The sequence below is a fragment of the Colias eurytheme genome, chromosome 2, assembly GCF_061535395.1.
Source record: "Colias eurytheme isolate Ceu_HAF_F1 chromosome 2, ilColEury1 Martin Lab GWU primary, whole genome shotgun sequence".
Taxonomy (NCBI): domain Eukaryota; kingdom Metazoa; phylum Arthropoda; class Insecta; order Lepidoptera; family Pieridae; genus Colias; species Colias eurytheme.
This window is the reverse complement of record NC_142981.1, coordinates 3,333,867-3,457,636: the sequence shown is the minus strand read 5'-3', so window position 1 is coordinate 3,457,636 and position 123,770 is coordinate 3,333,867. Positions and strand designations below refer to the sequence as shown.

The 123,770-nt window shown below is 33.4% G+C and overlaps 10 protein-coding genes and 3 long non-coding RNA genes across 16 annotated transcripts; 6 read left to right on the top strand and 7 right to left on the bottom strand.

Annotated features, from left to right (window-relative positions):
* Positions 1-738: 738 nt before the first annotated feature.
* Positions 739-43,510, top strand: ck (unconventional myosin-VIIa ck). The gene is made up of 14 exons (XM_090110985.1): positions 739-945; positions 13,161-13,209; positions 26,432-26,692; positions 26,935-27,213; positions 27,649-27,933; positions 28,019-29,614; positions 29,907-30,134; positions 35,655-35,894; positions 36,145-36,309; positions 36,450-36,734; positions 36,822-39,290; positions 39,983-40,182; positions 41,409-41,676; positions 42,021-43,510. The coding sequence occupies exons 2-14, from the start codon at positions 13,192-13,194 to the stop codon at positions 42,225-42,227; spliced, it is 6,501 nt and encodes a 2,166-aa protein (XP_089967111.1). The 5' UTR covers positions 739-945; positions 13,161-13,191; the 3' UTR covers positions 42,228-43,510.
* Positions 14,230-15,312, top strand: LOC149910170 (uncharacterized). The gene is made up of 2 exons (XR_016457607.1): positions 14,230-14,807; positions 15,132-15,312. It is a non-coding gene; the product is annotated as an uncharacterized LOC149910170 (long non-coding RNA).
* On the bottom strand, positions 15,718-16,343 carry LOC149910169 (uncharacterized). Its single transcript, XR_016457608.1, has 2 exons — positions 16,278-16,343; positions 15,718-15,929 (listed from the first exon to the last, which is right to left on the bottom strand). It is a non-coding gene; the product is annotated as an uncharacterized LOC149910169 (long non-coding RNA).
* Positions 16,897-17,927, top strand: LOC149910168 (uncharacterized). The gene is made up of 3 exons (XR_016457268.1): positions 16,897-17,163; positions 17,313-17,486; positions 17,834-17,927. It is a non-coding gene; the product is annotated as an uncharacterized LOC149910168 (long non-coding RNA).
* Positions 43,511-54,725: 11,215 nt separating the features above from the next.
* On the bottom strand, positions 54,726-62,965 carry Su(H) (recombining binding protein suppressor of hairless). The gene is made up of 5 exons (XM_090110958.1): positions 61,380-62,965; positions 60,824-61,068; positions 57,981-58,206; positions 56,457-57,544; positions 54,726-56,247 (listed from the first exon to the last, which is right to left on the bottom strand). Exons 1-4 carry the CDS (start codon positions 62,229-62,231, stop codon positions 57,365-57,367), a joined length of 1,503 nt encoding a protein of 500 aa, XP_089967084.1. The 5' UTR covers positions 62,232-62,965; the 3' UTR covers positions 54,726-56,247; positions 56,457-57,364.
* Positions 62,966-63,912: 947 nt separating this feature from the next.
* On the top strand, positions 63,913-69,341 carry mus201 (rad2 superfamily protein mus201). Of its 3 annotated transcripts, none has more exons than XM_090110917.1 (7): positions 63,913-64,198; positions 64,297-64,472; positions 64,547-64,752; positions 64,859-65,054; positions 65,157-66,924; positions 67,001-67,287; positions 67,628-69,341. In XM_090110917.1, the coding sequence occupies exons 1-7, from the start codon at positions 64,111-64,113 to the stop codon at positions 68,264-68,266; spliced, it is 3,360 nt and encodes a 1,119-aa protein (XP_089967043.1). In that variant the 5' UTR covers positions 63,913-64,110; the 3' UTR covers positions 68,267-69,341. The 3 variants fall into 3 exon arrangements, with proteins under 3 accessions (XP_089967043.1, XP_089967060.1, XP_089967050.1); XM_090110934.1 differs by lacking the exon at positions 67,628-69,341 and adding an exon at positions 67,356-67,606; XM_090110924.1 differs by lacking the exons at positions 63,913-64,198; positions 64,547-64,752 and having other exon boundaries at positions 64,346-64,472.
* A 1,187-nt stretch (positions 69,342-70,528) lies between these two features.
* Positions 70,529-81,415, bottom strand: TM9SF2 (transmembrane 9 superfamily protein member 2). Its single transcript, XM_090110947.1, has 9 exons — positions 81,097-81,415; positions 80,253-80,648; positions 78,148-78,303; positions 74,143-74,478; positions 73,845-73,937; positions 73,257-73,462; positions 72,225-72,384; positions 71,644-71,805; positions 70,529-70,908 (listed from the first exon to the last, which is right to left on the bottom strand). Exons 1-9 carry the CDS (start codon positions 81,220-81,222, stop codon positions 70,567-70,569), a joined length of 1,977 nt encoding a protein of 658 aa, XP_089967073.1. The 5' UTR covers positions 81,223-81,415; the 3' UTR covers positions 70,529-70,566.
* Positions 81,416-82,688: 1,273 nt separating this feature from the next.
* Positions 82,689-88,525, bottom strand: LOC149910163 (venom serine carboxypeptidase-like). Its single transcript, XM_090110879.1, has 9 exons — positions 88,345-88,525; positions 86,258-86,513; positions 85,773-85,947; positions 85,512-85,624; positions 85,084-85,251; positions 84,566-84,733; positions 84,153-84,412; positions 83,379-83,507; positions 82,689-83,034 (listed from the first exon to the last, which is right to left on the bottom strand). Exons 1-9 carry the CDS (start codon positions 88,377-88,379, stop codon positions 82,839-82,841), a joined length of 1,500 nt encoding a protein of 499 aa, XP_089967005.1. The 5' UTR covers positions 88,380-88,525; the 3' UTR covers positions 82,689-82,838.
* A 1,682-nt stretch (positions 88,526-90,207) lies between these two features.
* On the top strand, positions 90,208-102,868 carry LOC149910162 (venom serine carboxypeptidase-like). 2 transcript variants are annotated; one of them, XM_090110905.1, is made up of 8 exons: positions 90,208-90,468; positions 90,884-91,203; positions 91,481-91,599; positions 91,915-92,079; positions 92,403-92,570; positions 101,664-101,923; positions 102,257-102,391; positions 102,738-102,868. In XM_090110905.1, exons 2-8 carry the CDS (start codon positions 91,098-91,100, stop codon positions 102,859-102,861), a joined length of 1,077 nt encoding a protein of 358 aa, XP_089967031.1. In that variant the 5' UTR covers positions 90,208-90,468; positions 90,884-91,097; the 3' UTR covers positions 102,862-102,868. The 2 variants fall into 2 exon arrangements, with proteins under 2 accessions (XP_089967031.1, XP_089967026.1); XM_090110900.1 differs by having other exon boundaries at positions 90,208-90,503.
* A 487-nt stretch (positions 102,869-103,355) lies between these two features.
* Positions 103,356-106,697, top strand: LOC149910161 (vitellogenic carboxypeptidase-like). Its single transcript, XM_090110890.1, has 9 exons — positions 103,356-103,406; positions 103,529-103,769; positions 104,031-104,205; positions 104,379-104,488; positions 104,700-104,867; positions 105,075-105,242; positions 105,597-105,856; positions 105,940-106,068; positions 106,536-106,697. The coding sequence occupies exons 1-9, from the start codon at positions 103,378-103,380 to the stop codon at positions 106,663-106,665; spliced, it is 1,410 nt and encodes a 469-aa protein (XP_089967016.1). The 5' UTR covers positions 103,356-103,377; the 3' UTR covers positions 106,666-106,697.
* Positions 106,698-107,116: 419 nt separating this feature from the next.
* LOC149910160 (venom serine carboxypeptidase-like) lies at positions 107,117-113,883 on the bottom strand. The gene is made up of 8 exons (XM_090110867.1): positions 113,690-113,883; positions 112,477-112,817; positions 112,260-112,375; positions 111,783-111,947; positions 110,371-110,538; positions 108,765-109,027; positions 108,201-108,329; positions 107,117-107,780 (listed from the first exon to the last, which is right to left on the bottom strand). The coding sequence occupies exons 1-8, from the start codon at positions 113,734-113,736 to the stop codon at positions 107,426-107,428; spliced, it is 1,584 nt and encodes a 527-aa protein (XP_089966993.1). The 5' UTR covers positions 113,737-113,883; the 3' UTR covers positions 107,117-107,425.
* A 701-nt stretch (positions 113,884-114,584) lies between these two features.
* LOC149910159 (venom serine carboxypeptidase-like) lies at positions 114,585-118,760 on the bottom strand. Its single transcript, XM_090110845.1, has 8 exons — positions 118,561-118,760; positions 117,424-117,968; positions 117,237-117,349; positions 116,770-116,940; positions 116,250-116,417; positions 115,346-115,605; positions 115,128-115,256; positions 114,585-114,790 (listed from the first exon to the last, which is right to left on the bottom strand). The coding sequence occupies exons 1-8, from the start codon at positions 118,599-118,601 to the stop codon at positions 114,592-114,594; spliced, it is 1,626 nt and encodes a 541-aa protein (XP_089966971.1). The 5' UTR covers positions 118,602-118,760; the 3' UTR covers positions 114,585-114,591.
* A 334-nt stretch (positions 118,761-119,094) lies between these two features.
* LOC149910158 (uncharacterized) lies at positions 119,095-121,726 on the bottom strand. The gene is made up of 5 exons (XM_090110856.1): positions 121,608-121,726; positions 121,236-121,409; positions 121,009-121,161; positions 120,688-120,745; positions 119,095-119,437 (listed from the first exon to the last, which is right to left on the bottom strand). The coding sequence occupies exons 1-5, from the start codon at positions 121,665-121,667 to the stop codon at positions 119,274-119,276; spliced, it is 609 nt and encodes a 202-aa protein (XP_089966982.1). The 5' UTR covers positions 121,668-121,726; the 3' UTR covers positions 119,095-119,273.
* Between the last annotated feature and the right edge of the window lie 2,044 nt (positions 121,727-123,770).

The following is a 123,770-nucleotide window of genomic DNA, read 5'->3' as shown; positions in this document are numbered from 1 at the left end:
TCGTAATCTGAATATATTGTCTTTAATTACTTATATCTTTATAACTGATGCGACATATTTATAATTTCCGATACGATATCGGTTTTGATTTGCACTCATCTGTTGCCATATTTTCATTCAAGTTGTTACTAATTTAAATTGTTAAAAAGTATACTCAATAGATTTTTTTACAAACCATTTTTTGCGTGTACACAATCTCAGTACTCTGTTACATACATGGAAGACAATTTTTATTGTGCACATATTTCGTATTTATTTAACATCACATTTATATTAGGTATATGTGAACCAACAAAAAATTTGGTAAGTATACTTTTATGTCTGAGACTACATCAATTATATAAATAAACATTGGACAGAATAGTTCCATACTAATCACCAAATAATAATATCGTATCGTTGTGTGTGTTAAATAAAGAATTTAAATAAATAAATCGTATCGGCCAGGTTAAATGCGCTTGCACGTTGTAATAAATGATTTTTTCCCTAGATGGCGTTAATTTTGTAGGTAAAGCAGATTAAGGCTTTTGCGTCAAGTTGTACATGAAAACTGTCTAAGCTAGACGGTCTGAGCATAAATTTTACTGTTTCTTATTTCTTTTTAATAAACATTTATAGAATGAAATATAAATAAGCGGTGTTTAATTAAGTTTAAAATTGTGTGAGGTTGTGTGAGGGATTATACAGGTGGGCGTCGGTAAAACAGTCGCCCCGGTCCGGTGGACCGACAGTCGACACGCAAGCCATACAGGTAGGTTAACATTTACGGTCTGTCGCATTTCGTGGTCCCGTGCGAACTGTCGCGGCCCTTACGTGCTATTATCGCGAAATGCCCGAAGTTTTGTGACCTGTGAACCTGTGTGTGTGATCACAAGTGTCTATACTAAGTGTGTGTGATATGACGAGCTCCAGTGCTGGCGCCTGATCGAGAAGCAGATCATAACGGTAAATATTTAGTTGACTATGACCTGCCTCTGTTTACAGTCAGTCAGGTGACTGAAACTATCGTGTGTACATAATCTGGTTTTAATCCCTTACAAAGATATAATTCTAGTTTATTCTTAGCGTCGGAATGCAATCCACGTAGCGTTGTTTACTCAGAGATTTTAACACCTTTACATGTTGTACCGCTTAGTCAACAGTTTCCATAGAAATGTGTGATTTGACGTGTTATATTGTGCGGGCGATACGAAATTTACCGTTGCTAAGCGAGGATTGAAGAAATTGTCTAATCTCGGTGCTTTATCCGGCTAAGAATCTTATTAGAATTTTAATAAAGAATTCCACCAGTAGTAAGTATAGTACCCACATTTGTTTTATAATCGCATTTCATCGCATAATAACATTCTTGGGAAGGAATGTTAAGTGCATCGTTAATAAGCACGTTTCCGTATTGTAACACTAAACACTATTCAACATGTTATGTCACTAAAAAGCTATCGCTTTAACAGCTAATCTATCGTATGTTTATAATATAACACAAAATTTAAAACTAGAAACAGTCAACTAATATTGAATTGCACCCAAAGTTGGCTGGGCTAACTCTACTGTGAGATACAACTCGAAATGTACGCAACTTGTAAGGAAATTTGGAAAACTATTCAATTAAACGATAGGTTACAAACTTTTTTTTACATACTCCTATAACATAACTTAACTATAACTTAACTATATATAAAACAAAATAAACGTTCACATGCGTCTGTTAATGCATCATTCGAATACTTTTATGATCTTTTGTGAGGGTTTCACTAGAGTTGTAGGAAAAAGTATGTTGTCTACAACTTATCTTTATAGCCTCCATCTTAATCAACGTATTTTATAACCATAACACACTTTATACCTACATATATAACAACTCTCACACTAAACAAGAACAATAAACACTCTTGGAACACTCCCGTGTATCGGAGAGCACAGAAAGCCGTCACTCGTCAGTCCTGTGGATTTTTTTTCCAGAGAACTGTCTATCAACAAGAAGAGGTTGATTGGTCTTTAAGTCCTGTCAATTTAGTGGACATTGTCAAAGACCTTCTATTGGGTGAAAAGAAGACATTTTTGTCTAGTATGAAGATAAGAAGAATTTTTGGCTAGTCTCAATCGAGATGTGCTGCTGTGGCCAAAATCAGTCAGGAGGAACATTTTACTATTTGTTTTATTGACAGAAAAAATATGTGGGAAAATTTAGTTATCATAGTTTGTTTGATATGATACTGTAATACGAAACTAACCGCGAAGCCAATCGATTACAAAGTACCTTGTCGCAGTAACTTAAGAACATCATAATCCTTGTATAGAGGCGATACACAAAACAAAACAAGGCATCAATTATAAGAAACCAGTCTCGATTATAGGTAATGTACACACGGCCTTCTCGTGTAAGGAATAAACAATACAAATTGCTTTTCACAATTCCCATAGAAAGTTACTAGCACTATTGAGCGAATCGAGTAATATTGACGTAAGAAACAATGAGATATTGCAAATATGTGTATAAGTGGTATTTAAGACCCACACGTTAGCTTTGCTTCGCTTTTAAAGTAACGAATATGAAGGTATAAACATTCTATTGAATCAATAATCTAGATCTAGAAATTTGTTTAATTAGGTATATGTTTTTCTTTCATTCTTCTTCCCAGAAATATATTGCGTTATACTCAAGAACTAAGTCAAGAAAAGACGAAAATATTATATATTTTTGATATCTTCAACAGTCCGTTAACAGTTAACCATATGCAAAGTTATATATTACTAGCTGCTCCGCACGGTTTCACCCCCGTGGCTCCACCCCTGTTGGTCGTAGCGTGATGATATAACCTTTCTCGATAAATGGGCTAAAACCGAAAGAATTTTTCAAATTGGACCAGTAGTTCCCGAGATTATCGCGTTCAAACAAACAAACAAACTCTTCAGCTTTATAATATTAGTAACTATAGATATATTGAATTCTTTAAATAAGTATATAATTAGTCTAGAATTCTAGAACCGCTTTCAATTCCTTATCCTCTTATGGAATCTGTTGATTTGGAATAGTCGAAATACCGGTTTGGCACTCTGCATCATTACCTATGTATCAACATAATGTGTCCAATGTCTATACACTATCACCGTATAATAAACACTTATAATCTTGATCGGAAGGAAAACTATATAACCTCTTGAGTTTTGTGTGTTAAATTGTTTGCATGATATGGATAAAAACATAATCCGATTAGAGGATATAATGAGCAAGTTATTATCTCATTAAAATTGAATTAGTTTTAAAGTTACGTCATTGATAAATATTGCGTAAATATTCCAGCATTCGATTGACTATGTAACTTTAAGAAGAATTTCCTAACCCTTAACTTGCTTTGCCAAAAAAATTACATTGATGTCAACTTCCTTTTGTTATACTTATTATTTTGAGACCACACAAAATCTTTATTCATATAAAAGAAATACATTTAAATCTATCTATATATATAAAACTCAAAGACTGATATAGTGATCTATTAACGCACAGCCCAGACCACTGGACGTATCGGGCTGAAGTTTGGCAATCAGGTAGATGTTAGGACGTAGGCATCCGCTAAGAAAGGATTTCCCGAAATTCTTGCGGGAACGGGGAAAAACGGGGATGCACGTACAAAGTCGTGTGCGGAAGCTAGTTATAAATAAGATTCATAGTATAGAGAAATAAGTGAAAAACAATATGGCCTTCCATTCGAAACATTATGGTATGTGGGTATTACTGATACACATTTCGCAGAACCGTTACCAAATTAATAAGTTTGACTGCATTCGTTTCCTTGTAGGTCCGAAAACTGGAGCAAGTGAAAGTATTAATTAATATTAATTACTGCTCTGGACTGGACAAATCTAAGCATTTAACGGTGTAACTATTAGCTTTAACTTTTAACTGTATGGAAAAGATTTTAACAAGAAATATACTATACGTCTTCGTGGACGTATTGTACATAGAAATGCATAAATCTAGGCTTTATTAATAGGATTTTTATGTTTTATTAATATTTGTTAATTGAACTTTAATTGTTCTTATTAATACTAATGTATTTCGTCAAAAATATCAATTACTTACTGACGAACTCTATGATTTAATCTATCCTATATAAAAGACTTCAACGACTTTAGTTCACTAAAATTATTAAATTTTTAAAACGTATATAAAAATTAATATTACTAATTTTACCATTATTTATATATATATTTTTGTGTTTTTTAAACGACAGTAAATAATTTAAGTAATCCATATATACTTTATATATACATATTACATAGCTATAAACAACGTGTCAATCATATTAAAAGCAGAAAGAAATATTTTCAGACTCAAAGTACGTGCTAACTTGCATATTTGCATACACTCATCAATGTCTAACAATACATACATAATGAAGCATGCATTGCAATGGGAATATGAAATGGATTCGATCGACGACACGACTTTCACTGCGATCGTGCGTCGTCGCGCGTGAGGTCAAAACGGACGAATCGATTCGACGCACGTTGCTATCTATACATTATCGGAATATTTATGTGTAAAAAATGTAATGTAAGCACGGTAATTCGAGCTGATTTTATTACGCACATTTGATAGAATATAGAGACGTGACGATATTTTAGCTATGTGCATTTGTATATGATGCATTGAGTGTTACATTATTGTGACTAACATATTAGTATGATTTACAAAATGTTTATTTTTATAATATTTTTTGATTTTTTTCGTACATCTTATCTTACTTCATGATGCAATATCGTGGCAAAAAAACTTGTAGTTACAGTTTTGTGAGCTTTTTTACACTTTAGTACGATGTAGGTATTATTTAACTGTATATAAAATAATAACATTTGAACAGCAGCATAATGTCATTTAAAACAAGTTTACTTTCGTAATGAAAGTATTTCGTAACGCATGTGACATGCGATCGAAACGCGTAGACTGACAAAGAAAGTTTTGTTTACTCCCTCTGAATATGTAGTCTCGACGCTATATTTGTTAACTGCTCGGTTCACTTTCTTCCGTACTGTCTACCTAACTGAATAACTTAAATTTGTTTTAGTATTAATTGGAAGAGCAATATGTAGAACTTAGATTTCAGGTTGTGGTATTTCACATTAGAAATGAGTTACATTTTCTGTGTATAAGGTCCTACCACATATTATAAGTTAAATAATTCAGTTTCAGTATTTTTACAAATATAGCGGAAAAGATCAAGGCAAAAACACACACAAGAAAAGATCATAAAACAGTCTTTAAGACTAGGATCGATGTGAAATATTTAATCAACTGTCACCAGTGTATGTAATGACAATATCATATTATATGTTCACACCTCACTCGCTCAGTTGCAAGCACACGTTACGGCGACAATTAGCTGTGTCAACATCGTATGACGAAACGATACATTTTTATGTATGTATGTAGTTAGTATCCGTCAAGTACACGATTCTAGCTCAAATTATCTTTGATATATAGACTATTTTTCTGTGATGAGTTTATCATAAAAATGTGCAACTTTGTTGCACTTTTCACGTTGTCTTTTGTAAGCGTTTATCATAAGTGACGCATTTAATAAACTGTTAATTCTGTTTTCACGACATATTTTTACATCAAATAAATGTAAACCTTCTTTCGTGTTCAATAATTTTGAGTTTGAGTTCATAGGATTTAATGATTCTACGCCTATTCATGTTCTTAATTATTTGGAAATGTGAAAGTTCTAAAACAAGTTTGTATGTTTATGCTGATAATGTTTAAATGGCGGAACGAATTTGATTGAACTTTGGCAAAGAAATGAGCCATACCAGTAATTATTATGATACTTTTTACTTCCATGTTGCGCCGTTGATACATTATATTACATACTATGTACATCCCTATATAACATGTACGTAATATCAATCCCCAAGTAAATAAATGTAATTTACACAGTTCTAGTTCCTATAAAGGGTGTTCTAGATACTTAATAAGTACGGTTTCTATCGATTAACAAGTACGTCTCGCTTCAGTAGTATGGCTTCATAAAATAATATGATGCAAACGCTATCAGCAACTATGTTGTATATTGAAATTATATGAGGAAATGAGGCAAATATTGGTTGAAGATTTATTATTACAACTTGATTAGCGTATTTGATATAATGGATTACGCTAATGTGTAGTTACAGGAAACATAGCATGATGAATTTGTACTGAGTTTCATCATTATTACAATATGTACATTATAATGAATTTATAAAGAAGTTTAATTATTTGTTTAAATATAAATAAACCTTTGATTAGCATGAAGCAATATGTGGTTATTAGGATACAATATGCTTTCCAAATAATATAGCATGGTTATGATTTGCATTTAATTATGTACTTTGTAAATTTAAAGTTACATCATATTATGCTAAAAATAATAAAAATCACTAAACAGGCATTCGTAGTAACGCTTTTCACAGCAAAATATTATTTGAATGACGCATTGTTACAAAATATTCCATCGAGTTGCAAATAAATCAATGAGTTTTATTGCAATTCGTAGAACACCTTCGTCATGGCCTCTATCATACCTAATTTTGTTTTTTTAGTGTTACAACTTCAAGAAATTGATTAATATGTTGCTAAAAGATTTGTAAAAGTGTTTCTTTGATAAACATTAACATAGTTATTTCCTCGTTAATTTTTCCCTAGAAAATAGTAAAGTAGAGTAAAAACCTCGTCGATTTGATGCGTTGGTATGTTGTAAAATTTTTGACATGATTTTATCTTTGTAACCGAAGCAAAGGGAAATACCTAGTTATGAAAATATTACTCATGTTTCATTTTCATTTGTAATGAACGCACATTTTCACACGTTCTTGAAATAATATCAGATAACAATTATTTCGTTATGTTATTCCGTTTACAATGGCAATTGTAACATTATTCTATATTATGGGTAATAAAATTTACGAAACCATGTATTTTATTATAATTTTTAAAACTTGGAAACTTTTCGAAGGAATCTCTATGTTTAGCAGAAAAACAACACTGTAGCGTAATGGAAAATTAATAAAGCCCACAAAAAATGAAGCTATTAGGCATTTAAACCAAGAAGAATAAATGCCATATGTATCATGTACCTACATTACCGAGAGATAAAGCTTCGCCTTAAATTATAAGAGTATTATCCCGGTCGATACAGCGTCATCAAATTTTCCAAAATTGTAACAATATGGTATTGCATTACGTACATAATTTTGGGAGTTTTAAAAATAAATAATTGAATTACCAACAATAGTAATGTGTCTATTCACCCACGAACCACAGGTCATGGCTCGTGCCCGCACTCGTAAACAATGCTTACAGAAATATTTGTATTGTTAAATAGCTGCTTGTTTCATGTAGGTCAATAGACTGCTTCTGCATTGGTTAAATTTGGGAGCTGGGAAATTGAGGAAAAGTGGATAATGTTGGGAATGGTGTTTTTTTTGGTGAATTTATTAAAATGTCTCACTGAAGTAAGGGGAAGGAGATTTGCAAGAAACACTTAAGTAGATCATAGAAGGGATGAGCCGTTTCTGTTGTAACTAAATGTAATTATTGTAAACTATTATTAAGAAATCATCCGTTGGAAATTATGTTATATTGTTTGTGAAATTAAGTATGTATAGGTTTATAATTACCTGAATATTAAACGATATAAAAATATGTATACCTACATATAATTTATTCAAATTTTTTATTTATTCTTAGGTATGATATGTATAATAACGAGTTTTTTTGAATCGATAAGTAATACGCTGTTATCTGACAAACTTACACAAAAAAATTGTAAAACAAAATTGAACTCAGATCTATTTAGATAAATTTGTTATTTTATCTCACGAGAACGCTTATCGATAATCGGGGTCCGGAACAAATAACCGTAGAATCTTTTTTGTTTTTTTTTTCATGATTGAAGATAACTTTAAGCTTGTATTAATCGCTTGATGAAATTACAATAAGGTTTGATATGAAAAATACATATTCTAAAATATTATCCTTCTATAATTCTTAAATATGCCTAATTGACTATTTTTAATATAAATAATTGAATCACATATACAATCAACACTCGGTAGAGAAGATTTTGGAGAGTTTTTCTACATAAATGTAAATATCCTCTTACGAAAGTATTGACAACTTTTACTTTACAATATATTGGACATTATTGCACGCAGGTGGGTACTACTGTCACTTCGCGCAAAACATCTGATTTTTCAAACTTAAAATGTCTTTATGTATCATACATTGCACTTGTAAGATAATACATACACACACATATTAAGAAAAACCACTATTTTTAACGTTCATGATATTTTTGATGTCATTTTTGTTATTTAAACTAGTTAAAAAACAGTTTAAAAAAGTTCTGTCTTGGACGTCCGTGTGTCTGTATGTGCGGATCCTTTTTCTTGTTAACACGATAGCGACCGAAATACTTTACTAATCGAGTCTTTTTTTTTCTCTTACGCTTGAGTATGCTCAGGAATAGAACCCTTTCATTTTTCAGGGTCTGATTCGATGTGGTTTAATTGTTATTAAATAAACAAAAATAATAATTAATAAATATTTATTAAAAAAAAATTATTTTGGATTTTCCAAATTATTTTATTATGCACTAGCAAACCGGGCGAACTCCGTTTTGCCACCAGAGACACCTATTCTTTGCTATAAACCTCACGGAGCCCGAGACCTTTCCAACGAATGCAAAACCGTGGAAATCGGTTCGTGCGTTCTGGAGTTATAGCGTCAGGAAGGAAAACCCGACTTATTTTTATATAGTAGAAAATATTATATAGTTGTTAATACCTACGTATAAGCTAGTGTAAGGTTTACTCCTTGTTCTACCATATGAGCTCGATGTTACTAAGATGGATATGTCTCTGACTGAAATACATTCATATGAAAAGAACATTTTTGGACGACAAAAACCGGGTCTCTCTTCATCGTTCGCGTTGGAGTGATCACACTCAATCTGTTATCGAACATTCTAATCGGTACATTAAGCTAGAGGAAATCTAAAATCTAAGGTAATAAAGAACAAATTGTATCTATCTGAATGATCATTTATCGATTGCTTTATATCTTGTGTAAAACTTCATAAAAAATAATATCATTGCATAATATGTCAAGACTAAATATCTCCGGTATTTCTAGCGCTTGTCCAGTATATGTATTGTAATTTGTAAGGTGTAAATCTTAATCCATGTCGTAACTCACATGCCGGGCTTACTGAATACTTATAAGAAATTAATTAGGTCAATGTTATGAGAATGTAACATACTTAAACATTACATAATTTTCATATAATAAGGTTAAACATATTGGCATATATTGGACTATAATTGGAAACTAGCTGTGCTCCGCGCTTTTACCCGCAGTGCTCCGCTTCTGTTGGTGTTAGCGAGATGATATACATATATGCCTTCCTCGATAAATGGGAATCTAACACCGAAATAATTTTTCAAATCGGACCAGTAGTTCCCGAGATTAGCGCGTTCAATCAAACAAACAAACGCTTCAGCTTTATAATATTATATATAGTATAGATTAAACACTTCAGGCTCTGGATATACAAATATGATGGTGAAATCATATTTACTTCAATCCCATTATCTAACTGCAAATTTTGACATATATATAATCTAAGTGCTAAGCCGGATCTTACCGTACAATTTTAATTTCTTCACTAATAAGTTATCTCACTTTACAATGCCGTTATCTTGCTGTCAGTGCTAAAACTTGTTACACTTCGTAAACATCTAGTTATAAGTTTTTGATCACTTTAATGATATATGAACATTTTTCTTATTTTCTCTTATATTTCATACGAAATTTTAGTTTTCTCAAAATGTGAGAATAAATAAAAAAAACTTATATTTATGGCGTAAATTCTTTTATATAGCCTAGAGCCCTCTGTTTAATAAATGTGTGGATATGATTAATAGAACAAGCGTCTAACAGTCACCACATATGCAGATAATCCTACACCTAATGAAGAAAGACTAGGTTGATGACTTATCATAGAGCTCCTATAAAGTTGAAGACATAACATATAACACAGCAGTGTCTTTTAAATTCTACTTTTAAATAATAAGCTAAGAACTACATCTTAATCATTTTGAAAGTCAGATCTGGTAATTCGTTGACTGATCGCCGTTACATAGCGGCGCGAGTCAAGTTGACAAATATGGAGCAGGCTCGTCCGTTCCGCCTCGTCGCTGTTTGAGTAATACCTATGGTAATACCGGTCTGCTACCGGCTGGTGTCAACGGAATGTATTGGCAATTTACTGTACATATGTGATCATGATTTGTACTCTTAAAATGTTGAAAGACTCGGGAGGAGACCAAAATATGTGTAAAGGATAGTTGCATTTCAAGTTCCTAGTGAATGATCAAATATAATAAGCAGCTCCGGGTTGTACTGCCTTTGTTTTTATGGCAGCAATCAAAGCATCATGGGTCATCGGATGTTAAGTGGTCACCATTGCCCATAGAAATTATTGCAGATTCTAAAGTTATAACCTACTTACTGCAGGTAAGCCAATCTTTAACCGAACCATGAGCTAAAGTTTGATGCAACAATATTATTACAAAGATTATTTTATTACTACCATTGTAATTAATATGATGAAGAAAGGTTTGTAATTAACAATTAGTGTGATAAATACTACGCTACTATTCTCATACATCATAGTTAAACTATTCAAAAACGTAAAAGTGAAACCCATATTCCCATCGGTATTATGTCTAGTGGCCGTTACTGGGGTCAAATGAAACGTGAACGCCCCTCGAGATGGACGGCCATTCAAAGCCTTTCCGGTGTTTAGTTCCGCTGTAATGATGCCGTTCTGTCAATCTATGAGCGTTACTGGCATTATAACACGAACTGTATTCTAATTGCTATTTGTATTGGGGCGGATTATGGCTTCTTAGACGATGGAGATGGTCTTAGATATAGTGTCGATGGGTAAGTTTCAAATGCAATGCTCTCGATCTAATCTTAAATTTGTTTGTATTGTAAAGGAGAAAAATAGTGTTTGTCGTGAGAAAAGATATTAACATCATTATAACGCCATTATATTGTTGAATTATTAATAGTTTATCTCGATAAATCGTTACATTTTATTATCCACAGATAAATGTATAATAAGTAATAACACAAGTATATTCATTATGGAATATCTTCTACAGATAATCTGTGAATGACTTACACACATGTTAATAGCTACATCAATCCTTCATTGTTCTGCAAATAGCCGTCTTCATGCAGCATTGTTTGGAGTTAAAAGCAAAGGAAATTCGCAATGTTTACGAACAATTCAACAGAAACACAATCGCGCTACTTACACCTGCGTACGCGCAGTTTGCACGCCTGCTTTGAACAACGAAACAAAAGTTATGTTTATTTGTTTTTATTTTAGTGTACTATGAATAAATCTTAAATATGAATTGTATTTGTATGTGAACTTAAATGGAAGGTTTTTGAATAGGTGGAATTCATTATTTTAATTATATTTTTCTAAAATGGTGTTGCTTTATGATGACTATTGAATAATGCCTTTTTATGTTTATAATAAGAATTTTATTAACGTCCATGTGTGATAATATTTGCGTAGATCTATTCTAGCGTAGGTAGGTAGGTACTTGATACCTACACAAAATAAAATGTTCAAGAGCCGCTAAAAAGTTACCGTGGCTACAGTCAACTAGTAAGTACTAAGTTTTGTAATGATATTTATCGAAAAAACATTTATTTTAATAATTCTTATAATAAATAATTGCAATCTCCGTTACTATCTACAATAAACCTTGAATATTTTAGCAACAGTCTACCTTGAAGTATAATTTACTCGTATGAAATTTTTTATATCGGTAATAAAGAATATTAATCTAAACACGTCTGCATATTATTAGCTGCGACTTAACGTGCAGGAAGGCGATCTCTTATAGTAAAAACATATTACGCCATCGAGCCTTTAGAAGAAATGATGTAATGTTGTTGTGAATAATGACTTAAATGGACGAAGATATCAAAAACGTATTGAAATTATTATTTAATGTGTTTTATTAAAATATAAACTTTTTAAATTACATAATATTGGTCGTATTTTATAAATTAATCGACCAAATAACTAGGAGATGGCGAAAACTGCGTCAGCATCCGATAACTAATATGGAGCTTATTAGCTGGTTCTAACGCAACTTTGTTAATTAATATTATGAAACCGGGAATTTTTGAAACCCCTTAAAGTATAATATCAAACTAAAACTTAATTAATAGATATTTCTAAGGTATTTCGACGTGACTTCTATATCTTTATAGCAATTACGTACCACCGGTTCGAATAGTACTTTCTACAGAGAAGATAGGCATGTTATGATTGTAATGTTGTGTAATAGGAATGCAAATGACGACAACCCTCCTTCAGTAAAAGGAAGAAAGGAAGTGTGCGTAAATGATAAGAATTTCTATACTACAGATTATCAAATACTTACTATGTAACCGAATATAAAAATACGGATTTGCTCAAGAATTTCAATCCAATGACACGACAATTTTATAAACCAGACGCTAACTTATCTGATAGCAAATATTTGCAAAGAAATGCTCCCGTCATCTTTGTAGCAAAAAGTGTGCAAAACGAGAATGAATCAAGCACATTCAAGTCTCTCTCGCCGTGTTAGATTAATTAATAATTGCAAATAATGGTTGTAATGATAAATGATCGCTGTATAATGGCCCGCTGGTATGCGTGGCGCGATGTAATTGACTTTGACAAATGCTTTGTATTATATCCGGAGATCATTTGCCGCGTCTTTCTGTTCATCAAATGTTTTTATTTGGTTTTTATTGATGATAACTTTGGGTGTGGATTTAATGATCAGATGAATTTAACGCGTAGGTGGTTTGACCTAGTTTATCAATGTATAAGTTGAATTATTATTTCCGTCCAATCTATTGATAATGAGGGAATGCATTAAATAAGTATTAAATGCGCCTAATAAGAAGAACTTTAATTCGGTAGTATTCTAAACCAATAATTTGAGTAGAAAATAAAATCATTGTTTTAGAATTTTGTTATAATTAAGTTGATTTTGTCACATTTTGTATTGAATTCTGTTGTATTTTGTTTCAGGTCGAAACGGTGACCACATGTCGGCGACATCATGGTGATCGTTACCAGAGTAAGTAACTTCTAGCTTTTCAAAATAAAGTACATACTTAGTACATTTACAATAATAAGATGTAAAACAGTGTGTAAATTATAATTAACTCACATAATATAAACGCTCTATTATGTAAAAACTGAAAATTGTAGAGATGGCAGAAATTAAAAATAAGTCTTGATTTTGGTATCATGTATCAGGTACTCAAACCTAGAACGAATCGTTAATACTCTAAAAATAGAGTATTAATGTCAAATATAATAATTTATAATTATATAATAGAGTCTATTAACTATATAAATTATTAATAATATCCAATCAATACAATTAATATTCCTATATGTACAATAAATAAATTTTCATTCATTCATTAAATATTTTCCTTTCGAATAATGAAAGTAAAAAAACTATCCCACGCAAAACACAATATTTCAAGTGCAAAGTTCAAGGTTCGATACAAAGTGACTTGCCTTGAATTAGTGAGCCTCACAATGAATCGAACTGAGTGCAATTATAAGTGCATAAGGATACTTACGCTTGCAGAACTTGACTCGATGATGTATTTTAACTACGGGTCTGTGTGTGTGTGTATTTTGTTTACTCATTATTCTGCGATGCTAGGATATAGATCCTATAATGTAGATTGTAGAGGTAAGAGGATCTAGAAAAATATCCAAATGCTTTGTAAACTCTTGCATAATAATTGCAAATTAGGAACAGGCTTATCTTAAATTTTTCTATATAAAGAAGACATTTAGTTCGTAATAATATCTAATGCTTTTGTTCCAACAATTTATAGACTACAAGCCCGCATAGGACAAAAATATGGGTCAAATGAACCACCATGGGACATATCTAGAACGATAGCAGAGCAAAAAATAATAAGATTCATCACTATGCCGTCACTTGTAAGCTGTCCAACTGAGTGCAGATGAGAATTGAAAAGTACAGGTAGACTCGGTAAATTTTGGTCATATATTTTTGTACGGCATTCTTAACCATCGATAGATCCATTAAAAATAATAAGAAACCGCTCAGGGGGGTAACCGGCACCTTTAGAATAACAGTCTTATTATGGGTACGTTTTGTTGCGTTCACAAAATAATCTTACTTTTTTGGCACCGGGACCTTCTAAAACATATGAAAACCAATTGCAACAAGACTGTTTCGAGCGGTTTCGAGACGTCAATCGAAAAATTGGAACCGGCACGCTCTCTTTGACATTTAGCATTCTTGTTATAATGTCAATAATGACAGTTTTAAGCAATTTTAGTGAAGTTGTAAATATGGAACTTTTATAACATTATTTTGAATATTATTAAAAGAATACACATCAAATTTAAGTGAAACGTATGTAGTTGGAAATCTATTTAATAAATGAAGCTTTTAAAGAAGATAATACATTTATTATATTAAAAATGCAAAATTAACATAACTACATCGGGTTGTTCCAAGAAAAGGCTTCAAACCTTTTGATTTAAGAAGAATCGTGTAAATAATTTATTATTGCGAAGTGCGCAATCATCACGAGTCTCTATGAGATATGGGGGCAGCATATGAACAATCTTAAAATACAATTATAACCTACAGATTTATCTGTGTAAGATAAAAGTAATGTAAGTACCATACCCAATGCAAATCTTAAGAGTATATTTAAAAATACGTTTGTTTATGTACACATTCTCCACTTGTTATTTCTCTATATAATAAAATGCAACCCTACTTATTCTCTAAACATAAATTTTATCTAATACCTACTTAATGTAAATCTATAAAAGATTGTTTATTATTTCTTCTTGATTCAATATATTTTATCATGTTATATTATTTATATAATAAAACACTTAAAAGTAAATCTACACTCAAATGCACTACCCATATTATACTTATGTTAGGGATCTCATTTAATTTTGAGAAGTAATACCATTATTTATTTCCAGGTTCTACAATCAATTCCGAGCACTAGGGATAAGATTACCCAGCGTAACCACATGGAAGCATTGATAGTATTCAAGAAACTATAAAGTGCCAGCGCAACATGAATATATTTTTTTCAATAGGAAGCAATATCATGCTTTAAATGTATTAGTGCAATTAAAAACATATTTTATAAATCCAAAATCTTTATTTAGTCCTTTTTATTTATTCATTGACAAAACATTTGCTCCTTTACTTCTCTTGATAACATTTATATATATATAAAAATGTAATAAAACATGGAATTATTTGAAAATAGATTCAATCCTATTTTGATTAAATATTAATTAAAAACAATTAGGTATATTACTCAAATCCAAATTTGTAAGTAAATAGCATATTAAAAAGACCCTTGATTAAAAAAATAAAGTCTTATTTATAATACCAGCCTTTAAAACTTAAAATGCAATAAACAAAAACTTTATATTTACATCACAATGAATAATTCCTGCACTAATAGTTTAATGGTATTTATATTTTTATTTTAAATTTAAATCAATTATTGTATTTGCATAATATAGAGTAGATAAATAATTCAAAAACTTGCAGTACTTATGTATACTTTTAATTTCATTTTTACTTAAAATGAAAACAATGTAGGTACTATATTAAGGTACAATTAAATTTTTACATTTTCTTTGAATATTTTAAGTGTAGACATGGTGGCGCCTCCCCCAACTTGAAGTTCTCACTACCACATGATCATCTCCCAAGCCGGTACTTCCTTGTTCAATGTTTGGGCAAGCCGGCAATCAACACAACTGTGAAAGATAAATTGGATTTAAACTGATTCTTTGTTGCTTTAAAATTTAATAAGTACATTTAATATGTTTACTTTTATTATTAAAGGGCTTGTCATGGTGTATGTAATTTAAGATGTTTTTTTAAACAATGTCGGTATAGTTTGTTAAATAATAAATACTTTATTTGTTAATCATTTTTCAAGAATTTTAACATTTTAGTTGTTTATCTTGCAATTCTTAATATCGTATTAAAAAAAAAGTTAAATGTGTACAGTGTAGGTGTGTAATTCCTTACAAAACTGTTAATATAAGTAGCTTCTAACCAAACATAGATAGGTTTCCTTATAAATTAATATAAATATTTACTTTTGACCAGCTGCTCTAGTTTTTGTGAACTCCCAAATCATTTGCACTTAAACTTTCAGCAGAGAACACAGAGCAAGTAATTGGCAGAGAATTCTATCAACTTCGTCTCATCATAACTTTTACCTCGTTGGGAGTTATTCATGTACCTATCTTTGTCTTTGTAATTTCGGGGTCAGGGAGCTTCGCGCACTCTGCACAATGTTCTGCTGTAAGTTAAATAAAAATTACTTCAATTAAGTAACAATAATCAAAACAGACGAAATCATGCAAAAACCAAAACTTTATTCGTAAAAATATATCTCTGTAGTCTGTTATCATAAATCGTCCTTACTCGTACTTTAACTTACCTTGCTATTTCAATATTGCTTTTTCGCACTTTCCCATTTATCCAAAGATGAGATTCACATATTTAAGTTTAAGTTTATCTGAAATTTTAGATAATAAAAAAAAACGATCGATTTTAATAAATGAGGACAGTGACATGACATTTTGATTTTTGACGTTTAATGTTCGATACAAATCATTACGACTTGGCCTAAAAGCCTCGTAGCCAAGCCATTAATCCTAAAAAAATAGACAAAACTTCGGAATTCATTCGCTCTTTGGACATTGTAGGCAATCGTCTTGCAATCGTATAGTAATCATGTTGAAAAGGCTCCCGGTAACAAAATAAAGTAAGATTATTTTGTGAACTCAACAAAACAAGGTTGTTATTATAAAAATGGCGGTGATTGAAAATTAAACGTCAAAAATCCAAATGTCATAATCACTGTCCTCGTATTTTTATCTAAAATTTGGATAAATCAAATTGAAAAATTGCGAAAGATAAGTAATATGCATTAAAGAATGCATGAAAGAGGCATGAAAGAGCAATTGAAATAGCAAGGTAAGATAATATACGAGTAATAAATATATCTAAAACATTGGACGATTTATGATAACACAGATATATTTTTACGAATAAAGTATTGGTTTTTGCATGATTTCGTCTGTTTTGATTATTGTTAATTGAAGTAATTTTTATTTAACTTGCAGCAGAACATTGTGCAGAGTGCGCGAAGCTCCTTGACCCTGAAGTTACAAAGACAAAGGTACATAAATAACTCCCAACGAGTTAAAAGTTATGCTGAGACGAAGTTGATAGAATTCTCTGAAATTATAAGTGCAAATGATTTGGGAGTTCACAAAAACTAGAGCAGCTGGTCAAAAGTAAATATTTATATTAATTTATAAGCAAACCTAAGTATCTATGTTTGGTTAGAAGCTAAGTACTTATATTAAAAGTTTTCTAAGGCATTGTACCTACACATTTAAGTTTTTTTAATACAATATTAAGAATTGCAAGATAAACAACTAAAACGTTGAAATACTTGAAAAATTATTAACAAATAAGGTATTTAACAAACCATACCGACATTGTTTAAAAAACTTCTTTTTAGACGTTTACCTACATACACCATGACAAGCCCTTTAATAATAAAAGTAAACATATTAAATGTACTTATTAAATTTTAAAGCAACAAAGAATCAGTTTAAATCCAATTTATCTTTCACAGTTGTGTTGATTGCCGGCTTGCCCAAACATTGAACAAGGAAGTACCGGCTTGGGAGATGATCATGTGGTAGTGAGAACTTCAAGTTGGGGGAGGCGCCACCATGTCTACACTTAAAATATTCATATTTGTATCATACATCTGAAAATGTAAAAATTTAATTGTACCTTAATATAGTAACTACCTACATTGTTTTCATTTTAAGTTTAATAAAAATGAAATTAAAAGTACACATAAGTACTGCAAGTTTTTAAATTATTTATCTTCTCTTTATTATGCAAATACAATAATTGATTTAAATTTAAAATAAAAATATAAATACCATTAATCTATTAGTGTAGGAATTATTCATTGTGATGTAAATATAAAGTTTTTGTTTATTGCATTTTAAGTTTTAAAGGCTGGTACTATAAATAAAACTTAATTTTTTTAAATCAAGGGTGTTTCTAATATGCTATTTACTTACAAATTTGGATTTGAGTTATATAATATATCTACCTAATTGTTTTTAATAAATATTTAAGCTAAATAGAATTGAATCTAATTTCGAATACTTCCATGTTTTATCACTTTTTTTTATATAAATGATATCAAGAGAAGTAAAGGAGCAAATGATTTGTCAATAAATAAATAAAAAGGACTAAATAAAGATTTTGGATTTATAAATGTTTTTTATTGCACTTAAACATTTAAAGTATGATATTGCTTCCTATTGAAAAAAATATATTCATGTTGCGCTGGCACTTTATAGTTTCTTGAATACTATCAATGCTTCCATGTGGTTACGCTGGGTAATCTTATCCCTAGTGCTCGGAATTGATTGTAGAATCTGGAAATAAATAATGGTTTTATTTCTCAAAATTAAATGAGATCCTTAACAACAGATTACATAAGTATAATATGGGTAGTGTATTTGAGTGTAGATTTACTTTTATAGTCTTATATTCTATATAGGTAAATAATAACATGATAAAATATATTGAATCATGAAGAAATAATAAACAATCTTTTATAGATTTACATTAAGTACCTATTAGATAAAATTTATGTTTAGGGAATAAGTAGAGTTGCATTTTATTATACAGAGAAATAACAAGTGGAGAATGTGTACTTATACAGACGTATTTTTAAATAGATTTGCATTGGGTATGGTACTTACATTATATGGTACTTACACAGATAAATCTGTAGGTTATATTGTATTTTCAAATTGTTCATATGATGCCCCCATATATCATAGGGACTCGTGATGATTACGCACTAATTTACTATTTAGGTACACGATTCTTCTTAAATCAAAAGGTTTGAAGCCTTTTCTTCGAACAAGCCGATGTAAAGTTCTATTATTATCTGATAACTGTCAAATTGTCAAATAGATCGCAGTTCGCACCGGTCCCAATAATTGAGTGAACTATTACGAGTGACGTCATCAAAATTGCTACAAAAACAAAATCAGTTTAACGCTGCAACAAGCTTGCGTTAAGGGTGTCACGGTACGAAAAGACATAGTAATGTTATAATAAGCTTGCTATAAGAGATGCCGGTTACCCCCCAGTGCCGTACAAAAATGTTGGTCCACCAAGTCGGAATTTTTATTTAATTTCCGAGAGTTACCGGGGGTAAATTTGGTCATTTGACCATGTACGGCATCTGTGTCATACTATTGCTATACTGCTTTTAATCCATTATTCCGCAACGCCGTACAAAAATCATGGGGACAAGGGGAAAAAATCGAGAGTTGTAATCCCCTCTCTTTCCCCACTCCAGGGGGTCATTTGACACAACACGAAATAAATTTATTTTTAAAGTATTTTATGCATAGATAATATTTTTTCATGTGCCGTACATTTTCGTTGGTTCAAAGGGGAAAAATCTGAAAAAGAAAAAATCCATATAACGAAATGTTTGCTTTATATTTTTATAATAAAATATAAATATACATTAATATTAAGAAGCTCGAGGTGGTTAATTATCACCTTGGAAAGTCGGAATCAGGTGGAATGGACTCCGTTAAATTGATGAACTAATAAAAAAACTATGAACGAAAAGATGTGAATTATATGCAATCAGTCCATGAATACAGGTAAAGTCACAAGCAAATGCTAGTAATATATACATATTCAAAATGTACAAGTAAAGCGCTTTCAAATGATACCAAACACTGCATATTTATCTTAACTTTATTTTTTTACTCTGTATGTTTTGTCCGCTAGAGGGCGCCACATTAGATTTTGTGAAACCCCATATAGCCTTTAGCTAGCTGGTCGTTGGTTATCCAGTGAACAATTCAGACGCCTCTAATGATATGTCATGTCGAATTCTGATAAGTAGTTTAGAAGTTACGAGGGAATAGATGAACATACATACATGACCTGTAAACAACCATAACCCTCCTTTTGCTTTGCCGTAGTTGGGTAAAAATATGTTAATGCCGTACTGTATCAAATGGCCATAAAGCACTCTTAAAATTGTAGCTTTCGTCGCTTTCATCAGCCTAAAAGATGTGGTCTGCACAAAAATGTACGGCATCGTTTTTTCCTAATTTATCTATGTTAATACTATTTAAAACAACGGATAAAGTGTAGAAAACTATTATATTTCATTAATCTACGATGTTTAAACTTTAACAAAATTTCTGGTTTTGCATTTCTCTATAACTTTTTTTAGAACGGTTTCTTTTGAACGGCAATACTATACAACAATTGAATTTTACAATATCATGTTAAAAAAAAAGTTCCCGTACAGGGTCAAATGACCTTACAGCTCTTTATATCAAGAATTCGATGAAATTAAGATGATAATTGGTATACATTTAAAAGAACAATTATTTTTTGACGGCATTGCTTTTAATAGTACTTTTGAGTGCTAGATAATGTTTTGGAACCGAAGCCGTACTTAGTCAAATGACCCCCTGGAGTGGGGAAAGAGAGGGGATTGCATCTCTCGATTTTTCCCCTTGTCCCCATGATTTTTGTACGGCGTTGCGGAATAATGGATTAAAAGCAGTATAGCAATAGTATGACACAGATGCCGTACATGGTCAAATGACCAAATTTACCCCCGGTAACTCTCGGAAATTAAATAAAAATTCCGACTTGTTGGACCACCATTTTTGTACGGCACTGAGCGGTTTCTTATTATTTTTAATGGATCTATCGATGGTTAAGAATGCCGTACAAAAATATATGACCAAAATTTACCGAGTCTACCTGTACTTTTCAATTCTCATCTGCACTCAGTTGGACAGCTTACAAGTGACGGCATAGTGATGAATCTTATTATTTTTTGCTCTGCTATCGTTCTAGATATGTCCCCTGGTGGTTCATTTGACCCATATTTTTGTCCTATGCGGGCTTGTAGTCTATTAAGCAGTAGGCTATCAGCTAGTTTTTACCCGACTACGGCAAAGCAAAAGGAGGGTTATGATTTTGACAGGCTATGTATGTATGTATGTATGTATGTATGTATGTATGTATGTATGTATGTATGTATGTATGTATGTATGTATGTATGTATGTATGTATGTATGTATGTATGTATGTTCATCTGTTCCCTCATAACTTCTAAACTACTTATCAGAATTCGACAAATGACATATCATTAGAAGCGTCTTAATTGTCCGCTGGTTATAGGCTATATGGGGTTTCACAAAATCTAATGTGGCGCCCTCTAGCGGACAAAACATACAGAGTAAAAAAATAAAGTTAAGATAAATATGCCGTGTTTGGTATCATTTGAAAGCTTTTTACTTGCACATTTTGAATATATATATATTACTAGCATTTGCTTGTGACTTTACCTGTATTCATGGGCTGATTGCATATAATTCACATCATTTCGTTCCTAGCTTCTTTATTAATTCATCAATTTAACTTTTGTCAATATTATGCGCCAAAAATACACTTTAACACCAAAATAGTACAAATAATAAAAAGTAAAACAACTAAAACCCAACTTCGACAAAAAACGACGCTGAAAAAGTATAAAACAAGATTTTCAGAATTCCACTATGTAGAGATAAATTTTCATGTTTGGAAAGGCGTAGTCACACGTTGTCAAAGTGCTACGGTAGATATATGTAATGTGTGACTACGCCTTTCCAAACATGAAAATTTATCTCTACATAGTGGAATTCTGAAAATCTTGTTTTATACTTTTTCAGCGTCGTTTTTTGTCGTAGTTGGGTTTTAGTTGTTTTACTTTTTATTATTAGCAATTCATAAATTAGTGATACAATATTTGTGGAACACAAAATAACCAGCAGACACACAACAAAATTGTACCTGTAATTTATCTTTAGCAACCTTCACTCTCAATTTATAATCAGCATCAAAAAATGTATACCAATTACCGAAATACACGTTAAATATTTGTACACATTTGGAAGCGAGTGAAAACGTGCCACTTCTAAATTGGGTCTTTCAAACGTAGCGGCGTTGCAAGCCGACGGACAGGATTAGGCTATGAAACGCGCGTGCGAATATTTCTTAGTATGCGGTATATAGCACGATTTGGTAATATTATGTACGAGGTACGTGACCGAAGTACTTTCTTCTTGGGTATGAGTGTTGTTTTTGAAATGCTTGGATAAAATGGTTGATCTTTTTGTACCGTTTCTTGAAGGGAAGAAAATGTAATGAATAACAGTGTTGCGGTCTTGTATGTTAATATTATAAAAGGTATAAATTAAGTAAATGTAGTTTATTGAGATTTAGTTACTTAACAGTACAAGTAATTTCTTTGGAAACTTTTAAATTCTTTGGAATATAAATAAAAAAAATATTATGAACTATTAGTAAATAATTGTATCAATAGCTTATTCCGCTACTTAGAGAAACTATTGAGATATATTATGTACATTTAAGAGGATTAATAAGTATTATCAAATATGCTATCATCTTTACTCATAAACGCGCTCTTAGCGGCCGCAATCGTGAATTACAGCGGAATATAGCGGGTTCCGATCTGTGCGTTTGGCAACACATTCCGACCATTTCTTCAAAACTAGCACCTGCCGGGTCGTTCACCTTTCACATACATGTGCGCATATGATTTATAGTCATTTGGCTTTATTGTTTTTCGCTTTTCTATGCTATCACTTATGTGTTATTGCGTGTGACGATGAACATTCAATGTTTGCTCTTAAATATTATTTTGTTTTGGATTAAAGCTCTACGATGTAGTTATACAACAAGATTTACATTTAATTTTCTTTGACCTTGATGCATATTTTTTAATATTTTTATACAAATTTACTCGCCCACCTGCGACTTCGGGTTATTAGAGATTTTTGTGAAAATCCCTACTATTTTTCTAAATTCTAATATTTCTTATATTAAATTCAATTGTTATCAGTATAATATACAAATAAACTATCATGTACGTTGGCTAAATAAGTAGCTGCTATGCTATTATGACCCTAAAACTGAAACTACAATGTTCTTGTATAAATATTCAATTTTATATACATAGTATAGATTAGCAGCAGCGAGTCAATGTTATGCTCAACGATTGTAAGATAAGTCATAATGTTATGTTCGAAGTTATCTATTTTATTATGAAAATGCAGGTATTTTGAAAATTGATAGAAAGACTTTCTAAACTAGAAAAAATATAGAAGACGAGTTTAGAAAGTGGTTATTGCATATAATTTCTTTAACCGGTATACCTATAGTTAACAATTTGTATACTGTAATTAAATAATACATGGAAATTAAATAAAAATAAGAGTTCTAACAGACGAACGGCAAGTTATGAACGGCAGAGGCTACTTCAGCCGTCGCCACATGTCGATGGCAGTCGTCGGCGCGTCGACGGCAGCAGTCGCCAGTCAATATGTCAACCTTAACCTATTGACCGTACGTGCATCCATTACTGCCACACTATATTGAACTTTATCACATGAGGAATACAGGTCAATTCCGTAAACGTTGTGGTACCGTCCTTGATCCGGAAAATGATTATTTTGAATAATTTTGTCAGTTGTAATGTAAGCATTAATAACAGCAACTTTATTTTTCATGCATGATTTACTTCATTTGATATCTTAATCCTTCAAGCGCCGTGATCTAGACAAATATATAAAATCATTGTTCCTAGCTACCGGGGTCCCATGCGACGCGCGAAGGCTTAATCATATTATTATAAAGTATTATTAAAATAATGTGTAATTAATAATATTGCGATTCTAAAGTAAATACTCCCTTACATAGACAATATAACAAAACAAATAATTTACACAAGACAAAAATTGTTAGAAAGAAAGTTAATAATATTGTATTCGACTGTACTCAATGTAATGTATGTAGAAGTTTACAATCAAATTTAATGGTTTTCTAGGTCAAATGTCAAGCAAAAATTGGACTGATATTGGGCACTATTTCAAGCACAATTTTTTGAGACGTAAATTGTTCCTATAGCTCGTTCGATATTCGCGCACTGAGGTGAGTATGCTGGGCGTAGAACCTACGCCCAGCATACTCACTGAACGAAGCCTGTAACTCCGAAGTTATTCGAGCACTGTTTTTTCTTTTTGGGCACCGTTTGGCACTATTTGGGAACTATTTTTTGAAGTATGAATTATGTTTGAAGCGTATACAGATTCTCCGGACGGAGGTGAGTATGCTGGGCGAAACCTTCGTCCAGCATACTCATCGAACTATGGCTATAACTTCGCAAGTACAAGAGCACTATTTTTTTCCTTTGGGCACTATTTAGCACTATTTCAGAACAGTTTTTTGACATTCATGAAATATCAGGATTCCATGGTGAGTTGTGGTGAGTATGCTGGACGAAGGGACACGTTATCTACTGAATTACCAGTCATTACATTTAGAACCTTGATTGCTCAACTAATTGACTTAATCGAGTCATTATTGAATTAATATTATTTCTTTTATAACATTTATACCGATATAGAACTCTAAATAAAAAAGAGCTTTCATGCAATAATATAAGGCTATTTATTCTCTCTTATATACGCGAAAATTGATGTGTCTGCTTTACATTTGGGAGTGTTTGTTGTGATATAGGTACTATCTAATTTACATACAAAATGCATATTCTTTATTTTATTTGTACTTTATATATGTTTGAATAAAGTAGTCAATTCATTTTTACTAATTTCGATCTGGAAATCAAATAGGAGATTAGAAATATATCTGACCTGTACCATAGGATAATTTAAGGACCGGACACATATTAATAAAAGAGATAACTATATCTACTACTAATGTTTTAGTTCAATTTTTCAAAAAAATAAGCAATTCACATTTAACAGATAATTATGAGTATTAGTAAATCATCGATCGACCCGAGACGTTGCGGTCAAGTGATAAACTTATCAATTGCTCTTACCAAAGATTGTGCACCGGTTGTGTTCGTAGTTTTAAATAAAAATGTATATTTGTGAATTATGATGGATTTTGTTACTTTCGAGGTGGGTTGAAAACCTTTTCAAATTTAAACAGTTTTAGATGTTATTTTCTTTGCATATCAATTCTTTGGTATTTATTATTACAAAAGTTTACAGTTTCTTTCTTTATTGATTGTGTGATCTTTTAAACATTTAATTACTTTACTTCAAAAGTGTCTGTTTTAATTTGTTTACCTTCCACTTTTACTTAGAACAAAAAATTCAATTTATTTTTATACATATACTAATTATTTCTCGACAACACCTCTTAAGATTTAAAGATGATCTTAAGATATTTAAGATTACCTAAATCACTAAATAAACAACAATTTATTTGCTAACAATGAATCGATACTTTCACAAGCAGCATAAATGAGTCTAGACACTCAAAGCTTCAAGTCCCAAGCATAACAAATAAGCCTCACAGCTCACTTTCTTCAAATAAGTATACTATAGCTATTGTCTTCACTCTACCGGTCGCATGCGCACAAGAATTCATTGAATTTATTTGGAGACGAGTGCGTGTGCGCCCATAAAGAATTCGGATGTATTTTTTTAAATAATTATCCTATTATTTGTAAGCTTTTTAAATATTTTTGCTGTTCAGAAAGATATACAGATACATATATATTTTTAATGTGTTCAAGGTTTATTGCTATTCAGAATATGCATGAATAATTAATATAAAATAGGAAAGTGAAAAACGCGAACACGCCAAGGTCGGATGTGAAATTTAATCGAAAATGACAATTTAAATCTAGTGTTCTAGTTACCATATTAGCTTTAAAATGTTTAAAATAATATACTGAATGTGGGATCTGCTTAAATTTCAACTATTGGTATCCATAAATTACAATCTTTTTATGCTTCCATGTAGGTAAATGTAGAGTGAATGGCTTAAATATTCATTTTCAACATTTAGGCTTTTCTGAAGCTATCAATATCATTCCAAATATTTTATGATAGTATCGAAATGAAATCACAACACAAAGCCTTTTAAGAAACCTTCCTAGTTTATCCAAAATCGTGGTCACTTTTTTAGAAGTAGCTATTTTATGTGTACATGTCCGTGGTACAGACTGTTAACTATATGTATAATCAAAAATCGTGGTCACTGTTCAAATACAGCAACTTTCCAAAATCATGGTCACTGTTCACATACTTTACGTCTGGAATGTTCCTTCCAGGGAGATTACATATGGATCGAGCCAGTGTCCGGTCGAGAGTTCGATGTAGCCATCGGCGCGAGGGTGCTCGCGGCAGAGGGCCGGCGGATCCGGGTGCGAGATGACGACGGGCAGGAGCAATGGCTACCGCCGGAGCGCCGCATCAAGGCCATGCATGCGACCTCCGTGCATGGCGTGGAGGACATGATATCGTTGGGCGATCTGCATGAAGCTGGCATATTGCGGAACCTGCTTATACGATACAATGATAACCTTATTTATGCAAGTACTTTTTACTGTTTAGTATTGGAAAATTAATTTGCGATTGCTCTAATATCGGATGTACATCAATTCTCTTCTTCCATCTAACTTGATCTCTTTAGAAAAGTCTGTCTAATATAAAAAAATAAAATTTTCTGACTATAGCGAAATCGAGTACCTACCTCAGAACATCTAAGTTTTTCTACTTAAAATACAATCAATGGAAATTTCATTAATTAACACTACGCACCCTTCACTTCCAGACATACACAGGCTCCATCCTAGTAGCGGTGAATCCGTACCAAATCCTGCCCATATACACCGCAGACCAGATAAAGCTCTACAAGGAGCGGAAGATCGGCGAGCTACCCCCACACATATTCGCAATTGGTGACAATGCGTACGCACACATGCGCCGCTATGGGCAGGACCAATGTATCGTTATTAGTGGTGAATCGGGTGCTGGGAAGACTGAATCCACGAAGCTTATATTGCAGTACCTTGCAGCGATCAGTGGGAAACACTCTTGGATTGAACAACAGGTATTTCACTTTATTTATTTGAGCCTTAGTAGAATCTAAGTCAAGGACAAACGTGTGCACACATGTGCCGCTATGGGATCAATTTATTGTCATCAGCGAAATCTGGTACTGGGAATACTCGAAGCTAATATTGCAGTATCTTGCATTTTTGCTGGCAAGAACATTCTTGTATTGAACAGCAAGTATTTGATGCTCATTCTGTGTAGGAACTAAGTAGATTATGGTTAAGTCCATTAATTAATCTTATTACCTTATTATTTCTTTAAAGGCGAAGAAGCATGTTAAAGGTCAATATTATTTAATAATAAAAATCTTATATTAGCCCGTATTATCTTAGCCCGTAGTTACATCCCTACATATACGTATCTGTCTTACCGAGTCTTACCAAGGTATATTCAAAAAATATATTAATGTAAACACACATTTTCATTTCAGATTTTAGAAGCAAATCCCATCCTTGAAGCCTTTGGTAATGCCAAAACCGTAAGAAACGACAATTCCTCACGCTTCGGTAAATACATAGATATCCATTTTAATAGCAATGGTGTTATCGAAGGTGCCAAAATAGAACAATATTTGTTAGAAAAGTCGAGAATAGTCTTCCAAGGCCCGGAGGAGAGGAATTATCACGTATTTTACTGTCTTCTAGCTGGTTTATCTAAAGAAGAGAAGAAAAAATTGGAATTAGGAGATGCATCCGAATATAGATATCTGTCTGCTGTAAGTATTCATATTTAAGTAACTGTATTGATTAGTCAGCTGTGACTTAATTCCATTTAAAAACAAAACTTAATGATTGTTTCAGGGCGGTAACTTCAGTTGTGAAGGAAGAGATGATGCCGCCGAGTTTGCTGACATTCGATCAGCTATGAAAGTGTTGCTATTCACTGAAGCTGAAATTTGGGAAATATTAAAACTATTAGCAGCTGTTTTACACTGTGGCAACATAAAATATGAAGCGACAGTAGTCGATAATTTGGATGCTACAGAAATTATAGAACAATCAAATGTCAGACGAGTTGGCAATTTATTAGGAGTTCCAGTACCATCATTAATAAATGCCTTGACTAGGAAAACGTTGTTTGCTCATGGCGAAACTGTTGTATCAACGCTTAGTAAAAACCAATCGGTAGATATCAGAGATGCATTTGTAAAAGGTATATATGGCAGACTATTCGTTACTATTGTAAAGAAGATAAACGCTGCTATATACAAACCAAAGGCGACAATGCGTACAGCTATCGGTGTCTTGGATATATTTGGGTTCGAAAACTTTGACCACAATAGCTTTGAACAGTTTTGTATAAACTTCGCTAATGAAAATCTGCAACAATTCTTCGTTAGGCATATCTTCAAACTTGAGCAGGAAGAATACAATCACGAGGGAATTAACTGGCAACATATAGAATTCGTTGACAATCAAGATGCATTAGACTTGATTGCTTTAAAGCAGTTAAACATAATGGCGTTAATTGATGAAGAATCGAAATTCCCCAAGGGTACGGACCAAACAATGTTGGCTAAATTGCACAAAACTCATGGTCTTCACAGAAACTACCTCAAACCAAAGTCAGATATTAACACTAGTTTTGGATTAAATCATTTCGCTGGTATTGTATTTTATGATACACGAGGATTCTTAGAGAAAAATCGTGACACTTTCAGTGCTGATCTGCTACAGTTAATTCATATATCTACAAACAAATTCCTTCAACAAATTTTCCAAGACGATATAGTTATGGGATCAGAAACAAGAAAGCGAACTCCGACACTATCAACTCAGTTCAAAAAATCATTAGACCTGTTAATGAGGACGCTTGGAACGTGCCAACCTTTCTTCATCCGATGTATCAAGCCAAATGAATTCAAAAAGCCTATGATGTTTGATCGAGGATTATGTTGCCGTCAACTTCGATATTCGGGCATGATGGAAACTATAAGAATTAGGAGAGCTGGATATCCCATACGACACAGTTTTAAGGAATTTGTGGAACGTTATCGTTTCCTTATTTCTGGTGTTCCACCTGCCCATAAAACTGACTGTAGGAATGCTACGGCAAAAATTTGTGCCACCGTGTTAGGAAAATCAGACTATCAGCTAGGTCATACCAAAGTATTTCTTAAGGATGCTCACGACTTATTCCTGGAGCAAGAACGTGACAGAGTTCTAACTAGAAAGATATTGATATTGCAAAGATCTATACGAGGTTGGGTGTACAGGCGACGGTTCTTAAAAATGCGGGCAGCTGCTATATTAATTCAGCGACATTGGCGCGGAAAATTGCAGAGAATTAGGTACAATAAAATGAAGGTTGGATATGCGAGACTGCAAGCTTTGATCCGAGCGAGAGTCCTGGCGCATCGGTTTAGACATTTGCGTGGACATATTGTGTCATTGCAGGTTAGTAGAAATGTTTGCAGTTTTTGTTCTTGTCAATACGGGAAGAGTCGATAAACTTTATAAGATTCAAATTATCCATCAATCATTTTAAGGACGGAAAACATTTATAATATTTCAATATACTATTTACAAAATATTTTTTATGACTTTTTCATCCTTGTATTTTGCAATTTTATCGATGAGGAAAAAACAGCACGTATACTGCGTCTCTATTGAACGTCGATTCCTCATTTAAATGTCTGATATAGCTCGCTTTAAACACCAATTCCTCACATACAAAATAACATTCCAGGCGGCAGCGCGCGGCTACTTGGTCCGGCGCTCGTACGGGCACAAGATGTGGGCCATAGTGAAGATCCAGTCGCACGTGCGGCGGCTGATCGCCATGCGGCGCTACCGGCGCATGCGGCAGGACGCGCTCGCGCACACCGAGGCGCTGCGCCTGCGCCGCCAGGAGGAGCAGCGCCTGCAGCACCAGGGCAACACGCGGGCCAAGGAGATCGCGGAGCAGAACTATAGAGTGAGTCGGTCGGATAGTGCAGATACAGTCGCACCGGCGCATGCGGCAGGACGCGCTCGCGCACACCGAGGCGCTGCGCCTGCGCCGCCAGGAGGAGCAGCGCCTGCAGCACCAGGGCAACACGCGGGCCAAGGAGATCGCGGAGCAGAACTATAGAGTGAGTCGGTCGGATAGTGCAGATACAGTCGCACCGGCGCATGCGGCAGGACGCGCTCGCGCACACCGAGGCGCTGCGCCTGCGCCGCCAGGAGGAGCAGCGCCTGCAGCACCAGGGCAACACGCGGGCCAAGGAGATCGCGGAGCAGAACTATAGAGTGAGTCGGTCGGATAGTGCAGATACAGTCGCACCGGCGCATGCGGCAGGACGCGCTCGCGCACACCGAGGCGCTGCGCCTGCGCCGCCAGGAGGAGCAGCGCCTGCAGCACCAGGGCAACACGCGGGCCAAGGAGATCGCGGAGCAGAACTATAGAGTGAGTCGGTCACATTTCTCCATTGAAATATTGTCTCTTTTCCTTCTTTCTTCCAGATTTTTCTAGATACTCTTTGACGTCTTTTTCCAAAGCCTAGTCTCCTTATTCAAAAATTTATCAAATTTATTTATTGGTCTACATCTGTCATAATTATAATATTGGCAAGCATCAGGCTTTGGCCTGAAAGATAAACTAAGACCATTTACCACCCTGACTTCGAATGAAGATTCTAGGTAGGTTCTTTATGACTGAATTAAGTTACCACTTTTAGCACAACTTGGAATGAACTGTTATTTTACTTTCCAAAATGATCTCCAATATTTAGAAGCGGTCGGTTACTTTTTAAAAGGTTATAGCTTTCAAGACAAAATCGGTATACACATTGCATAAGTCGATGCATTAAATATTATATTTGGAAATAAGTCGGGTTTTCCTTCCTGACGCTATAACTCCAGAACGCACGAACCGATTTCCACGGTTTTGCATTCGTTGGAAAGATCTCGGGCTCCGTGAGGTTTATAGCAAAGAAAAGGTGTCTCTGGTGGCGAAACGGAGTTCGCCCGGTTTGCTAGTTGTTTATAAAAAAAAATGATCCCAGGAGAAGGTCATATTATGCATTTAACTATATCTCAAGCATAATAGATAAAGATAACTGCATTTATGTTACATTGCATACAATAGCGAGACCAACAATTAAGTTGTATATCTTAATCACCTTAATCGCACTTCGTCTTTGCTTCTAGAAAAACAATGCGTTTATAATAGTCACATGGAAGTATAGTTTCCTCGTCTAACTAAATCCACCGCTAGTGCTGATTTGTAAAATATTTGGTTTCTTTTAAAATTATTCAGGCCTTTGTAGAATACGTGTTTTTCATGGAGATGAAGATTATTTGTGCTTTCATATCGTTATCGATACGTATGGGGAGTTTTAAATAACCACTTAGCTTTTATTCATGCAAATTATTTAAATAAATAAAGGTGAGTACATTATTTTCATAATTACAATGTACTCAATGCATTGATGTCCATTGAAAAATTCAACTGTAGTTTGACGATTTGGTAATATGGATTATGGCCATCGTCCTCGGCCTCGGTCCTCGTCTCTCGCGTAGAATGGCGATCTCTTGACCCGTCTACTTGATTATTCCCTATCTCCATCTGATTATTATTATGAAGATTTATGCGTACTAACTGACCTATAACTAAATTTTACAATTTATGAGTTTAAAAAAGGTGAATTTGTTGTTACTTTTTTACTGCTATCATATCTTCAACATCAAATTCCTGATAATGAAAATATTATAGGCTCGTGACCGTTAACGAAAAACTAACATACAGATAGCAATATTCAGTCAAAATAGTTAGATCTTTAAGATAATAAATTTTATCGTTAAAATTGCAAATTAATTAAATATAGATAAAGAAATTGATAAAATAATGCCACAAAAAATAAAATGCTCTGTCAATTGTTAGGAACTTAGTGCTTTGTAGAGAACACATGGAAGAAATATGAAAGCAGTTATAAAATATATTAAATGTCGGAAAAACAGTACCGCCTCATGGCTTATAATATTTTCTTAAATATTAGAAAATTTATTTGGAGACAGGTACGTTTTTAAAAAATACTAACTTTTTCGTCTTTGTCACAGGTACTTTTAATTAATAAAAAATTCAAAAAGACGTGTGGCACTCGGGGACTGCCGCGATAAAGCTATTGCATGCTATGTCTTCAAGCCCGTCTCCGTGCCCGTCGGAGTGGGGAGCGTGAGGTTTTTTCGTTACGCAATTTCTGGATTCGGTCCCCGCGCTCAAGGCCTGCGATGCAATAGCTTAAAAATTATTAAGGCAATTACACGGTTCAACGACCTTAATGATTCTGTCACTACATTTGAATTTGTTTTTTTAACCGCCCTCTATAAATATACATCGTTGTTGAAGTAAAAGTGACCAAAGATTATGGAATTGTATACTGTATCGTATTGTATCGTAATGTGTTAGTGGTTTCTACCTAATTTATGTTTTCTCTGAGAGGCAGTAACATATTACATTTATGAATAGTAAATATTGTGTACTATGTATGTTGTAAATGTAATGTAGGAAGACTCATCTTTCAACATTAACCGTTATAAGCAAAGTCTCTACTACATGACCCATTCTGGAGACCTTAAAATGACTAAGCAAGTAATTATAAGTTCTAGAGTGGGGAACAGTTAAGAAAACACCGATTTAGAAATTAATTTTATTCAACACGGACTCTACTATATTCTGGAGACCTGATGATGGCTAGGGTGGAGAACATCTCACCTACAGAGATATAAAAGATGGAGTACATTATTTGACGTAATTCTATAGAACGGCCTCTACCATGTCATGGTGTAACGAATGGTAATGGTGACCAGGCAAATGTATTTAGCGTTCTCTGTATATCTCTTCATACCTAGTAGGAATATATGCATGCAACCTACACACACCGAAAAAAATAGGGGAACGGACAAGAAATCACGTTTTTTTCGACTTGTTATGTATTTTGTAGTTAGTTCGGGGTTAATTTTTTAAATCCCTTACGTCTTTAAAATGATGACGAGAAATAAAATGTGTTTCGATTTTTAAACATTAAAATATTATACCCCTTTAAGAGTTTGGTGCCTATTTATCGACTATATAGCAGCTTCAAATCAAAAATATTATAACGTGTTTTAAACTGAGTTTTTTTTTTCTACTGTTTATCTTTGAACACATTACAAAATGAGTGATTTTCCTGCGACTGAAGTTACCAGAGCCTATGACTATGACTGATATGGGTCATACCTTCCGTACAAAGAATACAGTGTTAGTTGTGTCGGTATCTATAAAAACTCGCATAGTTCCCGTTCCCGTGGAATTTCCGGGATAAAACCTATCCTATATTACTCGTGGATAATGTAACGCTTTTGAATGGTGAACGGAATTTTTAAAATCGGTCCAGTAGTTTATGAGCCTATTCATTACAATCAAACAAACAAACAAACAAAGTTTTCTTCTTTATAATATTAGTGTAGAAGAAATCATCGGTTCACCCAGTTAAAAGTGCGGAGGTAACGGAACCAACAAAAAATTCAGTTGAATTGAGAATTTCGTCCTATAATGGCGTCGGCTAAAAATGTTGCTATACGTTTATGTCAGTTTTGACTTTCCTACGATTTTATACAATAATATAAAATTAAATGATTTTATACAATATAAAAAAAAATTGCTGATTTTCGGCGGTATGGCGACCATTTGGAACTGTCTGAAAAGTATGGCATGGCGATTTTCGTACATGGCTACTGGACGATGATTACCTGTGCAAAAATTAGCCTGGTACAAATGGTTGAATTTTTTTTTTAAATCAACGCATTCACGTCGGTATTGTGGGCTGTAAATTACACCGGAAAAGTATGGCATGACACTACCGCCTACTTCTTTTTTATGGGCTATCGGTAAATCCTAAAATTTTTGTGTTACAAATGGTTTGCCTTCCGTAATTTATCCGACGAGTTCGACTAACGCGACTAGTATGCCGGTACCACTGTTCTGACCATGATTTTTCTTTTTGTCATTGCGTACTAAGACCACTGTAGAACCGCCATCCGGTTACAAATGACCCAAAATTTTGTGTCAGTATCTCCCGGCTTTGGATTGTTTTGGACCCTTAAAATATACGATAGAACAGCAATTAATCTTTTTTTAAAAAATATTCAAGGCACAGGGAAAGTCTGGTTACTGTTTTATAGGTTTTCTGATAATATTTTACTGTCAAAAATTATCAACACTGGATATTATTCAATGACGCCTTTCAAAAACAAAACTAATTTACAAACAGATTTTTATATCTTTACATACCTATTTTTAACTTTCATTTCATAAACTGCTCATGTAAATACCTATAACAATCTGGTTTAATTTAACAAAACATTCAATTCGGTGAATTTTAGCGTTATTTTGCAAAAAAAACCGCACGTACAGTCCCCCGTCCGAGTCGAACTGACACCGTCAAATTTCGTCGAAAATATGCAATAGAGGTGAGGTTTTATGTGGGTTTTATTATAAATTCGAGTTTTTTCTTGATAATTTAACGATAATAATGAAAATTGAAAAAACAATCAATACAAATTGTTACAAATATCATAACATATTTTTTGGTATAAATTTCATGTATAAATATGTAGCCGTTTTCCTAACAAAATGCGTTTTATGTTCAAAAAGGGGTTGATTTGTATGTATTTTTTTTATGTTTAGGCCGTTCTAAACTGAAAAGTAAACAATATACTTTGTTAATTATATCCTTGAGTATCACATATATTTTTTTTAAGACAATCGTACCAACAGTTTCCTCAACAAAATTCAATATGTATAAGGTGTTTTCCGGTTTTGACCATAGTAATCCCCTTAATGTTTTCATAATCATACTCCAATGTGAAGTAATTCAGTTATATAGTTAGATATACTGTTAGTTGCGTAATGGCTGAACATTTTAAGCACATACAGCTTACTGGTTTCATGTCTCTGCCATATCTTTATTTTTATTATCAATGTGGAAGTCCTATTTACGTAAGATGTGACTACGTTCAATCGAGCATATAGATCATTATACAATTCCACGACCTGGCCCCGGTTGGATAACTAACCAGTTGAAATGCAGCGTAATAATAAACCTACAATTAATAGCTCGCTTGCACGCCGAACACTCGTCTATCAAATTTTCTGTTATAAGCAAAAATGTGGCATATTAGCAATGTAGCAACCGATCTACAATATGTTGCACAAACTCATTTAAGCCGTTTATGGATCGCAGACAAGTGGGCAAGTATGATTATTAGCATAGATAACATCGCTTTCACGAATATACCGTGTATGTACTGCAATTTATTACCTTCATGAATTATAACATTCTACGAAGAAGTGAGTTGATTTACGACTGTGAAGTTAATAAAAATGCGCGAACAATTACAGGAACGATCTGTTAATTAGTTTGTGTATTAACACTCCGTCGAAGACTGAATATTAATTGTGACTAAATATTTTCAGGAGCGTATGTACGAGCTCGAACGGCGGGAGGCAGAATTGGCTTTAGAAGAGAAACGTCAACTAGAAGCAAAGAGGACGTTACTGCAAGAAGCAGCCCGGAAGCAAGACGAGCCCGTGGATGACAGCAAGCTCGTGGAAGCCATGTTCGACTTCCTCCCAGATTCTAGTAGTGAAGCACCAGCTCCTAAGGATACTTGTGCATTCAGTGACTTGCCACAGCAACGGGCGGATCAACAAGAGGTAAATAGAGTAATTTTTTGATATTGTTATTGCATATACAAGCCTATTTCTTGAAGGACCTAATGGTCAATTTATTTTAGGAGCCCAATTAATGCTACATTTTAAGGATATTTAATTATTTCTAGAATTCATTCGATACACTGCCAATTTCTATGGTTGAGTGGACGATATTTTAAGTTCTTGGAATTTATTTACTTACATCATAAAATGTGTTTTTTTTTATATCTAAAAACAATTTATTTATTCCCAGATGGTAACTCCAGTCCAAACAACATCAGAAGATGAGGAGGATCTATCAGAATTTAAGTTCCAAAAGTTCGCAGCTACATATTTCCAGGGCAATGTCACGCACCAATATTCACGGAAACCGTTAAAACACCCCTTGTTACCTTTACATACGCAAGGCGATCAATTGGTGAGTATCTTATTGTATTTACACAAGTAATTGATTTTTGATTGACATGATTATTGTGTTGATAAGGATTTAAAGAGAGATTAACGTTAATGGATTTTTGAAGTATTGTGTCTAATCTGATATTGATTATCGCTTTGCAGGCAGCGCAAGCGTTATGGATTACGATATTGAGGTTTACTGGAGACCTTCCCGAACCAAGATATCATACTATGGATAGAGACAATACCTCTGTCATGTCAAAGGTTACGGCTACTCTAGGAAGAAATTTCATAAGGTCGAAAGAATTCCAGGAAGCGCAAATGATGGGTGTTGACCCCGATGCATATTTGAACAAACAAAAACCAAGGTCAATCAGACATAAACTCGTTTCCTTAACGCTGAAACGAAAGAACAAACTTGGTGAGGACGTTCGAAGAAAACTTCAGGTAATTAATGGTTTATATAACAAATAATTAAGTACGTTACATATTACATTTTTTCCGTATCAATTCATAATTATTGTTCTATTTCAGGATGAAGAATATACAGCGGACAGTTATCAATCTTGGTTGGAATCGCGACCAACTTCAAATCTAGAGAAATTGCATTTCATTATCGGGCACGGCATTCTTCGAGCGGAATTAAGAGATGAAATTTACTGCCAAATTTGTAAACAGTTAACCAATAATCCATCAAAGTCTTCGCATGCTCGTGGATGGATTTTACTTTCGTTATGTGTTGGCTGCTTTGCTCCTAGTGAAAAATTTGTAAATTATCTGAGAGCATTTATCAGAGAAGGACCTCCTGGCTACGCACCTTACTGTGAAGATCGTCTTAAGAGAACGTTCAATAATGGAACAAGGAACCAACCTCCATCGTGGTTGGAATTACAGGCTACAAAGTCGAAAAAACCAATTATGTTGCCAATAACATTTATGGATGGAAATACTAAAACTTTATTAGCTGATTCCGCAACAACAGCTAGAGAATTATGTAACCAGCTGTCAGATAAAATTGGTTTACGCGATCAATTCGGTTTTTCATTGTACATTGCGTTATTTGATAAGGTTAGTTCACTCGGTAGTGGTGGTGATCACGTAATGGACGCTATATCTCAGTGTGAACAATACGCGAAAGAGCAAGGCGCACAAGAAAGAAATGCCCCGTGGAGACTTTTCTTCCGCAAGGAAATATTTGCTCCTTGGCATGACCCTACTGAGGACCAAGTCGCGACAAACCTTATATACCAACAAGTAGTGAGAGGTGTGAAATTTGGAGAATACAGATGTGATAAAGAAGAAGATTTGGCGATGATAGCTGCTCAACAATATTATATAGAGTATGGTCAAGATATGAACAACGAACGTCTATTTACATTGTTGCCAAATTATATACCAGATTATTGTTTAACCGGTGTCGAAAAAGCCGTCGACAGGTGGAGTGCTCTCGTGGTGCAAGCGTACAAAAAAAGTTATTATGTAAAAGAAAAAGTTCCTGCTTATAGAGTTAAAGAAGATGTAGTGAGTTACGCTAAGTTCAAATGGCCTTTATTATTCTCTAGATTTTATGAAGCGTACAGAAATTCTGGTCCAAATCTTCCTAAAAACGACGTCATCATTGCAGTGAACTGGACTGGTGTGTATGTCGTCGATGATCAGGAACAAGTGCTTCTTGAGTTATCCTTTCCCGAAATAACAACAGTTTCGAGCCAAAAGACTAACAAAGTGTTTACACAAACTTTCAGTTTATCAACTGTGCGTGGTGAAGAATTCACATTCCAAAGTCCTAATGCTGAAGATATAAGAGATTTAGTTGTTTATTTCTTGGAAGGTTTGAAGAAAAGATCTAAGTTTGTTATTGCTTTACAAGATTATAAAGCACCTGGGGAAGGGTCTAGTTTCTTAACTTTCCAAAAGGGTGATCTTATTATATTAGAAGAGGATAGTACCGGCGAATCTGTTTTAAACAACGGTTGGTGTATAGGACGTTGTGAAAGAACAATGGAAAGGGGTGACTTCCCAGCTGAAACGGTTTATGTTCTCCCAGCTTTAACAAAACCGCCACCAGATATACTATCTCTGTTTTGTCAAGAAGGAGCACAACATGGTCGCAAAGCTCCGACGAGTACATTTAACGGGACAGACGCTAGGGACAAACCACATACATTGTTAGAATATGCACTAGACCATTTCAGATTACCGCCAAAACGAACGACGTCTAAAACACTTACGCTCTCTTCGGCTAAAAGAGGTGGTGCTGAAGAATTATGGCGACATTCTAGGGAACCTATAAAACAACCTTTGCTCAAAAAATTACAAGCCAAAGAGGAGTTAGCCGAAGAAGCATGTTTTGCTTTCACTGCCATTCTTAAATATATGGGTGATTTGCCTTCAAAACGTCCGAGGATCGGAAATGAGTACACAGACCATATATTTGATGGTCCACTCAAGCATGAAATATTGCGAGACGAAATTTACTGCCAAGTTATGAAACAGTTGACGGATAACAGAAACAGGATGTCTGAAGAAAGAGGATGGGAGCTAATGTGGTTGGCGACCGGATTGTTTGCATGTAGTCAAGGTCTTCTTAGAGAATTAACTTTATTCCTTAGAACTAGGAGATATCCTATTGCTCAAGATTCACTTCAGAGACTTCAGAAAACTTTACGAAACGGCCAAAGGAAATATCCTCCGCATCAGGTGGAAGTAGAAGCTATACAGCATAAAACTACTCAAATATTCCATAAAGTATACTTCCCTGACGATACCGACGAAGCGTTCGAAGTAGACTCATCTACTAGAGCCAAAGACTTCTGTCAAAATATAGCGCAAAGATTGAATCTCAGATCTAGTGAAGGCTTTAGTTTATTCGTTAAAATAGCAGATAAAGTCATATCCGTCCCAGAAGGAGACTTCTTCTTTGATTTTGTGCGACACTTGACGGATTGGATCAAGAAGGCCAGACCGACGCGTGATGGAATTACTCCTCAATTTACTTATCAGGTATTTTTTTTGTATAATATATATTTATAAAACAATACTGAATAATAATATAGCATAATTATTATATTCTGCATTTAAAGCTTTGAGGTGCCTTATAATAACTAATCATTAACATCACTAATAACAAAACTATGGATAAGATTAATTTATGTCACAGATTTAGCTTACTATTTCATTTTATTTATTTGGGATAAGAAACAGTAGAACAGTAAGAAATATTACAATTAAAAAATAATCTAGATATGCAGGTGTAACTGCCCAATCCTAGACAAAAATTTATTGACCCCGAAAACGTTAACTTAAATTATACATAATTTTATGTTCTACAATTTTTTTAGTCTAAAGTGATATTATAATAAAACTTTATTTAAATATTTTTTTTCCAAATGACGGGAAATATTTTATTTTTAATTATGCTTTGAACATGTTTACCGATTTTCGGCCATATGGGAATTTTTTTAGTGCGACCGAGCCATAAGCTAATCCTTTATTAATATCGATAGTGGTTTCTATTCTTTAGCGTTTCTGCCATTTGTCAATAGATCCAGTGTCTGTAGTCTGGACAGTTTTTCGATAATATCGATAAATTTATTCATAGTCCTGTCTCCAGTAATGAAAATATCTTTTAAAATTTTTAATATCCGAGTGAGAAACTACCTAAAATAAATTGTAAACTATCATAATTTCTGTAGGTGTTCTTCATGAAGAAGCTCTGGACGAACACCGTACCAGGCAAGGACCGAGCCGCGGACGTGATCTTCCACTTCCACCAGGAGCTCCCCAAGCTGCTCCGCGGGTACCACCGCTGCGGGCGGGAGGAGGCCGCTCGACTCGCCGCGCTCGCCTACCGCGCGCGCTTCGGGGACAACAAGCAGGAGCTGCAGGCTATACCGTGAGTGACACTTGCAAAAGCAGGAGCTGCAGGCTATGCCGTGAGTGACACTTGCACAAGCAGGAGCTGCAGGCTATACCGTGAGTGACACTTGCAAAAGCAGGAGCTGCAGGCTATGCCGTGAGTGACACTTGCACAAGCAGGAGCTGCAGGCTATACCGTGAGTGACACTTGCAAAAGCAGGAGCTGCAGGCTATGCCGTGAGTGACACTTGCACAAGCAGGAGCTGCAGGCTATACCGTGAGTGACACTTGCAAAAGCAGGAGCTGCAGGCTATGCCGTGAGTGACACTTGCACAAGCAGGAGCTGCAGGCTATACCGTGAGTGACACTTGCAAAAGCAGGAGCTGCAGGCTATGCCGTGAGTGACACTTGCACAAGCAGGAGCTGCAGGCTATACCGTGAGTGACACTTGCACAAGCAGGAGCTGCAGGCTATACCGTGAGTGACACTTGCACAAGCAGGAGCTGCAGGCTATACCGTGAGTGACACTTGCACAAGCAGGAGCTGCAGGCTATACCGTGAGTGACACTTGCACAAGCAGGAGCTGCAGGCTATACCGTGAGTGACACTTGCACAAGCAGGAGCTGCAGGCTATACCGTGAGTGACACTTGCACAAGCAGGAGCTGCAGGCTATACCGTGAGTGACACTTGCACAAGCAGGAGCTGCAGGCTATACCGTGAGTGACACTTGCACAAGCAGGAGCTGCAGGCTATACCGTGAGTGACACTTGCACAAGCAGGAGCTGCAGGCTATACCGTGAGTGACACTTGCACAAGCAGGAGCTGCAGGCTATACCGTGAGTGACACTTGCACAAGCAGGAGCTGCAGGCTATACCGTGAGTGACACTTGCACCGGCAGCAGCTGCGCGGTACCTCCGCTGTGGGCGGGAGGAGGATAGAAGATTATACGCGCTTAATCTTCTCTTTCACTCTCATGCATAAAACAGATTTCATCTCGCTCCCTCGCCTACACCAATTGTTTTTTAAGTACATAATTAGTTGACTGACCTGATTATGTAATGTCATTGGGGAGCGTGAACGTTACGTTTTCATGACAACCAGTTTTAATTTTTATGTTGTTATGGGCTATGAGTTATGACCAAAGCATTGAAGTTTTAAGTCTAATTTCTATAGAAAAAAAATTATATGGATGGTAAAAAACAAGCTCCTATCTTTTTTAGCTATAAATCAGCATAAATAATTTACACGCTTAATCTTTCAGGCAAATGTTACGCGAATTGGTACCAGCCGACCTAATCAAACTGCAAAGTTCCGCCGACTGGAAGCGTGCTATAGTCGCGTCCTACAACCAAGACGCAGGAATGACCCCTGAAGATGCAAAAATAACATTCCTGAAGGTCATCTACCGGTGGCCAACATTCGGATCAGCTTTCTTCGAGGTGAAGCAGACGACTGAGCCAAATTACCCAGAGCTGTTGTTGATCGCCATCAATAAGCACGGTGTCAGCTTAATACATCCGCAGTCGAAGGTATGAAAACTTTAATTTTTGAATAATCTCAATATTGCATATCAAAAGTTTAGTAATTTTTGGCAATTATCATTCTTAAATTATTTTCAATTGGCGTGAAAATTATGGAAGATTAATAAATTCTAATTAATTTTAATAAATTAAAAATCGATTAAAGATCATTTTATATAACAAATATAGGCAATAGCTTAATGGTTCACTTATTCCTTGAAAACTTCCGATGTTTAAAAAGTGTCGAGTCGACGTGTCTGCCAATTTAATTTGCTTTTCTGAAAACTATTAAGCTTCTTTACCTTATTAGTAAAGATTATTTACAAATTCTGAACCAACTTTTTCGTTTCCAGGATATCCTAGTGACCCACCCGTTCACCAGGATATCGAACTGGTCCTCCGGCAACACGTACTTCCACATGACGATCGGCAACCTCGTGCGCGGCTCCAAGCTCCTCTGTGAGACCTCACTCGGATACAAGATGGACGACCTGCTGACGTCATACATTTCCCTCATGCTGACTAACATGAATAAACAGCGGTCTATGCGTGTGAAATAGATGTTTTGTGGGTTAGGTGTGTAACATTGGTGTATAAAATAATTTATTTTATTATTTTTGCCATTTTCCGTAAAATTTGTTCTTTTCTTAGATTTTATAAAAGATAAAATTGTTGCCCTATCTAAAAAAACATATTTTATTTTTCTATACCTATGTATTTTTTTTATTAAAAACGCCAATCAACTTAGTGTGTAATACACGATGTTACATATCTGATGTCTATAATGTCCTCACAAAAATGTTATCGAACATTGGACATGTAATAATATAATGTCGCTTACGGTGGCGATATAGCAAGATGCGATAGGTGCTTAACAATTAGCTTGCATACATTACATACCGGTTATATGTAATTAATCCGCTTATGCGCTCCTAATCAATACTTAAATTTGTATTCACAAGTCCGTCCAAGAAATATTAGATTTTAATTATATTAATACAACAAAAACGATACGAATATATTATTTACGATGATGAACAACTTATTAAGTACAATACTTTTGCTAAATAGCATATAAAAATTAAATTATCAAATTAAAGACGTTATACTACATTATTTTTTGAAATTGCGTTGAAATAGAGTGTAGCTATTCTGACGCAGTACATAATTATTTTTTTGTTTAGTAAAAATAAGTGAAGATCTGTTTAAATTAAAAATATTTATTCTTAAATAATAATGGTTAAGGTTTATTCAATTAATTAGGGTCCAAGGAACCTAATATTTAAACGGAAACAATATTTGTAAAAAATATTGATATTTTCGATAATTTAATAAATGTAAATCGAATATTATACAAAGGAATAATCAATTTAACTTAAAAACATTCTTGAAGTTTTCATAGACTATGTAATTCATTGAGATTTAGAATCTCTCAAATTTTGAAATGTAAATGATTAAACTCCACGGAAACTGTTGTTACAAGTAGGTATATACGATTTATATACCTACTACCAAAAATGTTACATAAATGTTTTTATATCCTACCATGGAGTAATGTTTTCTTTCTTGTATCTCGAATAACTGTTACAGTTTTTATTACTCGTATTGTATGCAATAGACAATATTATTAAATAAATACTTTCCACATTGATAGTCTTTTACAAATTTTACAATGTGTTATTTCATTATATTTATAAGTGCGTATGTTAATCGAATTGTGTATTTACTGATAATGTTATATAAGCTGTTTTATAATGCCATGAGTTCAGACTGTACACAATGTTTGTTATAATTTCGCTTTAATAAAGTCGCCTCTGTGAATGGTTGTTAACACGAGTCACAACTATGTGTTTTCTTTTATACCCTTCTATATTACACAATCTATAGAGAAAAAAACTTGTAAAGTATCATTATTTATAGCTGGTATATTCTCAATAATCAAGATACTCATAGGTTTTTGTTCATGTAGGTAAGTATATTTATCTCATGTCGATCTGTCTCATCTTTACTAAGTACCTACATAGTCGATGACATCATATAAAGTTATATATATATATTATATATACACGTGTATGTATAGTAGAAAGAGAAAGGATATGGATTATGTTCTGTAAGGATTTATGTTTGGTATATGTTGTAAAGGATGTAGCGGCACAAAATTGTTAATAGTACTGATAGCGGTAAGATAAAATAAGACCGGACGTAATTTTATACAGATAACTAAGTAAAACTTTTGCATCAAAGAAAAAGTAAGTAATAAATAATTCAAGTCGTATCTTAATTTGTAGTGCAATCAATGATAGTCATTAAATTGACACTTACGTTAATAAATTATTAAGCAACTGGTTTTTATGATATAGCTACTTAATTAAAGTTTTCGCATTTTATTCCTGATATAAGAGTAATTACTTTTAACATGTCTCATGTCTGTCTGAATAAAAAGTGTAGTTGTTAAAATAATAATAATTTCAAATGCACATTACATCCGAGCAATTAAGGTAAAAGCGGGCCAGTACAAAAACTGTTAATTAGAACAAACAAAAAATATATATCCGCAATAAAATCGTGAGAGACTCCCACGGCCGAAGCTCTATTCTGATTCGCGCAGAATAATGATGCTCTATTGTAGCAAGCAGCAGGAAGTCATTTATCTAACATCAAGAATATGACGGTTTAGAGCAATTTTGTGACCGATTTCTTAACGTGCAATTTCGGCTGACCGGTCACCCGATGTCAACTAACTGTGCTATTAAAAATGAACGTTCTAATTGCTGTTTCGTTCGGACGAGTGACGGTGTACCTACATATATATCTTTTGGATGGATTGATGGCGGTTATATTTATATTGATTTATGTTAAATGAGGTCTGAGGATAAACTACATAAATTATATATCCAAGTGAGGTGAAATAAAATTAATACCTAGTTACTATGGAATAGCATCATAATACTGTTTTCTCCATTAATGGCTTTCTTCCAAGGGGCTACAGGAATGGCACTACGTTACACTAAGCTCATGGTTATTGAAAAAAAAAATCAAACACTTCGTTTTTGGTTCCAAAGATTTATTTATTAGTTGAAATAATAGACATCATCCTCTCAAATCATCTTAAATCTATGCTTTATTAATTCCTATATCATTTTACTAGCTTTGCCCATTAAAGATACAGGTTATATACCTACCTATTGATTAATAGCCAGACAACAAAGACATCTCATTTAAATATAAAGCAGGCAAGTTAATCATCTCTGAGAACTATAATCTAGACAGAAAAATCACTTCCCCGTCCGCTAAGCCGGATATGAAAATACACCGGCAATTGTAATAAAATTAATTGTGACTTGTTATTACAATATATCTATGCTATCGGAAGCAGTGCCTCAGATTTGTTAATCCAACTTATTAGGAGATTGACGTAATAGGTAGATGCGATTTTGTGCTATAATAGAGCTGATTCATTGACTTTTTTATGAAAGCGGAGTTATAGGTACCTTAGTACCTAACATAGAGGTATTTTTATTTAATTTATTTATTTAATTATTTATTGCACACACAAAGGAAATAGAGACACATAAAGTACAGGTAAGGGGAAAACAAAGTGTACAAACGGTGGCCTTATCGCTAGGTAGCGATCTCTTCCAGGCCACCGTAAGTAATATGTAAGGAGAGACGTTAAAAGGAGGTGGGTGAGCAAAAAAATAAGGCGTTAGGGAGAAAGAAAGAATAATTATAAATATTCAATGTATACAATATATATCACATACAACAAATACATAGAAGTATAAAATAAGAGAAAATATAATTATAAATATTAAATAAATATAACATATAGAACAAGTATATAGTAGTAGGTATATAACAAAGAAGAAAATAAGATAACAGTAAGGAAATAGAGGAAGAAGCTAAGCAAGAGAAAGATAGTGTGATTTAAGAAGGTGTTTAAAACTCCTTAAGGATTGCGCTTGACGTACTTCTAGTGGAAGTTCATTCCAGAGATTGGCAGCACGAACAGCAAAGGAATGACCATAAAATTTGGTGTTCGTGACAGGGACACGCAAAAGTAAAGTTTTGGAAGGACGAGGGAAAGGAGAGGTAAAGAAATCAAATTTATCTTTGAGATAGTGAGGAGCTTTAGGATCAAACAGGACAGAGTACATAAATAGGTAACTAAAATGAAGTCTAAAATCATGCACAATATATTATTACTACTGCCGCGTGGTATTTTGTACCTACTACTGCCGCGTGGTTTCACCACGGCACATCAAGTATTTCCAGAGGCGGCCCTAGGGGGTGGCGAACGGGGCAATCGCCCGGGGCCTCGCTCTTGCAGGGGCCTCGCGCAACAAGTAACCACCCAAGCAAATTTAAAAAAATGAAAATGTGTGTGTGTACTGAGTATGTTCATGCGTGTGTATGAAGGAAACGACGATATTATCTCGGTGCTGAAATACATAATCGAAAACAAATTAACTGAAGTTTACCCCACTATCGAAATAGCCCTGAGAATTATTGCCACCACACCTGTGACAGTTGCGTCTGCTGAAAGGAGTTTTTCGAGGCTTAAAATTATTAAAACATATTTGAGGAATTCGATGACACAAGATCGGCTTTCAGCCCTTGCTATGCTTTCAATTGAAAGTGACGTAGCTCATTCGTTGGATTATTGTGCTTTAATTAAAGATTTTAGCCTTAGGAAAAGCCGCAAACATCAATTTTAAAATTTATCATCTCTGTATTTGTTAATTTGGTAAATCTTTCTATGTATAAATATACAGGGTGTCCCAAAAAGTAGTGATATACTGAAGCTAGGAGGTAGAGGACCTAGAGGGCTATCCAAATCACCCCCATGTATGTTATGCGATTTTTCGTTATTTTCGGAGTTATGACATTTTTTTCAATTTTTCATCTATCGCTGAGTACGATGAGATTTTTATTTATGGTGACGTCAATTATTGCGAAAGATGCTTGATTTTTTTTGTGTGCTAAGCTGAAAGATAGGCCAATTCAGTATGGCAACATTTACTATCGTTAGATCTTTGAATGGAATAAAAAAAGAATTAAATTCCAAGAAAGATAAAATTACCCAGTATGTTCACCACTTCAAGGGCCCGTAAAAAAATAAAATCACATAAAAAAAGTTTTCCGTTTGGCTTTTAAAAACTTGCTCTATCAGGTAGCTACCCTGAAAATTTAATTTTTTTATTCAGAAGGCTTCAATCGAAAAATTGAAATCTAAATTTGGTAAGTGCAAAAATTGATGTCAATTCAATTTTTGCACTGTTTGATGATTAATAAAAACAAATTAAAACCAATAAAAAGGTGTTTAATTACCAGAAATTTTTAAAATGACGCCGCCGTTGCTCAATGCAAGTGCGACATCACCGTAAAAAGTTGTCTTTTAAATGTCTGAATGCCCTTTTATCGTTTCTAATGGTTTCTTCTGCAACTATGAATTTCCGGGTTATTTCGTCCAAATTGTGGCAGTCTCTCGTCTTTGTAGTATCCCCACGGAAAAAAATCAATAGGGTTTATGTCCGGGGACCGTGGAGGCCAGGCTAAAGGGCAAAGATATCTTGAAAGATGGATTGGTCGTTGCAGCCTGCGCATGCGCCGGTGACGCCTGCCTTAAAGCCTGGCCTCCACGGTCCCTCAACCTAAACCCCATTGATTTGTATCAATGGGGATACCAAAAAGACCTCGGCTACTTGAGAGAATGCCACAATTTGGAAGAAATAACCCGGAAATAATAAAAATGATAAAAGGGCATTCAGACATTTAAAAGACAACTTTTTACGGTGATGTCGCACTTGCATTGAGCAACAGCGGGATTATTTAAAAAAAATCTGGTAAGTAATTAAACACCTATTTATTGGTTTTAATGATCACCATGTTAATAAAATTTTTGCACTTACCATATTTAGATTTCAATTTTTCGATTAAAGCCTTCTGAATAATAAAATGAAATTTTTAGGGTTGCTACCTGATAGATAGAGCAAGTTTTTAAAAGCCAAATGGAAAACTTTTTTTATGTGACTTTATTTTTTATGGGCCCTTGAAGTTGTGAACATACTGGGTAATTTCATATTTCTTGGCATTTAATTCTTTTTTTATTCCATTCGAAGATCTAACGACAGTAAATGTTACCATACTGAATTGGCCTCTCTTTCAGCTTAGCACACATAAAAAATCAAGCATCTAGCGCAATAATTCACGTCACCATAAATAAAAATCTCATCGTACTCAGCGATAGATGAAAAATTGAAAAAAATGTCATAACTCCGAAAATACGAAAAATCGCATAACATACATGGGGGTGATTCGGATAGCCCTCTAGGTCCTCTACCTCCCAGCTTCCGTTCATCACTACTTTTTGGGACACCCTGTATAAATATTATAAAACTCAAATTTTATTCATTTGTACTCAAATATGAAAAATACCTAAACCAAACAACCAGACCTACTTTCGCATCACATACATTTCACAAAGAGCAAAGGGCCTCGCAAAGGGCCTGCCGCCCGGAGCCTCGCAATGGGTAAGGCCGCCGCTGAGTATTTCTATTTTAGCTCGTGTCATCGTGTGTTATTCAGATGTGCCTACTGCCTACCTATAGCTTTTATAACCTACTGTAAAGTTTCATCCATATCCATCTTCACGAACTCTCGCATTTATAATATTAGTAGATGTAACGAATAAAATTAAGAACTACCTACCTACCTACTTATTCCATAGATTTTAATAGATATTATTTTACCATTAGAAAGCTTTATCTCGCCGGGGCCGATGATGATAAAGTTAACAAGAATTCATTATATATTTTTATCATTTACATTTAGTTACAATGTTTATGACGAAACTAGAAAAATAGCATCAACATAGCATCGTGCAGCATCAGCACGTGTCTTTCCTTTTAAGAATCTATAAATAATTAAATAAAAAAAATGATTGAAGATGAACAGGATCCATTACATGAATACAAATCTAGCTACATTAATAACAACAAAGTCGCTTCCTGTTGTCTGTCTGTCACTATATAGGTGTATCTATGCGTACGTAGATCTTTAAATCATGCATGATGGGTGTTGATGCCGTCGTTTTCTAAGTACCCCGTACCTAGATATGTGGTAGGTATGTTGTTCTTGATCAAGGTACTAAGTAGTTAAGTTTTAGGTTAGTCTGGTAGGCACTAGAAACACATTATTTAAGTAACTAGTTAGTTTATTTAGATTGCGTGTAAAATAGGTATAAATATAAATAAAAAAAACTTGTGGCAGCTATAAATAAGGATTTTTTCTTAATTACTGTGCTCATTATGTAGATATAAATGTTTAATTGAAACATAATAGTCATGTGATTCGTATCAATAACAGCTACTTTTCACAAGAGTATATATAGTCTTGAAGGAGTCTAGCCAAGTTGCAAAGGTTTCGTATAAACATTCTTGTTAACTTGTTAACATATGTTGTTGTTTCTTGTTCTTGTTAACATAGGTATATATCTGTGAGAAATTCGTAGCAAACTGAAAACTTAGGACTAGGTTGTACCTATGTCGCCCATTCTGCAATGATCTAACCAGGCTATTTCATGCATTTATATCGTTTTTATTGTGTTAGAGATTGACAGATTGTTATGCTGTTATGTTACCTATGTTATTGACCAGGGTAGACATTAGACAAGAACCTAAGAATTGTGAATTAACTGCAATCGAAACCGCGTGATTGTGTGATATTTGCGAGTGTCTAGAAACAGCCAAGTCTCAAAAATATCGAATTCTAAATCAATACTACATATTATGATTTGGTACAACAAGCAACGCACAAGAAGCAATAACTATAACGCGGTAAAATTATCCGTTCCCACGACCAAAGATGACATGTTGGAAAACTCGAGCACTGCTTAGATTTTCCCACACTCTGCATATCTTGCTACCATATATCAAGTTGGCATAATGTAAAAAAGCATAGACAATGATTCAATTGTGTGCACACCGCTTTCTCACAGTATCACTAAGATATAATCGTTACCTTTAATTAAAGAGGGTAAATGACCACTGATCAAAAAGTTCAACACGGACTTGGTGTTAGGTAGGTACATACGACGTCTTCACAAGAGCGCGCACCGGTGAAGAAGGCGTGGCGAAGTCTTGGCTCAGCCCACCTTAGAGAACATTGCCTTACCCTGAAAAACTATTGAAGGTCGATATTATGACGTATTGTATTAAACTGCGATTTATATTACAGTCCAATTATATTTTTTATTATATACCTATCTATTATCTAATATTATATGTTGAAGATTCTAAAAGCGAGGTGATAACTAGGCGGTAGCATATATTTTATCTTAAAACTATGTTACGTTTATGGTGATATGATAATTTTATACGTATTTATTTATATATGGTTGTATTATTGGAAAATATTGGAAGGCTAATAATCTTTTAAATTTTAATTAAAAATTGTTTTTTTCAGAATTTTATATTTTACAGTGAGATAGTAATAGCAGGTATCTTATAAGTTTTAGTGGAATTGAAAAATGAAAACACAAATTATAAATGACTAACTATTTAGATAAATAAATAATTATATCAGTTATAACTAAAGATTACCTACCTACTATAAGATTTAAAAATAAAAAACGTTTTGTTTAGACTTCTCAGAAGTCTAGGCTTTGCCAGTGAATAAACAAGACCGGCTTTTCCAAAATTATGTATCATAATCAGAAAAACACAGCTTTTTAAAACCAGGATACAATTATGATGTAAGATGAAAAATACGATCCTAATAAAATAATTACATTCTCGATAGGGTCATCAATTGAGACGTCATAATCAAGAAACTAATGATGTCACGCAACGCTATAAACTTGAACGTATTTTTCATGGTATTTTCAAGCTATAGGTAATAGAAAACATGATAATATTTTACGATCATATTTTATTATTTTTATCATATTTAAAAGATGTTTTGATACGGCTTGTTGGTTTATAACTCTATGAATCATTCTTAAGAATAAACAATTGATAATAAAAACAGTTTGAAAGACTTACAAAAACTTCTAAGTGCAGAAGTTTCGAGATATGACAACAGTTATTGATTCAAAATTTACAACTGCGTGGGAAACTTTGAAGTCATTATTTTTGCGAGGTACCTTTTGTTCTAAAATTATATTTCTTAATTAAAGGCTTATAAAAAGAACAATTAACAACTTATGTATGAAATACAAGAGCTTTGTTTTAAGTGCACATTAGGTACCTACCGACACTTTTTTAAATTGAAGCTTCTTAAAGCTTAAAATCATATTAATTAGAAAATACGTAAAACAATAGCATTGTGAGTTTTTTTTGAGGAATTTCTTAACAATCAATTAGGTACTTATCAATGAATGAACCAGGATGTGGAAAGCCCATTTTCATTCATAATAATTAATTTCATATTACCAGACAGCCATCGCATGTTTAGCTGCGATTGTGTTGTCATCGCGGCGTCTGTGTCGTCAAGAGTCGTCATTGATTGCATGATGCCTGGTTTCCCACATGATCATTTAGATACATATGTCGCAGGGTTATTGTATCTGTGGTTTTACAATTTCATTATGGGTTAACTATTGAATCTACAGCGATCTTATTAGCTATAGGTAATGTTGCACAGGTCGATTTATGTGGATTACCTATTAACTGTTAATCCCCAGAAGAAACAGGTTGTGGTAAGTTTAGGCATTAGATTTTTTTTATGGAAATTCTTATTTAGAGATAATTCTTAGCGATGTTTTTAAGAGGAAAAAAAAACCTGCTGTAGGCGTAATAGACGTTACTTTTTTATCTAATAAATCTCAATAAGCCATTTAAATTGTCGATAGCAATCTTTTTATGTGGTGTTCAATGCTTTTCTTTTTTTAATTAGGGATGCGGAAAAAAATAAAATTGCAACGAGTGAGCAATCCTTATCCTTACAGAGCGCTCCTTCGCTTAAATACCTAACCGGTAACTGCAGCTCTTCATCACTATCACTACATAGTATAAAACAAAGTCGCTTTCCCTGTCCCTATGTCCCTTTGTACGCTTAAATCTTTGAAACTACGCAACGGATTTTGATGCGGTTTTTTTTAATAGATAAAGTGATTCAAGAGGAAGGTTTATATGTATAATAAGATCCATTAAGTAGTGGAGAAGTACTGTTATTTTTGAGGTTTCTAATGTGATGTCGTAAAAAATTACATTTATTCCGCTTACATTGCAAACGCAGGCTGAACCCTACGAGTTTTATCAAAAATAATGTACTAAGTATTATACACATTGAAAAGGTCTACAGAAAAGTCCGCGATGGTATATGTCTAACTCTTATGGATAACCCACAATAACTTTTTTTTGTCATTTACTTTTTACGACAAATAATGGCTAATTTTCGAAGCGATTTTAACCAATACAGCATTAATCCTTAACCAATTAAATACCATGGATACATTGTTCATTTAATATAGATCTATATGGCCCTTTACACCGTATGATTTAAGTGAATATTTTCGAAGATATTACAGATTTAAAAATTGCAGGACGTAGCGTTTGCGGCCGCCCGGCTATGTATTTTATACCCGTGCGATGCCGGAGGCCGGAGCGGGCCGCTATATTTTTATACCTATACAACGTTCACAATTTTTCTGTAGTGTATTTAGTATCAGCATTGCACCCGTGCGATTTGCGAAGCCGGGGCGGGTCGCTAGTCTGATATAGGTACAGCTTTTGCGTGTTTCATGAATGATAGTATCAATCTTATCCTATACCTATAACTAAGCAGTTACATCTTACCTATATGTGTATTATTATAAATTTATAAATATTAAAATTTTTGTGAGGATGAATAGATATAAGAATATATGTATATACATATGTCTATTACCTACTATATTTCATGCCAAAACTACTAAACAGATTTTGATGACACTTGGTAGTAATGGGAGTTCTTTATATACCGTTTACATATACATATGTACCTACAGCCGTTTCTCGTGAAAAATTTTAAGATCGAAATATCGACTTCAACGCCTTAGCCAAAAGGATACAAGAATTCCAGTAACTATATTTTTTACTTAATTAACAACTATGGCTTAACATAAATCGTCTTCTTGACCTCCTTCCTGACTCTTACACAAAATATCGTCGAAAATAAAGTAAAACCTCTATAATACATTTATAGCAGGCTTCGAACCCGCAAACTTTGACGCATTGGTCCGGATGATGAACCACTGCACCTACCACCAAATGAAATTCAATATTTGGTAAAGATATGCCCGTGTTACTTTCATAGTAGGTAAATGAAGGTAGCTACATAATATTATAACCGCTGTTTCCAAACCTAAATTTAAAAATTTCGGAAGTTGATAGGATGAGATGCTATGTAGATGATGATGGCAGCTGCTATTCGAACTTTATTTTGTTATGCGTAAATAACTATAATATAGACCGCCTCCTTGGTACAGTGGTTGACGCGTGAGCGTAGCACCGAGGGGTCCTGGGTTCGATTCCCGGTGGACACGAAGAAAAAAAATGTCTCGGTCTGGTAGGACACAGAAGGTTGATCACCTACTTGTCCCTAAAGAAAATCGATCAGTGAAACAGATGTATAATGCATTTGCCTAGTGGGGACTATAGGGGACATTGGACTTCACTTAAATAACTATAGATAATGTTAATTTTAGACTTCAGATGAAGATAAAGGTTCCAATATCTACTGGTTTTGCGAAAAAAACAAGGTCTCCTGATAAACTCTGCATCTAAGGCAATTTAAAAAATAGTTTTTAAACTTACAATGACAACTTTCGACGATATGTTGTAAGTAGGGATAATTGGTTAGAAACCTTCTATAGGAATTATATATATTAAACGATAATAATATATATAGAAGGAAAACGAACAAACCAATAGTTAAATTGCAATTACTATAAAAATATATTGAACCATGTACTCACTACTCACCTCGTAACAGCATCAAATTTTCATTCACATTTTAGATTACCTACTTAAATTGTTAATATAATGAGATCAGGAAGCCCTTTGGGATACATATTTTGTGTGTAGATTTTTCAAATTGAGTGTAGGTAGGTATGTTGATTGTTACTTCAGATATAATTTTTATTTATTTTGTACATTGCATGGAAAAGCAATTGGATCAAGTTACTTATATTGAAAACGTATCTACAGGTATCTAAATTTCTAATAAGAATTGCACCAAACTATTTCAACTACCTATGTCATCAATTTTTGATGAATTTTTATGGTAATAAGTCTGCATTGTAGTAAATAAAACCAATGAATTACCATTCACTTATACTTTTAACATAAATTTATGAACAACTAGCGGTCCGCCCCGGCTTCGCCCGTGGTACATGTTTACGTTTTCTCTACATAAGAACCATCCTCGTACTTCAAGGAATATAATAAAAAAAGAATTATCGAAATCGGTTCAGCCGTTCTCGAGTTATGCGCTTACCAACACATTTTGCGATTCATTTTTATATATATAATATATAAGATTTGATCATTAATAGTTCGAATTATCAAACCGTTGCATTTCTCTACTTGAACAATGATCACCACAACGTTGCTTTACCTTTTTAAATATCAATTAATAACTGCATCTTCTCACCATTAGCGCCGTTCGAGGAACATCATAAAATGTAAAACTGTTTATAATTCAAAATCTCAGACAATAGCGAGTCGCTATAAACTTGTGATAATTATCAGAGGTCAGAGCCAGCAGTGCAGAACGCTATGTGGGGAAGACGTTTTTATCATGTGAAGACGTTTCCAAGACGTTCCCACAGCACTGATTCCTTGATTAACTCTGATTCATAATCGACTAATTACACTTGACCCTACTTACATTAAATTAATATCATATTTAAGATAATACTTACCGTGGGAATATTCTAATCACGCTTATTTTGTTCAAAAATATATGTAGATACGTGTTTTTTTTAATATGTAGTTTAATTTTATTATAACACGCAAATAATAAAATATAAATGATGATGGTTATTAAGGATTTGCATGTAATAAAAAACGGAATTGTTTAAATTCAGATTTATTAAAATATTCATGTTTCAAAATGACAGTAATAATTCTGAATCATGACTCAAATACCAAAAGGTAAAGAAAGATCGATAAACCAATAAATCGACGGATTCAAATGCGCCAATTAAGACCAATTTCTCCATAGTCACAAATAAAAGGTAATCACATTATTTAAACGTCTTTTCCTACAAAAATATTTATATATTTTGTACTTCTTATAAAACTTTCCACTTGGAATGTTCAAAATCACGCTCTTATAATATAAATATCGTTATTAGCAAATTTTGTAAAAATTTTATCAGTACAATAAATATATCCGTCTAGATAATGTACTATGCACTACATCTAGCTTAATTAACTACATTGTTCATTAGTATCTCGGAAATATACATACATACAATGGATACTACGCGCCTAACAGATGTGTTCGTCTGTACAAGAACCAAAGATAATACAAATTTCTCATAGTAATAACGAAAAGAGACAAAGATCAGTTTGGAAATAATATACATAGTTTTTTTTAAATACCGTTCAACATATTGATGTTTGGGAAATCTAATCTATAAAAATGTAATGCAATGAGCGTTGACCATTCAAAAGTGAAACCAAATTATGTAGAGCGAAGCTCAACATTTGCGTTGCGTCAAATATAACTCGTTTAATCTTGTGTCAATTACCCCATAGACTAATACATAACAGTAAAAATTATTGACTTTAAAAATCTTACAAGAAACTTGTTTGGGACTCGCTCTAATATACTAAAAGTACTCGTAGTTTTAAATGTCATTGATAAGAAAATTATCACATTCAAACAGATAATTTTATGCTACTTTGGTTCTTAACTTTATATTACAAAAAATTTGAATAATCCGTGTGCGTATCTGAAAATTTGACAAATAGGAATGTATGGTCTTTTTTCAGTTGTTGAACATATAAATGGTACTGTAATAAAATTGACTTTTGTATACCAAGGCGGTAACAATTACATAATAATAGCGTTTGATCCTATTGATACCCTGATCGATTAAAACAATAATGATTACAAAAGTGTTCTTGGTACGAAATACGTATATAAAGTTCTAAATGAAATTGACAAATGTAATTAAATCTTAATATAATACATTGGTTCGATACTATAAGAAACTTATTTTAGAAGCGTTTTGGTGTTATAATCTCAAACCTAGTTATTAGGTTCACAACTACATCGTTTACATTACAATTTATAAAGCTTACCATTTTTTGTGGACATCAGTATTAAAATAATTATTTCTAACGTATAGTATTCATTCACCTTTATTATTTAATACTACTATTATTTATTTACAAAAATTGAAATTGATAAGATTCTTACATCTTTTAAAAGAAAGTATTGTTTCATGAATAAAATCAGTTAAAATATGAGGAAAAGTAAAAACCAAACATGCACTGTGTCTCTATTAAAAAAATACATTACACGTACAAATAATGTTCCAAATCTGTTCTTTGAGCCGCATATAAACGGACATGAACAACAAAACTAAGGCTGGTTGCAGAGCTTGACCGACCGTCAGTGCGTACCGTCGGTCCTGACGATACGCATCAACAATTGTATGACTATGACACTAATGCGCATGACAATACGCGTGCGTTTGGTCGGTCTAGCTATGAACGGTTTTATGAATTTCCATACATATGACAAGCGCGACTGACGTACGCACTGATGGTCGGTCTAGCTCTGCAACCAGCCTAAAGCATTTTCCCAGGCTGATAAAAACACAAGGCGATATAATTTTTGTAACAGTTCACTTATCTCGGTTTATTGCGAATACACCACTAGATAATATTAAAATTAAATTCGTTTAATTAATAGTGGTGTACATATAAATATCACAATTCAATTGTTTAAAACCATTCCCATGGTAAATAAATAAAAAATGTTGAGACTACGCAAGCGTTGACCGAAAACAATTATTACTTTAAATGCAAATCGAAATCTAAACGATCTCTTGATATTAAAGATAAACGAATTAAAAGCAAATATTTTAGATTAATAGTTTTGATACCACGTGAATGTCAAGATGTTCACATGTATCGAGCCGCTCACACGGACGTAGGAGCCGCTAATAATATTGTCACAGCTAATAGGAGATTTACTAGTGATATTTTCGAGGCAAGCCGCTATTTATAAATATAATCAGTGTTATTGAAATCGTATCCGAAAATATCTACAATGCGCATCAAATGATAAAACAAATTGAGCATCATTAATAAACATACATTCAAAAGAACCCTTAAAAATCCTTAAAAAAATCGGATACCCTAACGTAGATATTGACGAAGAATAAAAACTAGACTCACGATCACACTCAAAAATTGTCCGATGCAAAGATCTACCTATTCGTCTATTAGGCATAGTTTTGTAATGAACGTGTACCGCACACTTTGAACCTTACTACTCAGAAGTAAGGTGTTAATTTGAATGAACGTATACAACTCTGCTCGGACATTTTCGACTTTTCAATTGGCGATTGTGAATCTAGTTGTCACCATCAATGCGCGCAGATCACTCACCGGTCCGCTAGAACGTACGTATTCTTTGGAGGTCACAGAGGCGATCACTGCAGGTTGTCACTATCCAACCTGCAGTGTGTTGGCTATTGAAGACTGTTATCTGGTAGTCTGTGGCTGTTGTGAGCATCGTGATGCCATTGTTCTGGTCGCATGACGTCATCGACCGGAGGGCAAATGGGCCGAGGGCCAGGCTCAGGGGTGTACGTGAATGTTAGACCCGTTGCGTATATTATACCGTCGTTCCGCACTAGGGATACGGGCACCTGGAGAAAGGACATTTCTCATGTGATCCGTGGCAATTTTTGACATATTTGATCTAAACTATAATGTAACTACAAATTGTAACAGCTAACAGCACATATCATGAACCCAGAAAACTTTAGAAACGAGACTGAACTCGTGAAAAATAAAGTTACTATTTTCTCTACCAGACTTCTACATGATCGGTTTTCTTTTATATATTAGATCCTCTTGGATCCTTTAAAGTATCGGGAACGTAATATCTATAACATATAAACGAAAATAATATTGACCTATCCAATGAATGCCATGGAGGTATGATATTGAAAATTGCTCGGTATCAATTGAGTTTCACTCATGAAATTGTATATTGTCCCTATTCAATATTGTATCACTACCAAATACTTTAATTTCTTTATAATCCTACCTTAATAATAAAACTTAGGTACAGTAACTCACCTGGGTAGGCTGCCGAACCCACAGCCACTGTCCCCTAAACTGCGATATATCAGGCACCACGCAGAGCATGGACTCCGCACACCTATACATGGTCTCCGCTTCCACGTCCCCGAACCAGACTTGCAGAGATGGCGTAAAGTTGTCCCCAGCTAGCTCTAGCATCGCTACGTCGCCACCACCGTTCAGATTCAAAGAGTGGACTAGAGGCACGGGCGTTACTGGTGACCTATGACAGGAATGATTTACTACATGAATGATGTGCTATTTTTAATTTTTGGGAGACATGATTTAAGTAATGTTCGACGTCTATTATGGATTAATCTAAAATAATGCTGATATTTTATAAATACGAAAAGTTTCAAACTTAGTAAGCTTTAGGCGATTATCTACGGAAGTACCTATTGCTCCGATCATGAATATTTTTTCACCAGCATAAAACTGTTATTGAGAAGGAGGATTTTATGGAACTCAAACAATAATAATGTTTATCTTTGCTTTGTTGATTTGGTGCGGTTTTCGTTAATGTATTGTGGTAATGTTCATTTAAAATAACTTATTTATTTAACTAAATTCAATAAAAAGAAACTATTCACATGGAAGAAATGGAGAAGCCACGAAGTAGCTATTAAATGTCATATGACTGAAAGTTGCAAATTCTTATTAGGTTGGTAATAAACCACATAGTACAATTATTATTGATTTGTTTACAAATAAGTATTAAAAATAACGTATCACTAATGTGCCAGAGTTATAATGTCATATTTTGTAGAGCTATGCTTAAGCACTCAACAAGGTCTCTCATATTCTGAATTTCTATTTTAGTAATTATTTCCTTCTTATCTTCGTACTTATATTAATTTTATCTATCAATCTTTAAATACCTAGGATTATTATTTTTAACAATACACACATAATTTGTGTTTTATCTAGTACTCATTACTTCACATTAATCATTTAGGACAGAAACATTTTCTTTGTGTCGGCTAACGATCTAACTGTTATTGAGAACCTTTAAACCTCCAATTTACTATGATGGCGTAATGATTGACACGACTTCTCGAGGCTCAAATAGCATGTCATTAAGTGGTTACTGGTCATATAGTATTTAGCCCTTTCTTATGAGAATTTCCGTTTAGTTTACTAGTATGATATTTTATAGTATTTTGTATACGTGTTTATTGTAATTCCTCAAACTTCATAGGACCAAAAAGTAGCGCACGCGCAACTTTCGAAGGGGTAATTTTTGTGATTTAATAAAAGGGTAAAAATATTTTTTCCGTGGCTTTGTCCTCGGATGAAACCGCGGTCTATAGGTGTTTTATTGCAAAGCTGAATTTAGTATACCTACACCTACACCTATTCATATTTTTATTTTTTAGCTATTAAAGCAGTGGAATTAATAAATATTTTTCTTGTTCGAATTAGTTATGTTCTTTGCCGTTTTATTATCTGATAGGTATTATCTTAATAATCTACTATATAAAAATAAGTCGGGTTTTCCTTCCTGACGCTATACTCCAGAACGCACGAACCGATTTCCACGGTTTTGCATTCGTTGGAAAGCTGGTATCGGGCTCCGTGAGGTTTACGTATAGGAAAGAAAATTCGGGAAAAATTTCAACAGAAAAAGAAAGCGGGAAAAAATAAAATGTTACATAAAACGAAGCCATCTGGTGGCGAAACGGAGTTCGCCGGGTTTGCTAGTAATTTATAATATAGCAATTCAACCTATAACTAAACTACGGTGTCAATGACTACGAGTTTCATAGCGGACAATAGCCAAATATGAACCACATTGAATGAGTTCAAATTTAGGGGCGATATATTGACGTGCGAGTAAGAAATGTTTAACTTTTGATAGCAAGTCATCGCAATTGAGTAGCGATCTCCCCTCCCCCTGACTGCTATTAGGTATCATTACGACTATTTACCCACGCGCAGGGTTGGTTATGATGCTGTATGGACTTATATGTATTGACGTGAATACCTTTGTTATGGAGTTATCATTTTAGATCTATGTACCTGGATCTACTTGCAAATTTCTTTGTTAGTAGTTTTAGCTTATAGGTAAATAGTTATATAGCAATCCTTTGTTTTAGTTAAATATGTCTTTAAACATGTTATTTATGTAAATTTAAATTAATATAATGGAAATTTTAAGAGGAATGTATGTACCTAAGGGATTTTGCTTTGAACAATCTGCACTTATCATATTAAAAAAAAATTATATCAAAAACATAAAATAACAATATCTTTAAGTATGTAATATTTTACAATTTCCATTACAATTTAATTTTTAGTCATAATGTACTTACTTAATTTTTCATCTATTATTGTGCATACCCATATTATACAATAAAAGCTTGTTGTTAAGATGTCTGAGTGATCATGCAAGACAGATGATTCTAATAAGATTATATTTGAATTAATAAGCTAACAAGGCTAGAAAGATGAAGTTGATAATTTATTTCATAGAAATGTACAAACTAGGAAGTTTAACATAGTTTAGCAAACTTATCCACATTTATGAGTACCCTTACACACATTATTGATATGTTATAGATATGTACAAGGTAGGAAGTTTAGCTTAGACACATAAAACTGAAAGAATAGAATAAGTTCGATCGCTCTGGGGGGTCACGAGTGGCTGAATTGGTCAGGCATCCACCCCGGTTTAGCGCGAAAGGATGCGGGTTCGAGTCCCACCTCGTGATCGAATTTTTTCTATTCTTCATAAATTTATAAGTTTAGCTTAGTTCAGCAAACTTATCCATATAAGCGTATATGACCACATTATTGGTACAATTTGATTCTATATTAATTGGTAAAAATTAGACACTGACCTCACTGGCCCCATTCCTTCATAGAACTGATATTCAGCCTTATCCGTAGATATAATAGTCCAACAAGCTCCATCATTGATCATTTCTTTATTAGGTTCCTTCGGGCAAGGAGTGGCTTGGAACTGAATGATCCTCTCCTGCGATAGGCAGAGGTACATCCGTTCTGTGTCCTTCATGTAAAATGCGCATTTGTGCAGCTGTGATACAGGGTCGTCAGCTTCTAATAGTGCCATTTGTTTATCCACCTAGAAAATTATTGTTTTAGAAATAGATAAAAGTTTTTGTTTAATAAGAATGTGAGTATAGAAAGAAATGAGAGAAGAGAATGTATATTAATACATTTATAATTTAAAATTTATGATACTTAAATGGAATATTAACAATATTGCTATTATTGCTACTAACATAATTTGTAGAAGAAAAATTAATTACAAATATTGTAAAACCAATCAAAATCAATTATTTAAGAAATAGCTTAGTAATAACAGATTTTTGTAATCGTTTAAAAGAAAGATGAATAACTAGTCTTGATTAGAGGTAGAATGACCTGATTTACCTTTCTTATAATTAACCGTGGTAATGCCATGCCAGTCACTGAGCAAACAAGTTTCACTGTAGACCCATAGTGGACATAACCATCTCTCACTGCAAATTCCTCAGACTCACTCTCATTGTCATCCAAGAGGTGAATAGTAAAAGCACCCCACTGAGTTGATGAAGCATGGAAATTCCCATTCTCCACATGAAGATACCTCGTAGAAACAGTCTGTGATCTTAATCTATTAAATAATGCAACTTTCGTTCCACTTGCTATACATAAATCAGCATTCTTTAATGACTGTTTCTTCTTAGAAGGCTTAGATATTACTTTTATTCTCTTACTATTAAAAATACCAATGTCATGGCCGTTGCCGTAAAACATCTTAACTGATAACATAAAATGTTTTCTCTTATCTGAGTCTGATATGTACAATGTTTTGGCAGCACAATATTGTTTGCCATTATTAAGATCTAGTTGTTGCATATCCTGGTCCGAATTGCCTATACCAATGAATGCACACAATTGTGAGGCTTGTTCGGTCTCACCCTCACGCAGCATTCTTTCACGTCTCAGTCTCCAACCATCTCCAAAGAGATAGATACATGGGGGCGGGCAGAAAAACCTCTTCTCGTTGCCATAGGATTTTTGTGCTACCTTAGCGTGTAAGATGACCACCACCATGTCGGAGCGATCCCTGAGGTACCGCTCCATGGCCTCCCTCGTGAGACGTCTCTCCTCGGGGCGGTAGGCGCCGGCGCCGGGGCCTGCGGCGGCGGCATAGCGCGGGTACAGCGCGCCGTGCTGCGGTGGCGGCGACGGTGGGCCCCCGCCCATGCCACCCGCGCCCGCGCCGTACTGGTGTGGCATACTAGCCACGGCTCACTCTCACCTCAATTTACACTTCATTACGTTCTGGACCCAAAAAGACGACCGCAAACTACGACCTACTATCTCTGCGAAAACACTGATCTGAAGCTAAAGCTCATAGCGTAAACATAATCCTGACAGACCGGTAGCGTCTCTTCAAATGCAATTTTTCAACCTTTGTTAAATTCTACAACAACGATACCACTTTCTATTATGTTGGGGGAGTCTTAATGATCACACGATCGATACACTTTTTGCTATTCACAACACTATAAATAAATAATTACGATGGGAACTATAACACACACTTCTTTCAAAAACACCTGTTCCTATGAAACATTTTCAGAATAACTTTGTATAGAACTAGTTGTTGTAATTAATTTTCTTAACATCTGTGAATATTATTAAAATGTAAACTCGTTAGATAATAACAACAAAATTTAGAAAATGTTTGCAAAACGTTCTGTTTATTCAAGTATAAATACGACAACGCTGGTAACGCGAACTGTCAAGCGATAGCATAGACACGGAGGGATGTGCTGCAAACAGCAAACGTGTTGTCAATTGCACGCGCGCGAGTAAAGTTGAATGATACGAGATTCGTCGGCTTTGGCGTGCCGACTGACAGACAGGCGGTCATAGGATGTGGGGTTACGCATGGGGCGTGAGAAAATAAAGTGTGGGAAAGAGTGGGCGTCGCGGCATAGTAAAACATTTGATATTGTATGTAGTGAACCGAACACTTAAGCGTCTTATTCACGGTCAATCCCCGACGTACGTCGGCTCAAGGCCGCGGTGCTGGATGTATCCTACTGACGATCGTGCGCGCATCAAGCATGGCTAGGGTTGCCAACTTTTATTTGAAGAAATAGAGTATATCTGATTTTAAAGGAGGTAAATAAAGAGTAAATAAATATTTTTAAAAATGTATTTTTTTATACTTTTAGCAGTACATACCTAAAAATTTTTCATTATTTTTAAATGAATTATATGAATCCAAACATTCCAAATCTAAATTTATATATTTCAAGAGCTCATTTTTAATTAATTTTTAGTGAAGCTCGGTTTCTCTCTTCCCGCCACTTCACATTCATGACCGAAAAGACTCTTTCAGTAAATGCTAAAGTGGCGGGAACAGAGAGTATATAGCTAATCATTTTTTTTTAAACAAACAAATTCGTCAAGATATTTTTTTTAAATAAATTGCCATTTTTCTGCAGTGGACTTTTGCATAAATTCTGTGTTATTCAACAATTCGCCTTGTAGTTCTTTTAAAATAATAACTTCTGAATATAAACTGTCCAAGGTTGATCCAAAAGTAATGATAATTGGGATTTCCTGTGTACATAAAAATCAAAAATAACCGTTTCTTGCTTGCTCATGTACTCGCTAAGTTATCACAAAAAAATCATATCAATAGGCCACGTTTCCAAGTATTTACATTAATTTCTGTTGGCAACACTAATCTGCTGTACGTCCGCGCTATTCACTGTCCATCTGCACGACGTTCGCGGTGGTGGGGGTGCTTGCTGGATGAAAAGTTGGTCGTGCACATCCAGCAAGATAATAATAATAATTATTGACGTACGTCAACGCTATTCACTGTCGTTTTGCGTCGTGCATCGTGTATGACCTTGGCGGGACGTACGTCAAGATGGACCGTAAATAAGACGCTTTACGAATGCTCCAGTAGCAAGCAACATCATTTCGTATTGTTGTTGTGTGCGTTATAAATACATTGAGTTCACGAAGCGAAAAGGTTGCGGTGTGTGAGGAAGAGATCGACGATTGACCGGAGATCTCGTGGGAAACGACCTTTGTTATGTACACTAATATACATTAGTTTAAAACAAAAAATCTTTTTCAATAATCACACGCAATGGGAGTTACTGGGCTGTGGCGACTTATAGAACCTACAGGCAAACCTGTACCTGTTGAAACACTAGAAAATAAAGTTCTAGCCGTCGGTATGCAAAATATCCAAAATATTAGTCATCAGACTCAATATTATTATACATTTAGTTTGATAAATTTCATGATTTTATTTTCTTTTACTAATCAACAGATATTTCAATATGGTTACATCAGATGGTGAAAGGATATCAAGATGCAAAGGGAGCTCCACTTCCAAATGCACATCTTATGGGATTGTTTCAGCGCTTATGTAAATTATTATATTTTAGAATAAAACCTATATTAGTTTTTGATGGTGGGATCCCAAATTTAAAACGACAAACAATTGTAAGTTCTATTTAAGGGTTATTTAGTTTAGCTTGTTACATTTCAAGATAATTATTACAAAATAATAATTTTAGGCCAAAAGACAAGTTAACAAGTCAAAGTACAACTCGGAATCAGAACGTTTAAAACGAGAACTAGCCCTCCTGATAGGTAAAAAAACTGCAATAGGAGCATTATTGGGCAAACAAATATCACCAAAGAAAAGTAATGCACCACAAAATGATGATGATTTATTCAAATTGCCAGCAATGCCTCAAAGAGATGAGGAAACTGATACCGAGTATGTGTTTTGTTAATCGACTTATATCGTAGATTTAGAACTTTGCACAATTTATATGCTTTGCCTGCATTTATAATTTCAACTCAATGATAATAATTATTAACAGATCCGATGAAGATGAAAGTTCAAGTGCATCTACGGTTGATTTACACACAGTTGATCTTGAATCAGAGAACTTTAAAAATATGCCAGTAAAAGAGAAATATGATCTTTTGATAGAATTGAAGGAAACTAGAAAGATGAATTCCTGGGGTAAATTACACACATTACCAAAGAAAAGTGATAATTTTTCAGATTTTCAAGTGAGTTCTTTTTTATGGTTTTAGCTTTTATATGAGATACAGTGAACATTATAGAACTATTATATTAGCTATATTATAATATTTTCTCTCTGTCCCTTTTAGATGCAAAGGTTATTAAAGAGAAGAAAGGTTCAAGAGTGTATTGAAGAAACTGAAAAAGAAATGGGTGATGTTGGAATGTCTTTCAATGATTTAGAAGCACTACTTAATGAAGAAGGTATTGATACTAAAATTGAGGAACTGCCGACCCGTCGTATTGCATCCGATAAAACAACACGTTTTTTGCTAATAAATAATGTCAAACAAACTTTAGCTGAAGCAAAGAAATTAAAAGAGCAAGAAGCACTTAAGGATTTGCAAAATACTGATACAACATCCAATGAGAATAATAGTACCCTAGAAAATGAAAAAAATGATGAGTTGGAAGATGACTTGCAGAAAGCCATTAAAATGTCTTTAGAATGTGTGGATGAACCTGGCACTTCGACAAGTGCTTCCACTTCTAAGGCTGATGAATCATGGACATCATTTTTAACGGACTCAGAACATTCTGATGGATCAGATGATGATGAATTCGCGCCACCAGGTGTCTCAACTGCTAAAGCGTATATTATGCAATACAGCGATTTTACACATAAGGCAATTGATGAAATTGTATCAACAAAGAGTAAAAAGAAGGATAAAACAAGTGAGAAAAATGTGGACGACATTATACACGAATTGAATCAAGAAAACTCAATAATTGAACACAAAGTAGATTTAACAAATGAGGAAGATTTTGGCAATAATATTTCAAGCCAATCTAATGTGGCAAACAATGATTCTCCAATTATTATAAACACGAAAAAATCTGAATCTGATAAAAATATTTCCAATAATGAAATAAATACATTAGTTGTTTGTGTTGAAACAACTAATGATGAAATAATTAATTTAGATACAACAACAGAAGAATTTCCAAGTATAAATGACAGCATAAATGTTGATTCCAAACTGTCCTCGTCAAGTGATGATGAATTTGAAGAGGTGTCTGAAACTGAAACTAAGCCTCCTAAACCTGTTGTTCAACTAACATTAAACATGAATGAACAAATAGAAGATGATATTTTTGCTGATGTTTTTGAAGATGATAAAGGTCAATTAAAAAATATAGAAGACATTGTAAAAACCCAATCTATAGATGAAAAAGTGAACAAAAAGGAAATAGCAGCAATACCACATAAGGAATTGCTAACAGAGGATACAAAGGATAACATTAACAAAAATAAGGAAACCCTTGATGATAAAAATGATTTTGTACAAGATCCTGGGGAGATTGTGCATAATAATATACAAGTACAGGATAGTGCAGTAAAGGAATGTATTGAAAATAAAGAACATAAGGAATTAATTGAAGATAATATTAAAATTAATGCAACTACTAGTTCCTCATCAAAATCTGAAAACCTTCCAATAGAACCTAAACTGAATGTTGAACCCTCAAAAGAAAAACCAAAAACTTCAAAAGAAAAACCAATAAGAGAGCCTATATCGAAAGAACAATTGCAAACTATGGAGACAGAAGTAGATAAAGAAGAAGAAATGTTATTGCAAGAAAAAGGACGACTCGATCGAATCGGAAGGAATATATCGGAACAAATGACGCAAGAAGCGCAGGAACTACTTCAGATTTTTGGTATACCTTATGTTGTTGCGCCCATGGAGGCAGAAGCACAGTGTGCATTTCTAGAGGCAGCAAAACTTACTGACGGTACCATAACTGATGATAGTGACATATGGTTATTCGGAGGAAAAACAGTATACAAAAACTTCTTTAATCAAAAGAAACATGTTCTTCAATTTTTAAGTGAAAAAATAGAGAAGTCTTTTAGTAAGTCTTATATTTGTTGTTTTTTTACTTGCGAAATGTTTAATCTGAGTCTATATTAGTGAAACTATATTTTCAGATCTTACTAGGGAACAGCTGATACTATTTGCGCTTTTAGTCGGCAGTGATTATACCACAGGAGTGACGGGTGTAGGTCCTGTAACAGCTATCGAAATTCTTGCGTCATTTCCATTTAACAAGAAAAAAGTTATAAACGAAACTATAAAGGAAGCTCGTTACCAAGAATTAGTGACTGGGCTCCAAGAATTCAAGCAATGGGTGAGAGCTGGAAGACGCACTGATAATATAAACCTTAAGAATAAATTAAAGAATGTTACTCTCAATGATGACTTTCCTAGTGTGAGGGTAAGTAATTCATTTTATTTAATCAAATGTGTGAAAAAGAACATAAATATAATAAATAAATATTTCAGGACATGTTTAACACATGGCACAATCTGGATCCCATACTAAGCATTCCATAACACAAGCAAAATTCTTGTGTTATGGAAACCAAACGGCTGATAAACATACATTTATAATTTTCAATAAAAAATAACACCCAGAAACAGAGCAAACATCGATGTTCATCACACAATTATTTACCGTGGGTGGGAACCGAATCCACGACCTCTGGCTTAGAATGCAGGGTTGCTGCTAACTAAGCCAACCTGTCAATCATGTTTATAAAGTATTTTATTTATAGGTTGTTCAAGCATATCTTGAACCCAATGTGGAGAAAAGCGATGAGAAGTTTACCTGGGGCGAAATAGATATAACTATATTACGAGATTACACAAAAAAGAAATTTGGGTGGTCACAAAACAAACTTGATGAAATCATTAACCCAGTTTTAAAAAGATTACTTGAGAGAAAGACACAAAAAACTGTTCACGATTATTTTAAACGCAAAACAGAATTTGATTGTATAGATGCACAAGTGAGCAAAAGAGTAAAGGCTGCTATTCAAAAACTAGATCCAAATTCAGATACACTAAATGAAGAAATGCTACCACCCCCAGAGTCTAACAAACAACCCAACAAAAATAAGGGCAAAAGAAAGCTGGTTAAAAACGATGAAATAAAGAATATAAGCAAAGTTGTGAAAGTGGCAACTGTTGTCGAGAATAAGACTGATTTTAATATTATTATTCCAAAGACTGATAAGTGCCAGGAAATCATCCCTCAGCGCGAAAAAGTAAAACAGTGTATGCTAGAAAACAAACTGAAAGCTATTGAAGTTTTTAGAAAAACTAAAATTGATAGAAAACGGAAATTTACCAAAAAGAAGTCTATGTTACCTAAGGATCAAGCTGAGCTTTCCGAAAGTAGCGACAGTGATTAGGCAGCTACACAGACAATAATTCAGAAAATAATTAGAATGCATGTTTTTTCGTCACTATTTATACTAATTACTAGTACTTACTATACTAATACTTGTATTACAAGCAATAATAAAACGCAATTTTAAAATAGTCAATTTATTGTTTACATATTCTTCAATTATATGAAGCATTTCCAACTATTATCTTAATTATACACACAGTAATGTAAATTAAAGATATAAATAAAAAAATCAATGCTATAAATAGTTAATGATTAATGTAATAAATAGCTTGGCGAATTTCCTATAGCCAATCGAACATCAAGATTTTAATACTAAAAAGTTAAATCTTTACACGTATTTTATATGTATTGCGTTTCTACATACATATATTAATTCTACTCAGAATTTACACGGTCAATCAGAACTTTCTAGTCATAAATCATAGGAACATTGATATTTACCTCAATCAATGCAAGTGCCCTTTTGCTTACATGAAAAAAAACATCTATAGGTGCACGATTTCTTTATACTACATGTTGATCCTCCAAACAATTTGGAGCTTTTTGACGTGACAACGTCTTATAATTCGATAATGCCGGCTGCACGCACGAAATAACATGACTCATGCGGCGTTACCTCGCTCTGACTCATCTGAGGCGTTCCATGTAAGACTTGAAGTGCAAGCGAGAGCGCGGAACGAGCGACAAAGAAGCACAATCGGACGTTGTCACGTTCAACTGTCGTCAGTAAACCGACTTTACAGACAACCAATTTTTTGCCTACAAGACGTGTGATTAGACTAATGCCAGAGGTAACGTTTCAAGATATTCGCCGTGCTATTTTTAAAATATAATTGATAATTATCTAATATGAGACCTGACTAATAATTATGTTTGTTACCTTAGACTTAACGATGGGGTATTAACAGGCCCTCCACCCCGAATTTTTTTTAATATGTTTTGGATCTCAGTAATTTAACGAAGAAAGAAAAATCGAAGATAACAAACATATTAATAATTATTTAATTATATTATAAACCAATTATAACAAGAATAAGTAATGTACTATATTAATTAATGAACTAAATGCATTAAACTTGTCAGGTCGTTAATTATTAATGTATCCTATATAATTATAATAAAAATAAAAAATCATGATAAAATCAAATACCGATTTACGCTAAATCTTGAAATTTCGAATCGATGTTTCCCAATTAAGTACTACCTATAAACTAGTAGAACTTTATAAATAAAATATGTAATTGTGCAAATTAAAATAATTCTCAATTTTAACGAATGCATTGTTTTCTACCCATTCACTTTATTTACAATGGCGATCTTAAGTATATTAAAATGTACGACTAACGAAGTTTTTTAAGACTAGCGCGCCAGAGCGTCGCATTCCCATGGACAATTATAATAATTTAATCATTAGTTATACATATAAATACTATATAATGCGTAATTTCGAACATTCACATACAAAATTGGTGATGTAACTCGTTTTTATTGCAGGTAATCCATTTCTATACAATATTACCTGTATCTGTTACTAGGTATGTGTAAAGATGTCAGAAGGTGTAATGTTTTCTTCACTTGCAGCTGATTACAGCATCAATTTCATTTAAAAATTGTTGTTTCGACGTGTGTCGTTGTGTGAGACGAATTTAATACACATACGTCATATATTTTTGACATAATGAATGTAAAATACTAAATTATGATTTTAAAAATACTGAAACAAATTTACAAGAATTTCATTTAAAGTTGTTCGGTTTCTATTCTTCATAATCACAGAGATAATAAAATTGACCAACTCCTTTGATATAAAACACTTTCCATACCATATGGATTAACAATAATCAGCAGCTTAGTGTCTTAGAAAACGAGAGACGCACACTAAAACATGAACAATTATGCGTAGTTTTAAACCAACACTTGTTCATTCATGTGCGCACAACCACATGTAAGTCTTGGGCCAAACCACAGAACATATAAAAGAGGTTAGAATGGCAATAATTCGACGTTCCTATAAGAACCGGTGTCGCCTGTGGGTGTGGCCAAGTCCGCGCAAGTCCGCTTACGCACACATTTGCAATTTCAAATCTAGCCAATCATAGCGCCGCGCGATCACGCGATTTAAAATGGAACGAATCATACGCATGATGATGATGTGAGCAGTGCTCATATCCTTGGCGCGTCTGCCCCGCCTACAATGCCTTTCTAACCCCTTTTATATGTTCTGTGGGCCAAACGACTCACGCGAATAAAAACCATACTGTCAAACGAATAAAGCTCACATTTATTTGCACACTTAATCTAGTCGACCTTAACTACACTGTATATCTTCCTGACGAACCAGAAGCAGGCCATGAAGCCGATGGTGCCAGTGAGGAGGAAGAACAGGAAGACCATGATGAAGGTGTATCCGAAGTATAGAAAAGTGGATACGGCATCTTCTATATTCAGTTTGGTGACAAAGTAGTGGCAGCAGTAGATAAAGAGGTAGCCAGCGGTGGAGCCCGAGCTCAGGAAGGCTCGCCACCACCAGTGATAGTCTTCCGCGCACAGGTGGAAATAGCAGAGCAGAATGGTCGTCTCCGAGCAAGTGATTACGAGGATCACGAACACGAGGAACAGGAAACCGAACATGTAGTACATCTGTAAAAGTTGTCAATCCAATAATGACTTGTTCACACTCTAAGAGCGTATACGCACTATGCGGGTAGCCGCATTGCGGGTAGCCGTCCGGCTGACCGCAAGCACAATTATGTACGTAATATTAAATTCTATGCGCACTGCGATGCGGCTACCGCAGACCGCACAGTGCGCATAGAAATGAATATTACGTACATAATTGTGCTTGCGGTCAGCCGGACGGCTACCCGCAATGCGGTTACCCGCATAATGCGTATACGCTCTAATAATATGTAATCCCAACTTTAAAAATGTAATTGATAACGTGATCGACGTAATTATAAATAGCGGCAAATATCTATAACGCTGAAGTGAATAATAAGGTATGTGGCATTACATAAAAATAATGTTATTTAATTAAAAGTTAACAGTCAGTAACTACTGACTTAAAGTAATTATTGTATTGCGAGCGCGAAAGTACCCATGCGAAATCCCCTCCACATTTCTCTCAGCGCTAAAGTTGCGTGCCGCTACTCACATATCGATATTATGCTTTCGTACATTTATAATATTTCCAGAACGCAGGTTTTCCCGTCTTGTTCCTCAATATCCTGACTTTCGTACTTACAATTATAGACGCACTATATTGGATTATATGCAATTTAGTGTTATTATACACGCACTATTTTCTTAGACGCATTATTTATTTATTTATTATAAGCAAATTTACACTATCCCTATCTACAATAATAAACATACCTGACTAGACCACAAAGAGTTGAGGATAAAGAACAGCTGTATGAAGATACATCCAAACGGCAGAACTCCTCCCATAATGATGCCAGGAATTGGTTGCGTGTATAGCGACTGCTCTGGGATCTGACGCGGTATCTGGTTTGTTCGCACGGGGTGGTCGAGAATCTGCAAATAAAAAATTATAGAAAATGAGAATAAGGCAATCAAAATGTGATATAAATGGTTGTTTTTGATTCAATAAGTGTTTGAACAAAACATATGAGATATATTATACTAAGTTTAGTAATTGTAAGTACATATTATATCATATTGTCTTAAGTCCTTTTGGGAGATTAATTTAGTTATTGATTGTTGTATGGGATATTTTAATTAATAGCAATATTTAATCAAATACATGTATGCTTATCAAAAATCTTGTTTTATTTAATTTAAATTACATCTCTATATTACATTATAAAGTCTATCTAAATAAATTACAAAAGTCAGGACGTGTTTCGATAATTTTATAATTTAATCAATTTTAAACTTACAAGAAACCGTGTGAAGCCGGAGCGAAATACTAGTATCACGTAAACAAGACTCACCCGTTTCCTAAATCCAAAGTAAGCACCAATAAACGTGAGCGGCACAGACACGCCGAACCACAGAGCCAACAGAGCCACGAGGGTCGAGAACGGGATCGCGGCTGAGGAGCCCTTGCCCCAGAGCACCAGATTCAGGATAAAGAATATCGAGAATACCACCCTGAAAAAAAAGAATCGTATATTATTAACCTGAATTAAAAATAATATAGATATGAATAATTTGCGATCAAATGTACATCTAAATAATCATTTCCTATATTACCACAAGTACAATTAAGACAAATTAATATGTAGTTTTACTGTGTAATTATTACAAATTTAATATTTGGAACATTTTTTTAAACATTTGAAATTTGTTATTTGGTTAATTAAAATTGAATGTAGAACTTAATTAAACATTTACTTAACCATTTTACTAAAATTTTCATTCTAGCAAAATTATATTTATAGTAGAGCCATTTTAATAGGCAACATTTGACAGTTCAACAAAATTCAACAACGTAACCTAGTAACGACAACATAGAATAACATGATATTTCGTTTTGTTAGAACTGCACATTTGCTTAACTTTTTTCAATTACGATTACATATTTATTATAATAATGACCGATATAAGTAATTTTAGGATTTGATTTTACTGATAAACCATTCTAAACATAATAAACAATTTCTGATTTAAAGAACTGACGTCGCTACAATTGTGTCAATAAACCTCTTTTCTTTTTAAATACCAGAGACGTTACTCTAAAAATCGAAATCAGACATCTAGAATCGAATGCATTGATTACTTGGGAATAAAAATTATCATAAATTATTGACATGTGTTTCAAGTTCGATTGACAAATGTTTCAAGTCCGTATCGATTAATTCACTTTAATCGAAGTTTTTATGCAGGTTACCACCCTATGAAGATAAAATTGATAGACGTCAAATGTTGCCTATTAAATTGGCTCCACTATATATGTAATTAGGCATATAATGTTTTCTTTATGCTAAATCAATGCTAAAGTTTTACCATAAATTTCCACTCACCCAGGACACACCATAGACGTAAGCAGAATGTTACTCTTCCAGCGTCTCCCACCGAAGCTCTTATATATCCTCGCGCTAACATAACCAGCAGCAGCACCGAGAAGTACCCATACAACTAACGCACATGTCATGAGAGCTCCACGGTTCGCGGGAGATAGGAACCCGAGGCAAGCGAACGCTAGGGTCACTAGGGTCATACCAAACACCTGGAATAATAATAAATAAATAAATAAATAATAAACATTATAGGACAACACAGGTAGTTTAAATATTAGCTATGGTTATATTTATTTTATGAAAAAGTAGTTTCTAACTTTCACTAACGGAAACACATTTCTGCTCACGTATGGTATGTCTTAAAAAAAATAGAGAAATAAATAAATTAAGCAGTATTACTTCTTGTATGGAAAAATGAAAGCTCTATACATGTAGCGCCATATGAGCCAATGTGAGATAGGGAACATTGGAAATAATAATGGACTAAGAGATCATGGTAACCCTTTTTATCTCGCACCAACCCGTATGCAGCCGGGGAAAGCGGCTAGGTAAAAAAAAACAACGTGTAATAATAGAAATTGATGACTATACCTGAGAACCAGATCCAAGGAACACAGCAAGCAACATACCACGACGCGGAGGTCTGAACACATCACCGTGGACGAGTTTCCAACCGAATTCCTCCTGATTTGGAAAAAAAAACCAATGATAAAAAGGTTTTACTTAATTACAAATAAAAATAAAATACATAGCATGTAGAAATATTTTGCAACAAGTTTGAAGGCAAAATTACAATTTGTTAATAATAATTTTCAATATACCTAGTGTACAGTGTATGTCTGCGAAATTCAAAAACAACGTAACTTAATACGTGATCAGAGAACTTTACCTGCGCATCTTCGCCACATTCCATTTGGTTGTATCTCGCAATATCCTTATGCAACGTTCGCAGCAGAATCATCGCAACCATACCGCTCAAAAAGAGAACTATCACAAGTGAATTCAATATAGAAAACCACTGGATGTTCGTCTGCGGCATCGACTCGAGGATGTAATCCCATCGTGAGGACCATTTGATCGTATTGTTCTTGATAAAAGTCACACTGTACGTGTATGCCATGTTGAAGCTTTCGTCTCCTGTGAGCGAGTTAGGAACTTCCAAAGGATTTCGCACTGTACAGTCAGGTTTGAGTATGTCTGGATGGTTGATACTCGCTGGTTTTATCTAGAAAGATTTAAAAAATAACTTTTGTATTTTGAGTTAAAAAATATGTTCATTGGATTTCTGCTTAGGAATGTTAGTAAATACAAACAACATGAACATATTTTAGGCAAATTTTGTAATGTAAATTGTAATGACTCCCGTGTTATAGATAACAGCGAATACCATTTTGATTAGTTTTACAGGTATATTAGAATAGGTTTCTACGTAAAAATAGAAGATGTGGGTCACTTTTTGCAGAATAAGAGAATTGAATGTAAGCATAAAATACATTATTTGTGGATAATGTTGTTGGTTGTACATTTGCGTATATTATTGTATACATCTGTTGTTTCTTATATGTGTAATTAACTGTTATTTATCCCAAATAAAGAAAAATAAAAATAGTATTGAAAACGGCTGTTGTATGATGCATTTTTTTTCTTACAATACAACAAAATATATCAATTGCAATTGGTTTGAGAGTTGAAACTACATTTTTGGACTAATAATATTGATCTTATGGTACTTCAATAAATTGTTAATTTCCTAAAATATTGCCAAAATATTTTAGGTAGGTAATTAACTGATAATGACAATTTTGGCTCATTATAAATTTTGTATACATTCATTGCATCACAATTTTTTGTTGGTTCTTATCAGTGAGGTATTTAAAACAAGTTTCAATAATAATAATGATAAACAAAAACTAGCTGGTACGAAAAGAAAAATTCGAAAAATATGAAAATCATACTTATTAGAGCAGGCTCCAAGGAGATGTTCGTTTGCAAAAATAGCGGACCTAAATCTGACTTCTGATATATATTGTATAGATCCCAGACATCCTATAGACAGATGTTGCCAACCAGTTTTGTGGTCCCCCTCTCCCCACCCCGGTAATTAAATATGGCATACAAAGATAAAAATAAAGATTTCCAAAACATGCCGTGTGGGGTATCAAATGAAAGAGCTTATTGAGTAGATCACGAATATATAGCATACTATAACATTTCTTACACTTTCTCTAAGATTTTTTAGAAAATTTAGGAAAATGCTCCATTTTTGAGTTAACTTTAAACCACTATAGATTGAAAACTCATGAATATATGTTTTAAATTATTATCTTCTTCTTCTTATATATAAAAATGAATCGCAAAATGTGTTGGTAAGCGCATAACTCGAGAACGGCTCAACCGATTTCGATAATTCTTTTTTTATTATATTCCTTGAAGTACGAGGATGGTTTTTATGTAGAGAAAACGTAAATGTGTACCACGGGCGAAGCCGGGGCGGACCGCTAGTTTTAAATAATTAACAATAGTCCATTGTTAACGATTCGTAATATAATATAAGTGAGCTATATGTATGTGGTGGATTTGATGACCCCACAAAATGTTTTAAATTGCAAGGCGCAACTTTCACTGAATTCAAGCTGATTCAAGAATGTTCTGCCATATTTTTCATTCCGTCAAACACAACGACAGTGCAGGGATAATTATTCTAAGCCCTGACACCGATATTTTTGTATTAGGCCTTTATTTCTGGCATAAACTTGAAAATATACTCGCCATATTTGAATGCTCCCCCCACTCCCCCATGCAACTATTTCACTGTACGAACTATTGAATCGTAAACAATGGACTATTGTTAATTATTTAAAATAATAATTTAAAAAATATATTCATGAGTTTTCAATCTATAGTGGTTTAAAGTTAACTCAAAAATGGAGCATTTTCGTAAATTTTCTAAAAAATCTTAGAGAAAGTCTAAGAAATGTTATAGTATCCTATATATTCGTGATCTACTCAATAAGTTCTTTCATTTGATACCCCACACGCATGCCGTGTGGGGTGTTTTGGAAATTTTTATTTTTATCTTTGTATGCCATATTTAATTACCGGGGTGGGGAGAGGTGGACCACAAAACTGGTTGGCAACATCTGTCTATAGGATGTCTGGGATCTATACAATATATATCAGAAGTCAGATTTAGGTCCGCTATTTCGCAAACGAAACTCCACTGAGAGTCCGGTCTATACAGGGTGTAATCGTTAAGTGTGCACAGGCGATTATTCCGTAACCATTACAGATATCAAAAAACTTAAAACTGATATTGAAAGTACTTAACCTAATGAGTAAAATGGCCATAAAATTTTTTTAAAAATAAAACGAGAAATATCTAAAAAATTAACTTGAAACCCTCCCATACATTTAGTATGAGAAACGAATATTACCATGTACATGGGTTGATCCAAAAGTAATGATAATCAATATTAAACGAGGTCATTACAATTAAAATATGTAATTATGTATTTCACTAGATAGTCTTCTAACTAGATAATATACTTTGATATTTTTTTTCCTAAACTTAGAAAAAAAAACTTTGACTTCATCCACAAAAACCCCTCTACTACGGTCATCACTTCGCTGTCGTCATAAAATTTCTTGCCTAAGGTGTTTCTTGTGCCCAGGAAAGAGATAGAAATAACTAGGAGCTAGATCTAACAAACAGGGTGGGTGTTCAAGCATTTGGAATGCCGATTTTTGAATGACAGCCATTGCAACTGACGCTTTATGGTCTGGTGCGTTGTCTTGGTGAAACAACACTCAAGCCCGCAGTTTGCCGTGTCTCTTTTTTTTACTAACCTACCGCAATCTTTTAATTTGGTCTATGTAGTAAGAGCCCAATATAGTGGCTACCTTCTTAAAATATTCCACCATACTTATGCCTTCAGCGTCCCAAAAAACTACAGCTTTAATCTATCCCACTAATTTTCACTGTGAATTTCTTCATCGTCACTTTGGAAGCTCGCATCCAAGCCATTGATGGTTTCTTGGATTCAGCATTAACATGGTGAACCTGGGTAACGTCCATGGTCACAAATCGTGACAAAAAAATATTCTGATCTTATTAAAAATTTAGAAATTCACTCTTTAAATGTCGAATCGTTGTTTCTTCTTTTCGTCGGGAAACATTCTGGCACTCACGGTTCACATTCAAATTAATCTAAATACTTGGAGACGTGGCCTGTTTATATGATTTTTTTGTGATAACTTAGTGAGTAAATGAGCAAGCAAAAAACATTTATTTTATATTTTTATGTGCACAGGAAATACCCAATTATCATTACTTTTGAATCAGCCTAGTACATTTGATATGAAACATTTTAGCTTTTTCTTTATTTTTTTGGTTTTCTGCTTTAATAACTTCGCAAATTTGAAGGGAAGTTCATTTAGAAACTGTAAATAGAGCTCCTCATTGTATTGCACAATGAGGACATGACTTCTAAAATCTCCTATGAATACAAAATGTATGGGAAATAAAATGTATGGGAGCGTTTAATGTAACATTTTTAGATATTTCTCGTTTTATTTTTTAAAATTTTTTATGGCCATTTTACTCATTAGGTTAAGTACTTTCGATATCAGTTTAAAGTTTTTTGATATATGCAATAGTTACGGAATAATCGCTTGTGCACACTTAACGATTACACCCTGTATACACAAACTTGAGAGATTGGTGTTAGTTTTTTCACATATTAACTTTTGCTTTTACTATAGAATATGAGATATATTTTTGAAACTCTTAGGAATTATATATAAATAAATTTTTCATCAGAAATAGTTTCATTAAATTAAGTTTCATCAATAAATCAACAATTTAAAGTTTCTATTCATAATTAGAATTCAATACCTTCACAGATATAATCCTGCCGCCATTATCACCAAAACCGACCCCCCACTCTTCCTCCCCCCCACTGTGGTAGGTGATCTCGATGTCCACATGGTTGAACAGGAAGTAGGCACCAACTTGGCTTGGTGATGTATTAACTATTGGAGTGCATGTGTCCTAGAATAGAAGTTTACATTTGAAGATTTTTCGTTAAATGTTCTAAGCTACTTTTATAAAAAATGGTTCTTATAAATGTTTTTTTAAGTTACAATTTCAGCTTACATTTATTTGAAATTAAAGAAACTGGAAGAATTACACAAAATAATTTAAATCAAAAGATAACAGGAAAAAATTCAACTGGTAAAACATTGTGAATAACAATTATAAAAAATATAATATGGAATGTTTTATTTTTGAGAAACCTATAAAAGAACTTAACTAAATATGATGAATTTATAGTGTGACATAAAATAAATTATTTTATTATATATAAAATTCTCGTGTCACAATGTTAGTCTGCATACTCCTCCGAAACGGGTGGACCGATTCTCATGAAATTTTCTGTGCATATCGGGTAAGTCTGAGAATCGGCCAACATCTATTTTTCATATGTGCCACGGGCGAAGCCGGGGCGGACCGCTAGTTATTTTATATAATTCTATATTATTTTTTATTAAAATTTCATACTTGTCAAAGAAAGCTCTTCTGATTGAAATTATTTGTATATAGATAGTAGCAAAGTACTATCTATATAAATATCTTGTTATCAGCATAGTGTTTTATTATTTCATGTTGTTTAAAAAATGTGATAAGTAATTTCATTAATGGAATTTGATAGTATCTCATATTATGTAGAATTCAAACAGGAAAATAGTTAAAAATCTAATTAGAATTACCTATTACCATTTACTATAAAAATCAATTATGAACTAATGATTAAAAAATCTACAATATCAGTTATTACACAATACAGTAAAAGTTCTTTATTTGCGGGCAATAGGTTCTGTAAATGTGCCGCGAATAGAGAAACCGTGAATATAGAATGGTAATTTGTATGGGGTTATAGGGGATACGTTCCTAGGTGACGAAATAAGGAAGCAAATACATAAAGAAATCATTTTTATTGAAATTTTTGACCGTACATATTTATTAATTACCATTTAATTAGATATTATCTTCAGGTTTAGGCAATGGCTTAGCACTTTTTACTCGTTTTTTAGTCGACATTATAAATTCGTAGTTGTAGTTCAGGCGTTTTCTAAGGATAACAATTGTTTTTATTTAGGTAAATACAGATATGTATGTATTAGTCAGTTCAATAAAGAAACGAATCTTCAATGGCGGCCAAAGCTGACTTTGACAGATGGTAGGATCATCAAAAAAGAAAATAAAAATAACGTAAATTGATAATTATTTTATTAATTATTTCAAAATATTTGTTGACAAACTTTTTTGTTATTGTATTTGTGTATTTATATGAATTATCATGTTTACGTATACAGAATGTAATAAAATCCCCATAATACTTGTAATAAGCCCATAAAACTGAACAACTTTTCCCAAAGAACATATTTTGTCAAATTCCAATAAAACATTATTTACTTTCGCAAATGCATAATTGTCATTGTAAATTTATGATAAAAACTATTATAGGGAAAATCAAATACATTTTAGTGATTTTATTTTTCCATTTTTTTTTGCATACCGTACGGCCGTGTGTGAGCGAGAGGGAATGATAAGCGCCGCCATTGAAGATTCGTTTCTTTAAAGAACTAACTAATACCGATGTACCGAATCTATCCGCGAATAAAGAATTTTGGGCCGCGAATATAGAAATTAGATCGCATTTTTTCCACCCGCGAATAGTGAAACCGCGAATGAAGGAAGCGCGAATAAGGAACTTTGACTGTACACTTGTTATGTATGTGTTTATTTGTGTTAGATTTTAAATATACTTTAATAACAGTATGTTCAATAAAAGTTTGATAGTGCTTCAAAAATCTGATATGCTTATTTTTGCATTGCAAAAAGTATGCACTGTACACATTACAGTAGTTACATTCATGCCTATGAAAAAACATCTTTGTCTTATGTAAAGTAAAGTTAAACAACATGGGAGTACTCACAAAGTTTCTGCGCACTTGACAGCCCATAGGGAAACCAGTACTGCAATAAGACTTCCCACCTTCATTCACCAGATAGCACCAAGTAACAGGCATATTATCAATGATCCAATGGTGTTGGTAATACAGGGCCATTCCCATTTTCAAAAGGTTCAACTTTTTAATCGATTCCGGATCAGAACCTTTGTAACTCCTTGTGCACACAGCCTTACAAGAAACATTTTCTAAAAAGTTGATTTTATATGGACTTGGCCGAATCCTTTCTCCAAACACCACTTGACCAAGGTTCTCCACAGGCGATTGGGTTTCATCGGAGAGACAGAAATCAAAGTGGTGGTATTCAAATGGAATAACTGATTCTTCTGTGTTTAGTCTATTTACATACAGAGGAATTTCATTCTGCAAAACAGGACATGACATATAAAAATTATTATTAGATACCAAGTAGCGGAATATACCAAACTTTGATAAAAAAAGAAACATTTCTTTTAGTCTAAATTCACCTATCAAGGAAAAATGTAGAGCAAAACTAGTCTACATTATTTCTAAATCTGAATACATTATTTGATATTAATTCCCTTAACGGCTCATACATTTTTCATGATGTACATTATTCTTCACTTCGCTGCAACTCATGGAAAAAGTTTTTGCTCAGCTACTTTCATTATGGTAAAATCCTTTGCCACTCATAATGTGAGTAAAGTGTATCATAGGTTTTAGCGTTAATTTCTATACAAATTAAGTGTTTATTCAACTGCTTGTCTAAGAATAGGGTGGATGTCGTGTTACACGTTTTAGAATTGTAAATGTGGCTGATAGAAAATATTCTAAAATGTCGTCAACATACCTTACAAGATTTTCCACTATCTTCGCCAGCTTTACAATAGTTCACAGGAGCTAGACCGGGTAAATAAAAACCTTGAATAGGTATCAGAAACACTAACACGCATAGCACATAGGGCTTAAGAGCCATGGTGAAACACTATTTAGTGATCTTTTTAAAATTGTTAGTAGTAAAAAAGACTATATGGTTTTTTACTAACACTAATACTATATATAGTTATTGAATCACACCATACACAAAGAAACTCCCGGGTCCTAGCCGGGTATTTGCTTTTCAATACAATTTACAAAAACTCCTGTCTCAGTCGCAATATGATGGAAAACGTCATCAACATACACAACAGATAAAAAATATAGACTATAAAAAATGTTTTCAAGTCATTATTTTCATTGCTAGCAATTTATAAGCTATACTAATTAGTAATCCATACTATTTTGTATACGTATTACGTAGTATATTATTATTAGTCTGTGCTAATATTATAAATGCGAAAGTATATAACTCTGTCTGTTACTCAATCACGCCTAAACTACTGAACCAATTTTCATGAAATATGGTATGGAGATATTTTGATACCCGAGAAAGGACATAGGCTACTTTTTATCCCGAGAAAATGACGCAATCCCGGAAATCCCACGGGAACGGGAACTATGCTGGTTTTATCTTTGACTGCGCGGGCGAAGCCGCGGGCGGAAATCTAGTTACTAATATTTTAAAGAGGAAACCTTTGCATTTTTGTATGTTTGTATTTAATAGGCTCAAAAAGTACTGGACCGATTTAAAAATTTCTTTTACCTTTACTTAGAGGGATTTTTCCGAATCCGTATAGGCTATATTTTATCCCGGAAAACGTAAATATGGTCGAAGCCGGGGCGGACCGCTAGTAATTTATATTACATGTAATTACTAGGCTTGCTAGTTTATAGAATAGTCGTACTACTTAAATTCATTCGGTATAATCTAGAAATAGTAATTTGTATAGCGCCCGGAAAACTTCCTGGCCAAAAAGTAGTTGTATAGCGTACACGTAGCGTATAGGTACGTAACTACATTTAATATTCTTTTACAGAGAAAATAATTTTTCTTTTTCTTTAATTGAATATACTCCAAAAGTATGACTGATTTTAATTTTTTAGCTAGTACAAATCTACGTTTAATAATGAAGTACATGAGATAGGCTAAATTTTATTTCCCTTTTATTTTGAGTGCCTGGGCTGACTCAGAATAAAAGAGCCCCGTTGAGGGGCTAGTTACATAACAACGTAGATATTTTATATTATCGATGCACATCCTGACTAGTGCATCAGAAACAAGCGTGCATCGATTTCGTCATGTATATTTTGGTATTATGTCTAGTTATAGGAAACAATTTAAATATTCCATTGTATTGTTTTATTGGGTGTTGATAATTGTTAATGGAATCCGTGTAGGTATTATGACTTACTTTAGACATATTTTACTCAGACCTCAGACCAATAAAGAAGTAGTTAATCAACGTATAAATTAAAATAAATTAAAACTTATGGCTCGGAGCAATTATGGGGCTTATGGGGTGTGGTTGGGTGTGAGGGTGTACCTATATTAATAATAGTCAATTTTTATAGATTATTTTATTTTTAAATGATAAATATAATTAAAAATAATTATTTATTTACATAATCCTAAATCAAATCTATGTAATAGGAATGTTTTAATTATTTTCAGGATCACGGCGACTTGCAATAAATTAGTTTTAAGTGATTGCATTAGTTGAGTGGAAGTTGATGAGTTCTCGATGAGTTTTTTTCTATATCCACTAATGAGCCTGTATCTTCGTATAATGATATACCGCGAGCAAAGGCTGATATAAGGCCGAGTGCAGCCGCTGGCTTGTCAGCCGGCACCATGTGACCGGCTCCACGAATCATCACCTCAGTGAGGTTTCCAGCTATTTTATAATATCTGTGAATTAAAAAAAAATGCTTTGAAAAAAAAACTATGATTTTATTATGGATTTTACTTTGTCACTATTAATTATAGAAAACTGTGATAGAAAATCGATATTGACTGTGCAGTTCTGCAGCACGTATTTAATTTTCACCAATTACATAAAAAGGATAATATTATGACGCATCACGCTTGCATTGATGATTGATCATTGAACGTATTTTACGCACACAAGCATTTACAAAAGGCTATTCCGATGCAGCGATTAGTCACCTTATTGAGTAATGACTCAATTCAATACCTACATATAATTTATAGTAGTATAATCTGTGTTAATAATGATTAATATGTCAAATTACCCAGCTAGCTGTCCGTCGTGGAACCAAGGTCTTCGGTGCGTAACACGAAACTCAGAAGTACCACTGAATGTTAACGAATCGTACGTGTTTACTGATGGATGGTAAGCCACAATGATGTCCAAGTGGCCGCTGGAAAATATATTATTTTGAAGTGAGTGAGACTAATAAACAGATTATTAGATATTATTAAAAATTATGACTTACTGGGTTTGGAACCGAATATGTCATAATTTAAATAAAAAAAAAATAAGAACGTGTTCTTTATAACGTGATAACGTTTTTAAAATCGTTTTAGTCGGGTGACACTGACATGTTCAGAAACTTGTGTCACACCAAAACCTCACGAGCGCGATCGCAGGTATAACGAGAGAGAGACGGACCGATCTCCCGTCTCATCTCGAGCGCTGCCACCAATAAGACGTTATCACGTAAACATCTCGATCGTAAACCTACTTTACAAACAACCAATTTTTTAAATCGGTGGTTATATCACGTTATATCTACTACCATTAGACCATCAGAGAGCAACATCATTATATATATTTAGTTTTATATAATTAAATGCAAATAAATATCGGATAAAATAAAAAGAAATGAAAGCGATCATGAGGCAGGATAGAGACTCGCATCTTTTCGCCCTATACTATATGGCTACGCAGGCTACGCCTGACCGCTCAGCCACCTATGATCCCTCAAATTTTAAATAAAAATAAAGGAATCTTATATGCGGCTTATCTTTGTGTATAGACTATCGTACAGCATACTTATACTTACTTATAGAGCATGACCTTGTAGTTTTCAAGTAATTCTTCGAGCCAAGGTTTCGCGCTGCCCATGAAATCTGGCACCAGTTTTCTATACACCACACCTATTGAAGTGAAGTTGGTGTTGCCAACATGTAACGCACGTCTGACGTCATCTCTTTCTATATATTCCAAATATGAGCCATCTAAACTGATCGAGTCTTGAAGATAATTGTATAGGTTGTTCAGCTTTGATTCCGAGAGGAAGAGTTGCAGTAAATAGTTGTAGTACTGAAACAATTTATTAGATGATCAAATATAACTCACTTTTTTCTCTGCTCAATGTTTTTGTGACCGTATCAACTAAGGATATAATGTGCGGTTAAAAAATCGATATAGACTTTTTAATAACTAGGTACCTACACATAGGTTTTAATCACTTACCGCATAAGCCTTCAACATTTCGCCGTTGTTTATAAATTGCGTTACGGCTGTTTCTATTTGGTTCATGAAGTTTGCAACTTTGTCGTCGACTAGACCTGTCTCTCTGACGAAATGACTGTATCTCTGCAGAGTGAGTGGGTCGATAAAGCCATTTCCTATTGCGAGACCCTGGAAGAGAATAACTAATTTACGAGAGAGATAAGGAAATTAGAATATTTGGGAATAGGTAAACAATATTGCGATTATTGTTTATAAAGCTTATTTCAAAATTCTTTTTTATTTTACAAGCTACATACATCTGGATTTAACGGGCATTATTATGTACATATTCCTATAAGCCTTTAGTTTGACACTCTTTACATACTTACTATGCTTTTTTTGGAGATCACGACTTAAAATAACATTAGCAAAGTTAGGCAAAGTTAACATCACTTTGCATCAGTCGTATTTTATGTCATATTGGGATCAAACAATTTATATCAACATAGTAGTTATCTAGTATAAATTTTGTTTAATACCTGTAAATTAATTGATGGATCCTCCTGTCTATGCCACAAAATTTGGATCGCAAGTGACGGAATGTGTTTACCGGCGTATGATTCCCCGGTTATCGTGAGAGAAGCCTTTCGAAGCTCCGGGAATAACGTCAAAAACTGTTGGACAGCTGTGTACAGATTTTCACCGATCTAAAAAATATAAATAGAGATTTTAGAAATTGTCAAGAGTTTGTGTATATTTTTTTAATTTTTACCCAGGATAGGTACCTACGATGTAATGTTTTTGCCAGAACAACCTTTTTACACACGGTAAAACATAGCATACCAATCAGGACCAACCTACCGAATTACGGTACATAAATTCAGTTCAGCTGTTTCAGATCAAATACGAACATAATCTTATACAATTATAAATGTATATAATTAATTAATATGGATAAAATATTTACCGTTGTTTGATTAGTAGCATAGCCCCTGTCGTCATCAGTGAAACTGAAACCAGTTCCGACTGGATTATCGATAAATAGCAGAGAGTGGTTCTTGCCCCAGGAGTACTTTACCTCTGTAGATTGACGATAAAAATTTTAGAAATACACCATTATAAAGTTCAGGAAATTGTAGGTCTACATCTGTGCGTGCGATTGTTAACTTTATCTAAGAAAATAAACTATTTATATTAATATTTCATGCTGTATATAAAAATATTGTACCTTCTATACGGAAATCATCAGTGACAGATAAAGGTCCGATCTCTGTGAATAGTCCATACAAGGAAGATGCTCCAGGCCCTCCTTGAAGCCAAATGAGCCAAGGCGTCTCTTCAACTGGGGGACCCATTACGGGGAAGTACCAGAAAAATAAATTTGCATTGTATTCCTTATTTACCTGAAATATAATTGATATCACGTTATAAACAAATGTAGTTTAAAAAAGATGCATGGATAATAAATTATAACATGCTAGCGTTAGGATTATATTTTATCTAATAACTAATAAGTATCCCTTTTATTGAAGAATATGTAATCGTGTTTATTTTTACTCTTATGTATTACATATCTTATGTATTACATTTGGTTCTAAAATACCTGAAATATTTTATTTTCGTTAATAAAAAAAGCAAACAAAATATAAAAAAATAGTAACGCGATAAATATAAATAACAGGATTCAATCTCCCATAATATTTTAGTACTTACAGTTAAATACCCAGCGTAGCTTTCCATATCAGGTAAAATATATTCAGACTCTACCCGAGCGGCATTTCTTGCCTCTTCCAGTTTATTTGCCTCAATCATTGGCGTTAGAAGAAGGGGCTCTCCCGCGTCGTGGGTAGCTTTGCCCCGACCAGACCGATACGTTTCTTCCATGAAAGTCAGTATGGGCTCTGGCGCCTCCCCGGGAGGCAAGTCGGGTAACGAGTAGGGATCTAAACATATTATTGTGTGTGTGTATCTGAAAAAAATATTATCATTCTAATGATTACATAGTAGAGAAATCAAATTTTAAGTATGTGAGTCGAAAGTCTTAATTTTTTTCCTGTTTAATATGCTCATGAGTCATGATGTAATAATTATTGGAATATAATTTATTATAACATTGCTTTTATATTTTGTTGTTCAACGCCTTGTTCTTGGTAATCTTGTTCTATCGCAGAAGTAATATTGCGTACATTTACTACGGTATTTACCTATTTATTATTTATATTTTGTGCTGCGGTAGTTGTATTTCTTTTTTTCTTTCATATTATAGACACGAATGTTTTTTAAAGTTTGCATGGGTTAAAATAGGTCATACAATGGTCATACCTGAGAAATTTGACATGGTGGAAGTAGAATATGTAGAAAACCGACGTCTAACTTTTTAAATAATAGGTAGTTAGTTACCTAGCCTAAAAATACGAGGAAAGTTTTTCGAAAATTAAAAACATATAAAATAACATACGGAGGAAAAAGCAAGCCCTGATTAGACTAAGATAATTTTTTAATGAATTTACCATATTACATATTATAATTATTGTAGTTTTAACCAAGATAATTGAAATAAAATCTATACCATCAAAAATTTATAAAGCACATGGATTCAAAGTAAGGAATATAATATAACTTCTATAATATAACGTAGACTTCCTAATATGATGAAACGTCTAGGATCGAAAGGCTTTGTCCTAGAATGAAGATAGGCTCTCGATGGCGCCATACCACGATATTCCCACGCTCTCAAACTAGATGTACCGGTTAATGTTAGGGTAAAAACAAATACTCCGATAGTAGAATAGTGATTGGAATATCTTTGTTTATATATTACTTACAACAATAAAATTGTGTTATAAGATAATTTTGAAATTATAAAATAGCAGATTTTGTATAATTTATTTCAATTTTAGCGTACGTACACAACAAAAATACATCTTTTGATCAATATAACGTATTTATCTAGTTTTAGGATATTTTCTAAAACTCGATTAATTAGGGCTTAAAAAAATTGTGTAAATTATGTAATACCTTAAGACTATAACAATTACATAGATGTAATATAAATTCCGAAAAGACTTTATGTAGAGGCTCTATAAAAGATAAATTCTTAATTAATATTTTAATATTATTTGTATGATGAACATAGATGTTTGCTCTGAGTCTGGGTGTTAATTATCCAATATTTAATATTATATATGTATGTTTATCAGCCATCTGGCTTCCATAACACAAGCGAAAGCTTATATGGCATCAGATCGTGCCGTGTGTGAAAATTGTCCCGAAATATTTATTTATTTATTTTATTTAATATTTTTGCCAAATTATTAAACATTTTCAATCCGACTGGGAACGATAACTTCAAATGGTTATAAATTAAATTCTATTAAATTTTGAAATACAACCTTCTAGATACACATTTTAGTCACTTAATGTACGTGAAAAATCTAAAAATCTCGATCGTAAATCATAAGTAATATTTATGGCCTTTGTAATTTTTTTCTGGTTTTCTAATTAAAGCATTCATAGAAAAGTGTAAACAACATTAACTTAGGCTCTCAAGGTAACGTATTTATTTTCGATATAATTTATTTCAATCTATTTTTATCCTGCTATTTCAGTTATAGAAATATGATTGTTTACAATATAATTAGACACATTACAAAAATTCCATTATTATGATGTTTATCTTTATACCTTGATTATCGCAATATCCAAAAATAAAAGATTTTCAGCTATCTGAAAATATTTTCGCGCCAAAAGCACTTAACTCCGTGATCCATCACTATGGTAACCAAAACCACGATACTCACGTGAGAAAGATGAGCCATTTGAACATCGTAAACATTTTGAACTTTCGATTGGCACTTCGTAACTTTAGTATTTACTAATCTGTGACTCGCTCTCGTGTTCTGTTCACACTGATGGGTCCGTGGTCTAGTGTCCCTGGCCCACCGCGGAATGGGCCGTAGTACTAGCGGCAGGAATCTTGTATACCCCGCCGTTTCTCGTTTGTACTTGCGCCTTGAACTTGGATTTATCTCGATCGTTTGTACAGGGTGCTCCGATATTTTTATTTATAGATATAATTTTGTTTTTTAATGCTTTATTTATTTATATAAGATAGATTTGATTTATCTTATTTAGGTACGGATGCTTTATGGATTTTTTTTAAACCATCTTGTTAAAAATTTAATTTTTTACCACTTATAAATGAAAATTCTATTTGCTTAAATGCTTGATATGTTAAAAAAATATTTAGAACAAGAAAGTAAAATCATACAAAATATAATGGGGTGGGGGTGAATCATTATTTAATCTAAAATTATCAATTACCTATCCAACTGTTAATTTTTTTACAGCCTTCATCAAATTATACAAAACTGGAACTAAGATGCTCTAGACGTCTAGAGTCTAGGCTGCATGATGCTCTTATATGCTCTAGTCTTATTATAGATGCTCTACTTCTAGGCACTAGAGTTATATTTTGTTTTAATTTTAGATTCTTAAAATTAAAATCGATGATGCGCAAAATGGAATGTGTTAGCTTTTTATAGAGTTTTCAGTTTAATTATACATATACAAGAAAAACTTATACACACGACAACTATTAATTAAAAATACTAATGAGCTAAAAGTGTAACACGCTGTATGTGATGCGCGAACAGGTATAGGGTACCAATGACCTGTTTAGCATGAACGCGCTCCCACGCTCCCGGCTCCCGACATTCGCGCTTACGATAGATTCTTGCACGCTTTTAATGTGATTTGCTCTATATTTAGGATGTTGATAGTAAAACAAACATCGATATGCGTTACATTTGCTACGTGATACGCATCTCCTACAACCTAATGAAGTGACCGTACAAAAGCTCCTAGATAATATTTCCCACGGTCGTCGGTTTTTTCTGACCGTGTGTTTTACATTTAAATTAACGTTCCGAGTTATCTCAGATAGGCTGTGAAAAGGGTCCGAGGCTCCGTATTGAATATAAATCAGTTTCAAGGATGTTGTGTTTTTTATTTAATTATACGAGTAGTAAGAATGAGCTAGTGCTTTATTGTTATGCATATTGGAAGGTTTATGTGATACATTCGGAGAATATAAGTATATTTAATTACTTACATTTTTTATGGTACGAACATGGTGGGTATTTATAACTTCAATTTAATTTAACAGTAAAATATCAACCCCGGAATTTTGATTAGAAATTTTATTTTACCCGATTAATAATTCAAACAGGCTGACAATAAAAAAATATCAAAAATGTGATGTATCAGTTACAATTTCAGAATTACATAATTGATCTAACGTTGTTCATAAACACCTTACCAACGGGTCCCTTTTTTAATCGGCGTTCTTATCACGTTTAATTAAGATTCGACGTCCGAAGACGCAAAGAAAATTAATGTGATTTTTTTAGGTTTTGATCCTATGATTCATTTATCACAACTATCACACAATTATTTCTTTCAGTAGGTTTTCGTTCGCTTTGTATAAACTTAACCTCCTGAACCATTAAAAAAACTGCATGACAATTTGTTGCTTGGTTTTAAAGATGAGAGCAGAGATAGGGACTGACAGAAGTGGGAAGCTACTTTGTTTTATATATACCTACTATAGTGTACTATCTACTTATATAGTGAGTTAATTATTATTTAATTTACAATTTTAAATTATAATATCTGTATTAACCACCTCTATATACATATATTTATTCAGGAACATAACAAATGATTAATATTTCATGCCATGCACGAATGGACTCTACATTTAATTCACTAAACGACATCAATAAAAAACTCTCGCTCAATATGTTCGATATGATTGATTAAAACTGTTCAGTGAATAACAGAATTATCTTCACAGTTCATTATGAGTTTACTTTCAATCGGAAACATTGGAATGAATCAGTTCATTTCACGCCATAATGAAGGTAGACCCGCTGTTCAGTGTTCTTTTATTATTCTGGTTTGTAATATTACCTTTTAAACAAATAATAATCTAATAGTAATTATATGGTACATTTACCTCAAACCTGTTGTAGGTATCGGTATCTGGACTCGTTTGGCGAATGCTATTTCTAATTATTAGATAGGCATCTGCTACTTAATTGAATAACTGTTGACAAATATTTGTAACGTTCACATTCTAATCGAATGTTTGTAATTATACTAAAAATTGCTTGCGCACTGCGCAGTATTCATTTTCATACTTACCGTTTAAATCCACCCCGAAGGCGAAAAACGCGGGTTTGAATCCTGTAACGCGATCGATGTTTTCTTTTCTTTAAAAGTTTCGCAGGATATAAGTAATATGTTTATGTAATTAAAATAAATTTTCTATTGTAGCTTAAGGTTTCGTCTATCATTCACATCAGAAAACGTATGCATAGACTGTTTACGTTTAACGCCTCATATTAGAAATGGGAGCCTCAATGTTGCTCGAAATTTAGCCGAGGTAGATTCCTCTAAATTCCTGAACATAAAGAGTTACTCCGGCTTCATAACAGTGAAGGATGAATACGATAGCAATCTGTTCTTCTGGTTCTTTCCAAAATCAAATATGAGTACGACCCCATTGATTATTTGGTTGCAAGGCGGACCGGGTTACTCATCTCTGAAAGGCTTATTCGATATCATAGGACCATTTCAAGTAGCAGATGATAAAGGTATGCCTTTTCATTATTTCAGAGCTGTCAAAACTGTCGTTAAATTCTGTGTACTACTTGTAGCATTATTGAAGTGAAACTTCTTTATCGGGGTTGGAAAATAAAATAGTGTAACATTTTTCCGTTACGCGCCATCTTTTTCTTATCTCTACCACGCGTGATTCGACGTATTTCTGTAAAGTTGGATACTTATAGAAAATTATTTTTTTGTACACGCACACATTTTTTTATTATTTTTAAATGTTCGACGAGAGTGAAATTTTTCATATTATTTCAGTAATTGAACGGCCAGTTACTTGGGCTTCGAATTATTCGCTGCTGTTTCTGGATCAACCCGTGGGTACTGGATTCAGTTTTACAAGCGATGATCGAGGATACACGAATAATGAAGATGATGTAAGGCTTCTTGCGCAATTATTTTATTTATATTTTATGTACGAGTGTGATTTTGATATAACTACCTAATGCCCTGATAGCGCAATAATTAATTGTGTAATTAATGAGTTGGTTTTTGTACACATTGTCATGTTGATAAATTCAACACTTTTCGCGGTCTTACAAGATCTGGGTGACTTCACAGCTTTATTTATTTTTTAAATCGAGATTGATATTAATTTTAATGATATCCTATTCTTATGCAAGGTAGAATGACTAATCGTTTAACAATTAAATTACCTAAATGAATATTACTTTTAACTGTAACTTTAACAGGTGGGGGAACAGATGTATGAATTTCTAATTCAATTTTTGGAGTTATTCCCCGAGATAAAGGAAGCACCTCTGTTTGTAATGGGAGAATCATACGCCGGGAAATACGTCCCGGCTTTAGCTATTCAAATTCATAGGCGAATGAACAAATACCCTATTAATTTAAAAGTAAGTAAGCCATAGAGTAGTAACTAGTATCTATATCTAATCTGTGGCCGTAGTGGATTATTGCGATATTTTGCCTTTTTGCACAAATTAGGGTAATCTGAATTAGTTAGTGTGTGACAAAAAGAAAGTATAAACGTACAAAATTGTGTTCGTAATAAAAGTTAAGTTAATTACTAGATATAGTCTTTCAAATATTTTTAAATACTTAAACAGGAACTCTATAAAATTCCAGTTATTTAAGATTTTGTTAATTATGATAAAATTTAATTTAATTTATTATTTTAATTTTATTGCTATGTTAATACATAAATCTCATATTATAGGGTATTGCCATCGGAAACGGATTAATAGACCCGCTAAGTATGATGCATTATAGCGATTTTTCTAGAATTCTTGGCCTATTAGATGATACACAGGTCGAAGTGTTGAAAATCATTGAACAAGACACCGTTCAGGCTATTCATGAGGAACGCATGTTGGATGCAGCTTTGGTAATTATAATTATTAAGAATTATATCTAACTTTACGGAAGTGACATTCATAATAAATATAAACTTAGGGTAAACGCAGCTATCAACGACCCATCGAAAATCTGAAGGTATTACCGACCTATAAAAGTAATTCGAAATTTAAACGTTTCCAGAACTATTCTAGCTATAGGTAGGCAAAGTTATACACGAATGTATTACTTGAGCATCGTATACTTTTACGTTGGTGTGAATAACTGTGCAAAAAAGAGTTAAAATAATAATAATAATAATAATAAATTCTTTATTGCACACCAAATAAAATAACAGAGAAGAAAACAGCGCATAGGAACAATGTACAAAAGGCGGTCTTATCACTTACAAGTGATTTCTACCAGACAACCTGTGATATTGGAAAATGCTGGAAGAATACATTTATGGAGGTGTGAGCAAAAGAGCACTAAATATTTAAAAATAAATAAATAAATAAAATAAAATACATGTATATATAAATATATGTATATATATATATATATATAGTACACCAATATATATACCTACATATTATGTAATAATAATACATACAATGTTTAATAGTATACATAAATTTAAAATATTAAAAATTACTAAAAAATATATGTATAAACTATAAATTTATAACGAAAGATAATATTTTTTTACCAAACTATCGAACGTAGATATGGTTTGCGCATGTTTGATTGAATTTGGCAACGAATTCCAAAGGTTAATAGCGTACATAGTAAAAGAGTGATGGTAGAAGTTAGAGTGATGAGATGGAATTAGAAGTGAAAGGGAGTAAGGAGATCTCAATACCAAGCTGTTGGAGTGACGAAATATAAATCTTTCCTTAAGATAGTTCGGTGTTCTAGCGTCAAACAATATGCCGTAAAGAAGATGAAGTATGCGTGCATTCCGTCGAGAACGTATTGGCAACCACTTGAGTTTCGTACGGAAGTGGGATACGTGGTCATATTTTCGCAAACCGAATATGTACCTTATGCCGAGGTTCTGAAGGCGTTCGAGAGCATCTAATTGGTTTTCATTAAGATCGGGATAGGCACAGTCACAGTAATCGAGGATTGGATGAAGTAAAGCTTGTACCAACTCAATTTTAGTGGGGATGGGAAGAAGGTTACGTAAACGTCTGAGAGAACCGTAGGAACCGAACATTTTTTTTCGCACTTCTTGAAGCTGCTGTGTCCATGAAAGAGTCTGATCGAAGTATACTCCTAGGTTTTTGACACTAGAGCTGTAAGGGATAATGACACCGTCAACAATAACTTTGGGGATGGTGACCCAGTCAATTTTATTAATGAAATGTCGACTCCCGATTATGATTGATTGGGTCTTAGCTGGATTTATATTCACTCCGTGTGCTTTGCTCCATTTTATTATTGATTCAAGGTCCTTATTGATTTGACGTACTGCATCAGGCAAATTCTCGTATGATGAGTGAGTATATATTTGCAGATCATCTGCGTACATGTGATATAAAGAGGAAATGTTATGAGTGATAGAATTAATAAATAGAGAAAACAAAAGAGGAGACAGTACGCCACCCTGAGGAACACCGGCAACGACATCACACCAAGATGAATGACAGTCATTACTGTAGATACGTTGACGGCGTCCTCGTAGATAGTCGTACATCCAGCTAATTACAGTATCGGAAATATTAAGAGAAGAAAGTAATTTTAAGAGAATATCATGATCTACAGAATTAAACGCATTACTAAAATCAATCAATGTGAGGAGAGTAAGTTGCTTGCTATCCATTGCCATTCGGATATCGTCGGTGATCTTAACTAAGGCAGTGGCCGTACTATGACCAGGACGGAAACCGGATTGGAAGGGATCGAAAAGACTGTGGGAGTTTATAAAGGTCGTTAACTGGTTATGGACAAGACGTTCGAGAACTTTGGATAGGAAAGGAAGAATGGATATTGGACGGAAATCAGATAATGCGGAAGGATTGCTTTTTTTAGGAAGTGGGATAATATGGGCATCTTTCCATGATGTTGGGAACTGAGAGGACGTAATGGAGAAATTTAGGATGTGAGTTAAAGTGGGAGTTAAGGTGTCGAGAATAGGAATGATCATATTACGGCCAATGTTGTCACAACCAACAGATTTAGAGGCAATGGATAAGATAGCATTCCTAACGCTACTCACAGTAAATTGACTGAAGCAAAAAGGAGGAGAATTAGGAAGAGGAGTATTAGAAAGAAGGTCAAGAGTACATTTTTTTAAATGCGGATCAAGTAAAGGAGAAGAGCAAAAAAAAGTATTAAGTGAATCAATATTAACGTTAGAAGGGATTGAAGAAGGAGAAGGTTTGCCAACACCGAGAGACTTTAAAAATTTCCACACTTTGCTTGGGTCTCCGTTTTCAATTGAGCCATGAATGTGTCGTTGTTGCGCGTCCCTACACATTGTACTACAGCGGTTGCGAATCGTTCTGTATCTTTCGCGACTAGCTGGAGAATTATTTGCCTTTAATAAAGCCTTAGCACGATTTTTTTTATTGATTAGTGACTGAAGTTCAGGCGTTAGCCACGGCGCCGGTAAATGTTTGAGGTTAATGGGTCGAAATGGGGCATGTTTATCATAAAGTCGAAGAAGAAAGGAGTTAAATAAGTTTATTTTAGCATCAATATCATCAGCGTTCGTAATAAGTGACCAATCCAAGTTTTTTGCTTCCTCGACGAGACTTTCTATGTCCATCCCACTAAAATTGCGCTGTATTATTACTTTAGGCTTATACTTCGGAGGTCGGATTTTGTATGAGACAAAGATGAGGTCATGGTAAGAAAAGCCTTCGGCTGCACATTGACCGAATTTGGCCACGTAATCGGGAGAGGACACTATAATTAAATCTAGAAGGGAAGGGGAGCAGTTAGGGAAATGATGAGTGGCATTCAGCGGGAGGATGTTCATATTGTAACAGTCAATCGTTGATAGAAGTTTCTTCGACCTGTGATCATTCTTTATCAAGCAAGTATTTAGGTCCCCCATTAAGATCACATGTTGGAAAGAGGGTGTAAATTTGTCGAGTAATTGATCAAAATAAGAAAAATAGTCAACAGAAAGATTAGGGCTATACAGTGCACCCAATAGAACTTTTTGATGACATAATGTTATTTCAAGAAATAAATGTTCAAGTGAGTCAACTGGAGTAGGTTGCGGTGAAGCAGATATGACCGAATAAGTGATGCTGGATTTTAAATAAATTGCAACTCCACCACCTACTCGACCAACGCGGTCGTTTCTTATAATATTGAATCCTGGGAGAGAGTAAGCAGTAGAAGGCAGACATGGCTTAAGCCAAGTTTCAGAGATAACGATGGCGTGAATGCAACTACAATCGAAAGAAGTTAAGGCTGCAGTCTAGCAAAATTGCGTTTTCAACATGTTATTTGACAATTTTTTCCCGGCTAATGAAATGATAAACTGAATTTTTTTTTCTTGTTTATCAATTAGTGTTATATACGCAATGCGCGTGAATTTTTTCACATTTATAAAGTTACTTTATGTTACCTTAATCAGGCCTTCAAGATAAGTCTCTTTCCCCCAAAATCATTTCGAGCTAAGTTTGTGCACTCACTACGTTGCAACCGATTACAATTTACATAATCTGATCAGCGCATTATTATCCTTATATAGTCGTTATTAAAAACTGCTGAATACAATTGCCGAAAAACTTATGATTTTCTTAATTAGAGCGTTATAAATTCATTAAATTTCCCATTTTTTGCCTTACAAAATCGATTGATAAATACTGCTAAAAGTTATTTTTTCCATTAATTTATTCGAGTTGGTTGAAGACCAATGAGTATTAATCCTTTAAAAAAATTATTTTTTGGATTTTGATAATTCTTTAAATATTAAAAAAATATTTAAAATAATAAGGAAAAATCCTAGCGAATTTCTTTAGTCGCGCTCCTTGGGTCGGAGCGTTCTGACGTGTGCTCTACGCTCGATTTTCCTTCATACCGAAGTGAAAGTTGCTCTACTTCATTAAATTTAATATTTTTGTTAATTGATTATTTTTATCTTAGTTTTGTGCAAATATTCGTATTTTTAAACATTCGATTTCGATATGGAAAATAAACGAAAAAAATACGCGTGTAACTACTAGAAAAAAAATTATCTTCGAACATAAAGTTAATGAAACCAAATAGATTGCAAAGGTGATTGGCAACAATTTCTTTATTTTACGGGGTGTCAGTAAAGGGATGTATATTTCTTTAAAACTAAAGTAAGCTCGTAAATTTTCTTATAATATAATTTTTTTGAAGTTCCAAAAATGTTTATTTTTCGTTTGAGAAATACGAAATATAATATAAACTTGTATTGAGAACTTGAACTTCCCAAGTTCATCCGGGGAAATCCCCATACGGGGAAAATGATTTGTTTACTCCAAAATTGATCCGAGGTGTTTTAATTTTTTCTTCTAGTCATTTTCAACGTAGCGGCATGTTATTTGATTATTAATTTTGTAACTTAAATACAGGATGTTGGTTTTATATTCTGATCTTACAGACGCGCTGACAAATTTAGTCCACCATTTCTAGTTTAGTCTAACTACAAAACTACCAAAAAACTCTAAGTACCAATATTAAAACGAATGGATTATCATCACATCATCAAAATTCAGTGGGGTTGAGAACTAAACAAACAGAAGTAACAGAGACGCGAAGAATAAAAAAAGAGGACGAAAACGATAATTCGTTGATGCTTTCCCTTTTCGACGTATTGTTAGGGTACATCACCAATCTGCAAAAAACAAAACTGATGATTCCCAATTGCTGATTAAAAATGAAAAACAAATAATCGACAACAGTGGTGAAAATTTGCTGATCACAATGAAACATCCTTCAGTGGTAGCAGATTTACTCATTTAAAATGTATCGGTGAACAGCGTAAAGGAGAGGAGGACAGGAAAACATTATGAATGTGGATGGTGGATTGTATACAGGGTGTAATCGATAAGTATGTGCAGGCGATTATGACGTTATTATTGCAGGTATCAAAAAACTTAAAACTGATATCGAAATTACTTTACCTAATGAGCAAAATGACAATAATAACTTTTTAAAAGTATAACGAGAAATATCTAAAAAAATTACTTTATACACTCCCATATCAAAAAGGGAAAATGGGACTAGTAGAAGTTAAATGTCTAATTCCGGCAAAAGACATGAATGCGGAAGATGCGGTTAAAAAAAAATTTAATATTTGAAATACAATGCAAAAAATAACACTTTTGTCATAGATAAGAATCATGACTATTTTTTCCAAATTCAGGGACAACTAAACGTTGCAGAAGCAGAAGTCTGCTTATTTGCTGTTTAGACTGGAGTGAATCATTCGTTAAAAATAGAATATATAAAATAGAATATATAAAAAAGTATGTAACGTTTAGGCAAAATAAAATGATGGACCATTATTGGATTTTACATAAATTGCCTACTGTCAGAATTGATTGATTCGAGACTTCAGCATTCGATGCCCATCAAGGACCCATCCTATATCATTCAAGCGATTGAAAAAAAAGAGATAAATCCAGTGCAACCGATAAAGCATCAGAATGCTAGCAAAAGATTTATTAGGTTTATCAATATAAATCTATATATTATACATAATATAATAAATCTGTAGAAGACGCGAAGACTGACATCCGCGCGGACGGAGTCGCGGGCGGAAGCTAGTCAGAAATAAATATCTTTTGTTTTCATTTGCGTATTTTTCTATTTTATAATTTTTTAACACAAACATTACATTTTTTTTATTAAATACAAAATTTGTTTATCCGTTTTATTAGTTAAACTGAACAACTTTCTCTAAGAAACTTAGGTCGAAAAAAATGTATAGAGTTATGCATTTTGTATGGAAAGCTTATTTTTTTATATTTCGTTCAAATTTCTTTGTAAAAGTTGATCAGTTATATAAACATGAAGTTGAAGATATCAATAGAAAGTATTCGCAAATTTTGTGTACTGATAAAAAAAAATCACCCGGTGTAATTTTCACGAAAATTGTTTCAAATTGTCATTTTTGGTACTTATTACGAATATTAAATTATACGAATGATTTAATTTTTAAAAATTAAGTGGAGCAACTTTCCCTTAGTACATTTGTATTATTTACATATAGGATGACAGGATGCATTTGTTTGCACTACTAGACCAAGCCCTTAAGAAATCAGAATAATGCGCTGGGAGGCTTTGAGCATTTACATGAATCACGTTAAAGTTTTTTACTACATTCGAAAATTGGGATATGAGAGTTTCGTTTAATGGAATAGGGGAAATACTATGGTAACTACTATCGCTAGAGTGATCATCGCTATCTGTATTGAAAATATCTTCGTTAATCAACAAACTACTGTTAGACGACATAATATTGTATACTACAAAAAAAAATATTATATATTTTTATAAAATATAACTAAATAAATATAACAATAAGTAAATAAAATTAGATAAAAAAAAAATCAAATATATATCTTAACTATTTAAAAAAAGAAAAACCTAATTACTAAATAATATAATATATTATTCTCAGCTAATTCCTGTACCAGCCAGTGTCAACACAAAATAAAAAGAAAATTTATTTATATTTTTACATCATGGTAACACTGGTTCCAACCGTTAATCAAATTGCTAGTATCCAGGACATCGAATATTTACACTGAAAAAATTGCTCATAACATATTAATAAAAAATAAATATAATGAGGGTATTTGAATTTAAAGTTGTAAACAATTGTTGTGATAATCTCATATTCAGTGCAAGAAACAATAAGTTAACTAATGAAATAGAAAATTGAGTGAAATAGTTAATAATGTAAAATAATAATCCTAGTTTAAAAATATTAAGAAAATAAATAAAACGTACGTTAACGAGCTTTGGGAATTCTTTTTGACCTTGCATTAGGTATAGTCTTCTTATTCTTTTCGGCATCCTGTGAAGTCCCAGCCGCACTTGAAGAATTTTCGGGGTTGGGACAAGATATAATGGCATCCAATTCAGACATACAAGTGATGCGGTGTCTAGTATTTGAAGAGTCGATTAGGAAAATTTGACCATCACGGGTCCAGCATTTTGTTACACCGAGTCGCTTACGGGCACTCATAAATGTATCGTGACGACTCTTTGTAAGGAACTCCGAAACAGTGTAACCAGAATCCTTTAAACAAGATTTAGAAAACCACACACTATTGCGAACACGAATATCACAAAACTTCACCAAAACTGGTCGAGGATTCTTGGATCTCTGATGGCCCAATCTGTGACAACGACTGAAGGCATCTTTATCAACATCAGGAACGTTAATGTCATCGGAAATTAATAATAAAATACGTAAGTTGCTTCGGGGTAGCGTGGACGCAGGACGTTTCCTACTGTTCCGTTGTTCCTTCGGGTAAGTACTGTGATTTATCTTTTTAAGACATTTACAAACAAATGACATCTATACTTTAATTTATATTATTAAATGTCAATGCATTTAAGTGTCAACTTTCCATTTCTTACAACATTTTATTAATAAAAAGTAATTTGAAACGATAAAACTTTAAATAAAAATGGGACGGTGTTAGCTTCACCAGTTTAAGTCGTGGCAGGTATCAACGACCCATAAGTCGGCAATGGCAGCAACGTAACTTTTTGTTTTAAATTTCTTTTATGTTATTGTATCACACTAACACAAGTGGTTTTATGGACCAGTTTAAATCTAAGCTATGAGTCTTCATAAAAATCTATTAGCGACTAAACTTTTTTGTCTAGTGTTTATTTTTTAGCGTTGTCAATTTATACAAAGTTATGATATTTTTCCAGGATCGGTATCGAATAGTTACAGTAGTAAATCATTGTTTTTTTGTTTAAACAATATGCATTTGTTCATATTTTGTATGACATTAATCAAATATAATCTATTTTATAGTCTGATGGTCAAATGAATTAAAATAACCATTTGTTTTATGGGTCGGTAATACAATTTAGGTTTATACTTACATACTTTATTACCGACCCATATGGGTCGGCAATAGCAACTATAGGAAGCTATTACCGATCGAATATAGATTGTTTAGTTTCTCATCTACAAATTCAAATTCAAAATGCTTTATTTGCAGAATGTAGAATAAGGATGTTTGTAGATATAGATAATATTGATCCTTAAACATTCTGCTAGTAGTTGAGCGTGCAAATATATTTTTACTACTTTTATGACATAATAGGTGCCTATTAAAAAATGCTTCTTCATGGTTAAATTAACATAAAACATATAATTATATTTTTTTCCAGAAATATGGAGCCACAAAAGCGGCGAAAAGTATACAGTAAAACACAACTCGCCGAAGCAATCAATCAAATAGCATAAGGAAATAAATATCCTAGAGTTTGAAATCCTTAATTTAATATAATATGTACATATATTAATAGTATTATTATGTTGATTAATTTAAAAGTTTATAATTATTTAGTTCATTACTAAGAAGTACTCATTTGTTTTATTAAAAATAACTATAATAAAATAAAACGAATATATTTGCATTTTTATTTCATTTTATTAAGATCGGCAATCATCATCATCACTAGCTTCTATATATTCCATTGCTGGAAAAAGGCCTCCTCTCACATACGATCGGGAATAGCTGCATAAAAATCGTTAATAGCTTCACAGCCGTTTTTATGGGTCGGTAATTGCAACAATCGACTAAGTCACATTGTAAATTATTTTTTACAAGATAATCCTTTATTAGAATGTATTTGCTTCAATAAAAACATTTTTTATACGTAACACTAGCATATAAAATGAAACTATAGATCTTTAGCAGAACCAGTATACTTAAAAAATATGGTTGATTTTGAAATTGCCTTAGAGGGGTCGTTAATACCTGCGTTTACCTTATTTTTAAATCCATCATAAGTTTAAGAAAAAAAAAACTGTTGGTAAGATATTTTTTTTCATCTCGCATAGTTAGTTACTCCAAAATTAGGAATTAAAAACGAAACTATGTTCGACTAAAAAATATTATTTATTACACTACTACACCACCTTTACTAAACAATGAAACTAACAATTTCTTTACAGGGTTTCAACAAAACGCTAGAGTATATCAAAAAGCACAGCGGCGTCAGTTTCTACAACTTCAACATGGACCAAGGAGGCGGGGCGCCAGCGTTCGAAGCGTTTGTCAATCGACACGACATCCGAGAAGCGATTCATGTAGGGAATGCTTCTTTCAATCTCAACAATCAACTGGTGTATCAGAAGATGCAGCCAGATATGATGAATACGACGAAACCGTTCGTGGAGGAGCTGTTGGAGCATTATGGGGTTATGTGCTACAGGTAAATTACCAACCTATATTGCTAAATATTAGTTAAATGAAACTCACACTCATAGCAAGTAACGTTAATGTGTACAGTATAATTGGTTTAAAATAATTAGCAGCTTTTTGATAAGATCGATAAGTATATTGACGATCTTATTAATAGATCTTTATTATGCAAATTACTAATATCAAAAGTTTTTATTTTCCGGAAATTCTTGTCTTGACTGAACTGTTACTTTGTGAGGTTTCAGAAGCATGTTATTTATTGAAGCTTCATGTTTTTATCTCTCTGGTCTAGGTGCACTGCGATGCGGTATGACTGCGGTATTTAAAATATTTTTTTCCCTAGCGGTCAATTAGATGTTATCCTGCCTTATGGTCTGTCAAGGAACTTGTACTCCAAATTGAACTGGTCTCGTCGTCCTGAATATATAAAAGCCTCGCGGCGACGGCTGCGAAATGCTATCGATGGAACAATTGTGGCGTAAGTTTCATTGAAAGATCAAATAACATTGTGAATCTTGTCTTATATTAATTTTGCGTGTTTGTTTGAACGCTCTAATCACAGGAACTATTATGAATTAGTGTTGAATAATCCGTTTTCTGATTATGAGATTATGAGATAGATTATTTTAAAGGCACTAAACCTAGTAACTTAGCCTGTTTTCAGTTTTCATCATTCTTCACTAGAAATTTTGTTTTTATTAAATAAAACGGTGGGAACGTTAGTTTACTGTGTTTGAACTTCGAATGTTTGTTAGTTACCTATCTACACCTTTTACGCATAATATCATTGCCTATTGCCTAAAGTAGTAATTTTAATATCCCAGGTACAAGAAAAGCGGAGGCAATTTCGCAGAGGTGTTGATAAGAAGAGCTGGCCACATGGTGCCGGAAGAACAGCCTGATGTCGCCAAGTTCATAATTGACAGATTCATAGAAGAATATAAATAATTTTAAATTCACTGTGTTTAATTTACCTTACTTTTACTAATTGTTTATTTATTTGTTTGTTTTAGATTCTCTAGAAGTTAGATGATTACTGAAATTATGAGCGAATAATGTCTAAGTTTCAAAATTTTATAGTTACGACATTATTAACTATACGATACTTCATGTCGGTATCAATTGAGAGATAATTGATACACTTTTATGCATTGCCATGAAAAATTCATATGCCGGTAGATTTATTTTTTCTAAATAAGTCGGGTCAATACTCTAAACATTTTTTTCTCATTATTCCTAGTTAGTTACTGATATTAACAATTTTTTGATAAGGCTGCCATGAAAATGTTTAATGAGCATTAGTTCAACAATATCAAAGTTTTAGTTTGATATAATTAATTACGACTTTTTTTAATTAGATTAGCAATTTATAACGTTAATCTGGGTAGGTATATAAAGTGTATAACAAATGCTAGATTGGCTTTATTTTCATTTGTTGCCAAAATACTCGTGCGATACCTAACCATGATCGTAAAACTACTATTTTTGAAAATGTACGACTTTGACTTTGATTTTTTCAATATTAACTTTTTCCAATGAAAAGTATTTTGTACCTGCTTCTATCCCTAAAAATTGGATAATTTAAAACTACTTATACTTTTTTTAATATTTTTAGATGTTTACTTAGTTTAACAATGGGATATACTATTCCGCACGCAGGCCAAGATCCATACCGCGAATTATTGGAACGGACATTTAATACAGATTACGAAGCTCCTGAAGACACCACAGATGAAAAACCACTAATATTGACACCATTGCTAAAGAACAATGAATTAGAAAAAGCGAGATCAGCTGCAGAAGTAAATTCGAATTGCACAATGCCTGGAATAAAAAGTTATGCGGGTTACTTTACTGTGAGTTTAAGAGGTTTTGAAGCTTTTGCTATATTTTTTATATAAATATTATAAATTCACAAAGTTTACGGGTAAGTAAAGTAAATAACAAAAACATTTTGCTTGCGAAATTCAAAACGAGATGTATAATTAACGAGGTGTAGGTACATAACGAGGTGTATAAGGCGAATACTTACCTACCCAAAAAATGTTTACTTATTCTGTCTTCTGAAGGATTAAAAAGTAGGCAGTTTTGTCCAATGTTAGGTTTTTTGTGCGCAGGTCAATGAAAAATATAATGGAAATCTTTGGTTTTGGTATTTCCCTGTAATGGATAAAGCAGTGGAAGATACGCCCTTAATCATGTGGCTACAAGGGGGTCCCGGTGCGTCATCAATGTATGGACTGTTTGAAGAAATCGGGCCGTTCACTATTTCAGAAAATATGGAATTAAAAAGTATGAACAAAATGTATTAAGCAACCAAAATGTTTAAGGGTTCAATGTTCTTTTTCTCTCTACCGTGAATTGTGATTTCACGGAAAATATGTAATTTTCTTACCATTTGCATCTAACATGAATCTTTGCCTCTACTCGACTTCGAATTATTATATTATCATCTTTCATTTTAGAGAACAAATATTCCTGGGGAGATAAATATTCCCTTCTCTTCATCGACAATCCCGTTGGTACTGGTTTCAGCTTTTCGGATATAGAAGGATACGCAACTAATCAAACTACGGTAATACATAATATACATTATTGTATTTGTCCTGTAGGTACTGTAGACAATAATTTTCCGTCCGTCGTCAAAGTCAGTTCATATTCTGCCACGCCAAAACGCAAGGGTAACGCGAGTCCGCGAGTTTACAAAATGAGAGTTTTACCTAAAGTAAAACTCTCATTTTGTAAACTCGCGGATAAGTGTATTTTCCATTTAAATTTTTTTTTAGATAGCAGAAAACCTGTACTCTGCGTTACAACAATTCATGACGATGTTCCCGAATCTACGACGAGTGCCATTCTATATCGCAGGAGAATCATACGCCGGGAAGCACATACCCTCACTCGCCATACAAATCCATTGGCATAGAAATGCAGATGAACCTATAAATTTGAAGGTTTCTCTTACTTTGACCATACTTTGACTAATAAAATTTGCCTTTTTCAATAGTTATGTTTACGACTCTCACGTAAAGAATAAAACTTTTTATTTCTACAGAGAACATGCTGCTCATGTTCTCTCATTTTGCATGCTAGTCTCAAACTTGAAGGATCACCAAACTGATCTATAGATACCATTTAAACATATTATCAATAATATCTAGGGTCTCATGATTGGCAATGGATTCATTGATCCAATAACATTACAATGCAGTAGTGCATTTTTCCGAGAGACCGGCTTAATTGATGATAGAACTGCAAAAGATTTTGCCGCTAAAGAAAACAAAACTGTGGAGGACATTAAAAAAGGCAACATAGCCGAAGCTTTTTCGGTAAGTCGATATCTTTACTTTTCTGAATAAGGTAAGCAGTTAATAATACATAGATTATAATATTATATAAGTAATACATAGAATAGAAAATGCATAGGTATCACTCGAATATACGTTTTGCTTTTGATCTGATGTAATCTATAATATCTATAATTCTAATCTTAATACCTATTAAAAGCTTTTATTTTTCATTACAATACCTATGACTTATCCAATTTTAAACAAAAAATGCGAATTCCGTTTGTTTTCCATTTAATTCGATGTAGGTCACTATATTTTGAAGTGACTGTAGCATTTTGCAATAAATCATTTATGTAATAAAATAATTTAATTTATTTTTTGTTTCTTCTTCAGGATTTTATGGATGGCTATGTTATTTCTCGACTTGCTGCGTTTTTACCCAATCCGTACAATTATTTAAGTGACAGTGATATTTTTACAAGGAAATATAAAAAGTTTTTAGAAACAAAGAAAATGCGTGAAGGTTTACACGTCGGTTCTACTAAATTTTTAGAAATTGGCAAAGTATACACGAAACTTAAACCAGACTTCATGAACAGTGCAAAACCATGGTTAAACGAGCTTTTGGATCACTATAAAGTATTGCTTTTCAAGTACGTTGTTTCGAATAATTTCATAGTCCGTCCACGGTCCAGAGGCAAACTAAATAGAGATAATTACTTTTATGTTTTTTCAGTGGTCACTTAGACACAATAGTGCCATACTATCCATCTGTGAACACATACAACTCCCTGTCTTTTTCGGGTGCTGCTAAATATAAAAATGCAACGAGAGAGCCTTTGATGAGCAATGACACATTAATAGGGTATGTACTTAGGTATGATAAGAATAAATAAAGGAAACCTTAATATCGTGACTTCGGAGCTTATTTTTTTTTCTTTTATTTGATAGGTCTAAAGGATTCATGTCGTTGGGCTTTCCTTAAAATTCTAAATTGAGCTGCTCAACTGCCAAACTCAAAAACTCAAACTCAACTGCAAAAATATATAACTTTCCGCCCGCGATTTCAAAGAAAAACCCGCATAGTTCCTGTTCCCGTGGGATTTCCGGGATAAAACCTATCCTATGTGTTAATCCAAGTTACATATATGTGTTCTGAATTTCATTGTAATCGATTCAATGGTATTTGCGTGAAAGAGTAACAAACATACACATACACATCCATCCTCACAATTTTTCGCATTTATAATATTAGTAGGATAGGATAGCATAGAGGTAATAGAAAACATAAAAATTTACAAAATTGAGTGAACTTATAATTTTTTTTTTCAGTTACTACAAAGAAGGAGGAAATTTGCTTGAAGTGATGGTCCGCGGCGCGGGCCACATGGTACCATCAGACAAGCCTGAAGCGGCTCTGGCAATCCTCAATAAATTCATTGACTGGCAACCTTGTACATAACATATTCAATGAGAATAAAAAATATAAAATCACTCTTGTGTTTTAATTTATAGAGTCGAAATTGAAGTGCAATTTTTAAATGTTGGCAAATTTTAAGAATTGAATGCAAATTGTGTCAGAATTGCTCAAGGCGTTGGAACCTTGCTTTATCACGCAATATTTTTACTTGCAAAAAGTGCCAGAAATAATTATATCACATATATTTACGTTGTTACAGTGATGTGAGGCGGATAGTGATACAGTTAGAGGGCGAGTCACCGCCTGCCAACATACTAGATTCTAGAAGGTGCTACATAAGCTTTCCAAAGCAACGGTTATCTTACTTCTTATTTATAACCATTCCGTTATTAGGTACTTCTTCTTTCTTCTTATGGAGAGTTACATAATAGGTATTATTTTATTACTAGCTGCGGTGCGTCAACTAATTCATAATATGTATAATAAAAAAGCATTTTACGTAGAACATTTATTTCAAAAAATAACATGGTCTTATTTATTAAATTACTAGTTCTTATACAGTAGATAATACAATAGGAACCACAGAAAATTACTCAACGAATTTTTAATTTATCCTCCTATTTTTTAAAGTCAAATAATACGGCATTAAATTCTTTTTGTCTTAATTTATATTGTGCATTAATTAATAGCGTATGAAAACGAAATGGCATACTTTTTACTCCAACTTATATAAATCATTTGATGTATTATATCAAATGGTTAATTAAAGTTAAGTACACTTGCAACAAACATATGCAATAAATTATCTCATATTCATCGCTCCTTCACTCACAGGCCCATAGAGCTGCTTGATCTTCTTCTTAAATCTCAAGAATAGCACTATTCCCAATAACAGTAACAGAATAAGAACTATATTCACTATCAAACTAATAGTGAGCTTAACATGATTGTCATTAGGTTCAATTTTGGGTTCCTCAACATATGGAGCAGTGTAATTTTCATTGATGACGTAATCCGGTGGAAGAACGAAGTTGAACTCTTTGTTGTCTATGAAGTTTGAGATTAGATGGAACAATTCGGCTGGTCTGTCTATGGGCACTAAACTTCCCGTGTCTGTTATTAATACTTCCATTAGGTTTCCACCTGATTTTATATAGCTGAAACAAAATTATTTTATTAGAACAACTTGAACCTATACGGTATATAAAATGAACATAGCTGTTTCAGAAAGACAATAAATGTCGGGCAAATCTGTAGAAAATAATACTTCTACACTATTGAATCTTGAAACGTTGGCATACCTAAAAGTTCGAAATGATAATATCTAATTATTATCACTACTAGAAGATGATATGATAAAATCAAACCTAATTTGGTATTTGCGCTTGGACACGGGACTAATTAATACAATTGCGTTAACATACTCAAAGACTATAGACTACTAACAGAATTCTATTATTCAGATCACTAAAATAAAATGCGAAGAACACTGTATTTCTAGTTTACATATTTCTAGAACGTTGTTTAATTTTTGTGCCACATTTATAGCAAATAAATAATTTGAATTTGAAACTTACCCAGCCATAGAATCATTGAACCACCAAGGCAAGTGAGGGGCTTTCAGGAAGTCCTCTCTCTTGTTCCATTGCCATTTCCTGCGAGCCTCTGCATTCGGAACGCATGGGGCTTCCAGATCAAACTGTCCACTATAATAAAAAGTACGTTTATTGTTAGAACAATTAATATAATACAGCTTGATTCCAAGCATAAATAAATAATTCGAAGGAACATAAAATAGTCCAAAGACAATATTGATTATTAAGAAAACACTATGTGTGGAAACTACAGGGGCGAAAGCCAGAATATACAGGGTGTATCATCATCACTCATTAGATACAGGGCTTTCGATATCAGTTTATAGTTTTTTTGATATCTGCAATACTTACGGAATAATAGGTACACCCTGTATATGTAATAGTATTGTTTTAGCTGGAAACAAGACATATCTTCTATTTACCCTTAAGGAAATTGGAACATATAGGTCCATGAAGATGTGGAATGTCTCCGTCATATACCATACGCGACATTATTAACATTCTATAACTTACAAAAATAACTGTAAATAAATTTAACATACTTACCAATAAATGAGAACCCTATATTTTTCCAGAAGCTTCTCTAATTTAGCTGTTATATTATTTAAAAAGTCTTTTTGCATGTTTGTTATAACAGAGTAATCGTTGATGGAAAACGTAAGGTCTCCAACATGCAGGGCCTCTCTAACATCGGCTTTAGTGATGTAGTCGTAGAAGTTGTAATCCAAATTGACATAATCCTTGATAGCGTTGTATAGTTGTCGTTTTCCAGACATTTCTTTGAGCCGTTTTAGAAGGTCTTCACGAAACTGGAAGATAAACAATACTTATTGTAGTAATTAGGCGTGTAGGATAGTTGAGTTAATTAATTGGAATTAAAGAGCAATTGGAATTCATTCATTCCTCATTTGTTCATTGTTTTATAGATATGTGAATGACTTTGTGGGTCGTTGAAGTTGTCTTAGTTGTTTTTATCACATATCAGGAAAATCACGTAGAATATTTAACAATTAAAGAACGCATGTAAGGTCTGCTTGTGGGATATGTGTTTCGTAGTACCTAATTATAAATGACGAATGACGATACATTTTAGTCACCGTTTTGTTCCATGCTGTATCTTTTAGATTGTATCATAATAGAATAAATGTGTCAGCATATGTATAATAATATCTTATTTAAATTATCACAATATAATAAGTGTGTCAAAATATGTATTGTGTATGTATTTATCTTATTTAAATTGTAATGAACGCATTATATAAAACATATAAGTGTCATGTAATTAACAACATAATAATGATTCATTGGAAAAGCCTTATTAACACTTTAATATACATATCTATTAATATACTTTCCACTTATGTTCAATTAACAGGTTTAGTCGACAGTCATCTTCTTGGTTTATTTTTCATATTATTTTATAAATCAGGTTTAAAAAAATTATTTACCTAATCTTTAAGGTAAACAAACATATTTCGCAATTAATTGCCTCAACCAATATTTTGTTCTTGTTTTGTACGTTCCGACTGAAGGAATCGATTTGTCAAATTAACACATAGCAGGAAGCATATTTTTATCGCCAATTTCTTAATCTAGTAAAGTGTTAAAATAATTTGGAAAATCCAAAAGTGCACGCCTCATAATTTTTTTTTAATAAATATTTATTAATTATTATTTTTGTTTATTTAATAACAATTAAACCACATCGAATCAGACCCTGAAAAATGAAAGGGTTCTATTCCTGAGCATACTCAAGCGTAAGAGAAAAAAAAAGACTCGATTAGTAAAGTATTTCGGTCGCTATCGTGTTAACAAGAAAAAGGATCCGCACATACAGACACACGGACGTCCAAGACAGAACTTTTTTAAACTGTTTTTTAACTAGTTTAAATAACAAAAATGACATCAAAAATATCATGAACGTTAAAAATAGTGTTTTTTCTTAATATGTGTGTGTATGTATTATCTTACAAGTGCAATGTATGATACATAAAGACATTTTAAGTTTGAAAAATCAGATGTTTTGCGCGAAGTGACAGTAGTACCCACCTCAACGCTTCGCTTATGAGGCGTGCAAAAGGGGTAAGGCAGTACGTTTGCCGGGTCAGCTAGTAGTAGGTAATATAGTAAAAACAAGTGGAATATTACTTACACTATAAGCGTTGCTCGCAATCCCGTCTCCCAAGGACTTAATAAATTTATCCTGTAATGGTTTAGCTGCCAGCACACCCTGACGATCGATCAAGCCGAAGTTATAAAATGTGGATGAATAATCCGCCACACTGTCTCCATTCAAAATTGGATTTCCTAAAATAATACCCTGAAAGAGAAACATTACCATAAAAATCCGAAGTTTTGTTGCAATAAATGCTCATAAATATAAAAAAATAAAGTATACGAAAATCAAAACAAATCGTGCAGCGGGGTCCGTCTTTTATAAAATTAATATTATGAATAAATATTAAGAAAATATTCTAGATAATCCAGGTGAAAGATAAGTTCCACTATTTTTCCTGTTGTGGAAGTGGATCGCCAATAAAAACAAAATACGCTTGGAGATTCCAGATTTAAATGTCTGTGGGGTAAACCCCTGTTACTGCGTAAGGAGAATTTCTCTAAATCTATTTTTAGCATGTGCAGCATGGTATAAGGGTTTACCTACGTCATACGCCGATGTGATAAAGAAATGAAGAACTAAAGAAATCTTAATTTAAGTAAGGTGTTATATATTTTAACTAGGTATCAGGTATGTAACTAAGAAAATGAATTCAATTGCGCACATTACACATAACTCGATTGTGTAAAAGAATTATGATTCAAATGGGTTCAATAATAATTTTTTGCAGAACTTGTCTTAATTGTACGTAATTATACTGGAGGAGAAACAAACTATATCTGCCCTCGAATTCACAAATTACTTCCTGACCGAAAAGTTTTGCGATATCAACGAATTTTTAAAATGTCAAGGTTATATGTGTGAGATATTAATTGCCAGTTGTTATGATTCTGGTATTGCATTGCATTACATTCATGCATTACAAGAATTAATAAATTATTTTTAAAAAATGTTATCACAACCAATCAATAATAAATTTACTGATACCTATTAGTTTCTATAATTTAACACAGTTTTTTTTTTGTTTAACTAAATACAGGTTTCTTTTGTCTAAACTGTGTACATTATAATACTGCCACTTGCGGTACCAATAGTTAGTTATGACTAAGACAATGAGATGATACAATAATATGTGCATGAAAAATTGGTTTTATACCGAAGAATAATAATTTTCCGTGCCAATAATTGTTAGAAAACTTTTTAAAGAATGATATGTCAGATTAACCAAGGATGTATAATGCATAAAATGCAGGTATATATTACCACTCACAGACCACAGTCGAAGTAAATAAAGGTAGATATGTAATTACAAAGTCGTGGAGAACAATCTATTCATAATAATATGCCACAGACAGGAAAAGATTAGGTACATTACATGCAAGAATGAAACACGATATATCATATACTATACATATACATATACTATACACATACTATACATGACCTACCTTTAAGTTAATGGGTATTGTCGAGTTCGTCTCCATGATCTTCATGGCCAGAGCTGGCGCATAGTGGCCCGCAAATTTGTCCCCAGCGATATAGAGTGGGCCTTTACCTAATTCTGGGTATATTTGTACCAATTGTTGCAGAGCTGATAGAAGATTACTTGCATACTGGAAAAATAAATAAGAACCGCTTTTAATATATGTACTTAGCAACATTTTTTTTTCGATTGAAATAAGTTCTATTATAATTGTTTACTTAAACTTTTTCAAGGGAACATAATATGTATATTGTATATTTAAGTGAATGAACATCACTGCCTATTGATAAAATTGGTATGTATTTCAAATGTAACGAATTTATGAGAAGCTGCAGTGCAAACAAAATTCGGGTATGATTTAGAGATTTTAATAATCTTTTACGAGTTTAAGAATATAGATATTATTATTAAGTACATATGAGACATAAGATTATAAACTTACCATCTCTTCATCCCCAGGTATACCTGATAAATCTTTATTCGTATGGCTGTATCCCTCAGCGACGGAGTTATCCATAAACACCATTGAAAACTTTTTGTTCCATGAATGTTCCCTTTCTGCAAAATTATGAACAGTAAGATACAAAATCCAGCATCCATTCAATCATTCATTCATTCATACAAAAACTAGGAATTACAAGTGTATTTTCAGAAATTACCTTTTAAATATCCACCACTGGACATTCTAGTTTCATTTACAATGTATTCAAAAGGCCCAATTTCATTGAAGAGCCCCGCCATGCTGGTCAACCCTAATCCACCTTGAAGCCAAAGGATCCAGGGCATATCCCGTCCACCATTATTTATAGTTGGAAAGTACCAGAAAAACTGATTCGAGTTGTGTTTCTCGTCGACAGTTAAGAAACCTGAATAGCTCCTTACATCGAGGAAAAGTTTGGGGTCAACGGCCGATCGATTTCTGGCTTCTTCTGTGTTGTTTTGGTTGACAAACGGCGTAAGGATTAATGGTGTCGCAGTCAATATAGGGTGAACTGTCGCGCTAAAAATAAAGTATATTGCGTATTCAATTTTCATGGCTTTGTTGACACAGAATTGAGAATAGTATATATAGATAGATATATTATAGGTTTGTTTATCTTGAATAAGAACTAAAATGTATTCAATAAATGGGCAATTAGTAACGGTTGATGACCGCAGTAGGGTGTGGAGCGTTTCATTAGAATTAATTATAAGAAAAGAAAATAGGTCATTTTAATTATGAGGACCATTACATATATTATAGGTGTAAGTATGTAATTACCATTTACTATAATAGAGAGTATTCAATTATCTTTAACAATAAAATGCCATACTATGTTATATTAATTCATAAATACCCTATTTTATAATTACCCTCAAAGTCAAGGTTTAAATTTACGCTGCAAAAGAATGGACGGAAATAAATTTGTGTCTGGCGTCGGTGAAACTAAAGCTTTCGAAAGTACAAGACGCAAGCCCTTAATTTATGAGTAGACATGACATCATCTTTTTATATACGCGATGGGAGCAGCACGCTGATGGATTGCTTTATTCATTTTATATCATTTATATATTTCTAATACGATAAAATAGGTATTTTATTTCAAGTAAACGTAAACACGCGTCACTGTGACCAATATCTCAAGCGAAACTTATTGGAAACCAATATTTAGGTCAGCGATTGAAAATGCAAATAAACAAGTTAGTTAGGTACTGCATGCATTCACATACAAGCATGTGATATGGAACTCAACAAAATTGTGTACACCCTAAATTATTAGGGTGTACACAATTTTGTTGTATTTATATTAATAAATACACACGAACTAAAAAATTAAGTGTTACTAAAGATGTTTTTTTACAGCAAATTTAAACGTTTAACTATGTACTTACCACAATATAAATAATATATGAAGCATCGTGCACATTTTCTTTTTCATTGTTTCAGTTCAATATCCAAATAACAGATCAGAACATTTCGAAAATAAATTATTGTAGTTAGATCACAAAACACGCGGCAGCCGGCTCTTGTAGCTAAATATGAATGGAGTACGAGTACGCCCTTACGCCCGCGCCGGTCGCCGACTGGTTCGTATAATTTACTGTTTCACTGGTTTACCGCAGATACGGTAATGCAAACAAAATGTTTGTTTTCATTAGTTATCTGTACATTTTTTGGTTGTTACGTTACTCTATCACTTCTTAATGACCGTAATTAATTATTTACTCAGCTGTATGTAACGGCTTCGATTATAATAAACAGTGTCTGTGATGTATTTGTTATTGAATTTTATAAGTAAAACAATATTGCAAAACACAGGTCGAAACGTTTAGTCTCATGTGAATGAACTAGGATATACTCATAGATTTAACCTAACAATTATCAGCCGACTTGTAAGTAAGTAGGTTGGTACATAAAAACTATTATGAAACAGGTTTATTTTATTGTACCTAATATGGTTCGACTATAGTGCCATCTATTAACAATGATTGAAAAAACTGCCTATACAATATTGTAATGCCGGTCACTCACATTCGCACGAACGCTTACCAGAATAAACAATTTTTTTTTAAAGATGTTTAGAGGCATATAAGATATTTTATACTAAGTAGTTCATCGTATATCATACTGAGTATACATTACTAAGTGTAATTAATATTTTTTTCTTAAATGATGGCTATTCCAAACGATAAAAAGAAGTTACTTAATTGAAAATAATTTCACGACATAAAGGAATACCTAAGTTCCACAAAATATCTCTTTACGGGTTCATAAATAAAACACAGATTAAAAATTAAAAGTATAATAAAGTGTAGTTATTGACGATTTGCTGCAACATCAGGTCTTCCTTCAAGGAGCTATGTATGGGAACTGGTATGTCTTGGATCCAATTGGTGATCAGTCGCTGTAAGGACAACGGTTCGTCCATCGGGACCATGTGACCAGCGCCACGTATCACCACTTCTGTTAAACTGCCACCAGTTTTGATATAACTGTAAGAACATAACTTCTCATTTATATAATTCTAAGAAATCTTAGAATACAAAATTTCTTAGGTACTTATATAAATTTCGATAACCTCACTGATAAAAAGATAATGAAACCACTGAGCTATCTGAATTTGATATAAGTATGTATATAAAGATCAGAAATATACATATTTAAGAGACAATATTTGCAGATGCTTTTGGTCTTTCGGCCTTTTTGCTCGAGACGATATATTTATAGTAATTAATATGCAACCAATATAAGACATTTTTCTTATAGGGTCTAGCTTATATTCCCCATTTAAAAAACCTTTGAAGAGTAACGTCTAATAACTACTATTACCCAGCAAGTCTATTTCGGAACATATACGGGCGCCTTGTCGCATGTATAAATTCATCCCTGTCTTTCCATTGCCATGTACGATGGTTTTCCGCGCTGAACATGCAAGACAAAAGTTGATCCAATTGACCGCTGAAATACAATTGCAAATGTATAAAAATGTAAATTCAGAAAAACAAAAATTACATTTAACAATAGGATCCCAAATTTCATTAACATACCAATAGGAAAGAACCCTATAATTGTCCAATAATTCTTCAAACAGCTCCTGAGAACTGCTCAAAAAGTCTGGTCCCATTTCGACATTAACAGTGACATTGACGAAGGAAAACTTTATGCTTCCAACGTGCATAGCTTTTCTCACTTCGGGACTATTTACAAAACCAATGAAGGATCCTACACCGAGGTCGTCTTTCAGAAAATTGTACCCGTGCTTTTGGTGCGATAAAAGTAGCAATATTGAAACGAGCTGCATCCATTTCTGTGGAAATGTTTTTTTTTATTTTTATTGAACAAAATAAATTGGATAAATTATGGCTGTAACTTATTACGACAAACTAATTAACAATAACACATTTAAACGAACAAAACATCAGGTTTTGTCACAAAATTAATTATGACTCATAATAAAATAATTAGACCTAATGTTCTCCTACTTACTGATAACTTTATCTGATCTTCTAGTAAATTACGCACACGTTTAAAAATGTACCTATCGAATAATCGATTTATCTTTAACACATTCAGAACTGACCACTTGTCACTAGAGATGTCAAGGATATCTCAATTATAATTAAACGAGACACCCTTGGCTGTGTACACTGTACTCCAATGCTAGATAAGAAGTATGTCTCAACCGAGTGGACTAATCCTTAAATATATGATTATACTAGATACGTCTTATACACAAATAGGCTCGCAATCTATGCCTAAGGTCGTCAAAAAATATCTTAGAAATGTTGTTAATACAATACCTATATTAACAAAGCCTATTTTAAAAACCATTAGAAAACTCTGCCTAATACAGGCGTAGGCAGTTCTGCTTCGGACATTTTTAAAGGTTGGATATTTAATTATCGTAAGGTCAATGGTTAAATATGATCAGTCTATAACAGAATCTCTCACCTCTTTAGCTTCAACACTTTTATGAGCAGCAATATCAGCTTGAAAAGATTTAATCAAAGGCTCGATAGATTGAACCTGTTCTTTGCTTACCAACCCGAAGTTAAGAAAGGGTTGGTTCACGTTTTTAATCATTGCTGGGTCAACAAGCGCATTGCCTATCATGAAACCCTGAAAAGTGGAATAGAATTAACATGTATAGAAAAACAAAGAGGCAGGTAGTATTAACAGTACCGGCACCTAGTATTTTAGAAATCACAAACCAGAGACAATTTATTTACACACCATAAAGTACTGAAAGGTTTGATTTAATAAAACATACCTTCTATTATTAAATACCTATTACAAAAATTAATTGTTTCGTAATCGAGGCATTGATGGAACTATTAAAATATGTACCTACTTAAAACCTTATTTCCATACAAACTTTTCATTTTATTATGATTAAACCATAATGTCCTAACTCTTAAAGTTACATGATGATGATTATTTTATGAAATAAGTTTATAAGAAAAGTTATTACTTGTAGATTAACATCGATTTCAGACACTTTTTTGTGTCTGTGCAGCTCAACACCAAGCGCGGGAACATATTTTCCGGCGTACGACTCTCCAGCTATATACAGAGGAGCTGTTTTTAACTCTGGGAATACTTCAAGAAATTGCTTCACAGTACTGTATAGGTTTTTGGAATACTGAAAAAATGACAATAAATGAAATAACAAGCGAACATTATGAGGTAATTAGTAGAGTAATTTAATTTGGTACAAAATGAATTAAGTACATCTGCATTATGCATAATGTGCATGTTTCTATGTCAGGAAAATACAGTATGGTACCTATATTGTTATTTGCAACCGTGATAGCAGACCATAGCAAATGTTTGAATAAACTATAAAATTAGTATAAATTTTTAAAGAATATAAATATGAATGCCATAGAACCAAAATATCAAAAATTGAACTAGTGTTTATAGAATAATATTACTAACCGCGGCCATATCCCTTGAAAAGCCATTGTAATCGTTTGTGAAACTGTAACCCGTGCCCACTGGATTGTCAATAAATAATAGCGAGTGGTTTTTTATCCATGAATATCTGTTTCCTAAAATAAGCAAAACAACATTAAGCTAAAATAAAAAAAATCGAAATCAACAACTAAACTATGTTCATACATACGTCGCAGTTCTTGAAAGTGAGTCACTTTAAACGGTCCAATTTCATCGAACAATCCAGTGAGACTAGTAATACCCGGTCCACCTTGCAACCAAATAATCCAAGGAGTTTCATTTATTGGCTTATTCTCAACAGGAAAGTACCAAAAGAACATATTCGAGTCGTACGTTTTATTCACAGTAAAGAAGCCGGAATAACTCTCAACTCCTAAGAATAATTTCGGATCAACCTTGCTCGCTTCCCGCGCTTCTTCGATTTTGCCATCTTCTATGTATGGAGTTAAAATAAGAGCTGGGTCATTTACTTCAGCCTGACATTCATCAGAAATATTATCCAATTCACCGTCTAAATCATTTGCTTTGTCACATTTCGAGAGAGTATGTTTTGTTACATTTTCATCCAACACGACGTTTGTACTTTCTGTATTCAATTCTTTCTTGGGCGGTTTATAAGTTGGTAATTCTATGTATATTTTTGGTTTTGTATTGTCATTTATTACATTGTTATCGTCAATAGATTCCTCTTTTACAATAACCTTACAGTAGGAGCTGAAATAAAAGATTTATAGCAAGAGTACATACGTACTGAATCTATCATTAGATAATATACCTACATATTAGGACTTCCCGATTCGAAATTAGATCCCTTTCATGTACATATACATATAACGAAGAAACTTATTATCTAGGTATTGTAAAGTGTATAGATTAAATATCCAATTAATGAATTGACGTGGAGAGAACGCTCTAAAATAGGTACGTATGAGATAACAGCATCTTACGTTTTGCGTAGTACTCATCGTAATATAATATTGAAGAGAAAATTTTTCAAATGAATGAATGAATGAATGAATGAAAGCTTTATTGTACACACCAACCAAAATAATGAAATAACATTAAGTAAAATATACATAAATTGCACAATAGGCGATGTGCAATGATATTTATTCTTAAAAAAATTAAATTTAATATTATACCTATAGATATCTACATGTATCTTTTCGTGATATCTTTTTTATATCTAGTAAAATTATTTAAAAAAATCACTCTAGGTACCTAATACCTATACCACCACTCTTTGAATTATCACTCACGCCGATAAAAATATACCTATCTTATATAAATAATAACAAATTCTTACCTCGCTATAACTAGAGCAAACAATACTATGATTTTAAACATTTTGCTAAATAGAAACGAATAAAGCACATGAAAAGTGAACTATTACATCACTAAAGGCGGCTCGCTTAAACTGAATTGAGAATGTCGCATAATTTTATCAATCGAACTTATTGACCCCCTTCAGACATTTAATTACGTTAGAGATATTGTACATTAATCAACTAAATTAGATTGGTGTGACACTCAATAAATCATAGTATTAAAGGAAAAAAGTAGATATTATACTAACAGGATAAAGCAAGAGTTTGTTTCGTAGGAATTACTGTGTCGATTTCAAAACCATTTCTTACTGTTGGGTATGTCCGTGATCTCATCAAGTATGTAATCTATACTGTAAAAAACCCAAAATGCTTATCTTACTGTAAATTACGTAATACATATAGGCTACTTCTGGATTTGAAAGCAAGCATTTAATTGCAGTGACCATTTACACATTACATAATTTTGATTGAGCTAACCAATTTTGTAAATATATATTAAGATATTATGTACATTACCTTTACACATACAATGATACTGGTATATTATATTATTATATGATAATGGATTATCCCATGACTATGTATGCAAAAATGAATTACAATAACCGATCACAAAGACAAACATAACAAAATTGCATGCAAAAAAATCAAGATGAAAGAAGAGTGTGTAAAAAAAATAATATACGAGATATTATAAATTAATTTTATTAACTAATACATCTCTTATTTCAGTCATAACATCTGTGAGTCTCGTCAGAGTATTCGCGATCGTGTGCAATGATTTCTGAATATTATTAGATATTTCTAATTTCTGATTTTCTATCTGTATAAATTGCGCTGCCGCATCGTCGTGATCTGAAACATTCATAAATATTAAATTTCAGAATATCTGAATTCTGCTAAACTATGTTATAATTATTAATGTTGCACACTACGGACTACAAACACGGTTACTAATTAGTAATTACGTATATTTCACACTAAAGCCTACGATTTCCAATCGATTTTTCGATTCCACGAACAAATATCAAAAAATATAAAATGCGTTTATAAAATACTAGCTTTCCGCCCGCGGTTTCGCCCGTGTTTTCAAAGAAAAACCCGTTCCCGTAGGATTTCCGGGATAAAACCTATCCTATGTCCTTTCTCGGGTATCAAAATATCTCTATACCAAATTTCATGCAAATTGGTTCAGTAGTTAAGGCGTGATTGAGTAACAGACAGACAGACAGAGTTACTTTCGCATTTATAATATTAAGTATGGATTATTTTTTATTCCCATAGCTTTATTATTTCAGGACCTTGTTGTACTGAACAGTAAAAATAATGAAATAAATCACTATAATTAATATGTATTATATTTACCGGAACTTTCACTTCTATCCTGTCGAATCCGTTTATTTTATTAGAATCTCGGGGCTCATCTAAGTCTAAATCTCCAAATGAACGTGTGAGACCTCACCTTCCGTCCCATATCTGAATACAGAAATAAATATCGTTAGAATAGTGTATTTTAAAGAGTTTCGAGAGATTTTTACGTACGAAATTTATATCACACGGCAAAAAAGATACAAATTGCACGAAAAAGAAAAAAACTTACTAAATTTAAAAATTACTTTGCAAAAGCAGGGCATTTTCCTCTGACTAGGCACAGACAACCCGATAATGCGAAAAAAAAGACGCCTTGCATAAAAATTACACATCATACAGACCTAGACATGTTGAACTTTTTTTAATAACTCAGGCCCCGGAATCACAGACACAATAGAAAATCTATTGTGTCGTGGACCGATCGGGCCGTTCGGGGCTCAATGGGTTAAACGAAATGTACACATGTATCTATCTAAAAATGTTAAAATATCATGTGGGTAAGAACAATGAGGGCTCATGTTGTGCCAGTTTTTAAAACCTTCTGTAAAAGTACATACAAAACTATGCCAGACAGAAAAGAAAATCATGGACCTATAAAATTTCCATTAAAACCTATAAAATTTCAACAAAGTTTAAGATGTACTATTGTATAGAATATAGATGTATAAAAAATATGTACCAAATATATTTTTACAAATTTTTGTCATATAATAACTATTATTGGATGTATTCACCATTTTTAATTGAGTCAGATTCACTATTGTTATCATCATCTTGTAGATGTCTCAAACCCTGCAATCACAACTTTCTCTAAAAATAGGAAACATAATATCTATAAACAAGTCTTATAAAGCTGGAGTTTGTTTGTTTGAACGCGCTAATCTCAGGAACTACTGGTCCGATTCAAACATTCTTTCAGTGTTAGATATAGCCCATTTATCAAGGAAGGCTATAGGCTATACATATATCATTATGCTAAGACCAACAGAAGCTCACTTTTATGAGAAAAATTTTGTTGGTCAGCTAGTTTTACATACAAGTAAAAGAACATTTACTTCAAGTGGGTCCGTTTTAATGATGACTTCATCGATTTCACCATTACGAATAGATAGGGAAGAAAAGGCTTCTGGTAGTGGTTGATGGCTGTCTGTCGCAGGTTTTTGTAGAAGATACCTCCGCTTGATTCGGTATTTCCAGTTGCACCAATACTGTAAGTATATTTCATTTATGAATGGGTGACACTCATAGTAATGAATACAATATTTTAAGTGTAAGGAATTACCTGAGACCATACCTTCCTATCCTTAACTGCTCCACCTTTGATAGCATTCAGGTTTTTAGCTAATTCACTCCATAGCTTGTGAGTGTTAATGCCCCTATCTAGCTCTAGGTCTGAATGTTCTTTCATAAATTCACATAGAACTTTCACTTGTTCTAGCGTTACCAATTTTTTAATCTACATGAAAATAAATAATAACGTAATGTTTAATTATGATTTCTTGACTTAAGAATAAACTACTAACCAACATCATGCAGAGCTTAGATGAAGAATCTTCTAAAATCTAATGACATACGTAAATAAAGTTAAGAACTAGAAAGTTACGGATTTCTACAAAACTACATGATGTTATTTGACCAAATATAGTAAACTTACATTAAAATGATCTTCACAACAATGTTGACGCGATATTGGAGATACATTATCCCTTCGCATAACCTTACACCATTGTTTACGTATGTTTGCATCTCTTGGAACAGCAAAAAAAACTTTATCTGGTGATCTGGTGTACTTTTTATAGTGTTCGGACACATTGGTACCATGCAGTATCTATAAAATGCCTTTTTTTCTTCTTCCATGGTTATATTTTTACGCGATATTTAAAATAAAACATCTTGTTATTTATCAAAGTAACTCTCGATCTAAACAAGTGGTAAACCGTAAACACAGTGGTAAACAATGGCAAACAATAAACTGACTGACAGTGTTGCCACCGTGCCACGGTGCCACCTCGATTTTCTAAAAAGGGCAAGTCGGCACTCTGAAGAGGGCTAAAAGAAGCTAAAAAATAAAAATTCATAAAAGCGGTGTATATAATCACGAATAATTTAGTCGCGAGTACCACCATAACGCTTAAAAGTGATATTTGTTTCGGAAATATCACTTTTAAGCGTTAAGCAAAATGAAGTCAATATTGAATACTGTGTTGAATACAAAACGATCTGAAAACTCTCCTTTCGATACTTGCATTATTTAATGTTTTCATACCACGTTCAACAGTAACAACTTCATTTTCAGATGGAAGTTTAGAAGAAATAAAACAGTATTCATACATTTTTCTTATAAAACTTAAAGCAACACAATATAGGTTAGGATAAACACTTGTTTTCACTATTAAACTAAAGCCGCGTATAAACTAAGCGCGGCAAACCATCGAACATAGGCGCGCGCGGCGGCCGCGCACTATGTAGACGGGATCGCCGCGCGCGGCGACGCGAACATTGCCGCGCTCGAACGTGCCGCGGGGCGATCCGCTCACTGTCGGTTTTTGAGACCGCATCAAAGGAGCTTCAGGCGTTCGCTCGCGCGCCGTGTGGACGGTTTGTAGTTTTGGTGATTCGGCTCGCGCGGCGTATACGTAAAAATGGACAACGAAAAGTGCCGTTTACTAATACAATTGTATGGCGCTAATGAATTTTTGTGGAACAGCAAATCCTCCCAATACCACAATAAATCGCTGAGGTATGATGCGTGGGTAGAAATCAGTAAGAAAATGGATATACCTATTCCTGACTTGAAAAAGAAAATGACTACACTTTTGGCGTCCTACAGAAGAGATGTTCGTGATGGATCGCCTGCCGCGCGCGGCAACTACGTTCAACTTAAAATATATCTACATATTGGCTCGCGCAGCAAATGAACGTCAACTCTGGTCGAACATTGGCTCGCGCGGCTGCCGCGCTTAATTTATACGCACCTTTAGAGTATGTATTGCTAATACATACTCTAAGCTATAAAGCCCAAGACCATTATTTTATTTTAGGTATAGTATTTCATTTATTATAGTTATAGGTATAGGTAAAACCCCAGCCACTGGGACTGGGTTTCATTTTATCTGATATTCCCTATAGTATTTGTATATTATATTTTTAATACAAGTTACAATGACCAACAGAGAAATATTTTAATATAACTTAAAAATCTAGAATTTTTCATGTTTTCGGAGTTATGACGTTTTTTTTTAATTTTGCGGTAGATGCTTGATATTTTTTGTATGCTAAGCTGAAAGATAGGCCAATTCACTTTGACTTTGAATGGAATAAAAAAATGAATTGAATGCCAAGAAAAATAAAATTACCCAGTACGTTCACAGTTTCAAGGGCTCGGAAAAAAATAATTTCACATAAAAAAAGATTTCCGTTTGGCTTTTAAAAACTTGCTCCATCTAAAGGTAATTAGGTCTACCCTGAAAATTTAATTTTATTATTCATAAGGCTTCAATCGAAAAATTTAAATCTAAATGTGGTCAGTGCAAAATTTTAATTTACATGATGTGCAAACAAATTAAAACCAATTACAAGGTGTTAAAATACAATTAGTAATATCACAGACTAATAATAATATACTACGTATAATATGTATTTAAAATGGCCCCCCTGTTGCAATGCAAGTGCGACATCACCGGAAAATGTTGTTTTTTAAACGTCTCAATGCCCTTCTATTATTTTTTAATGGTTTCTTCTGCTACTCTTAATTTCCAGGCTATTTCGTCCAAATTGCGACATTATATTATATCGATAATTAGGGTATTGTTATTTA

Excerpts from the sequence above, each read along its gene's own strand:
- ck (XM_090110985.1), top strand. Across the intron at positions 27,214-27,648 it reads ACTCTTGGATTGAACAACAG|ATTTTAGAAGCAAATCCCAT; the intron begins GTATTTCACTTT and ends TTTTCATTTCAG. Across the intron at positions 30,135-35,654 it reads TCGCGGAGCAGAACTATAGA|GAGCGTATGTACGAGCTCGA; the intron begins GTGAGTCGGTCG and ends AAATATTTTCAG.
- mus201 (XM_090110917.1), top strand. The coding sequence starts at position 64,111 with ATGGGAGTTACTGGGCTGTGGCGACTTATAGAACCTACAGGCAAACCT. Across the intron at positions 64,473-64,546 it reads ATTTAAAACGACAAACAATT|GCCAAAAGACAAGTTAACAA; the intron begins GTAAGTTCTATT and ends TAATAATTTTAG. Across the intron at positions 64,753-64,858 it reads GATGAGGAAACTGATACCGA|ATCCGATGAAGATGAAAGTT; the intron begins GTATGTGTTTTG and ends AATTATTAACAG.
- TM9SF2 (XM_090110947.1), bottom strand. The coding sequence starts at position 81,222 with ATGGCTCTTAAGCCCTATGTGCTATGCGTGTTAGTGTTTCTGATACCT. Across the intron at positions 74,479-78,147 it reads GCAGGATTATATCTGTGAAG|ATAAAACCAGCGAGTATCAA; the intron begins GTATTGAATTCT and ends AAATCTTTCTAG. Across the intron at positions 71,806-72,224 it reads ACTTTGGATTTAGGAAACGG|ATTCTCGACCACCCCGTGCG; the intron begins GTGAGTCTTGTT and ends TTTTATTTGCAG.
- LOC149910163 (XM_090110879.1), bottom strand. The coding sequence starts at position 88,379 with ATGTTTACGATGTTCAAATGGCTCATCTTTCTCAC. Across the intron at positions 85,948-86,257 it reads GCTACGCTGGGTATTTAACT|GTAAATAAGGAATACAATGC; the intron begins GTAAGTACTAAA and ends ATTATATTTCAG. Across the intron at positions 84,734-85,083 it reads ATCCATCAATTAATTTACAG|GGTCTCGCAATAGGAAATGG; the intron begins GTATTAAACAAA and ends ATTCTCTTCCAG.
- LOC149910162 (XM_090110900.1), top strand. The coding sequence starts at position 90,463 with ATGAAGGTAGACCCGCTGTTCAGTGTTCTTTTATTATTCTG. Across the intron at positions 91,204-91,480 it reads TCAAGTAGCAGATGATAAAG|TAATTGAACGGCCAGTTACT; the intron begins GTATGCCTTTTC and ends ATATTATTTCAG. Across the intron at positions 92,080-92,402 it reads AATACCCTATTAATTTAAAA|GGTATTGCCATCGGAAACGG; the intron begins GTAAGTAAGCCA and ends CTCATATTATAG.
- LOC149910161 (XM_090110890.1), top strand. The coding sequence starts at position 103,378 with ATGATCGTAAAACTACTATTTTTGAAAAT. Across the intron at positions 103,770-104,030 it reads GTTATGCGGGTTACTTTACT|GTCAATGAAAAATATAATGG; the intron begins GTGAGTTTAAGA and ends TTTTGTGCGCAG. Across the intron at positions 104,206-104,378 it reads AGAAAATATGGAATTAAAAA|AGAACAAATATTCCTGGGGA; the intron begins GTATGAACAAAA and ends CTTTCATTTTAG.
- LOC149910160 (XM_090110867.1), bottom strand. The coding sequence starts at position 113,736 with ATGAAAAAGAAAATGTGCACGATGCTTCATATATTATTTATATTGTG. Across the intron at positions 111,948-112,259 it reads TACCTGGGGATGAAGAGATG|TATGCAAGTAATCTTCTATC; the intron begins GTAAGTTTATAA and ends TTATTTTTCCAG. Across the intron at positions 110,539-111,782 it reads CAATACCCATTAACTTAAAG|GGTATTATTTTAGGAAATCC; the intron begins GTAGGTCATGTA and ends TTTCTCTTTCAG.
- LOC149910159 (XM_090110845.1), bottom strand. The coding sequence starts at position 118,601 with ATGTTTAAAATCATAGTATTGTTTGCTCTAGTTATAGCGAG. Across the intron at positions 117,350-117,423 it reads TCACTTTCAAGAACTGCGAC|GAAACAGATATTCATGGATA; the intron begins GTATGTATGAAC and ends TGCTTATTTTAG. Across the intron at positions 115,257-115,345 it reads TATAGGGTTCTTTCCTATTG|CGGTCAATTGGATCAACTTT; the intron begins GTATGTTAATGA and ends ATTGTATTTCAG.
- LOC149910158 (XM_090110856.1), bottom strand. The coding sequence starts at position 121,667 with ATGCGAAGGGATAATGTATCTCCAATATCGCGTCAACATTGTTGTGAA. Across the intron at positions 121,410-121,607 it reads GTTGTGAAGATCATTTTAAT|ATTAAAAAATTGGTAACGCT; the intron begins GTAAGTTTACTA and ends ATTTTCATGTAG. Across the intron at positions 119,438-120,687 it reads ATCTGACTCAATTAAAAATG|ATCACGACGATGCGGCAGCG; the intron begins GTGAATACATCC and ends TGAATGTTTCAG.